General features: G+C 37.3%; 6 protein-coding genes, 3 long non-coding RNA genes and 1 pseudogene across 22 annotated transcripts; all 10 read left to right on the forward strand.

Moving 5' to 3' along the window:
• Window positions 1–2,358: 2,358 nt before the first annotated feature.
• On the forward strand, window positions 2,359–3,404 carry LOC145651743 (uncharacterized; annotated as a pseudogene).
• Window positions 3,405–7,517: 4,113 nt separating this feature from the next.
• Window positions 7,518–10,706, forward strand: LOC118242302 (signal-regulatory protein beta-2-like). Of its 2 annotated transcripts, XM_035532407.2 has the most exons (6): window positions 7,518–7,630; window positions 7,750–8,100; window positions 8,322–8,657; window positions 9,029–9,145; window positions 9,365–9,402; window positions 9,679–10,706. In XM_035532407.2, exons 1-6 carry the CDS (start codon window positions 7,573–7,575, stop codon window positions 9,811–9,813), a joined length of 1,035 nt encoding a protein of 344 aa, XP_035388300.1. In that variant the 5' UTR covers window positions 7,518–7,572; the 3' UTR covers window positions 9,814–10,706. The 2 variants fall into 2 exon arrangements, with proteins under 2 accessions (XP_035388300.1, XP_035388299.2); XM_035532406.2 differs by having other exon boundaries at window positions 9,365–10,706.
• Window positions 10,707–12,921: 2,215 nt separating this feature from the next.
• Window positions 12,922–17,647, forward strand: LOC113569282 (uncharacterized). 5 transcript variants are annotated; one of them, XR_014117698.1, is made up of 7 exons: window positions 12,922–13,034; window positions 13,154–13,504; window positions 13,726–14,061; window positions 14,433–14,549; window positions 14,774–14,811; window positions 16,481–16,757; window positions 16,834–16,970. XR_014117698.1 is itself a non-coding variant. In XM_035532408.2 (6 exons), exons 1-6 carry the CDS (start codon window positions 12,977–12,979, stop codon window positions 16,981–16,983), a joined length of 1,050 nt encoding a protein of 349 aa, XP_035388301.2. In that variant the 5' UTR covers window positions 12,922–12,976; the 3' UTR covers window positions 16,984–17,647. The 5 variants fall into 5 exon arrangements, 4 of the variants coding, with proteins under 4 accessions (XP_035388301.2, XP_081555496.1, XP_081555495.1 ...); XM_035532408.2 differs by lacking the exon at window positions 16,481–16,757 and having other exon boundaries at window positions 16,834–17,647; XM_081699370.1 differs by having other exon boundaries at window positions 16,481–16,960.
• Window positions 17,648–20,870: 3,223 nt separating this feature from the next.
• LOC113568622 (uncharacterized) lies at window positions 20,871–47,547 on the forward strand. Its single transcript, XM_081699417.1, has 8 exons — window positions 20,871–20,937; window positions 21,103–22,332; window positions 45,145–45,233; window positions 45,451–45,783; window positions 46,081–46,428; window positions 46,848–46,964; window positions 47,141–47,178; window positions 47,313–47,547. Exons 3-8 carry the CDS (start codon window positions 45,164–45,166, stop codon window positions 47,445–47,447), a joined length of 1,041 nt encoding a protein of 346 aa, XP_081555543.1. The 5' UTR covers window positions 20,871–20,937; window positions 21,103–22,332; window positions 45,145–45,163; the 3' UTR covers window positions 47,448–47,547.
• Window positions 47,548–60,493: 12,946 nt separating this feature from the next.
• On the forward strand, window positions 60,494–68,997 carry LOC113569111 (uncharacterized). 5 transcript variants are annotated; one of them, XM_081699270.1, is made up of 10 exons: window positions 60,494–60,610; window positions 61,401–61,736; window positions 62,155–62,271; window positions 62,426–62,469; window positions 62,593–63,767; window positions 63,901–64,245; window positions 64,531–64,866; window positions 65,702–65,818; window positions 65,972–66,015; window positions 66,163–68,997. In XM_081699270.1, exons 5-10 carry the CDS (start codon window positions 63,725–63,727, stop codon window positions 66,286–66,288), a joined length of 1,011 nt encoding a protein of 336 aa, XP_081555396.1. In that variant the 5' UTR covers window positions 60,494–60,610; window positions 61,401–61,736; window positions 62,155–62,271; window positions 62,426–62,469; window positions 62,593–63,724; the 3' UTR covers window positions 66,289–68,997. The 5 variants fall into 5 exon arrangements, with proteins under 5 accessions (XP_081555396.1, XP_081555395.1, XP_081555398.1 ...); XM_081699269.1 differs by having other exon boundaries at window positions 62,426–63,767; XM_081699272.1 differs by having other exon boundaries at window positions 62,426–63,646.
• A 2,375-nt stretch (window positions 68,998–71,372) lies between these two features.
• LOC113568741 (uncharacterized) lies at window positions 71,373–78,688 on the forward strand. 3 transcript variants are annotated; one of them, XM_035531951.2, is made up of 6 exons: window positions 71,373–72,285; window positions 72,462–72,761; window positions 73,050–73,385; window positions 74,261–74,377; window positions 74,578–74,621; window positions 74,736–78,688. In XM_035531951.2, the coding sequence occupies exons 1-6, from the start codon at window positions 72,243–72,245 to the stop codon at window positions 74,856–74,858; spliced, it is 963 nt and encodes a 320-aa protein (XP_035387844.2). In that variant the 5' UTR covers window positions 71,373–72,242; the 3' UTR covers window positions 74,859–78,688. The 3 variants fall into 3 exon arrangements, with proteins under 3 accessions (XP_035387844.2, XP_035387843.2, XP_081555399.1); XM_035531950.2 differs by having other exon boundaries at window positions 71,374–72,285; window positions 72,417–72,761; XM_081699273.1 differs by lacking the exons at window positions 74,261–74,377; window positions 74,578–74,621; window positions 74,736–78,688 and adding an exon at window positions 73,541–74,210 and having other exon boundaries at window positions 71,375–72,285; window positions 72,417–72,761.
• Window positions 78,689–86,954: 8,266 nt separating this feature from the next.
• On the forward strand, window positions 86,955–89,681 carry LOC145651728 (uncharacterized). 2 transcript variants are annotated; one of them, XM_081699274.1, is made up of 6 exons: window positions 86,955–87,030; window positions 87,181–87,513; window positions 87,889–87,924; window positions 88,450–88,578; window positions 88,714–88,757; window positions 89,285–89,681. In XM_081699274.1, exons 1-6 carry the CDS (start codon window positions 86,985–86,987, stop codon window positions 89,432–89,434), a joined length of 738 nt encoding a protein of 245 aa, XP_081555400.1. In that variant the 5' UTR covers window positions 86,955–86,984; the 3' UTR covers window positions 89,435–89,681. The 2 variants fall into 2 exon arrangements, with proteins under 2 accessions (XP_081555400.1, XP_081555401.1); XM_081699275.1 differs by lacking the exon at window positions 87,889–87,924.
• Window positions 89,682–96,425: 6,744 nt separating this feature from the next.
• On the forward strand, window positions 96,426–97,314 carry LOC145651677 (uncharacterized). The gene is made up of 3 exons (XR_014117503.1): window positions 96,426–96,484; window positions 96,623–96,970; window positions 97,240–97,314. It is a non-coding gene; the product is annotated as an uncharacterized LOC145651677 (long non-coding RNA).
• A 36,706-nt stretch (window positions 97,315–134,020) lies between these two features.
• Window positions 134,021–135,975, forward strand: LOC145651633 (uncharacterized). Of its 2 annotated transcripts, XR_014117399.1 has the most exons (4): window positions 134,021–134,083; window positions 134,234–134,578; window positions 135,422–135,474; window positions 135,580–135,975. It is a non-coding gene; the product is annotated as an uncharacterized LOC145651633 (long non-coding RNA). The 2 variants fall into 2 exon arrangements; XR_014117398.1 differs by having other exon boundaries at window positions 134,045–134,578.
• Window positions 135,976–140,802: 4,827 nt separating this feature from the next.
• Window positions 140,803–144,161, forward strand: LOC145651632 (uncharacterized). The gene is made up of 5 exons (XR_014117397.1): window positions 140,803–140,879; window positions 141,048–141,395; window positions 141,646–142,187; window positions 142,362–142,405; window positions 143,025–144,161. It is a non-coding gene; the product is annotated as an uncharacterized LOC145651632 (long non-coding RNA).
• The last annotated feature ends 18 nt before the right edge of the window (window positions 144,162–144,179 follow it).

The following is a 144,179-nucleotide window of genomic DNA, read 5'->3' on the forward strand; positions in this document are numbered from 1 at the left end:
TGTTTGGCTGGATGAGCAGGTAATGTGAAGCGTCATGTAGGGGAGGACTTTAAGTATGGGGAGAGGTTTGGAAACAGGTGTGTGTAAGTGATAATCAGTATTCTGATGAAAGTAAACCAGGATGTGATTGGAGGGACTGGTAGGTGTGGGATGATCGAGATCTGGGATTGGTGCTCATGTGGGTGGGGTCTCTGCCCTGTGAGTAGTTGAATGCAAATGAAATGTAATACAATTACAGTAAAATTAAAATGAATCCCCAGTCTCTAAAACATGACTAAAACTAAGGTCTAATAATCAAATTAAATACAATTCAAATTAATTACAAGTTTTAAGAAAACAGACAAACAAACAAAATTGAAAATTACATCTGAAATTAATTCTGAAGTGTGACAGTGCCGGCACAGAGGGAGCAAGAGCTGAAGGTTGCCAGAAAGTGCTCTTTATTCTCCGTGGGTGAAGGCACAATTGTCTGGCAACGAAACTGAAAAACAACAAAGATGAATGTTTGGTTTGGTTTGGCAACTCCTCACACCGTAATCCATTAATGTGCAGAGTCTTCCCTACGGACCTGCAGGTTGAAATAGGTGACTTGAAAGACAAAGAGCAGGTCCACCGAGTTAGTAAGCAGGTGATTGGGAATGAGGTAGGTGAAGTAGAAGTAGACAGGCATAGACTTTCAGTGTTTTAATTTCTTTTTTAGTTTTGATTTACATCGTCATTCTCTGTGATTAGCATAATAGGAATGACACGTCAAAATCTGACAAAACATTGTCAACAAGACTCGGCTTTACATTATAACAGAGAGAGAAAGCAACTGAGTAAATTCGATGCCAGTAGTGGGATAAAGTATGAGACTGGAAACTGGTTGTAGATAGACAATTTTGGGTATTGGACCTACTGCTCAGAGGCAGCACCTTGTGTTGTATTCAGAGGGTGAGCGAAGTTTATTTTATTTAACTAATGATTCCATTTGAGCACAAAATATGAACAAGATGAAATATGCAGATCTGATGACAATTGGCGATCACATAGTATGCCAGTAACGATAAAGACAAGTAGGTCTGTAGTCAAATACTTCCCTGCTGGAGTTTAGCTTAAGAGGCTGCTGGATAAAACTGTACTGTTGGAGTTTTCAGATAGAAAATAGATGGTAGATATGTAGATAAAAGTGCTAGCTGGTTGCTGTGGTTGAAGATGGGGGTGAAATATAAATGAGTACAGTAGGTTATAGCTGTGTAGAGAGGGACTATAAAGGTGGTGTTAGTTGTAGGAGGTGAACAGTGGTGTTTCTTAATGCATGTATGGTACTGTTGGTGTGTTTTAATGTATGTACAGGGTAAATGAGTTTGAGTGTGAGTAGTGCAGTGATGGAGCCAGGGACACTGAGCATGCATTAACAGTACCAGTGGTGTTTGCTTTGGCCTTAGTCACCAGAGAGACCAAGTCAGATCTGATTTGATTTTCAGCTGTGTTAATTTGGTGGTGTTTGTTTGGCTGTATGATTACAGTAAAACTTACATGTAAAACTATGTGGAACTGGTGACACTGAACATGCAGTATCAGTAGTGCTATATAGTACCAGTTGGTCACCAGGAAGGTCACGATGTAAGCAGTTAATGTTTCATACTTTCTAATATCTAATTGATGAAAGCTTGTGATATGATGGGCTTCAAAGTGAATTTCATTCATGGGTAGTGAAGATAAATGGGGAGAGTTAGGGCATAGGACTTTATGTATTCCCTAAAAATGAGCTGAATCTTTTTCTTTTCTTTTTTTTTTTTTTACTGGAAGTATTGAGAAAGGCTCTCAGTGGAATAATAGTTTGCCACTGTAATATATTTGTATATTTATAATATATTTGTCAGAAATACTAATCTATATTATTATACTAAACTATCCAAGAGCTCTGATCCCATGAATGTGTCAAATAATAAAAAACTTAACTTGAAGAACTGAAACAATATATGACACAAAAAGACGATGTTTTTAAGATGACTGAACAGCATTTTTGTTGCAGTTGTTTATTGTAGGAAAAACACAGGAAGTATGTGATGTAAATAAGTTACGTCAAAAATCTTTGACGTGAAGCTGTTTGACCTTTCAGCAGTTTATCAAGCAAACACAGCATGCAACAGGACCTGGGCATCTGGAGAATGGTCCTGATGTGTCTCACAGTGGTGCTTTCTATTGAAATAGGTGAGTGCCACCTGCTATTGCAATAATCATGCTACATTTTTCAAAGTTTTTCTCTCAACATTATCTACATGTTCAGTAATGTTTTAGGCCCTATTCAGCCAAATGCACATGCATTCCTAAGATGCATGTCTTTTTCATCTGCACAAATAAGTACCTTTGCACATGGTTTTTAGAGTAACCTTTGGCATGAACCAAGGTTTCATTCTATGGGCAAAAGGTGTCAGTCAGCTGAACTCTTTGACTACCACTGCATTTGGAGAGAAAATGACTCTCCAGTGCTTTCTGCTGGAAGAGGACAACACCAATCATCTGGTACCAGCAAAAAACAGGACAGGAGTCTCGTATAATGGCCATGACTCAGAAATCAGTAGAGACTTCCTCTTACTACAGTGAATTTAAACCTCCAATGTTCACTGTTGTGAAGGGAAGAGAGTTCTGTCATTTGAATATTTCTAGCATTGAACCTTCAGATGAGGCCATGTATTACTGTGGCATAAGATGGTTTGAGATTGTGTTTGGAAAAGGAGCATTGTTATCAGTGAAAGTTAAGAAGCTATACCTTCTGGCCACTATAACATTTTTTTTCTTAATGGCCTAATTTTAACACCAAAATAATTCTCAATTAACTTGCACATTTTATGCATTATTATGTTATGACCCAAGAGTATATTTTCTTATATGATATATATTAAAGAATGTTGAAATATCATAGGGTTTGTTGCATGTAAGATATAGACAGTTTACTTTTTATGACTTATGATATTTACAAAGATAGGAAAATCTAAATGTGTATATAGTATAGAGTATATAGCTGTGTCTTAATGTCTATATATTTTAATCTTAACAGGGTATTTAAATAAAATTGATAAATATCAAGAAACAGTGGTCCAAAGTCCAGTGCTGGGGAGGGTTTCCCCAGGAGATTCAGTGTCTCTGCAGTGCACCGTCCTCTCTGAGAGGAGAACAGCAGAACTCCGAGTTCTCTGGTTCAAAGTGCTGCAGGAGACTCCCATCCTGAAATAATTTACACTCATCACAACAGCAGCCATCAGTGTGAGATCAGCTCTTCTCCACACAGATGTGTGTACAACCTCTCCAAAAGCGTCCTCAGCCTCTCTGATACTGGCATTTACTAATGCGCTGTGGCCACCTGTGGCAAAATTCTTCTTGGAAATGGAACGACAGTATATATGTGTAAGTTATATTAATGTATTAATGAATCTATTAATGAGATGATTATCTAGAATTATTTGGACCACCAACCTAAATAGTGCTAAACATTACAGTATTTTGTATGTATCATTATACTGGTTGGTAGCTGACACATTAAAATCCAGACAACTGATGTATGTATTGTGTATGTGTATTACAGGTGCAAATGGTATTACTTCTGGCTTTATATATGTAGAATGTAGATAATTTTGTTCTTTGTCTATTTATTAAATGCATTTATTTATCTCCATATGTAGATATAGTAAATAATGATTGTAATTATTGTTGACACTTGATGATTGTGTTGGTGAGCTCATGCAGCTTCCTGCCTGAATATTTGTGATCTTATACGTGTGCATCTGCTTACAATTTTGTTTATTTTATACCAAAGCCAGTCCTCTGGATTCTGTAGTGATCTTCCTTGGAGCAGGTCTGGGAGTGTGTGTGCTTGTCATTTCTGCTCAAGCAGTTTTAAAAAGGAGACAATGTGAATACTGTAATAGTGAGTATTTATTAACATTGTGTAGCTAAACCTTAAATAACACCTAAAAGCAGAAATATTTAATTCTGAAATTTATCTCTTAAGTAACCAGTGTAGTTACTAAAACAGACTGGAAAGATAAGACTTGGGTCATAAAATTCAAAAAGTTGTAAACTTACTCTTTCTCCCACTACAGTGAGACTTCAACAAGGTGTTATGAAAATGAAAACCACCAGTCAGGTAAACTGAACTCTCTGCAACAGCTGCATGTATATACAGCTGTGCGTGACATAACATCACCTAAGAGTAGGAATCATAATCACAGTTGTAATGCAGCAGCAGTCCTGTGTTATCTTTTAATTTTGCTTCCACAGGACCATGATGCTGTGGAGTTGAATTATTCTGCCTTACATTTCATTGATGGGAAAAGCAGACAAAGCCAGGAAAAGAGAGGACAGAACACAGCGTGTACTCTGAAGTGTTGTACTCTGCTGCTACAAATTAATTTGTGAGGGCTAAGTCAGCTATTTAATTTGGTGAGCATAGTTTAGGAAAATTCTCTGTTTAGTATTTTTTATTATTGCAATAAATCACTAAATAGTATTTTTCAGCATTGCAATCTCACTGTCATTTGGAAACCTTTCTAAGGGAGAATCTTAATGATGAGAAATTCAGCTTTCATTTTGGAAGATTCTAAAAATGGAACTGGTGTTTTTCCAGACTTTCCATCACCCAGAGTTCTTTTAGGTGTTTTGAAACGTTTGAGAACTAACTGAACAATGTACAAATGCAAACATATTAATGACTAAAAAATAATAATTTGATCACATATGAGCTTCTAAAGTTCTCATAAGCAAGAAGTCTTGTGCAGTGTTTTGCACCCCAATCATAATTTTGCACAACAGCATACGCTATGGTTATATTTGGTTGCTCACTAATAAGACAATTAATGCTGGAGACACTCAAATAATGGGATAAACTGAATTATCTGAGGTCTGTGTTTTATCTTACATCAGTAAGCCTTGTGGGTCCAGTACAATACAGTCTTGATGGGATATGGTGTGTGGAGGAATATTGGCATAGCAGCGTTAAGATGGTCAATCCTACCTGGGCTGTGGCCATTACTTTGAGACACACCTATAACATCAGTGATGTGTGCTCACAATACCATAACTTTAATTTCCTCTCATCTCCTCTCCATTCACAGAGCAGTGTGATTCAGAGGAGCTGAATTATGCAGTAATGCACTTCTCTTATAGCAAAACCAAAAAAAAGAAAAGAGAGTGAGGTCAGTTGTAAACCAGCGTGTACTGATATCTGACTGTTACTTAGATTACATTGCTAAGTCGAGTGTCAGGTTTGTTCTTTTTTTCAGTGTTAAAAACTAGTCTGCTTTAATCTGGTTTCCTGTGTGTGTGTCTTTGTGTGTGTTTGTGTTTGTGTTTTTGGAAAGAGGCATCTGCAGGATCTTAGAGGCCAGAGTGGCTGAGATCAGTTTCAGCCTGATGTTGCTTGATATGATGCCATTCAATAGCAGACCACCTGAAAAATGTACTGCTCAATCTCAGCGCAGGTTTTGATACCCTAGACCGTAACATTCTTATTGATAGACCTGAGTAGTGGGTTGGCCTCTTAGAAACAGTTTATAATGAAACAGAGAAATTACTTTGTTGATTAGGAAATAATGTTTTTGTAAGTATCTTGTGCACATCACTAACTAGATGGTCCAAAATATTCTGCAGCTAAATAAAGATTAGACTCAAAACCCATAAACTCTACAGAGTTAGCTCACAGTCTTGGTGTACTAACATACTCTAATCTCAGTTTTAGAAGTCATAGAAAAATCAGTTGCTAAATCAGTATTTTATCACCTTAAGGACATCAATATCAGAAATTTCCTGATAAAGCCAAATCTAGAGAAACTGATCCATCCTTTTATCTCTAGCAGGGTTGATTATTGTAAAGGCCTTCTAATATGACTACCAAAAAAAGACAAACAGCTTAATTTGATTCAAAATGCAGCTGCCAGAGTTCCCATAGGGAGCAAAAGAAGAGAACACATCACCCTGGTTCTTAGATTCTTACTCTGTCTACCAGTATACAACACAATTTATTTTAAGGTATTCTCACTGGTCTATAAATAAATGAACTGTGTAAATCAAGGTAGTGTTTTGTTTTCTCCATTCTTGGTTTTTGTGTTTTTAGGATTGTTTTTGAGTTCATTCCTTTAATAAATAATACCTCCTATAGTAACTGCGTCCTGCTCTCCTCTCAACATTGTGAATAATAACTAACCTACTAAGAATGCAGCGTGAGGACCTTGGTGTGCTTGCTGATGAATTGTCTGCCTGCTAAGCTTGCTAAGGAAGTGACTGCCTGTTAGGCTTGCTGAGGAAGTGACTGCCTGCTAGGCTTGCTGAGGAGGTGTCTGCCTGCTAGGCTTCCTGAGGAAGTGTCTGCCTGCTAGGCTTGCTGAGAATGTGTCTGCCTGCTGGGTGTTGACCGCCTGCTCAGATACTGAACGCTGTAATAAAACCCAGGCAGCATGTTGGCTTATTAAGTCAGACCAAATCTTGGGTCAAGACACTTTTGGTTTGAATGAATGTTGCATAGCCTGAACATAAGGACTGGTGTTGTGGCCCTGATGGACCTGCACAAGGCAGTACAGTATCCAGTCAGTGTATCCCACATTCACCAGGCAAAGGGGTTTGTGAGCAAGGCTCGACCTGACCTGAGAGTCTCCCTGCACCAGCAAGGGTATCACCAATGCAAATGGAGGACGTGCACCAAATGCTGGTTCTCCTGTGGTCCTCTGGACCTTTGCCGCACTGCCCATGGTACTGACCGCCTCTGCCCTGCTGCCCATGGTTACAGCCCTCTGTGGGGGGTGGGGGGGGGGGGGGGGGGTTCATGGATTTTTGAGGTGGAGGCTGTTTGCCCCTGGGTCTGGATCTCTCATGATGCACCAGGCCTCAGCAATACCACGTCTGGGAGGTGCTGAGGGTCTGAGGGAGCATACAAATGTTTTATTGCCTTTGTTTTCCCAAGAAGCTTCTCAGCCCCCTGTTCCCAACAGGGAAGATGCTGCCCAGCCTCTTGTTAGTGTTTGTGTTCCGTGTGTTTTCTTGCTTTGCCATGTTATGCCCAATGAATTCTGTAGTGTTTTGTTTTCTCCATTCTTGGTATTGTTTTTCTCTTTGTGATTTTTGCATTTGCCTTTCAGTTTTTCTATTAATTCTTATAACTGCATCCTTCTCTCCTCTGAGTGTGAGCAATATTATAGCAATATGCTCCATTATTCCATGTCTTCTAAGAAGCAATTTGAACTGTCACTGTGTAGGTCTTGAATCATAATTCCAGTGGATCCAGTTTTTATATGTCTTTAAACAATCTAGATGATTGAAAGATTAAAAATCTGAAAGCTGACAAATACAGTGCAACATACTAAAATCATAAACATATTCAAAATATTCACATTTTTTGTAAAGTTGTAAACTTCCACTCCAGTAGCTTTTCTCTGAAGTAACACCTCCTATAAGATTTCATTGGTTGTCTTAGCACCAATACCACAGAACCAGTTTTTAAAAGGGGCCAGAAAATGTCTGTGGCCAAATTACTTAATGTCAAATGGACTAAAAGGATCTCATAACTTCTTTTTCAACACTCTGCTCCAGAGAAAGATCATGTGTCTTATGAAGATTATCAAATTCTGGATTCTCATTGTCACCTTTTGCAAAACCTGTAAGTTTTACTTTTTTACAGAATAGTTGAAGATGTTACTTTTTCTAATTTAACTACCAATTATTTCAGTTTAACTTTCTACTGTAATGAGTTTGATTTTACTTAAACTAAATTTACAGATCGTGGCCACACTGTGGGCCTTCATCAGAAACCAGCTCTTGTCTCTGCTGTGCTTGGTGAAGCCGTTACGCTTAACTGCACTTTTGAAAAGCACATGAGTGGAGAGCGAATGCTCTGGTATAAGCAAAAATCTGGACGGACATTTCAAGCGGTTGGATTAAAATTCTCACACACACATACCATAATTCTTCCTGAGTTCAACAAATCAGGAATCAAAGTGGAAACAACTGAGACCAGCATTTTACTCCATATTCCAAATGTTTCTAAAGAAGATGAAGGCATGTACTTCTGTGGAATTTATCTAGTGGATATAATGAAGTTTTCCACTGGGACCTTCTTGGTTGTGAGAGGTAATTGCTTTTCTTTCAACTGTTCAAAAATAATACTGATGCTGTTAGTTCTAACACAGCAGTATCTACAAATATAGCTATTAGTTTCTGCTTGTGCTATTTCGAAGTATTGTTTCAGTAATCATACTCTATGCATTATAAAGATGGAATGTGTCTGTGATTTCTTTCCTCAAATTCTTTAAGAGTATGAAATGCTTACAACGTTTAATTCATTCAAAAAGGCAATCCAGGACTAACCATATCAGTGGTCCAAAGTCCAGTGTTGGGGAGGGTTTCCCCAGGAGAGTCAGTGTCTCTGCAGTGCACCGTCCTCTCTGAGAGGAGAACAGCAGAACTCCAAGTGCTCTGGTTCAGAGCTGCTGCAGGAGACACCCATCCTGAAATAATTTACACTCATCACAACAGCAGCTATCAGTGTGAGATCAGCTCTTCTCCACACAGCTGTGTGTACAACCTCTCCAAGAGTCTCCTCAGCCTCTCTGATACTGGCACTTACTACTGCGCTGTGGCCACCTGTGGCAAGATCCTTTTTGGAAATGGGACTACAATAGATTTGCGTGAGCTTCTAAATACTTTTTGTTATTCTACGAAATTCTTAGAATTGTACATTGATTGGTCATGTGATGAAATACAGTCACAGTATTAAATATAAGTAACATTATTGCAGTGTTCTGCAAATTGAACTCGTTACATCCATCATTCTGTTAATTAGCAGCACTGAGCTATTCAATGACACCAAAAACTATTTTGTTCACATTGTTTGAGATTTACAAACAGATTAAAGCTCACATGTGGCCTTTTTGTGTGTTTGCGGTTTATTTGTGGTTAATGTTTTTGAGCTATCTCAGCTTTCTGCCTTGAAGTTTAATAACACTACCACAAAAATATTAACATTTCATGTTGTTTTGTGATCATTCCTCTTCCACAGCCAAGACTGTGAGTCCTGCAGTGATCTGGCTGGGAGCAGCTTTGGGAGCTTGTGTAATTGTGATCTTTGCTCAAGCCATTTTAATTTGTAAATGGAGAAGCTCTCGACCCAGCAGTGGTAAGTGTTTATTAAAATAACTGAATGTGTCTTCTCTATTTGAAAAAAAAATTATATGTGACATTTTAGAATTATGATATGTATTTTAAGAATCATATATTTAAATATGTCATTAAAAAAACAATGTGCAATGTTTTATTCAAGAAGGTAAAACATATATTCACTAGACATAGTGAATCCAGTTAATGTTTTGTTTTTTGTTTTTGTTTTTTCCTGCAGAGAAAGAAGGAACTGCTACAGTGAGAAAAATCAGTCAGGTATATCTTATACATTGTACTTTCGTATTTTGTATAATTTTTGTGGAAATGTGTGCAAATGCTCTGGTCTGCTCTCATCACTTTAAAAGCATTTTGGTTATGACTTCATCATGGTGTTATGAAAATGAAGGCCACCAGTCAGTTAAACTGAGCTCTCTGCAACAGCTGCATGTATATACAGCTGTGCGTGACATAACATCACCTAAGAGTAGGAATCATAATCACAGTTGTAATGCAGCAGCAGTCCTGTGTTATCTTTTAATTTTGCTTCCACAGGACCATGATGCTGTGGAGTTGAATTATTCTGCCTTACATTTCATTGATGGGAAAACCAGGCGAAGGCGGGAGAAGAGAGGACAGACTGAACACAACGTGTACTCTGAAGTGTTGTACTCTGCTGCTACAAATTAATTTGTGAGGGCTAAGTCAGCTATTTAATTTGGTGAGCATAGTTTAGGAAAATTCTCTGTTTAGTATTTTTTATTATTGCAATAAATCACTAAATAGTATTTTTCAGCATTGCAATCTCACTGTCATTTGGAAACCTTTCTAAGGGAGAATCTTAATGATGAGAAATTCAGTTTTCATTTTGGAAGATTCTAAAAATGGAACTGGTGTCTTTCCAGACTTTCCATCACCCAGAGTTCTTTTAGGTGTTTTGAAACGTTTGAGAACTAACTGAACAATGTACAAATGCAAACATATTAATGACTAAAAAATAATAATTTGATCACATATGAGCTTCTGAAGTTCTCATAAGCAAGAAGTCTTGTGCAGTGTTTTGCACCCCAATCATAATTTTGCACAACAGCATACGCTAAGGTTATATTTGGTTGCTCACTAATAAGACAATTAATGCTGGAGACACTCAAATAATGGGATAAACTGAATTATCTGAGGTCTGTGTTTTATCTTACATCAGTAAGCCTTGTGGGTCCAGTACAATACAGTCTTGATGGGATATGGTGTGTGGAGGAATATTGGCATAGCAGCGTTAAGATGGTCAATCCTACCTGGGCTGTGGCCATTACTTTGAGACACACCTATAACATCAGTGATGTGTGCTCACAATACCATAACTTTAATTTCCTCTCATCTCCTCTCCATTCACAGAGCAGTGTGATTCATAGGAGCTGAATTATGCAGTAATGCACTTCTCTTATAGCAAAACCAAAAAAAAGAAAAGAGAGTGAGGTCAGTTGTAAACCAGCGTGTACTGATATCTGACTGTTACTTAGATTACATTGCTAAGTCGAGTGTCAGGTTTGTTCTTTTTTTCAGTGTTAAAAACTAGTCTGCTTTAATCTGGTTTCCTGTGTGTGTGTCTTTGTATGTGTTTGTGTTTGTGTTTTTGGAAAGAGGCATCTGCAGGATCTTAGAGGCCAGAGTGGCTGAGATCAGTTTCAGCCTGATGTTGCTTGATATGATGCCATTCAATAGCAGACCACCTGAAAAATGTACTGCTCAATCTCAGCGCAGGTTTTGATACCCTAGACCGTAACATTCTTATTGATAGACCTGAGTAGTGGGTTGGCCTCTTAGAAACAGTTTATAATGAAACAGAGAAATTACTTTGTTGATTAGGAAATAATGTTTTTGTAAGTATCTTGTGCACATCACTAACTAGATGGTCCAAAATATTCTGCAGCTAAATAAAGATTAGACTCAAAACCCATAAACTCTACAGAGTTAGCTCACAGTCTTGGTGTACTAACATACTCTAATCTCAGTTTTAGAAGTCATAGAAAAATCAGTTGCTAAATCAGTATTTTATCACCTTAAGGACATCAATATCAGAAATTTCCTGATAAAGCCAAATCTAGAGAAACTGATCCATCCTTTTATCTCTAGCAGGGTTGATTATTGTAAAGGCCTTCTAATATGACTACCAAAAAAAGACAAACAGCTTAATTTGATTCAAAATGCAGCTGCCAGAGTTCCCATAGGGAGCAAAAGAAGAGAACACATCACCCTGGTTCTTAGATTCTTACTCTGTCTACCAGTATACAACACAATTTATTTTAAGGTATTCTCACTGGTCTATAAATAAATGAACTGTGTAAATCAAGGTAGTGTTTTGTTTTCTCCATTCTTGGTTTTTGTGTTTTTAGGATTGTTTTTGAGTTCATTCCTTTAATAAATAATACCTCCTATAGTAACTGCGTCCTGCTCTCCTCTCAACATTGTGAATAATAACTAACCTACTAAGAATGCAGCGTGAGGACCTTGGTGTGCTTGCTGATGAATTGTCTGCCTGCTAAGCTTGCTAAGGAAGTGACTGCCTGTTAGGCTTGCTGAGGAAGTGACTGCCTGCTAGGCTTGCTGAGGAGGTGTCTGCCTGCTAGGCTTCCTGAGGAAGTGTCTGCCTGCTAGGCTTGCTGAGAATGTGTCTGCCTGCTGGGTGTTGACCGCCTGCTCAGATACTGAACGCTGTAATAAAACCCAGGCAGCATGTTGGCTTATTAAGTCAGACCAAATCTTGGGTCAAGACACTTTTGGTTTGAATGAATGTTGCATAGCCTGAACATAAGGACTGGTGTTGTGGCCCTGATGGACCTGCACAAGGCAGTACAGTATCCAGTCAGTGTATCCCACATTTACCAGGCAAAGGGGTTTGTGAGCAAGGCTCGACCTGACCTGAGAGTCTCCCTGCACCAGCAAGGGTATCACCAATGCAAATGGAGGACGTGCACCAAATGCTGGTTCTCCTGTGGTCCTCTGGACCTTTGCCGCACTGCCCATGGTACTGACCGCCTCTGCCCTGCTGCCCATGGTTACAGCCCTCTGTGGGGGGTGGGTTCATGGATTTTTGAGGTAGAGGCTGTTTGCCCCTGGGTCTGGATCTCTCATGATGCACCAGGCCTCAGCAATACCACGTCTGGGAGGTGCTGAGGGTCTGAGGGAGCATACAAATGTTTTATTGCCTTTGTTTTCCCAAGAAGCTTCTCAGCCCCCTGTTCCCAACAGGGAAGATGCTGCCCAGCCTCTTGTTAGTGTTTGTGTTCCGTGTGTTTTCTTGCTTTGCCATGTTATGCCCAATGAATTCTGTAGTGTTTTGTTTTCTCCATTCTTGGTATTGTTTTTCTCTTTGTGATTTTTGCATTTGCCTTTCAGTTTTTCTATTAATTCTTATAACTGCATCCTTCTCTCCTCTGAGTGTGAGCAATATTATAGCAATATGCTCCATTATTCCATGTCTTCTAAGAAGCAATTTGAACTGTCACTGTGTAGGTCTTGAATCATAATTCCAGTGGATCCAGTTTTTATATGTCTTTAAACAATCTAGATGATTGAAAGATTAAAAATCTGAAAGCTGACAAATACAGTGCAACATACTAAAATCATAAACATATTCAAAATATTCACATTTTTTGTAAAGTTGTAAACTTCCACTCCAGTAGCTTTTCTCTGAAGTAACACCTCCTATAAGATTTCATTGGTTGTCTTAGCACCAATACCACAGAACCAGTTTTTAAAAGGGGCCAGAAAATGTCTGTGGCCAAATTACTTAATGTCAAATGGACTAAAAGGATCTCATAACTTCTTTTTCAACACTCTGCTCCAGAGAAAGATCATGTGTCTTATGAAGATTATCAAATTCTGGATTCTCATTGTCACCTTTTGCAAAACCTGTAAGTTTTACTTTTTTACAGAATAGTTGAAGATGTTACTTTTTCTAATTTAACTACCAATTATTTCAGTTTAACTTTCTACTGTAATGAGTTTGATTTTACTTAAACTAAATTTACAGATCGTGGCCACACTGTGGGCCTTCATCAGAAACCAGCTCTTGTCTCTGCTGTGCTTGGTGAAGCCGTTACGCTTAACTGCACTTTTGAAAAGCACATGAGTGGAGAGCGAATGCTCTGGTATAAGCAAAAATCTGGACGGACATTTCAAGCGGTTGGATTAAAATTCTCACACACACATACCATAATTCTTCCTGAGTTCAACAAATCAGGAATCAAAGTGGAAACAACTGAGACCAGCATTTTACTCCATATTCCAAATGTTTCTAAAGAAGATGAAGGCATGTACTTCTGTGGAATTTATCTAGTGGATATAATGAAGTTTTCCACTGGGACCTTCTTGGTTGTGAGAGGTAATTGCTTTTCTTTCAACTGTTCAAAAATAATACTGATGCTGTTAGTTCTAACACAGCAGTATCTACAAATATAGCTATTAGTTTCTGCTTGTGCTATTTCGAAGTATTGTTTCAGTAATCATACTCTATGCATTATAAAGATGGAATGTGTCTGTGATTTCTTTCCTCAAATTCTTTAAGAGTATGAAATGCTTACAACGTTTAATTCATTCAAAAAGGCAATCCAGGACTAACCATATCAGTGGTCCAAAGTCCAGTGTTGGGGAGGGTTTCCCCAGGAGAGTCAGTGTCTCTGCAGTGCACCGTCCTCTCTCAGAGGAGAACAGCAGAACTCCAAGTGCTCTGGTTCAGAGCTGCTGCAGGAGACACCCATCCTGAAATAATTTACATTCATCACAACAGCAGCTATCAGTGTGAGATCAGCTCTTCTCCACACAGCTGTGTGTACAACCTCTCCAAGAGTCTCCTCAGCCTCTCTGATACTGGCACTTACTACTGCGCTGTGGCCACCTGTGGCAAGATCCTTTTTGGAAATGGGACTACAATAGATTTGCGTGAGCTTCTAAATACTTTTTGTTATTCTACGAAATTCTTAGAATTGTACATTGATTGGTCATGTGATGAAATACAGTCACAGTATTAAATATAAGTAACATTATTGCAGTGTTCTGCAAATTGAACTCATTACATCCATCATTCTGTTAATTAGCAGCACTGAGCTATTCAGTGACACCAAAAACTATTTTGTTCACATTGTTTGAGATTTACAAACAGATTAAAGCTCACATGTGGCCTTTTTGTGTGTTTGCGGTTTATTTGTGATTAATGTTTTTGAGCTATCTCAGCTTTCTGCCTTGAAGTTTAACAACACTAACACAAAAATATTAACATTTCATGTTGTTTTGTGATCATTCCTCTTCCACAGCCAAGACTGTGAGTCCTGCAATGATCTGGCTGGGAGCAGCTTTGGGAGCTTGTGTAATTGTGATCTTTGCTCAAGCCATTTTAATTTGTAAATGGAGGAGCTCTCGACCCAGCAGTGGTAAGTGTTTATTAAAATAACTTAATGTGTCTTCTCTATTTAAAAAAAAAAATATATGTGACAATTTAGAATTATGATATGTATTTTAAGAATCATATATTTAAATATGTCATTAAAAAAACAATGTGCAATGTTTTATTCAAGAAGGTAAAACATATATTCACTAGACATAGTGAATCCAGTTAATGTTTTGTTTTTTTTTTGTTTTGTTTTTTTTCCTGCAGAGAAACAAGGAACTGCTACAGTGAGAAAAATCAGTCAGGTATATCTTAAACATTGTACTTTTGTATTTTGTATAATTTTTGTGGAAATGTGTGCAAATGCTCTGGTCTGCTCTCATCACTTTAAAAGCATTTTGGTTATGTTATGCTACGTGCAACTTGCTTTGCTCAAGTTTCAGAAGGTGCATGGAGATAAAAGTGGTATGTCAAAAGTAAGATATTTTTGTGAAATACGTTTCCTAAAAATAGTGACAGGAACTCTGAGGAGCTCAGATCTCTCTGTGCAAGCTCTAATCCCAGACACAATGCATGCTAAAACTGACAGCAACAATTACAGTGAGTAAAGGAAACATGCATTAATAATTGCAGTTACAATATTTGTATGGCAGGAAAACGTTTCAGTGTAGAAATAAATACAGCTGAACTTAATTGTAGTCCTCTTTGTAATAAAACATATACCCTGCCTGGCCAAAAAAAAGGTCACACACTAATATTTCGTTGGACTGCCTTTAGCTTTGATTGCGGCATGCATTTGCTGTGGCATCATTTCCACAAGCTTCTGCAATGTCACAACATTTATTTCTGTCCAGAGTCGCATTAATTTTTTCCCGAGATCTTATATTGATGATGGGAGATTTGGTCCACTGCACAAAGTCTTCTCCAGCACATCCCAAAGATTCTCAACAGGATTCAGGTCTGGACTCTGTGGTGGCCAATCCATGTGTGAAAATGATGTCTCATGCTCCCTGAACCACTCTTTCACAATTTGAGCCCGATGAATCCTAGTATTGTCATCTTGGAATGTGCCCGTTTCATCTGGGAAAAAAAAATCCATTGATGTAATAACCTGGTCGTTCAGTATATTCAGGTAGTCAGCTGCCCTCATTCTTTGGGCACATAACTTTGCTGAACCTAGACCTGACCAACTGCAGCATCCCCAGATCATAGCACTGCCCCCACAGGCTTGTACGGTAGGCACTAGACATGATGGGTGCATCACTTCAATCGCCTCTCTTCTTACCCCGATGCGCCCATCACTCTGGAACAAGATAAATCTGGACTCATCAGACCACATGACCTTCTTCCATTGCTCCAGTGTCCAATCTTTATGCTCCCTAGCAAAATGAAGCTGTTTTTGCCTTAGCTTCACTGACAAGTGGTTTTCTTAAGGCTACACAGCTCTTTAGTCCCAATCCCTTAAGTTCCCTTTGCATTGTGAGTGTGGAAATGCTCTTACTTTCACTATTAAACATATCCCTGAGTTCTACTGTTATTTTTATACAATTTGATTTCACCATACATTTAAGTGATTGCCAATCACAATCATTCAGTATTTTTTTTTCTGACCACATTCCTTCCTCGAAGATGATGTTTCCCCACTGTCCTTCCACTTTTTAATAATGCGTTGGACAGTTCTTAACCTGATTTTAGTAGTTTCAGCAATCTCCTTAGATATTTTCTCTGCTTGAAGCATACCAATAATTTGACCCTTCTGAAACAGATTAACATATTTTCCATGACCACAGGATGTGTCAACATGGTTGTTTAACAAATGAGAAGCTACTCACTGCATCAGTTAGGGTTAAATAACTTGTTGCCAGCTGAAACATAATCACCCATGCAGTAATTATCCAATGGGAGGCTCTTATCTATTTGCTTAGTTAAATCCTGGTGGTAACCTTTTCTTTTTTTCTTTTTTTTTTTGGCCAGGCAGTGTATAATGGTGGTAGGTGCAGTGGAAAGCTCACAACCCTCATGCTCTGTAGCATTCTCAGAGCTTCAAGTAATAATACAACACTCAGATGTACTATTTTTGTGATGCACCATTCGGCTTACTGAGCTGATTAAAGATATTAATGAAGGACCCAGCTATTTCATACAGCTCTTTCACCCAGATCATTTGGCTGCACATGGATGGAAAAGCCTGCTTGTATATGAACAGACCTTTAAAATGACTTGTAGATATGCCCTCCAGACCCTGCGACAGGTAACAGCAAAGACACAGATTGCTGAAATGTCCCAATGAAGGCACAACCTAAGTCTGTTTGTGTTCATTGTAATAGGACCATGATAGTGTGGAGCTGAGTTATGCTGCCCTGCGTTTTAACAAGAGGAAAACCGGAAGAAATCACAGGGAGAAGGAATGGCCTCAAGACAGCATGTACTCTGAAATCAGATGTCCCACTGTTACTGACCAAAGCTTGTTTGATTAAATCTCTTTGCCCTGCTGATGAGCATAATTTACAAATTTAGCAAGTACTGCCTTTACACAGCACCAGTTCTGCTTCACAGTGTGTAAAATGTTTTAATTTCTATTTGGGAAAATATTGACTAGAAATGTTTAAGTCTCATGTAATGTCCCCATCCATGTCTATAATTTGATAATTTGGTTATTCAACATGCAGACATTGACATGCATATGCATTCCTTTAGTTTATCAGCACAGGCTTTGCAATCACAGTGTTCAGCACAAACTGACCGAGAGTCGGTGCTGGATCCTTAAATGTGAAGCTCTATTTTATGGTGGTGAGATGATGGTGAAGTGGTGACGTGACTGCTTACAGATACCCAAGCTTTCATTGAGACTGCCTAAGCTAACGATGTGCTCTTATTTGTGCTTCTGATCATTTTGTACACTATACTGAAAAATGAATATACAGATATAAGGGGCGAATGACTGGTCCTAAGAAATATAGATGTACTGTAGAGAGTCAAGATTTGTTATGAGTGGTTTCACAGTGAACCTCTCATGTAGTATCCTCTAAAGGAATCTCAGGGTCCAGAAATCTCTGTTAATTTCTTTTCTGCTTGTATGTTTTGTAGATATTTATGATAATCTCATTCTGAGGCAACACTGTATTAATAAATCTTATCTTGTTTTCAAATGTGGAGGAACTGCCCATGTCACAAAAAAATATTATTAGTATTATTATTATTATTATTATTATTATTATTATTATTTTCATAGATCTTTTGAATTGTCTGTTGGTTATTCTATTTGGTGGGTGGGTGGTGGGTGTTGCGACCTAGGAGGAAGCTTATGAACCAAAGAAAAAGACAAACAATCTAGACTAGCCTATACTGAGATATTAAACATCTATCCTATCTAGACCGGAACAACAGAAAGAACTCTACCTGCTACCCTTCACTACACTGTCCAAAGCATCCAGGCAGTGGTGTCCACCTATATACTAAACCGTCTTGACAATAAGAATACCTGCTGATGAAATGTAGGTATGTGCACATTCTACCCAGACCTCCCTCCTAGGAGACATAGGGGGAGCTGACACCTCGTTGGGCAACAGACCACAGAAGTACAGTGCAAGGTGAGATACAGTCAGAACTAGAAAGCTGAGTGTATGTTTGGATGGTAACAATACTAGCAAAGTCACAACATTACAATGCTAGCAAAGGTAACAAGGCTAACCAAATGAAAGATGTAACAAAGCTGACATGATTAAACAAAGCTAAACAAAATGCACCAATAATACTGACAAGTGCACAAGCAGAGGTGAAGGGCTGAGTGTCTAAGGAAGGACACTCAAGGTCCCTGACGGAGCCCTCCAGACTGCCGTTAAAGGTGGAGCTCTTCCTTTTTGGTGGTAACTCTGTGTGCCCATTGGCCAGGTGATCTGGGTCATGTCATGACTCTGTGTTCCCATTGGCCAGATGATTTGGGTCATGTCATGTCATGTGATGTCATCATGAGTGATGCTTTAATCCACCTATGAGTAAGGATAGATGGCGATATGAGAAAAGAGAAAGAAGAAAAATAAATACATATGATCTTGAATTATTTTCTACAAATATCATGAGATGTGTTGCTGTAGTATCAGGATTTGGCAGACAAGTAAGAGAGTTTAGAATGGAACATTAATGGCTGTAACACATACAGAAGAAGCCAGACATTACAAACCCAGCCAAGATATTATAGACATTATAAACTCATGTGAACAGGAAAGGCCAGTTATTCTTTTGTATCATTGTAATAAAAATCAAGCATTAAACTAAGCATACTACAGGTCTGTGTGCCGTATGTGGTAGTGCTAGCTAAATGGTTAAGGTACTTGACTTGTCTTTGGAAGGTTGTGGATTCAAGCCCCCCACACTGTTTGGCCCCTGAGCAATGCCCTTAACCTTCAATTGCTCAAGTTGTACTCAGTCATAATTGTAAGTCGCTTGGGATAAACGTGAAAGGACCTAATACTATACTACTATTTTGAAGTCATCAACCATATCATTGTTTCTTATCACCTATTACTGTACTTTAATATACAAAATACAAAATAAATGTGCTTCCCTGCCCATGTTTATAATTATTTTGTCTTTGTTGTGTTGGCATAATAACATTAAATCATATGTAGGTATGCAAAGGAGCCCAGAAATATAAATCACTTTTGTTTTTAGCAAAGGAAAACCAATAGATTTGAGTATGGATTTGAATCCATTATATATTTTCAGCTAGTGTGTCTCATCATTAAATTATATTTATGTAATCTATGCCTTTCTTTATTTAATAAACTTAAAACATAATGATTCTATTATTCGTTTGTTTACATCATACCCAAAATAAGCTAAATGTTTGACATTTAAATTATTGTAATGTTCCTACTCCTATTTTACTATTCAGTTCCTAGTTAATTATATATGCATGGTTATGTGGATAATTGGATGGTTTAGTTGAAAACGGTTTAGAGATTTTTTATGATATTATAGTGCTTTGAATTTTTTGTATCAATACAAATGCAGTTATTTATTCCTGTTACACAGCAAGAGCTATTGATATCCTTATAATCTGCCTGGTAACAGCTTTTGGAGTATGTGTGACTGTTTATCCATACCATTCTATGCTGTAAGAAGAGAAGGCTACATCAGTACTTCAGTACTTGAGAGCTGATCGTTCTATCTTCCCTTTCAAGTTCTTTTTTTTTTCTGATGAGCTACTTTTACTTTTATCTGAGCTAATTGAAGTAATGCTGATGTAATGCATTCAGCTAAAGCTTTTACCTGAAATGGTTTCAGACCCCCTCCTCTGGCTCTGTGTAACACTGACCTTGTGAAATGATCCACAAGTGAAAGCTCACAAAATTGAAGATGTTTTTGTTATAATTAATATATAATTTTCTATAAACAGTATTGCATTCTAATTCCTATAATATTACAAAATGCTTTTCCCATCATTGGCTACCTGTTTGGCCTCAGAGGGTTAATCTATAAGATACATGTAACTGGGTAAATGAAACTAACCTCTGGCCACTTCTACATATAACAAATGTTTATGCATAATAACATCACTATTTAACACGGCAGTAGATCAAAACATAATTTTTGCTGAGAAAAGCCTTCAGTTATTGTGTTATATGCATTCCAGTTCAGCTAATTAATATTATAGCAGCATTACTACCACTTTTGGCCATGACTTCTTGTTCAGTTTCCACAGCCTCTCCAGTAAATGTGATCATTAAATGTGTCACACATTTAGCCTAGCTAGAAAAGACGAACAGAGAAATGTTTATATATTCAACAAACCTCTAGACTCTATCTATGTAATATACAGTGAAGACTTGTTTTAGGGTCACATGTACTGTCTAGATAAAAAATACAAATCAGGGTAGAACATTTACCCCAAAGACAGTCATCTGGTAATCAACAAAATATGTAAGTTAGGGCATGACACACCCTAAACTGTTGAAATTGTGGTGGTGAACTTGTTACTGTGTTAATTTTCTGTTTGTCAGGATTGGGTAATTGCTCTAGAACAATATATTCAGATACACATTCAATGAGACATTGGACTCTAGCCCACATTATAATTTAAAAACACAATTCAACATTTTTTATTTAATATAAACTTTTTTATTCTTTTTTTTTTACTTTTTAAAAATTTTCCTCAAATGGATTCTGATGAGTACATTTTTACAAAAAACCTCAAGTGAGAGAACTTGTATTCTGCATATCTCTAACTAAGCTCTTTTCAACACTGGTCTCTGGTGCCCAAAGAGCATGGAAATGTCACAATGGCATGTGACCTGTGACAGCCAATGGGACGTGTTTTCTGAAGTCAGCAGGCTTCAAATATTTGGAGATTTACTGAAAGCAAAGCAAAAGGACCAAGTAAAAAATCTAAATGGCTCAAGTCTGGATTCTTATTTTATGGCACTTTTTAAGTAAGTTTTCCTGCCTTCTAAAGTAATTTTACTGCCCTTTTAATGTTTTAGATATTCAGCTAATAAACCTTTTCATTGTAGGTTGATTCTAGATTTTCACGTTTAACAAAATTCACAAAAGCTTTTTTGATGTTTAGTTCGGTCTAACTTCAACTCTTTTTCTAGACTTTGCTCAAGCTGTGGATCTTTACCAGAAGCCATCATTTATTTTAGCTAAACTGAGTGAAACTGTTACATTTCATTGTACATTTGCAAAGAAGCACAGTGCAGAATCCATGGTCTGGTACAAACAGCCTGGGGCGCAGATTCTTCAGAACATTGTGGTACAGAGTCCACTCATGGAAGCCATCATTTCATCTGAGTACAATAAGTCACACTTAAAGCTAGAGAGGACTAAGACCAACATTTCCTTCTCTATTCTACATGCTGCTAAAGACGATGGAGGACTTTACTTCTGTGGTGTAGTTGTGATGAAAACCACTGAGTTTTCCACTGGAACATTTTTAGCTGTTTTCATTTAAAGTCAGATGACTCTTGCTGTTTTTAATTCCCTCTTCAGGATTTATTTGACAGAGTGCTATAATTACTAAAGATATGACACACTGCATTTATTAATACGATTTATTGCTGTCTAGCACAACATGCAGTGTCTGTGCATTGCAGTAATCTCTACGAGAGCTCTTTGGCATCATGGATTAGGGTTAAAGTCCTTTCTTTATAAGGTGTTTTTTTAAAGATAGCAGGATTACCTGAGAATCATACATCCTATGTATTATTTACACTGATTTGAAGTTGAGTTGGATTCTCTTTTGTTACACTGTGAACAGCCAGATAGCAACTTTTCTGTATTGAGGCAATGATTTGTTTCACAGCTATGTCTGGACAGCAGTACAAACTGAATAAAGTGTAAAACAAGTAAATAAATTAAGGGCTCCAGAGAGTGCTGCTAGATTGCTTTACTATAAATCAATTTATGGCTCTTACTGTACTGTAACTAGCCAGTTCTAGTATATTAGGTGGGTCTAAGGGATCTTACAGAATCTCTGTTATTTCAAAAAGGCAATCCAGGATTAACCATATTGGTGGTCCAAAGTCCAGTGTTGGGGAGGGTTCCCCCAGGAGAGTCAGTGTCTCTGAAGTGCACCGTCCTCTCTGAGAGGAGAATAGCAGAACTCCAAGTGCTTTGGTTCAGAGCTGCTGCAGGAGACTCCCATCCTGAAATAATTTACACTCATCACAACAGCAGCCGTTAGTGTGAGATCAGCTCTTCTCCACACAGCTGTGTGTACAACTTCTCCAAGAGTGTCCTCAGCCTCTCTGACACTGGCACTTACTACTGCGCTGTGGCCACCTGTGGCAAGATCCTTCTTGGAAATGGAACGACATTGAGTCTGAGTAAGTGTTTAAATATGTTACTAAGATCTATTCACAAGTAACTACAAAGTATGCAACATCAACTAAATGCTTAAATGTAAGAATTACAATTACTGGGGTTATTCACAAAGAAATCAAATTTCTATGGTTATTTCTGATATTTTTAAACTATTATTACATGTGTAGTCTTGAATATTTCAGGCAAATGTTTGATGAATTCTGGATCAAAATTATGTGAATTGTGTACCATCAGCAGACATGCTATAATCTCAGACTTCTGCAATAGGATTAACTGTTTGTATCATTTAGAACCAGCTCTTTACAGAGAAATTATGGTATGGAACATCATAGCATGGAACATTAGTATTGATAAGAGGTATTGGTATAGAGGGACGCAGACATTTGATTATGACCGTCATATGACACTTGCTGGTTCATCACAAAGAGCTGTAAATCAGTGCTGCTGGTTTTAGCCTATATGCCCTTCTGTTTGCTGTCATGGACAGTTCTGTAGTGTTCAGTACAAACCATAGAAACACTTCTTATTTAGTGTTGATGATGTTCAATTAAAATGAATTGTCTCCAGGCTGCACAGTCTCTGTTATAAGATTGCATACATATAAAAAAATAAAAATAAAAAAACCTCATTAATTTGATTGCAAAACAATAAACAACATTAAAGGGACATATGGATGGAACTGTAATATTATTATTATTATTATTATTATTATGCAATTCACAATTATTTGACAATTCACAGTCACAACAACAAAAATAAATTAATAATAATAATACTAATTATTATTATTATAATTATTAAATGATAATAATAATAATGATAATTATTATTATTATTATTATTATTCCCTCTAAACAACAGTTCACCCAAATCTGTTGTTCAGGCAACAGTATTTTCAGAATGCATGTCTTGCAGCAAAGCCTGTGGATCCTGTAGTGATCCTATAGTAATTCATTATTGTGATTATTGGTGACACTTGATGATTGTGATGGTGAGGTCGGCCGCACAAAGAGCCTCCTGCATGAACATTTGTGATCTTACACGTGTGCATCTGCTTACAGTTTTGTTCATTTTTATACCAAAGCCAGTCCTCTGGATCCTGTAATGATCTTCCTGGGAGCAGCTCTGGAAGTGTGTGTGCTTGTCATTTCTGCTAAAGCAGTTTTAATATGTAAAAGGAGAAACTGTGAACACTGTAGTGATGAGTCTTTAACGCTGTGTAGCTAAACCTTGAACAAGACCTGAAAACAGAAATATGTACTCCTAAATTTTATCTCCAGTTTATCAAGTGTAGTTATTAAACAGACTGGATAGAAGGGATGTGGGAAGTCATAAATTGCTTTGTCCCACTACAGTGATGCTTCAACAAGGTGCTATGAAAAGGAAGTGCACCAGTCAGGTAATGTGAAAACACATGTATGGCTCTACCTGCTATAATTTTACCTATTAAGTGTAGGTATATGTACACCTCCATATTTTGTCGATCAAAATTGAGATGGGTAAATGGGGCTGATTGGCAGGGAAAATGTATTAATTCAAATTATTTTATTAATGATTAGATCAATTCAGTCTCATCTCATAAAAGGCACAAGTTCAACAATGTGATTGTTTCTCATTGACCTAAAATTAGACGAGAACTCTTGAATCACCAGCGTTGCTGCGTGAACGATGTGAGCCGATAACAATGCAACCATCTGTCTTTGCTTGATCTGCTGAGCTGGATTTCCTGAGCTGGCTCAGTGAGAAGTGGGAGTCTGTCCCAGTGGGTCTGTCAGCTGTTCTTACTTTTGTTGATGATTATAGAATGTTTAATCGTCAGTCACACGATAAAATTTGTCTCAGTCCACACAAGGAAAGACAGGCTTGCTTAATAAAAAAACAGGTTGTAATGAGGGAATTCTGATGAACACAAACTAAAGATAAGAAATTAAACAAAAACAACAACAAACATTATTTAACATTAGATTTTAGACTGTTTTAATCACTTAGCAAGAGGCTTTTAGCTTAGTTTCTAAGGAAAGTTCTGGTTTCTTCGCGTATGTTTTTGCTGGTAACTTACAGACTCAGAGCCACATCACCTTCCTTTTCTGCTTCCCTCCCCCGTTACATTTCAACTCTCCACCAAACGGGTCCCGAACGTTAATCATGTACATGCAAAGAAAGGGGATGCTTTGGTTCAGGTATGTTCAACAGGCTTTGTTATCACAGTAGAAAAAATAAATAAATCTTTTAAGGCATTCAAATAAGGTTCACTAGAAATGTATTAAAATAAAAGAATAAAACAAATAATCATACATTTCTTAAACATTTTTATACCTCATAGTCTTAGACTGAAGCTTTAAAATCTAAGTATCAAACTAAGATCAAGAAGCGACTGGAAAGTCAATTTTATTCCTTTCCTACTTTCTTGAAGTTTCAAACTACTGACTTTAATATAGATTCATATAATATTCATATAAGATCCATATACGATTCCAGTAAAAAACAATTAGGAGTGATTAACAATTTTTTTTACAATAAACAAGAGGTAAGCAACAGTCTTACCTCTTATGATGAATAATGTTAATTTAAAATGAACAATTAATGAAGAGAATAATAAAACAATGGACAATTATCAAATAGTAGAAGCAAAAATCACAATTTGAAGATTATATTAAGATAGCCATAGATTAATGGAGTATTATATAAAGATTAAACCATTTGACATCATCGTAGGCACCAGTAAAAATGTTACGTTATTACTTTGAGAAGCTGTCAGAAAAAACAAACAAACAAAAAACAAAAACATATATATGTGAAATATAATATGTGAAACAACAAAATATGAGAAACATGATATGTGGGATAAAAATAGTTGGTTATTTTCATGCAGCCTGAGCAGTCTAGGTCCTTAGCTGACTACATTACCCATAAACCCTCTGTTAGTGCCTACTCCCCAGATTATTAATTTCACCTGTGTCTTATTTTCCCTAATGTGTCACCCTATTTAACTTCTGTTTGTACTAAGTGTCTTTGAGAAGGATCATTTTGCTTGCCATATATTTCTGGACTGTTGTTATCATGCATAGATTCTCTGGCTGGTTGCTGTCCTTATTTTTATTATTTGGCATCACTCTATTGCCTGTTACCACTCTGGAATTGTTTGCCCATCATGTGTTTATTGGATGTTGACTTTTGCCTGTTTTTTGACTACACCTTTGGATCACCCTTGTTTCTTTTTAAGGTGTGTTATATTGCATTCAAGTCTGTCTTTGCTCCACAATTCTGACAGTTGTCCTGTTAAGTTAGAGTCTGATGGAAGTTAGGGTCATAGTTCCTTGGGGTATACACAGGCTGTTAGAAGACTGATACATTCCCGCATGGATTTATGATTACATAGGGGAGAGTCAGATGGTGAGCCAGGAGTGATAATCCCTGAATCAGGGACATTTTTATGGCTGTTACTATGTGTTGTGGCACCAGAGGGATACTGGATGGTGGGAAGGAGATGAAGATTTCATCAAGCCAAAGTTCTCTCATAGGAACAATCTATCTTCACTACATAACTGTAGGAATCAATCAGTTATCTTACAACAGCAGTCTGGTGGTTTTATCTGTTTTATCTTTTAAATTTACTCCCACCGGACCATGATACTGAAGAGATTAATTATGCTGCCTTACATTTTGTTAATGGGAAAACCAGAAGAGAGGCCAGACTGAGCACAGTGTGTATTCTGAAGTACTGAACTCTGCTGCTACACAATTTGTGAGATCTAAATCAATTATAAAATTCTGTTTGGTAGCCTGTACATTATTATTGGTACATTCAGCATTGCGGACTGACTTTCATTTGGAAACCTGTCTTAAAGAACTTTAAAGAAGCGGTGTACAGCTGAAGGGACAGTGAGTGGGTGTTCCTTCATAAGGCTTGCCCCTCTATAAAGGTTTGACTCTAAAAGAGCTCACAGATCAATGAAATGAGTTTCTCAACACCCTGTGCTCCCACCAAGAGTCTCTAAGAAAAACAATGAATGCAGGTGAACTATACTTTTTTTTTTTTTTTTTTTTTTATAATATATATTACCTTACTTCTCTAGTTTCAGGGTGTCTGCTTAGCTGCATTGTTTTGGTGATGTATCAAGAACTCTTAACTGTGACCTTAAAATGTCTTTAAACTCCATTTGATGCCTGCTATGCCTGCCAAATTTTAAAGATTAACTCAAAATAAATTACACATTCTTACTTAAGCATTACAAAATTACTTACAAATAATGATGAAGAAATTGTAACTCAGAAAAGCCATTTGTTAATAAAAATATGTCTCTTAACTAAAGAAAATAGCACTGTTTATAATCCTAATTTAAGAACAGAACAGGTTAAACTTGAAGCAAGATGGGAATTTATATTCCAGGTGGCCTAGATGCAACACGCCCCAAAGTTATGTTACTGGTTTGATTAAACCATGTCATAAACACTCAAGTCTCGCTATCTACCCACGCTGCCTACATGCATGTTTCTAACTATACTTGCGTTTTCCATCAACATAGAAAAACATGCTTAAGAAGTTAAGGCGAAATGGCTAATGTTTAAACGTAACACCAGTTATATTCATAATGAGGTCCAAATGTATATATGCCATTTTGTGTTGTGACCAACTTGCTGCACTCAGTTTCAATGCCCTCTAATAACTATGCTTGCTAGGGAAACAAACTAACAATGACTCACATGCACAACCCTGTTCATCCCTCATCAGTTTGGCACTCATCACCTTCAACACCGTTCATCACTGCTCGGTCTAGACTGCTAACTGCAAATGGTTTGTCTGGCAGGCCAAATTAAAGTCATGATTTCCACTGAAGCGCTGGTGGTGTGGTTGGTGCCACTGAGCTTTCAGATCTGTGTCTGTGTCACTGAGTGTGCTTACAAATATAAAGCCAATGACATTTATGTAATTAGACACTGACCACTGGGGAAAATCTGGATGAACACTGATACCATATATAGCAAATATGCTACACAGTAAATGCACGTATACAAGGTAGATGTAGTTAATGAATAAATGCATATATTCAATTCACCGTGCCAGGTACTGAGGCCATTGGCCAAGATATTTCTGCAAGTCTTGAAATTTCAAGATAGAATCATAAACTTTAAAATTCCAGTATTTGTAGGTGAGTTATAAGTCAATCAAAACACTGATTTTGAAGACAGTCTAAGGCTTTGCCTGGTGTGTAAACATTGCCTCCTACTGGAGCTGCACTGATGTAAATTAATTTAATCTTTTATTCCTTTGATTTATTTAATGTGAGTCCAGAGTGAGTCCAGGGTGTTTCCTGGGGCACTGTTCCACAGCCTTACCTCATCATGCTCATCAAAATAGACTACATGGGTGGAAATGTTGAATTTTGTAATGTTGTAATTTTCCCCCTGAAATTCCCACTGAAAGAGTGGGGAAGACACCAGTGACTGAAACAGGTCTGGCCTAAGTGAGTGAGTTAGCCTTCCTTTTCAAAATTTAGGACTGTAATAGAAGGTTATGCAGGGGGGCAGGTCAACTTTTTAGGTACACTCCTATTGGCTACAGAAGTAATGTCCACACCCAGAAACAATGCATGAATGTTTAAAAAAACAAAAGAAGCAGAAGTTAATTATGACAATGCAAATACAAAATGATTCCAATGAGTGTAGGCTATTAAGTTGTTATATTTTAAGAGTGCCCTGAATTAATTTGGCGTAGATGGGTATTGCCATGATCAGTCCCGCCCTGTTTCCGCGTTTCCGTGTTTTTTAGTTCCATTCCGTAGTTTAGTTTTCTCCGGCCCTCGTTTCTAGTCTTATTAAGTTCATGTATTTAAACCATGTCTTGAGCCCAGTGTTTTGCTATTCATTTATGGTTGAATATGTTTATTTCATTGCATTTGCATGTTTGTTTCGTATGATTATGTTTCTTTGTATTCTGTGCCTGTGTGTTTCCTAGCCTCTGTGTTTCCTAACCCTGAGCTTTCCTAGCATATTGTTTTAGCCTGCTTCCCCTGTTTGCCTTCATTTATCCTAGCCCTTGTCTTGTAATCATGTATCCCCATGCTTTCTGTGTTGGCTCTTTGACCCTGGACTGCCTTAACGACTCTGATTCTGGATTTGCCCTTATTAAATCTCGCTCTTCTCAGCAGATGCATCCGTGCCCTTACCGCTCAATGTTACAGGTATATGGCTAATTTAAATTAAAATTAATAATAAAATAACAACAACAACAACAACAATAATAATAATAGTAATAATAATTAGTATTATATTATTATTTATTATTATTATTATTATTATTATTATTATTTGTCACATTTCTATAGCAACTTTCTCAAACCCAAGGACACTTTACAGACAGAAATCAGCTTGTACAATCAAATCGCTCACACACCAGTGAGAAGTGGCAGGCAGTTTGCACACAGCCCTGGGGTAGCACACTGGGTGCAAGGCAAGAGGAGGTGGTTAAGACTAGGACAGAGCACAGACTGTCACTGGACACACACACACGCATTCATACATATACGTATATACAGCGCCTGAAAAAAATAAGAGACCACTACAAGATTATTGGTTTTTCTACTTTTACATTTGATGGGTGTGTGTTTGACCAGTCTGTGCAGTTTTCTTTTATTCTATAATGGCAACATTTCTTCCAAATTTCAGATTAAAATATTGTATTTTAGCGTATGTTTTTTTAATGAAAATGACTAATGGTCAAAATATTTCAACTTAGGATAAGTCAAGAAATCAATATTTGATAGAATAACCCTTATTTTTAATTACAGCTTTCATGTGTCTTTCACATTGCTGTTGGGTAACTTTACGCCGCTTCTGCCACAGCAATTCTAGGAGCTCGGCTTTGTTTGATGGCTTGTGACCACCCATCTTCCACTTGATCACATTCCAGAGATTTTCAGAGGGGTTCAGGTTTGGAGATTGGGCTGGCCATGATAGGGTCTTGATCTGCTGGTCCCTCATCCACACTTTGATTGACCTGACTGTGTAACATGGCGCATTGTCCTATTGAAGAAAAAAAAAAAACATCAGAGTTGGGGAACATTGTCAGGAGGAAGCAAGTTTTCTTCCAGCACAGTTTTGTAAGTGGCATGCTCATGTGTCCTTCACAAAGACAAATGTGCCCGATTCCATCCTTGCTGAAACAGCTACAAGCTGGCAGAGGTCGAAAACGACTCTCTACCTACCATGATGATTGCCACCTCATTCGAATGTCAAGTAACAACTGTAAGATGATGTCAAGTGACCTAGAAAAAGAATGGCATGCAGTGGCTGGGGTGAATTGCACAGCGAGGACGGTTCAAAATAGGCTTTTGGAGGCAGGGCTGATGACCAGGTGTTGGACAAAGCTGAAAATTGCACTCATCAGAGAAGATGACCTTGCTCCAGTCCTCTACGGTCCAATCCTTATGGTCTTTAGCAAACTTCAGTCTGGCTCTTTTTTGCTTCTCATTAATGAAGGGCTTTTTTCTATCTTTGCATGACTTCAGCCCTGCTGAAGTGTGTATATATGTGTGTATATATAATCCAGTGTTAAGAAGTTTAAAATAAAACTAAAAAGTTAAAAAAAAATTACCTGTTACACTGCCAAAGGTAGCAGAGGAAAAGTGAACCATTGTTGCATTTGGTATTCCACAGAAATTCCTTCATCATGTGTTGTATCATTTTGTTGTAGCAAGTTCCTTCATCATGTGTTGTAGCATTTTGAATAGTCAGAACTGTTGTGCTATTATTCCATGTGATTGTAAATCTGGAGCTGTTGAATGAAGAATCAAGTATGGCCAGTTTATTTGTTTTCATTCTTCCTACTTGCTGAGGCTTCTGGTTCAGTCTTTGCTTGTACCAAATGTAAACAGCATCACTGGATATTTCTTTCAATGTACAGTTAAGAGTGATATTTTTTTTTTCCCAGGTACATTTATGACTGCTTGTTTGGCAGAGTTCGTAGTTTGAATAGGACCTAAAAAATTAAAACAAGTCAATAATGAAAAAAATGTGGACAAAAGTTTATCCAAAGCAAATAATGTATATTGATTATTAATCCAACATCATAACGTACAGCAACAGATGTATTTATGGGTGAGGAGAGTCCAGGCTAGACAGGGAAATGCATAATGCAAATGGAACCAGTGCCACTGAACATGTATTAAATGTATTAATGAGGCTGCACAAGGCCTTAGTCACTGTGGAGACCAGCATGGAACTGCTGTGTTGGAGAATACATGGTCGTGTAGTTTATTACATCTATATTGAACAGTCAGCACAGAGTACACATTAACAGTGTCAGTGTGGCTGGGTATGACTTCAATCTCTGCGGAGACCAGTGATGAATTTTATAGGTTATGGAGTAATTGGCTGCATGGGGGCAGTACAGTGTGTAAATGTATGTAGAGTAACTCTGTGTTTGCTGGAGGTTTAGAGTGTAGAGCTCACATGGAACTGGTAGCACTGATCACACATTAATGGTGTCAGTGGGGCTGGGTGTGGCTGAAGAAAATAACTTACATGTGTTGTGGAATTATAACCTAAGGAACCAGGATGAAGCTGGCAGTGAAAAATGAAAAGTTATATCTTGGAAATCAGAATAACTGCTAGGACACAACTAACAAAAGGCCCATTTTATGTTATGCCTCATAAATTAAAATCTCATTGGCCATCAAAACTTGCAAGATCCTGTTCTGTCTTTTTTTTCCCCCTTATAGTCTGTTTGGCCACCAGAGGTCATTTGGGCTCTGTTAACCTTTGACCATTGAGAAGCCTTTCCTTTTCCATAAAGAGTTTGGACAAATTTGTAGTGTATTTCTCAGTTACTTTTGGTGGCTGTGGCTCCTCCCACATCCTGCCCACTTCCCCTTTTATGCCCCTCCTCCCAAGAAAGAGAAGCTCTATTCTGACTGGGGGACTTTTCCTGGTTTGTTACCGTGCCAGATGAGTTTTAAACACACTTACACTCATCCTACCCAGAGTAGGACTCCTAGAAACGTGGATGAGACTCATGTTACTTACTTATACTTACTTGTATGTTTGTGTGTGTGTGTGTGTGTGTGTGTGTGTGTGTGTATGTGTGTGTGTGTGAGTAAATGTGCATGACTCTCTTGCTGGGAGCCCTGCACACAGAGCTGTGACAGCTCTGAGGTTTGTGAGCCTGAAGCACTCAAGAGTTAAAAACACATTTGTCAGGAGGAGAGTATAACTGTCCTCACAATGTAATATCTATATTACACAGACAAGATTATTTAGGGGGATTATGTTGTTCTATTCCAATCTCCTTTTAAGTGCACTTACTATGTTTTATTGTTATGGGTATTTAGTGTTTTTGCAGAATTTTTTGGTATCTGTCATTTACAGCCATTTTGGTGTCTGCTAGTAGAAGGTAAATATATGAGCTCCCATGTTACTGGAAATGTATTATTGTAGCACTGTTTTCTTTTTGTATGTATTTCATAACACTAAGCATTAGAATATTTGAATTAAAAAAGTTTCACCACTGTTTTTGCATATAGGAATTGTATTATCAGACACTATCAGTCTAAACTTGTGGGTTTTTTTCCTATGCCTATATTCATAGTGACCACAAGGTCTGAAAATGTGTTCTCACACCATTCTCTCAGAAAGCAGCTAAACAGGGAAGTAAACTGAGGTTGGCACTGTACTTGAGACAAAGTGATCTGAGTATGGAATAACCCTATTCCTGCACTCTCAGGCTCTGTTTGGTTTAACTCTGGATGCCATGGCCATTATAATTCAGTGTCATCTTTGAGGCATTGATTAATGCATCAATCTGCATTAATCCAGAGATAAATTCTCAGTGGCTGGGGGATGTTTTGAGGTCTTGTCTATCTTATTTGGCCTTGATTGTAAAATCAGAAATTCTACTATAGTGCCCTCTGTTCATGATGACTTCCTGCATTAGTGATCAAAAAACAACTCCAAAAACACTTCATAAAAGAGAATAATCTGAAACATTTTTAAACTGTGAAATCTGTACATATTTTATAGAGGAATAAAAAGATCCAAGTAACTTGATCAAACAAGTACCAGTTATAACCTGAAGCAAAAGTTTTTAAAAAGAATCAATGACAAAAGTTGTGTTAGCCTGTTACATTCACAAGTTAAAAACACATTTTGCAGGAGAAGAGCATGAGTGCCCTTATAACATAATATCTATATTACACAGACAATGTACAATTTGGTATTTTCTACTTAGATGTTAGATGTACATGGAGCAGTGTTCAAACATGACAGACTAAATAATCCAATGCCAAAAACACATACTGGCGAATAAAATTGATGTATTATTATACTCATTATATGTTTGGAAGGTTTATTTAAGTTTTCAGGCAGCACTATGTGAGGTTGAATAAGGTGATAGAACTCAGTGGTTTGAGTTGGGCCCCTCTGGCCAAATATAATCCAACCAGCACCCCTCCACCACTCTGTTTCAGGTGAGAGATCATTATCTGCACTTCTATTTCCTATAGAGTAGCAAGAATAACCAACAGGAAATCAGGCCCCAATCACATTTAAAAGTGGTGCTCACATTTAATGATTAGTATACACATAGTTATGATCCAGTTCAACAATGTTTTTCTTTAATAGTTTATTTTTAGTTGCCCAGAGGTTGTGAATAGTGTACATCATTTTACATTTTACATCATAACATTTTAGTCTCAGTGCTGCCAGAAAAAAGTTACACATGCTGTGATACCTCATATTTGAAAGAATCAGTATTTACTAATGCCAAACTACATAAATCCATTAGTATATAGATACTAATATAAGAACAGTCACCATTAATAATGGCAAGAATGATTGAAGTTCCTGGCTGTTGTTCACAAATTGCATTTATTTTGTTGATTTATGTCAGAATTCTGCCAAGCATATATTCTCCATCACAGACCTTATATTTCTGATTCAATAGCTTTTTGTGCTGTGTTCTATTATTGGTTTTACACCAATTCAAAGCCAGCTGTGTTCATAGATTAAGCTTTTGACTAAACTGGAATGCCAGTGGTGATTCAGGGCAGTGACAGTTTTGTACAGGTGGGGTCTTTAGAGTAAACCGAAACTCACAGTGATGTACAGACCCCAAGCTTTGCTGTCTTCATAGAAAAAAAAAGATTACTCCAAGTAAAATGCAAACTAATTTGATCAATTTGTAATTTTTACTTAAAGATTTTTAGTCATAGAACTATCCATTTGAATGATGGTAGCTCAGTGGTTAAGGTACTTGACTAGCAATCAGAAAATTGCAAGTTTAAGTCCCACCACCACCACGTTACCGCTATTGGGCTCCTGAGCAAGACCCTCAAGTTGTGTTCAGTCAGAATTGTTATTAACTTTGGATTAAAGTGTCAGCTAAATGCTCTAAATGTAAATTATGCTGGTCTAAGTGTTTCTTGTGTAATTGATTTTGGTTTTGTAATTGTTCTGGGTTTTAAAAAAGCCTACCTCTACACTTCCTGTGTTCAGTATCACACATCCAGTTGGCTTGTGTTGGCACTTGTATTGTACCACCTAAGTACACTTTGGCATGCATAACAATAGAGACAGGGATTATCCAGATATTCATCAAGTGTAAACACAAATTGTCTGCACATATGTCTGTGTTTGTTGGTGAACTGAGCCATGAGCAGACAGACAGTGTTTTCTCTCTCATAGAGCAGACGGTAGAGTGTGGTGTGTCTGACCAGGGCCTGATTTTGTAGGGTGAATTACAGGTGTCTCCATCTGAGAATTTTGTTTTTGTGAATGATGGTCTTGACTGATTTATCATTGAACCAACTGAGTTTGCCTGTTTTGTGATATAACTGGCCTGTACTCAAACAGGCCAGAATCTCACATGGGTGTATTGATTTTCTTGATGCCCTGTTTTCTGCTTCTTGTCCTCACAGACCTGTAATGCATCATAACAGAACTCTTTAGTACCAGGATCCTTTTCACACAAACAAGGGAATTTGTGTTGCAACCTCATAGGTAACAAAGAAAAAAAAAAGTACAACTCAACTGGGTGAATTTGGTTCCATTAAAACTGATCCAGGTACAGTGAAACAAGCATATAGTAGCATACATGATCTTGTGGTCTCTCTCCCTCTTTGATGTTGTCTGACTGAAACGTTTTGCCTTGAAATTCAAGATGGAATCTTACATCATTCTCTTGTAGGTAAACCAACCAATCCAAAGGGAGATAAAACAATAAACACTTTTGGCTCGAATAACATTATTATTAGTTATTAGGGTTATCTTTTTAAGCAAATGGCTTCGAGAATCTGTGTGTGTTGGCATCATTACATCTTTTATGTTCATGCTTAAGGCCAGCTAACATGGCTAGAAAATGACTGTGTTAAATGCGTGGCATTCTGTGTTATGGGCTATGCTTTTGAAGTTATCGAAGGGGCTACCAGTTACTGTCCATCTGGTTTGTAATAAAAATATTACTCTTGATTAGTATTCATTCTTGACTCCTGAAAAAAATACCTATTTGACCACCACTGGCAAAAAAAAAAGTAACTGTCATGAATCACTGTGATTATAATTCCAAACTCTACAAATGAAACATAATGTAAATCTTAATTGTAATCTTAACGTAAAATCCAGGTTCTAATGAAGTCTCCACAGTCCCATGCACATCACACATTGCCACTCGGTAGTTTGACGGAGCAAAATTTATAACACGGGAATATTAAGGCTTATTATTTTGTGGGTATTTCTAATTGCCCTCTGCCACACACACACACACATACACACACACACACACACACACACACACACAAAATAGTCCACTAGTAGTGTTTTAGCACAGCAAATGTGAATACAGAAAATATGTGGTCTAGAACAACTTATTTTAGGTGACATTCAGGCACGTTCAGTACACTAGAATACTGGATTTGATTTTACACAATAACTAGAAGTGGTTAAGTGTGGACTGGGATATGTTACCTTTAATCCCCAAATAATGACATTTTTTAATGAAACTACCTGTAATGAATTTCAATGGACATAATCAAAATTGACTTGTGCAAATATGAACATTATTGTTTTTTTAATTGTTTTTTATATCCCCAAACATGAGCAATATGTTGTTGCAAAGATGGATGACAGATGGAGTAAACTGAGGGGCATCCTGTATTCTAGGCTGCAGATGAGAGGGAGGGTCCTTGGTAACACTGTTCTATGAAGATGAGATAGGGAGGGTCCTTGGTAACACTATTCTATGAAGATGAGATAGGGAGGGTCCTTGCTAACACTGTCTTATGAAGATAGGGAGGGGCCTTGGTTCAAGTTCGGTTTATTCGTCACATACATAGTCATGCACAGTATAACACGCAGTGAAATGGTGGTAACTGTTCTATGGTTGGTAACTGTTCTATGAAGTTGAGATAAGGAGGGTCCTTGGTAACACTGTCTTATGAAAATGTGTTTGGGAGGGTCCTTGGTAAGATTTCAAATATTTAAAGATTACATTTTCATTCCAAAAATGTCCCCAGCACACATAACATACATTATAGAAGAACCGCTATAACATTTTGAATGCATCATGAATGTAAGAGTTATCATAATCATACTAATTAAGCATAAACTTTATTGACGTTGTCTCTGTGCAGCAAACAAGCAGGATCTTACTTTACAATCCTCTAATATACTTTGTCTGTGAGAAAGAGATGGACACATATTTCTCAGTGGTATGTGGTGGTTAGCGTTAGCTTGCAAACAACTATGCAAATCAAAGCACAGAATTGTGGGTGACTGGCTGGTCAGAAAAGACATTTGGAATACATTTCACAATAATGTTTGTACCAGTGTTCATGTTCTCTTTGTTGTTTTTATGTATCTTAACAACATAGAGCAGTTCTCTGATCTTTTGGAAGACTGCTCAATCACTTAATATATTAAACAGTAAGACATGAGAGGTATTCTTGACTGGGTGTATGATCACCTTCTCGCCACCAACGCGCTGGAAATCAGTCATCAGCGTGATGAAAGGGCTACTTTTGTTAAGTCTTGGTGTCTCCAGCAGACATAACATATGTTATAACATATTGGTGTTAGTGTTGCATAAGTCAAAACAGTATCTTATAAGGTTTAAACCTCATGAGTAGGTTCTTTTTGAAGCTTCCTTTTCTTACTGTTGCTTGGGTGGATTTTTTCTCCCTTCCTTCACTGTTAAATGCAGAATGTAGAGAAAGAAAATTCAAAAACAAAAGTGGAGAAAAAAGAAAGAAGTAGACAGAAGACATTTGTTTCTTTTACTTTCCTCTTATCTCCTTCTGTTACTGCTCAGTACTGTACAGACCACACCTCAGCAGATGGCTAGACTGCTCGATTACATGCGAGTATCACCCATTTATTTATTTATTTAACCAATTTATTATTCGTTCCTGTTACTTGTCAATCCGTGACCTTGGTGGTGTTACCGTACCGTATAACACACGTCAACAATCCCTCTAGGAAATCTCATCATCAGATCTTCCATCTTAACTTCTAACCACCAGCTGGCACTGTGAGTCCAGCCTTCAGATGTGAATCGCAAGAGTGGATACTGAGGATGCAGGAGTCTTCCATGTAGTGAACATGCAGCAATTCCACCTTTGAATTACCTTTGAACTCTGTAATATTAGACCCTTGTTCATGGTTGATAAGCACAAACCACAGGCAAGCAGAATTAACTCTATACTTTATTCTTCCTTTTAACTCACAAAGAACAGTGCCCACATTTTCAAGCTGCATGTGTAAGATAGAGGTTGTGTGGGCTGAGTGGAAATATTTCAGTGCCTGCAAGGACTTTTGTTGAAATTTCTATAACATTTGACGTTGTAGATGCACCATAGCGTTGATGTGTCTCTGTCCATGGTCCTGAAACAGAGCTGTTACTCTACAGAGTTGAGAAGATCGTAAGCTGCATTGCAGAGTAGATGCTGGTTATACTTTTATTTTCTATGTTAACCTCCATTTCACTCAGTTTTATTCTCCTTCTCCTTTATTCTCTTTATTGTTTTATTAAATATTTTTAAACCCAAATTGCACCAGACCTCAGTATAACAAACAGAGGGTAGCGAATGACATCTCTTCAGATCACTTATAAAAAGACTTGCATAATAACTGCAGGTAGGAATAGCAAATGCAGTACTGTTCATGACCACAAGGTGGCATCTAAGCTCCATGTACTTCAACTGATAAGCACTTCTTGATTAACAGTTTCAGAAATGATGTGGCTACTGCTATAAACAAGCTTTGACCTTAAAAACTGTCAACACTTTCAGGAAGTTCAGGCCGAGTTTTGTTCAGCTGCTGTTCCACAGACACACACAGGGTGAAGCCTTACACTCTGAACGTTGTGGACACATGATTTTGCTTCTTTTTTTCTTTGATCTTAGCTGTCATGCACGTGACCAAACTCAACAGAAACATTTAAAAGCAGCACTAACCATCTGCACTAAAGGAACTAATCATTTAAAAAACATTAGAATGTGAGTAAAATATGACCTTGAATAAAAATATGAACTATCCAGCAGAAAAACATCTTTTAGAACCCAGATGGAGTTTCAGAGTAGGAAGCTTTAACCACTCTGATAATGTACAGGTAGTGCTAAGGAAGATGCTTTCAAAATGTATTTTATATTAGGCTACATTCAAAGCATTAAATTACCTTTACCCTCATTGTATGTTACCTTCTCAAAAAAAGTATAAATGAAGTCCAAAACTCTCACCCTTTGTGGGGTGTGTGAGAGTCTTCTACATGCATTAGTAGAGCAAAGCCTAGCTGAGGGAGGCTGAGGTGTTGATCTATTCCCTACCATGACATGACACGGAGATATATGGAGTCAAATCTCTACATAGTAAATAATAAACAAAACTGTATTTTTAGCAGTATGAATGAATCCATTAAAAGTTTAAAACACACAAACGCTCACATGTGTACACACACACACACACACACACACACACACACACCAACAAACACACACACACACAATGCGTGTGTACATTCAAACAATGACCATTTGATTTGGTGCTAACAGCAGATTGTCAATCATCCTCTGTGCAAGTCATCATTGGTTAGTTTCTTAAAAGTTTCTTTCTAGTGTCAGGAGCATTAGTGCTGCAGTTTTGCGCATGTCAGCATCACAGCTGAGATCAGTGTGGTCCAACATCCACAAACATCCAGAGTACAGCAGTGGCTAGAAACGCACCACTGATGGAGAGAGACAAGCAGCAAATTTAATATACAGTTTATTTATTTAAAAAAAAAAGTTTCTAAAAAAGTGGGGGGTGACATTATTAACATGAGTACAATGATGTGTCATGAGTACAGCGATATCTGGTGAGAAACACTCTCCAAAGATAGAATGACAGTATGGAAATTATCAACAGAAGAAGATCAGAGTGGAACAATCGGTGTGGTTTTTGTTCACTGCAAAAGTGACAAGATCTCGCTGCCACTTTCCTGTTTACCAGATACTCAAGCTGCAGGGTCAACAATGCAGAGGAAAGCAGCAGCAAATATAACTGTTAAATACACACACACACACACACACACACACACACACACAGTGTGAATATTGATTTGATAAACATGAAACAGGAGATAACTGAAGGAGATGATTGAAACATCATATTGAAATAATATTTGCAAATAATAAATAAATAAAAACTTTATGCATTAAACTATTGGGCTTCATTAATTAAACTAAATACATACCTTTAGTGTAACTAACACTTAGATACTAACAAACCATGCATCACCTTTCATGAGTTTAGAGTACATTTAACAGAAGCTAGTGATGAACTGGAGTAGCTCTGTGTGAGTAAAGTCAATCAGCAATGATCTCTCCTTATCAGCCTAGTCTGGTCTGAAGGTGTGTTGCATAGACTTTCACGAGTGCACTTGTTATCACATATATAAAACAAATACATAACTAACTAATCCACAATGCAAAGGGTCAGTCATGAGGGAGTTAAAGCAAGACATGTCCTTACATAAAATATCTTAATACATGGTCTGTGCTGGCTCCCAGATGGTGGAAGGAATTTCCACTGGCTGTCTGGACAGCAGAGTCTCTTGCAGTCCTCAAACGCAGACTGAAGATTGTTTGTGGAATATTTAAATGACTGCTAATTCTGTTCCTATGTTGAGTAACTGAAACTCTAGTACTCATTGTAATGTATCCCTGTATTTCTACAGTGTTGGTATATTAGTATATTGGACTCTAACCTACTGTACAGTACTAGGATGTATTCTATGAGTAAATGAAAAAGCACTTTTGTAAGTCGCTCTGGATGAGAGCGTCTGCCAAATGCCATACATGTAAATGGTTAGAAATGTTTTTGTTGCACTATATAACATAATATTCAATAATATTCATTATTTAATATACTTCAATTATCTTTGATATTTTTTTGTATAGCATAATATTCATTACTAGAAAACCATTCTTATGTTTCTTTGGTTTTTATATCTGAATAAATCTGTTGTTTCATGTTTATATTTATCGCACCAATATACCAACTGTGTGTGTGTGTGTGTGTGTGTGTGTGTGTATGTGTGTGTGTGTGTGTGTCTGTGTGCATTTGTCAGTTATATTTGCTGCTTTCCTCTGTATCATTCACCCTGCTGTGTCTCTGGTCTGGTAAACAGGAAAGAGGCCATGAGACCGTGAGCACTGAGCGAAACAGGTGATGATGATGCTTCTGTTTTTAAGATCACCATTCAGGTTATAATGTTGCCCCATTTATACTTCTACACAGAACAGCAGTTCATCATCTTGGCATATATAACATTTTATGGGAATCTGGTGAGTGTTCATAAGTTGACTTCTAGAATTGAACTCTAGCATTCAACTGCATTCTGGTTGAAGGCACATATGGCCTTTCTAGTGAGCGAGACACTTGAGAACTTGTGTGTGTGGCAATCATCTTGTAGTCAATCCAATCAACAATCTGGTCTATCTGTCTGCTGTTAGAAACCTTGTTTGCAGTTCTGTCTGTATGTTTTTGAGCCTCTAATGTTTGCTAATTCATCCCAAAAACAGATCCCATGAATATCCAATGGAAGAATGAGGTAGAAATGAGGAATTATAGCTTTACTTTTGATACTTAATTATATTCTAGCAAATATGTTAAACGTTTAACCCAATTGGGTTTCTGCATTCTAGTTGTTCTCTTTTCAGCTGTATTCATTCTTTCATGCATAAGAATGAATATATAAAAACAAGATCGCAAGAACTTAAATGGAAGTAAAAGATATCTGATGAATTATCAGAAAGCTAGCTGATCAAAATACCCAAACATCCAAGTTACTGTGAAGGTCAAAGCAAAAACTACTTTCACTTAGTTTATTATAGATCTGCTTAGCATCTGAAATGTTTCTGAAACAAATGACCATTTTAAGAATAGCTCTGTGCATCCTGTGGAAATTTTGACGGGGGAAACATGGGTTGTTGTTCTGAGAAAGTCGTGTGGGGTGGTCAAAGTGGCCTACAAAGTTGAAGCAGAGAAACTGTTTGGTATAGAGGGTGGGTGAGGGAGCAAAGAATAGAGACCAGCACAGAGCTGTGAAACCACCAACTACAGCCTTAACATGTCAGCACACAAACCTGGGGTGACCACTAGCACATCAAAGCCTGGGTTTCATATATTATATATATATATATATATATATATATATATATATATATATATATATATATATATGGAGAACCTGCAGTGTACTTTAGTTAAATATGAAGTGGTAGTAAAACTGTAGTGTAGCACACAAGGTTTAAAAAAAAAAAAAAAGTAAAATCCACACACAGCATTTACATAATTAAAACCAGATGGAGAATAAAAAAATATATACATTTGAAAGCTTTTAAAAGCCTTTCAACATTTTGAAAACCATACGTTCTAAATTATTCATATTTAGAAATAATGTACAATCATGCATGCTCACACACACACACACACACACACACACACACACACACACACCAACACTATGTACTGAAAAGACATACATTATCAAACACTATGTGGACTGTGATATTACAAAAAATTCAATATATTCATAAATATAATACATGCAGAGATTATACATTTTATGCTATTTATACAGATATTATTTTTCATATAATTAACATTTATATATTTCTATTGACTAATTGCATTTAGATCAAATGAAAGGAACATTCATGCACAAGTATAATTTTTCATAATTTTATTGTTCCCCCTAGTGAGAGAGAGAGAGAGAGAGAGAGAGAGAGAGAGAGAGAGAGAGAGAGAGAGGAGGGGGGGCAGTGGAGGAGTGAAAAAGAGAAGAAAATTATACAAAGAGTCTCTTAGCCATCAGTCTCAGTTTAGCTGTGACTCTCCCAGTCTCAACAACTGATCTGGTAAAACACCACCCTGCCTCCCATTCAGGTCACATCTCAGCTCTCACATGGATGAAGGAATCATGAGAGCGGCCCAGTGTGTAATTCCAGCATCAACCCAGAACAAGCCGCATGTCGACTAATAGTGCACGGTTATAATAATGATGTAATAAAATGCTGATGACCCGAAAAAGTGAGATGAGACCTTAATTACACATTCGTGTACTGGAATATGTGGTGGTTGTATTCCTTTTGCCTTCTGAACACCTACCACAAAAAACCCCCACAAACAATACATTCTAAACAAATGTACCACTGATTAGGTTAACTCTGTATGACCTGGTCAGCACAATTTGGACAAGGTAAGACTGTGACGTCGCTAATGTGGTGCTAACTTCAGAGGTCTCGGCGATTGCACAAAAACGCAAAAACCCTCTTCGTGCTATTAGTTCTAGTGTACTATACTATTGAAAAATTGAGGCAACACTAGGAAAATAATACAAATATGTACCATACAAAGATGTTTCAACCTTAGACTGACTTGAATTCCAAGGAGGAGTCGTCTGTTCACCAAAACTGTGTAATTATGGATTTATGAGAATGTTAGATAGTTAGGATGTTTAGATAGATAGCTGTCGATGTTGTCCACTTCTCTGTACCTTCTGCTTTTGCACAAATTTTGTTATTGTACTAGAATACTCTCAATATTTAATTAATGCCAGCAAATGGCTAGCAATGTGTTTTACTGATAGTAGGCCTTAATTATCTCACATTCATCACAGATAGGGCAGTCTTAAAATTATTGAGCAAATATTTTGATGGCAAGTCTTTGATCATCAGTATTTCTTATATGTTGATTATTAAATGATAACATAACATGCAATAATGAACTCATTTTTGAAAACGGAAACTCTAACAAAACCTCTGTTTAACTTTCTTCTGTGAAAAGTGAGGTAAAATAATTGACTACATGACTAAATATGAAAATTGTGACATTGTGCAAACAGAAACAAGGCATGAGCAAAATTCAAATGAGCTGGCTTAATTCAGAGCAACACAATGCAAGCAAAAATAACAAGAACACAGAGACCTGCTTCAGGTGTTTGGCTGGATGAGCAGGTAATGTGAAGCGTCATGTAGGGGAGGACTTTAAGTATGGGGAGAGGTTTGGAAACAGGTGTGTGTAAGTGATAATCAGTATTCTGATGAAAGTAAACCAGGATGTGATTGGAGGGACTGGTAGGTGTGGGATGATCGAGATCTGGGATTGGTGCTCATGTGGGTGGGGTCTCTGCCCTGTGAGTAGTTGAATGCAAATGAAATGTAATACAATTACAGTAAAATTAAAATGAATCTCCAGTCTCTAAAACATGACTAAAACTAAGGTTTAATGATCAAATTAAATACAATTCAAATTAATTACAAGTTTTAAGAAAACAGACAAACAAACAAAATTGAAAATTACATCTGAAATTAATTCTGAAGTGTGACAGATCCGGCACAGAAGGAGCAAGAGCCGAAGGTTGCCAGAAAGTGCTCTTTATTCTCCGTGGGTGAAGGCACAATTGTCTGGCAACGAAACTGAAAAAAAACAAAAAATGAATGTTTGGTTTGGTTTGGCAACTCCTCACACGGTAATCCGTTAATGCGCAGAGTCTTCCCTACCGACCTGCGGGTTGAAATAGGTGACTTGAAAGACAAAGAGCAGGTCCACCGAGTTAGTAAGCAGGTGATTGGGAATGAGGTAGGTGAAGTAGAAGTAGACAGGCCTACACTTTCAGTCTTTTAATTTCTTTTATAGTTTTGATTTACATCGTCATTCTCTGTGATTAGCATAATAGGAGTGACACGTCAAAATCTGACAAAACATTGTCAACAAGACTCGGCTTTACATTATTACAGAGAGAAAGCAACTGAGTAAATTCAGTTACTCGATTGTTTAATCAAATGCAGGAGTAAAAGTGTGAAGAAGCTCTATCAGGTTTGTGAGAGAAAGAAAAAGGATTAGTGTGTAGCTACAAGTTAGTAGTGCTAGTATTGGGATAAAGTGTGAGACTGGAAACTGGTTGTAGATAAACAATTTACTGCTCCAAGGCAGGACATGGTGTTGTATTCAGAGGGTGAGCGAAGTTTATTTTATTGAACTAATGATTCCATTTGAGCACAAAATATGAACAAGATGAAATGCAGATCTGATGACGATTGGCGATCACAAAGTATGCCAGTAACGATAAAGACAAGTAGGTCTGTAGTCAAGTACTTCCCTGCTGGAGTTTAGCTTAAGAGGCTACTGGATAAAACTGTACTGTTGGAGTTTTCAGATGAAAATAGATGGTAGATATGTAGATAAAAGTGCTAGCTGGTTGCTGTGGTTGAAGTTGGGGGTGAAATATAAATGAGTACAGTAGGTTATAGCTGTGTAGAAAGGGACTATAAAGGTGGTGTTAGCTGCAGGAGGTGAACAGTGGTGTTGCTTAATGCATGTATGGTACTGTTGGTGTGTTTTAATGTATGTACAGGGTAAATGAGTTTGAGTGTGAGTAGTGGAGTGATGGAGCCAGGGACACTGAGCATGCATTAACAGTACCAATGGTGTTTGCTCTGGTCTTAGTCACCAGAGAGACCAAGTCAGATCTGATTTGATTTTCAGCTGTGTTAGTTTGGCTGTGTTTGTTTGGCTGTATGATTACAGTAAAGCTTACATGTAAAACTATGTGGAACTGGTGACACTGAACATGCAGTATCAGTAGTGCTATATAGTACCAGTAGTGCTATATAGTATCAGTAGTGCTATATAGTACCAGTTGGTCACCAGGAAGGTCACTATGGTGGCAGTTAATGTTTCATACTTTCTAATGTCTAATTGATGAAAGCTTGTGATGTGATGGGCTTCAAAGTGAGTTTCATTCATGTGTAGTGAAGATAAATGGGGAGAGTTAGGGGATAGGACTTTAAGGAATCCCTAAAGTTCTGGGACATGTGATTAATATGTTATGCATATTTTACCCATTGCATTTCTTTCTAATTAGCGTATTGGACCATAATAGGTTAAAGCCATTTTTGTGATATTGAAAAAAATATCTGAATATCTGAATCTTTTTCTTTCTTCTTTTTTTTTTTTTTTTTACTGGAAGTCTTGAGAAAGGCTCTGTTTTCAGTGGAATATTGACAGTTTGCCACTGTATAATAAATTTGTCCGAAATACCAATCTATATTATTATACTAAGCTATCCAAGAGCACCTATCCCACAAATGTGTCAAATAATAAAAAACCTAACTTGAAGAACTGAATACATTTGAAACAACATATGACACAAAAAAGACAATGTTTTTAAATGACTTTACAGCATTTTTGTTGCAGTTTCTTATTGGAGGAAAACACAGGAAGTATGTGATGTAATTTACTTACGTCAAAAATCTTTGAGTTGAAGCTGTTTGACCTTTCGGCAGTTTATCAAGCAAACACACCATGCAACAGGACCTGGGCATCTGGAGAATGGTCCTGATGTGTCTCACAGCAGTGCTTTCTAGTGAAATAGGTGAGTGCAACCATCTTTTGCAGTAATCATGCTACATTTTTCAAAGTTTTTCTCTCAACATTATCTACATGTTCAGTAATGTTTTAGGCCCTATTCAGCCAAATGCACATGCATTCCTAAGATGCACGTCTTTTTCATCTGCACAAATAAGTACCTTTGCACATGGTTTTTAGAGTAACCTTTGGCATGAACCAAGGTTTCATTCTTTGGGCAAAAGGTGTCAATCAGCTGAACTCTGTGACCACCGCTGCATTTGGAGAGAATGTGACTCTCCAGTGCTTTCTGCTTGAAGAGGACAACACCGATCCCATTGTCTGGTACCAGCAAAAAACAGGACAGGAGCCTCGTATAATGGCCATGACTCAGAAATCAGTAGAGACTTCCTCTTACTACAGGGAATTTAAACCTCCAAAGTTCACTGTTGTGAAGGGAAGAGGGTTCTGTCATTTGAATATTTCTAGCATTGAACCTTCAGATGAAGCCATGTATTACTGTGGCATTAGAAGGTTTGAGATTGTGTTTGGAAAGGGAGCATTGTTATCAGTGAAAGGTAAGAAGTTATACCTTTTGGCCACTATAACCTTTTTTTCTTAATGGCCTAGTTAATTTTAATAATTCTCAAATAACTTGCACGTTTTGTGCATTATTATGTTATGACCCAAGTGTATATTTTTCTGTATGAAATATGTTAAAGAATGTTGAAATATGTTAGGGATTGCTGCATGTAAGACATAGACAGTTTACTTTTTATGACTTATGATGTTTACAAAGGTAGGAAAATCTAAATGTGTATATAGTATAGAGTATATAAGTGTATGTTAATGTCTATATATTTTATTCTTAACAGGGTATTTAAATAAAAATGATAAATATCAAGTATCAGTGGTCCAAAGTCCACTGCTGGGTGTGGTTTCCCCAGGAGAGTCAGTGTCTCTGCAGTGCACCGTCCTCTCTGAGAGGACAACAGCAGAACTCCGAGTGCTCTGGTTCAGAGCTGCTGCAGGAGACTCCCATCCTGAAATAATTTACACTCATCACAACAGCAGCCGTCAGTGTGAGATCAGCTCTTCTCCACACAGCTGTGTGTACAACCTCTCCAAGAGTGTCCTCAGCCTCTCTGATACTGGCACTTACTACTGCGCTGTGGCCACCTGTGGCAAGATCCTTCTTGGAAATGGAACAACAGTATATATGTGTAAGTTATATTAATGTATTAATTAATCTATTAATGAGATGATTATTTACTGTTATTTGGACAACCAACCTAAATAGTGCTAAACATTACAGTATTTTGTATGTATCATTATACTGTTTGGTAGCTGACACATTAAAATCCAGACTACTGATGTATGTATTGTGTATGCGTATTACAGGTGCAGACGGTATTACTTCTGGCTTTATATATGGAGAATGTAGATCATTTTGTCCTTTGTCAATTTATTAAATGCATTTATTTATCTCCATATGTAAATATAATAACTAATGATTTTGATTATTGGTGACACTTGATGATTGTGATGGTGAGGTCAGCAGCACAAAGAGCTTCCTGCATGAACATTTGTGATCTTCCCACATGTGCATCTGCTTACAGTTTTGTTCATTTTTATACCAAAGCCAGTCCTCTGGATCCTGTAGTGATCTTCCTGGGAGCAGCTCTGGGAGTGTGTGTGCTTGTCATTTCTGCTCAAGCAGTTTTAAACTGTAAAAGGATAAACTATAAACACTGTAGTGGTGAGTGTTTATTAATGTTGTGTAGCTAAACCTTAAACAACACCTAAAAGCAGAATTATCTACTCCTGAAATGTATCTCTTAAGTTAACCAGTGTAGTTACTTAAACAGACTGGAAATATAAGACTTGCATCATAAAACTGATAAAGTTGTAAAATTGCTGTTTGTCCCACTACAGTGAGACATGGTGCTATGAAAATGAAGACCACCAGTCAGGTAAACTGAACTCTCTGCAACAGCTGCATTTATATACAGCTGTGCATGACATAACATCACCTAAGAGTAGGAATCATAATCACAGTTGTAATGCAGCAGCAGTCCTGTGTTATCTTTTAATTTTACTTGCACAGGACCATGGTGCTGTGGAGTTGAATTATTCTGCCTTACATTTCATTGATGGGAAAACCAGACGAAGGCGGGAGAAGAGAGGACAGACTGAAGACAACGTGTACTCTGAAGTGTTGTACTCTGCTGCTACAGATTAATTTGTGATGTCTAAGTCAGCTATTTAATTTGGTGAGCATAGTTTAGGAAAATTCTTTGTTTAGTATTTTTTATTATTGTAGTAAATAAATAAATAGTAGTTTTCAGCATTGCAGTCTCACTGTCATTTGGAAACCTTTCTAAGGGAGAATCTTAATGATGAGAAATTCAGTTTTCATTTTGGAAGATTCTAAAAATGGAACTGGTGTCTTTCTAGACTTTCCATCACCCAGATGGGTGTTTTGAAACGTTTGAGAAGTAACTCAACAGTGTTCAAATGCAAACATATTAGTGACCAAAAAATAATTATTTGATCACATATGAGCTTCTGAAGTTCTCATAAGCAAGAAGTCTTGTGCAGTGTTTTGTACCCCAATCATAATTTTGCACAGCAGCTTTCACTAATGTTATAATTGGCTACTTACTAATAAGACTAATAATGCTGGTGACACTTAAAAATGGGTTAAACTGAACTCTCTGAGGTCTGTGTTTTAGCTTACATCAATAAGCCCTGTGGGTCCACTAAAATACAGTCTCGATGAGTGAAGTTGTGTGGAGGATTATTGGCAGTGTTAAGATGGTCACTCCTACCTGAGCTGTGGCCTTTACTTTGAGACACACCTATAACATCAGGGATGTGAGCTCACAATACCATAACTTTCGTTTCCTCTCATTTCCTCTCCATTCACAGAGCAGTGTGATTCAGAGGAGCTGAAATATGCAGTAATGGACTTCTCTTATAGCAAAACCAAAAGAAAGAAATGAGGGTGAGGTCATTTGTAAACCAGCATGTACTTGCATCTGACTGTTACTTAGATTACATCGTTAAATCGAGTGTCAGGTTTGTTATTTTTCAGTGTTAAAAACTAGTCTGCTTTAATCTGGGTACCTCTGTGTGTGTGTGTGTGTGTGTTTGTGTGTGTGTGTGTGTGTGTGTGTGTGTGTGTGTGTGTGTGTGTGTTTGTGTGTGTGCGTGTGCGTGTGCATGCTTGTGTGTGTGTGTGTTTTTGGAAAGACGTATCTGCAGGATCTTAGAGGCCAGAGTGGCTGAGATCAGTTTCAGGCTGATGTGGCTTGATATGATGTCACTCAAAAGCAAACCACCTAAAAACTGTACTGCTCAATCTCAGCGCAGCTTTTGATACCCTATAACATAACATTCTTATTGATAGAGCTGAGTAGTGGGTTGGACTCTTAGAAACAGTTTATACTGAAACATAGAAATTACTTTGTTGATTAGGAAATAATGTTTCTGAAATAGTGCCGTGACTTATGGTGTCACCCAGGCTCCGAGTCTAGGGCCACCCTTTTTTAAATTATACATGCTTCTTCTTGGCTAAATCTTATACGTTTTTGGGCTATCTTGCCACACCTATGCAGACAACACTCAGATTTACTTAGCCATCTCCCCAAACAACTATGGTTCCCTTGACTGTCTTTGTAAGTATCTTGCGCACATCACTAACTAGATGGGCCAAAACATTCTGCAGCTAAATAAATTTTAGACTCAAAACTGCTAAACTCTACAGAGCTAGTTCATAATCTTGCTGTTCTAATATACTCTAATCTTAGTTTAGAAGTCACAGAAAAATCAGTTACTAAATCAACATTTTATCAACTTAAAAACATCAACAAGATCAGAAAGTCCCTGACAAAGTTTCCATCCTTTTATCTCTAGGAGGGATGATTTTTGTAAAGGCCTTCTAATATGACTACCAAAAAAGACAAACATCTTAATTTGATTCAAAATGCTGCTGCCAGAGATCCCATAAAGAGCAAAAGAAGAGAACTCATCACCCTGGTTCTTAGATCCTTACTCTGCCTACCAGTATACAACACAATTAACTAAGGTGTTCTCACTGGTCTATAAATAAATGAATTGTGTAAATCAACTTAGTGTTTTGTTTTCTCTGTTCTTGTTTTTTGTGTTTTTTGGGTTTGTTTTTGAGTTCATTCCTTTAATAAATGATACCTCCTCTAGCAACTGCATCCTGCTCCCCTCTAAACATTTTGAATGTCACAAAATAACTAACCTACCAAAAATGCAGCATGAGGACCTTGTTGTGCTTGTTGAGGAAGTGTCTGCCTGCTAGGCTTGCTGAGGATATGTCTGCCTGCTTGGTGTTGACCGCCTGTTCAGACACTGAACACTGTAGTAAAACCCAGGCAGCATGATGGCTTATTAAGTTGGACCAAATCTTGGGTCAAGACACTTTTGGTTTGAATGAATACTGCATATCCTGTACATAAGGGCTGGTGTTGCAGTCATTATGGACCTGCACAAGGCAGTAATCTATCCAGTCAGTGTAGTTCCCTTTCACCAGGCAAATGGGGTTTGTAAACAAGGCTCCACCCGACCTGAGAGTCTCCCTGCACCAACAAGGGTTTTTCACCAACGCAACTGGAGGACATGTCCATCAAATCCTGGTCCTCCCATGCCCCCGTGGACCTCTGCCTCACTGTCCGTGGTCATGGCCGCCTCTGCCCCACTGCCCAATGGTCGCAGCCACCTGTGGGGGGCTTTCATGGATTTTTGAGGTAGAGGCTGTTTGCCCTTGGCTTTAGCTCTCTCTTGATCCACCAGGCCTCACCAATACCACGTGTAGGAGGGTCTGAGGGCCTGAGGGAGCATACAGAGGTTTTCTTGCCTGTGTTTTCCCAAGAAGCTTCCCAGCCTCCTGTTCCCAACATGGAAGATGCTGTCCTGCCTCTTGTTAGTGTTGGTTTTCCATGTATTTGCTTATTTTGCCATGTTATGCCCAATGAGTTCTGTAGTGTTTTGCTTTCTTCATTCTTGGTATTGTTTTTCGCTTTGTGTTTTTTGTGTTTGCTTTTGAGTTTTTCTATTAATTATTCTAACTGCAGCCTCTCTCCTCTGAGTGTGAGCAATATTATAGCAATATGCTTCAATATTCCATGTCTTCTAAGAAGCACTTTCAATTGTCACTGTATATGTCTTGTATCATATTTCCAGTGTTTACATGTCTTTAAACAGTCTAGATGATTGAAAGATGAAAAATCTGAACGGTGACAAATACAATGCAACATACTAAAAGCATAAACATATTCAAAATATTCACATTTTTTGTGACATTGTAAGCATACATTTTACTTTCACTCCAGTAACTTTTCTCTGAAGTAACACCTCCTATAAGATTTCATTGGTTGTTTTAGCACCAATACCACTGAACCAGTTTTTAAAAGGGGCCAGAGAATGTCTGCGGCCAAATTAATGTCAAATGGACTAAAAGGATCTCATATCTTCTCTTCCAACACTCTGCTCCAGAGAAAGAGCATGTGCCTTCTGAAGATTACCCAATTTTGGATTCTCATTGTAACTTTTTGCAAAACATGTAAGTTTTACTTTTTTACACAATAGTTGAAGATGTTACTTTTTCTAATTTAACTACCAGTTATTTCAGTTTTACTTTCTACTGTAATGGGTTTGATTTTACTTATACTAAATTTACAGATCATGGCCACAATGTGGGCCTTCATCAGAAACCAGCCCTTGTCTCTGCTCTGCCTGATGAAGCCGAACAGCAGCCATCAGTGTGAGATCAGCTCTTCTCCACACAGCTGTGTGTACAACTTCTCCAAGAGTGTCCTCAGCCTCTCTGATACTGGCACTTACTACTGAGCTGTGACCACCTGTGGCAAGATCCTATTTGGAAATGGGACGACAGTATATTTGAGTAAGCATCTAAATACTTTTTGTTATTCTATGAAATTCTTAAAATTCTATATTCATTGGTCATGTGATGAAATACAGTCACAGTATTAAATATAAAGCTAACATTATTGCAGTGTTGTGCAAACTGAACTCGTTAAATCCATCATTCTGTTAATTAGCAGCACTGAGCTGTTCAGTGACTGTAACGCTGCCCAGGTACAGCAGGGCGTGTGGCTGCAAACAGGAGTGAACCCCCCTACACATGGCAGGCTGTGCCACATGACTGGGGGGGGGGGGGGGAGCGGCCCGTGACGGTGACAACAAAGACATTGTTTGATCACATTGTTTGATATTTTCAAACATATTAAAGCTCACATGTGGACTATTTGTGTGTATGCGGTTTATTTGTGGTTAATGTGTTCGAGCTATTGCAGCTTTTTGCCTTGAAGTTTAATGACACTACCACAAGAATAGTAACACTTCATGTTGTTTTGTGATCATTCCTTTTCTACAGCCAAGCCTGTGGGTCCTGCAGTGATCTGGCTGGGAGCAGCTTTGGGAGCTTGTGTAATTGTGATCTTTGCTCAAGCCATTTTAATTTGTAAATGGAGAAACTATCGACCCAGCAGTGGTAAGTGTTCATTAAAATAACTGAACGTGCCTTCTCCATTTGAAAAAAAAAAATTATATGTTAGATTTTAGAATTATTATATGTATTTCAAGAATCATATGTTTAAATATGTCAATAAAAAACAATGTGTGATGTTTTATACATTGTAATTTCATATTTTTTATATTTTTTTGTGGAAATGTGTGTAAATGCTCTGGTCTGCTCTTATCACTTTAAAAGCATTTCAGTAATGTTATGCTATGTGTAACTTGTTTTGCTCAAGTTTCAGAAGTAGCACGGAGATAAAAGTGGTAGGTCAAAAGTGAGATATTTTTGTGAAATACGAGTCCTAAAAATAGTGACAGGAACCTTGAGGAGCTCAACTCCACTCTGCAAGTTCTAATCCTAGAAAAACACAATGCATGCTCAAACTGACAGCAACAATTACAGTGAGTAAAGGAACAATGCATTAATAATTACAGTTACGATATGTGTATGGCAGGAAAACGTTTCAGTGTAGAAATAAATTCTTTATAGTACAGCTGAATTTAATTGTAGTCCCCTTTGTAATGAGGGAATATATATAAGAGTGTTAGGTGAAGTGAAAACCTTACAACCCTCACACTCTGTAGCATTCTCAGAGCATGCAAGAAATAATACAACAGACATATGTGCCATTTTTGTGATGCACCATTCTGCTTACTGAGCTGATTAAAGATATTAATGAAGGACAACACCCAGCTATTTCATCTAGCTCTTTCACCCAGATCATATGGCTGGAGTGCACATGGATGGATAAGCCTGCTTGTATGTGATCAGACCTTTAAAATGACTTGTAGATATGCCCTCCAGACCCTGTGACAGGTAACAGCAAGGGCATGGATTGGTGAAACGTCCCGATGAAGGCACAACCTATGTCTGTTTTTGTTCATTGCAATAGGACCATGATAGTGTGGAGATGAGTTATGCTGCCCTGCGTTTTAACGAGAGGAAAACCGGAAGAAATCACAGGGAGAAGGAATGGCCTCAAGACTGCGTGTACTCTGATATCAGATGTCCCACTGTTACTGACCAAAGCTTATTTGATTAAATCTCTTTGCCCTGCTGATGAACATAATTTACAAATTTAGCAAGTACTGCCTCTACACAGCACCAGTTCTGCTTCACAGTGTGTAAAATGTTTTAATTTATATTTGGGAAAATGTTGACTACAAATGTTTGTCTCATTTAATGTCCCCATTCACGTCTATATTTGATAATTTGGTTATTCAGCATGCAGACATCAACGACATGCATATGCATTCCTTTCCTTTATCACCACAGGCTTTTTCAATCACAGTGTTCAGCCCAAACAGACTGAGAGTCGGTGCTGGATCCTTAAATATGAAGCTCTATTTTAAGGTTGTGAGATGATGGTGAAGTAGTGACGTGACTGCTTACAGATGCCCGAGCTTTCAGTGATCTTAAGCTAATGATGTGCTCTTATCTGTGCTTCTGATCCTTCTGCACACTATACTGAAAAATGAATGTACATATATAAGGGGCAAATGACTGGTCCTAAGAAATATAGATGTACTGTAGAGAGTCAAGATTTGTTATGAGTGGTTTCAGATTGAACCTCTCATGTAGTAGGAAGGAATCTCAGGATCCAAAAATCTAATTGTTCTCTATTAATTCCTTTTCTGCTTGTACATTTTGTAGATATTTATGATAATCTCACCCTGAAGCAACATTGTATTAATAAATGTTATCTTGTTTTCAAACATGGAGGAACTGCTCATGTCACAAATGTATTATTATTATTATTTTTTTAATTATTATTATTTTTTTTTAATTTCATAGATCTTTTGAATTGCCTGTTTGATATTCTATTTGGTGGGTGGATGGTGGATGTTGCATACCTAGGAGGAAGGTTATGAACCAAAGAAAAAAACAAACAGTCTAGGCTAGCCTATACTGAGATATTAAACAGCTATCCTAACTAGACTGGAACAACAGAAAGAAATCTACCCGCTACCCTTCACTACACTGTCCAAAGCATCCAGGCTGTGGTGTCCACCTATATAATAGACCGTCTTGACGATAAGAATACCTGCTGATGAAAATGTAGGTATGTGCACATTCTAACCAGACACAGGGGGAGACACAGGGGGAGCTGACACCTCGCCGGGCAACAGACCACAGGAGTACAGTGCAAGGTGAGAGACTAGAAAGCAGAGTGTATGCTTGGACGGTAACAATACTAGCAAAGTCACAACACTGCAATGCTAGCAAACATAACAAGGCTACTCAAATGACAGATATAACAAAGCTGACATGAATAAACAAAGCTAAACAAAATACACCAATAATACTGACAAGTGGACAGTGAGCAGAGGTGAAGGCCTAGGGTCTAAGGAAGGACACTCAAGGCCCCTGACGGAGCCCTCCAGACTGCCGTTAAAGGTGGAGCTCTTCGTTTTGGTGGTAACTCTGTGTGCCCATTGGCCAGGTGATCTGGGTCATGTCATAAGTCTGTGCCCATTGGCCAGATGATTCGGGTCATGTGCTGTCATCATGAGTGATGCTTTAATCCACCTATGAGTAAGGATAGATGGAGATATGAGAAAAGAGAAAGAAGAAAAAGAAATACATGTGTGGGCATGGAGATGTTACAGTAACGCACTGGTTTTGGCAACCCAGCAGTAAAATTTAACCAGGGCCTACTGATAGTGGACTGCTTATAATCCACACCATGTCTTCATATGTGTGAATAAACAGGCTGTACAAATACACCAAGCTGACAGAGGAAATGGAAGAAAAGCTGTATTCTGACTAGAATGTATGTAGGCTTTAGATAGAATGGTTCTGTGGTTTCTACCCATGGAGTTCCAGGACTCCACTTCATCCAGTGACCTGAGGAGAGCAGAACAAAGCATACCTCTTACTAAAGCAGCTGAAACAAATTGAACCTTAGGACTGCAAAGTGGATTAATTATGATAGCAGAGTCTTGAAACATACTTGTAAAATTATAATTGACCCCTCTCCCACTAGGCACTGACATGAAAAAAACTCATGCCATCAAATCCAGTATAACTAAACACAAGACAAACAGCTATTTTTCTCAATTGTTCTAAAGTGCTGCTTTTCATAGGGATTAAACAGATGTCATGATACGGCCCCTTCTCCCAATGTTTCCCCGTGTGTTTTTTTGTTTGTGTGTGTGTATGTGTGTGTGTGTGTGTGTGTGTGTACAACCTCCCTGTGTTCCACACCTGACCCTTGTTGTGTCATTTGTATACGTGTATAAAATCTGCTGTTTATGTGTGACAAGTGTCTGTGTTTCACCATGATAACCTGTGTGCTACATCTTTGGCGGTTTGTATGGTAATAAACGTATGTCTATACTTTATGAAACTTGTCCCCACATCCTACTTTACCTACCCTCGTTACAACAGACCACTATACTCAAATGGAATAACTGAAATAAAAGTATAATAGTATTGTAACAGTATAATTTAGTAGACAAGTGAGTGAAATAGACAAAAATAATTTCATAATCAAGGTGAATTTGCTTATGCTCATTAGATATTAGGCTGGAGATTTAAACAAGCAATTTCTAGCAATTTGTCAGCTGGTTAAATCTGTGCATTTTGCTTTGAGCAGCCATCGATTCTCCCACATTTATGACCCAAGTCTGGATTCCTATTTTTGGCTTTCCACAACATATGTAAGTTTTACAAACCTTTCACAGAAAAAGATTGCAAATATTTTGTTGCTAGAAGCTTTTAGAGTTACTATTAGATATGTTTCTTTGAGATTTGTCATGTTTGCTCAGCTAAGTCAGGTCAAACCCCATTTTCAGGTTGGTAAGAAGTGCTGAAACTTTATCAGCCTCCATATGTCTCAGCTAAGCCTGGGGAATCTGTCACACTGTAGTGCACATTTGCAGAAAAAAAAAAAGCAAAAAAAAAAAAAAAGCCAGTGGGGAAGATATGCTTTGGTACAAGCAAACACCAGGACAAATGCCTCAGGATATTAGAATGCAGGGAGCATGGATGGATGCCACTATTATTTTCCCTGCGTTCAAAAAATTTGGCTTTAAAGTGGAAAGGACAAAGAGGAGTATTTTTCTGCATATTCCAAATGCTACTACAGATGATGAAGGATCATACTACTATGGAATGCTTCTGTCTAACAAAATTACATTTTCCACTGGAACATTTTTGACTGTATCAGGTAATAAAGCAAAATAAATTTTATCCAAAATACTATTAGATGCTTGTCTTATGGGATCATTTTTACATTTGTAATAATACTTTGTACAATAAAAAGAATTGTGAATCCTTATCAGAGGTAATTATAGACCCCTTTTTGCAAATATGATTTGCAGAAAAGAAACAGCTTCTTTTATGTTTCCATGTTCATTAGGACAATTATAAACATTTAATATATTGGGGAGGGTTTCCCCAGGAGAGGACAACAGCAGAACTCGGAGTGCTCTGGTTCAGAGCTGCTGCAGGAGACTCCCATCCTGAAATCATTTACACTCATCACAACAGCAGCCGTTAGTGTGAGATCCGCTTTTCTCCACACAGCTGTGTGTACAACCTCTCCAAGAGTGTCCTCAACCTCTGATACTGGCACTTACTACTGCACTGTGGCCACCTGTGCCAAGATCCTTCTTGGAAATGGAACAACAGTGAGTCTGAGTAAGTGTTTAAATATGTTAGTGAGTCACATTTATTACCACAAATATTATCACAAATATCATCAGATGTGTTGTTGTAGTATCAGGATTTGGCAGTAAGACAAGCTGCTGGAATCATTAAGAGATTTTAGAACAGCGCATCAGTAAATGAAACATTAATGTCAATAACAGGTACAGAAGAAGCCAGAGATTACAAACACAACCCAGGCATTATAGACACGTGTGAACAGACAAAACCAGTTATTCTGTTGTTTTACTGTATAAAAAATTGAGAATTCCTTAGATAAAATATACAGCTCCTTTATTTGCCAGTTAAACTACATGTACAACAGGGCCAAGCATTATAAGCATTATCAAGATAACACTTGATAAGTGTTATCAAGCCACATTTATTGCTGACATGTGAATTATTGAATTATTTTCTACAAATATCATCAGATGTGTTGCTGTATTCTCAGGATTTTGCAGTGAGACAAGTAAGAGAGTTTAGAACAGAGCATCAGTAAATGGAACATTAATGACCATAACACATACAGAAGAAACATTACAAACACAGCCAGGGTATTATAGACTCATGTGCACCGAAAAGACCAGTTATTCTGTTGCATCATTGTAATAAAAATAAAGTATTAAACTAAGTGTACTAGAGGGCCTTTTTCTGTATGTGGTAGCTAAATGGTTAAAGCCCTTGGCTTGTGTTTGGAAGGGTGTGGGTTCAAGCTCTACTGCTGTTGGGCCCCTGAGCAATGCCTTTAACCCTCCAGTTGTAGTCAGTCATAATTGTAATTTGCTTGGGATAAAAGTGTCAGTTAAATGCTATTTGTGAAAGGACATTATTCTCCCAATGCTATACTACTATTTTTAAAGTCATCAACCATATCATTGTTTCTTATCACCTATTAATGTACTTTATTATACAAAATACAAACTAAATGTGCTTCCCTGTCCATGTTTATAATTTTTTTGTCTTTGTTGTGTTGGCATAACAACATTAAATCATATGTAGGAGTGCAGAGGAGCCCAGAAATATGAATCACATGTGAACACATTTTGTGAACACTTTTGTTTTTAGCAAAGGAAAACCAATAGATTTCAGTATGGATTTGAATCCATTATATATTTTCAGCTAGTGTGTCTTATCATGTCATTATATTTATGTAATCTATGCCTTTAGTTATTTAATAAACTTAAAAAAACTATATTATTCATTTGTTTACATCATACCCAAAATAAACTAAATGTTTGGTATTTAAATTATTGTAATGTTCCTATTCCTGTTTTACTATTCAGTACCTGGTTAATTATATGTGCATGATTATGTGGATAATTGGATGGTTTAGTTGAAAAGTTTTAGAGATTTTTTATGATATTATAGTGCTTTGATTTATTTTATTTTATTTTATTTTTTTTGTATCAATGCAAATGCAGTTCTTATTTATTCCTGTTACACAGCAAGAGCTATTGATCTCCTTATAATCTGCCTGGTAACAGCTTTTGGAGTCTGTGTGACTGTTATCTTTGTCCATACCATTCTAAGCTGTAAGAAGAGAAGGTGTAAACATTGCTCTAGTAAGGTGCTGTTCAATAACTAAATTAACAGATGTGAAGTATTCTATAACAAGACTCATTCACGTTGACTGACAAGGAGTCTTGTCAGTCAGTGGTAAAAACTGAATCATATGTATCAATAAAGATATTCTCAGTTTCAGTAAGACTTCCAGAAGATACCATGGTAACAAATTCAGCCTATGAAGTACCATTATTTATCTCAAATATATTTTACATCATTGGTAGATGTTTTAGCATCAGGATTGTGGCTGCAGAGTCACACTGTGGTGCAATAACGGTCCTACAGTTCAGAAAATTTTGTCTAAAATAAGCCGTCCTGCTATCGTCCACAGAACAGGGATGTCCTGGAGCTGAACTTTGTTGCCTTACTGTTTGGTGAGAGGCAAACCAATAAGAAAAGAAAGCATGGAGAGAAGGAACAACTTCAAAAGAGCTTGTACTCTCAAATAGTGACGAGTTCCACTGTTAAGTAGCATCGCCGATTTCATTAACTTACATTTCCCATGTGTTTTCTCACTCATTATGTAAGCTCAATTTCTGGAAACACTTGGTAAAAAGCTGACTAAATAAGGATTACTTATATAAGAAATAAGCATTTTTTATAAATAAATAAGGATGACAATTTAGGAAATTACTATTTGCCTGTACAGTGTGTAATCAGAATTTAAGTAATAATTGATCATACATTATGGGTTTAGTAGATTAATCTGTTAAGATTTTATTATAGCAATTTTACATTTAGCTGCCTTACCTACTAGATAAGCAAGAAAGCAAACAAGATAGAAAAATTAGCAAGTAGCTGTCATGATAGTCTCCTACCGGGGGGGACACGCCTCTGTCAGACCAGGACCGTGCCACTTGCCTCCCCGGTCGCAATCAGCTGTGTTCTGACAGGAGACACCTGCGTCTTATTAACCCTGCGCACATTAACCCTGCGCACATTAACCCTGCGCACATTAACCCTGCGCACTATTTATACACCCACACGTTTGGACGGACAGTGCTGCTACGTTATTGAAAATGGAAAATAAAGAATCTGTTAGTTTAACTTCTCCTCTCACTTCCTCCATGCCGACCATGTCACAGTGACTGACTTAGAAAGCTAAACATTTCATTTGTACTTTCCTAAGTATTTTCAAATCCTAATATTTTTACTGATACTGAAGTATATTTTTAAGGAAAAGAAAGTATGTGTGTGTGTGTGTGTGTGTGTGTGTGTGTGTGTGTGTGTGTGTGTGTGTGTGTGTGTGTAATCTTAATTTCATCATATTCTGTTGGGGACATCATGTGGATTGCCGTTTGGAGTTATTCCTTTTATTTTGTAGTGATATTTTATTTTAGATCAAACACGTCACAAAAAAAGAGTAGAACAGCATTTTTAAAAAAATTCAGCTCTTATGCAGGTGGGTGCCATCTTGGCTAAAACATTACAATACATTAACGTGGGCTACATCAGTACTTCAGTACGTGAGAGCTGATCGTTCTATCCTCCCTTTCAAGTTATTTTTCTGATGAGCTACTTTTACATTTATCTGAGCTAATTGAAGAAATGCTGATGTATTGCATTCAGCTAAAGCTTTTACCTGAAATGGTTTCAGACCTCCTCCTCTGGGTCTGTCGAACACTGACCCCATGAAATGAGACCCAAGTGAAAGCTCACAAGATTCAAGATGTTTTTGTTGTAATTAATATATAATTTTTTATATACAGTATTACATTCTAATTCAAATAATATTACAGTATGCTTTTCCCATGATTAGCTGCCTGTTTGGCCTCAGAGGGTTAATCTATAACATACATGTAACTGCGTAAATGAAAGTAACTTCTGACCACTTCTGCATATAACAAATATTTATGCATAACAACATCGCTATGTAGCACAGCAGTGGATCAAAACATCATTTTTGCTGAGAAAAGCCTTCAGTTACTGTGTTATATGCATTCCAGTTCAGCTAACTAATATTATAGCAGCATTACTAACACTTTTGGCCATGACTTCTTGTTCACTTTCTATAGCCTCTCCAGTAAATATGATCATTAAATGTGTCACACATGTAGCTTAGCTAGAAAATATGAACAGATAAATGTTTAGATGTATTCAACAAACCTCTAGACTGTATGAAATATAAAGTGAAGACTTGTTTTAGGGTCACATATACTGTCTAGATGGGGAATACCTATCAGGATAAAACATTTACTCTAAAGATAGTCATCTGGTAATCAACAAAATATGTAAGTTAGGGCATGACACACACTAAATTGTTGAAATCGTGGTGGTGAAATTGTTATTCTGTTCATTTTCTGTTTGTCAGAATTGGGTAATTGCTCTAGAACAATATATTCAGATACACAGTCAGTGGGACATTGGACTCTAGCCCACATTATAATTTAAAAACCTCAACTAAGAGAACTCTGCAGATGTCTTTCTAAGCTCTTTTCAGCACTTGTCTCAAAGAGCATGGAAATGTGACATTGGCATGTGACCTGTGACAGCCAATGGGACGTGTTTTCTGAGGGCAGCAGGCTTCAAATATTTGGAGATTTACTTAAAGCAAAACAGAAGGACCAAGTAAAAAATCTAAATGGCTAAAGTCTGGATTCTTATTTTATGGCACTTTTTAAGTAAGTTTTACTGCCCTTCTAAAGTAAATTTTTATTGCTCTTTTAATGTTTTAGATGTTCAGCTGATAGACCTTTTCATTGTAGGTTGATTCTAGATTTTCATGTTTAACAAAATTCACAATAGCTTTTTTGAGGTTTAGTTCAGTCTAACTTCAACTCTTTTTCTAGACTTTGCTCAAGCTGTGGAGCTTTACCAGAAGCCATCATTTATCTTAGCTAAACTGTTATATTTCATTGCACATTCGCAGAGAAGCACAGTGCAGAATCCATGGTCTTGCTGTTTTTAAATCCCACTCCAGGATTTATTTGACAGAGTGCTCACTAAAGATATGATACAGTGTATTTATTAATATTATTTTTTGCTGTCTAGCATAAAATGCAGTGTCTGTGCAGTCTAGTAATCTCTACGAGAGCTCTTTGGCAGCCTTTATGGCATCGTGGATTAGGGCTAAAGTCCTCTGTTTATAAGGTGCTTTTTAAAGATGGCAAGATTACCTGAGAATCATACATCCTATGCATTATTTACACTGATTTGAAGATGAGTTGGATTATCTTTTGTTACACTGTGAACAGCTGGATAGCAACCTTTCTGTAGATAGGCAATGACTTGTTTGTCACAGCTATGTCTGGACAGCAGTAGAAGCTGAATAAAGTGTAAAACAATTAAATACATTAAGGCCTCCAGAGAGCGCTGCTAGACTGCTTTACTATAAATTGGTTTTAGTATAATCAGTTCTAGTATATTAGTTGAGTCTAAGGCAGTTTACAGAATCTCTGTTATTTCAAAAAGGCAATCCAGGATTAACCATATCAGTGGTCCAAAGTCCAGTGTTGGGGAGGGTTCCCCCAGGAGAGTCAGTGTTTCTGCAGTGCACCGTCCTCTCTGAGAGGAGAACCGTAGAACTCCGAGTGCTCTGGTTCAGAGCTGCTGCAGGAGTCTCCCATCCTGAAATCATTTACACTCATCACAACAACAGTCATCAGTGTGAAATCAGCTCTTCTCCAAACAGCTGTGTGTACAGCCTCTCCAAGAGTGTCTTCAACCTCTCTGATACTGGCACTTACTACTGCGCTGTGGCCACCTGTGGCAAGATCCTTCTTGGAAATGGAACGACAGTATATATGTGTAAGTTATATTAATGTATTAATTCATCTATTAATGAGATGATTATCTTGTATTATTTGGACCACCAACCTAAATAGTGCTAAACATTACAGTATTTTGTATGTATCATTATACTGGTTAGTAGCTGACAAATTACAATCCAGACTACTGATGTATGTAGTGTTTATGTGTATTACAAATGCAGATGGTATTCCTTCTGGCTTTATATATGTAGAATGCAGATCATTTTGTTGTTTGTCAATTTATTAAATGCATTTATTTATCTCCATATGTAAATATAGTAACTAATGATTGTGATTATTGGTGACACTTGATGATTGTGATGGTGAGTTCGGCAGCACAAAGAGCTTCCTGCATGAACATTTGTGATCTTAGACGTGTGCATCTGCTTACAGTTTTGTTCATTTTTATACCAAAGCCAGTCCTCTGGATCCTGTAGCGATCTTCCTGGGAGCAGCTCTGGGACTGTGTGTGCTTGTCATTTCTGCTCAAGCAGTTTTAAACCATAAAAGGAGAAACTGTGAATACCGTAGTGGTGAGTGTTTATTAAAGCTTTGCACCTAAATCTTGTACAACACCTGAAAGTGAAAGGATTTGTTGCTCAATATTATTCCTTATTAAGTGGTTTGAATAAAAAGAGTGAAGAACGGAAGTGAGAAGTCAAAGAATTTCCCTTTGTCCCACTACAGTGAGACCTCAACAAGACACTTCAAAAAAGAAACCCACCAGTCAGGTAATGCACAGGCAGGTGAACATGTGCCACACCTGTACACATGAAGAGTCGCGATCACAGTCACAGCGGCAGTTCTGTGGCTCAAACAGTGCTTTCATAACCTTTCATGTGCACTCCATACAGGACCACGATGTTGAGGAGCTGAATTATGCTGGCAAAAAAATTCCCTCACAGGCTAAAAAAGGCAATTGTTTGGCTTTATGATCAATAAATCATTTTTCAATAAACATATATATCATTAATTTCAAAATGAATGAGACATTTTTATCACTGGGCTGTCACCTAAGTCTCTAAGGGAACAAAGTTTTGATGTACAAGTTTGCAGTATTTGCTATGTTACTTTATAGCAAAGTTTTGAGAAGTTTACTATATAGAGAAGTTTTGAACAGAATACAACTCTTTATTTATGAGAGTGCTTGGCTTTTTCCCATTTTGGAATTGCATTAATTTTATAGACATTCATCCATTCTTGCACAGTCTGAATATTTGGACCATTGGCTAAAGTAATTTTTCAGAGACCTGGTTTTAGTGAGTGGTGAGCTTCTGGCTATATTTGCTGAGCACCTAGCACTGTAAATGTGTAACCTTGACTTTAGCCTACATGCTCCTGTCTTTATCATACATACTTGTGTAGTCTTCATGCTGATTTAAACTTGCTGACTCCACTAACAAACTACAAGATTCATATTTCCAGTTGATGATGTACATGTAAAGTGCCACAGGATATATCTGTCCTGAGAAAAAACTTGAAAGCTTGAAATGGCCACAAAATGTTTGCTTGCCAAGATAAAGTGATTCACAGTGTGACCATTTAAGAATGGTAAACATCCATAAATACAAAGTTAAGATCGGGGAGCAGTTGATATTTCTGTATGGCCTCTTTAAACAAGACAATTTCTCATGTGACATGAAAACAGTTTCTTCAATTTCTACAATATTTGTAGACTTCTTAAGTCAATCGTGTTATTTCATTCATTATATGTTTATTTTTCTATCCCAGTTCAATTGCATTTCATTCTTTCTTTTGATAAAAATGATTATAATAAACAACCTTTGTTCTTGTCAAGATTTCTAGTAGAGTAGCTTTTTTGACTTTTCACCACTGACTTCTGGTGGCCAAGCTGTGTTACAAACATGCAGGAGGAAAGAGGTCTCATGACATGTGGAGACCAATGATGTGAGTCCAAAAAGCAAAGCCTATTTAGTGCTTTTAACATCTAACTTCCAAGCAGTCTGACCAAGTGTCAATCTAAGAATGACTCCACTCTGGATTTTTATTATACCTGTCTACAAAATATGTAAGTTCTGAAGACATTTTTACTTAAAAGCTTTACAGAAGCTGTTCTTTAGAGTAATTGCTATTAGATATTTAACTATTTGAACTTTTTAATTTTTCCCATTGTGTTCATCTGACTTAAATTTATTTTTAAGCTCTGGCTCAAGCTGTGGGGTCTTACCAACCATCATTTGTCTCAGTGACGGCAGGAGAAGCTGTTACGCTTAGCTGCACATTTTCAGACAATGACCACAGCAGTTTAATGATTTGGTACAAACAAAGAATGGGAGAGATGCCTCAGGAGGTGGGAAATATATTAACAAATGAGGCTAAAGTCGCACCTGAGTTCCACAGTTCTGGAATCAAACTGGAGAGAATCTCGAATGGCATTTCACTTACAATTCCTCATATGAAAAGCAGTGATGAAGGAATGTACTTCTGTGGAATGTCTACCTGGAAACAAGTTACATTTTCCACTGGAACATTCTTAACTCTGAAAGGTAATAAAACAACACAAACCCCTAATTCAATGTGTTTAAAGCCATGCAGATAGGAATTTTAATTTAATTTTCTATTATTCTTAGAAAAATTTGTGATTTTACAAAATACATTTTAACTTTGATGACATTAGTTCTGCAATAAAACTGTTTTGCTTATTATTTTTATCTACATTTTGTTATGTATAAAATATTCATCTTCAGTAAATACATGCAGAGTTGATGGCATGCTCTGATGTACCTTAATGGTCCAAATATGTCTAAAAGTTTTTACATCCTTTCAACTAGGTTGTGCTCATTTAAACATATCGGTGGTCCAAAGTCCAGTGTTGGGGAGGGTTCCCCCAGGAGAGTCAGTGTCTCTGCAGTGCACTGTCCTCTCTGAGAGGAGAACAGCAGAACTCCAAGTGCTCTGGTTCAGAGCTGCTGCAGGAAACTCCCATCCTGAAATCATTTACACTCATCACAACAGCAGCCATCAGTGTGAGATCAGCTCTTCTCCACATAGCTGTGTGTACAACCTCTCCAAGCGTGTCCTCAGCCTCTCTGATACTGCCACTTACTACTGCGCTGTGGCCACCTGTGGCAAGATCCTTCTTGGAAATGGGTCGGCAGTGGGTCTGAGTAAGTGTTTAAATATTTTATTTAGTTTAAATGTTTTATCAATGTAAAAATTCATAAAACAATGCCTTTATTTGTAAGTTAATTTAAATTTACAACACGGCCATACATTACATGTGTATGGACAGAACATTCAGTGCTATTATTCGTATTTGCAGAATTCTGTACAGAATGAAAAGAGGAACCTACTATATATATATATATATATATATATATATATATATATATATATATATATATATATATATATATATATATGTAGGTTCCTCTTTTCATTAGGTGAAATCTACAAAAAACCTGTGCCTTTGTTTGTAAGTAGAAAACAGGTCCATGCATTAAATGTGCACATACAATAAGAGCAATATTTGTATTTTCAGAATTCTGTACAGAATCTTGTGATATCCCGATTGCTCATAATTTCTTAATATTTAGTGAAAGTTCATTGTTAAGAGGTATTTGAATAAAGTACATAGAGAGGGTAAAACAGAAAATTAGCTCAGGGTTGTTATCTTGTAACAAACACATTTGTGCAGTGTTTTCAAAATCCCTATCTTACAGCCTTGCTTAAGTTTGTGAAATATCTAGTGAGATTGCACTGTGTAGAGCTATTCAGACAAAATGCCCAGACTGTTTAAAATAGCATTTCTTTTTGATCTGATCACAAATACATTTGTGTACAGTAATTTTAGAATTCCTGTTTTGCATCAACTAATGATTGTGAGTATGACTCTCGTTGCTTGAGATGGTGAAGTCGGTAGCACAAAGAGCTTCCTGCATGAACATTTGTGATCTTACACGTGTGCATCTGCTTACAGTTTTGTTCATTTTTATACCAAAGCCAGTCCTCTGGATCCTGTAGTGATCTTCCTGGGAGCAGCTCTGGGAGTGTGTGTACTTGTCATTTCTGTTCAAGCAGTTTTAATCTGTAAAAGGAGAAACTGTGAACACTGTAGTGGTGAGTGTTTATTAACAATGTGTAGCTAAAAGAACACCCAAAAACAGGAATATTTACTCCTAAAATATATCTCCAGTTCAGTGAGTGTAGTTATTAAACAGACTGGAGAGAAGGGATGTGGGAAGTCATAAATTGCTCTTTGTGCCACTACAGTGTTACTTCAATATGATTCTATGAATACGAAGACCACCAGTCAGGTAACGTGCAAACAGCCGTATATAAATATGGCTGTACATGTCATAACGTCACCTTTTATGAGTAGGAATTATTATCACAGTTATGTTGCAGTGGCAGTTCAGTGGTTCCAACATTTCCTGTTTTATCTTTAAATGTTGCTTTCACAGGACCATGAATCTCTGGAGCTGAATTATTCGGCCCCTAAGGAGAAACCCAGACGAGGGCACGAGAAGAGAGGACAGACTGAACACAGCCTATACGCTGAAGTGTTGTACTCTGCTCTTACACATTAATTTGTGAGGTCCAAGTCAGTTGTTTCATTAAGTGAGTGTAGTTTGGAAAAATTCTCCGTTCAATACTGTGTACATTATCATTGGTACATTCAGCATTGCGGACTGACTGTCATTTGGAAACTGCTCTTAAAGAACTTAATGAAGAGGTGCAGAACTGAAGGGACAGTGAGTGGGCGTTCCTTCATAAGGCCTGCCCCTCTATAAAGGTTTGACTATAAAAGAGCTCACGGATCAATGAAATGAGAGTTTCTCGACACCCTGTGCTCTTACCCAAGTCTCCAAGACAAATAATACAGACAAGTGAATTATACTTAATATTTTAATATATTACTAGATTCCTGTAGAGTGTGTGGGTGTTCTCTTAAGGATGTTGTATTGTTTTGCTTCAGAGTCAAATACATTTCTGCTTCTTACATTATCTGCTGCTTGGTTCCTCAATGCAAATGTTCCTGTATATATAATCCCCATGGATTCATCAGTAATAAACCCTGTGGTTTTGCTACTCTGAGTCTAGTTACTATCTGATGTTTGTAGTGGGGAGCTACAGTTGAAGAACTGTGAGGGACTGAGATGAATGGCCATAGCAACACTCAACCAAGTTGAAATATTTGGTTAGACACTTTTATTTGTTTAGTACATCTAAACATACACACAGAGTTTAATTAAGTCTTGTATTAGGTCTCCCAGTGTTTCAAAAATATATATAATATGAACCAATGAATAGAGCAATTTAATTTTCTTGGCATTATTTGCTATATGTTTTTGTTGTTGATGTGTTTGTGTGTGTGTGTGTGTGTGTGTGTGTGTGTGTGTGTGTGTGTGTGTGTGTGTGTGTGTGTGTGTGTGTGTGTGTGTGTGTGTGTGTGTCCAGACCTCCATTTTGGACAGTTGGCTGTTGCTCAGAGAGGTCTTTTTTAATCAGTGATATGCTTCTACTTCATTGCCTGAGCACTCAGCACTGTAAATGTGTATTCTTGGTTCATGCTCTTGTCTTAGCCATTATAAGCATTTCTTTAGCCTTCATGTTGGTTTACACTTACTGACTCCTAAATCACACAAGTAATGAGAAAGAAATATATTAACATACTCCTGTAGCTTTCCACAGTAACACACTCCTGTAGCTCACCTGGTAGTGCACATAAATCAAGGGGTCAAAAGTCTTAACAAACCAAAGACAAGTTTCACTAACATTATTTTTAGGGGAGTACATGTTAATTTGCTCTAAAAAGGAACGTGTTCCCATGGTAAGCTCTTTGATGCTTCTTCTTTTTCTACTTCAGCTGTGTTATTTTCTCCACACAAGTGTTCACAACTTCAGCTGTGTTTCGAGTGAAGCTCAGTTCTACCTGTCTGTATATGTTTCATCTGCAGATCCTTTTTGTGCTACATTGCGTTTGTGTTTTAATATGAGTATGTTTCATTAGCACATTGCCTCTGCTCTAGTAGGTTTCTGGTGTCCTTTTCACCACTGACTTCTGGAGGCCAAACTGTGTTACAAATAGGCAGACAGAATGGAAATATTAAGATATCTCATGAATAGTGCTAACCAATGAGGGGAACCTCTCTTGAAGTCAGCAAGCCCAACAGCTTTGTTGCTTTTGTCATTAAACTAGTTACTAACAAGTGGCAGTTACTGTTCTGTAAGGATGACTTCTGCATGGATTATTTTTGTTATTTTTCTACAAATTAGGTAAGTTTTAAACACTCTATTAACAAAAGGTATAAAAATTCCCAACTGATCTTAGTTATATTAGATGTTATTTGTTTTTATATTTTCATCCTTCTTTGCTGTGTTCGCTCTGACAAATTCATTTTGTAGCCAACATTCAAGATATGGATCTTTCCCAACCATCATTTGTTTCAGCCAAGCCTGGTGAACCGTTTCTCTGAACTGCACATTTCCAGACAGCTCTGTTAATGGTCCTGTAACTTTGTACAAACAAAGATTAGGAGAACTGCCTCAGGAGGTGGGAACGTGGTTAGAACATATAGATACAAACTTTCACCTGACTTTCCCAGTTCAAGATTCAAATTGTAGAGAATCACAAATGGCATTTCTCTGACAAATTGAACATACGGAGGAAAATGATGAAGGAATTTACTTCTGTGGAATAATAACTTGGAAAAAAGTTACACATTCCAGTGGAACTATTCCTATCCTGAAATGGGACTCCCATCCTGAAATCATTTACACTCATAACAATAGCAGACAGCAGTATGAGATGAATTGCTGTATTATCAGGATTTGGCAGTAAGACAAGCCGCTGGAATCATTAAGAGATTTTAGAACAGCGCATCAGTAAATGAAACATTAATGTCAATAACAGGTACAGAAGAAGCCAGACATTACAAACACAACCCAGGCATTATAGACACGTGTGAACAGGCAAAACCAGTTATTCTGTTGTTTTACTGTATGAAAAATTGAGAACGCCTAAGCTCTTAGATAAAATATAAAGCTCCTTTATTTGCCAGTTAAACTACATGTACAACAGGGCCAAGCATTACATGTGCATGAGAAGTACATTCTGAGATGTTGGTATTGCCAGTTCGTTTTTCCGTTTTTATATGTAAATGCAACATGAAACTTTACTTTACCTATTTCAAATGATGATGATGATGATGATCATGATGATGATGATGATTTTCACTAATTTTATAACTAATACACTTTAATTGCTTTTGTTTTGGGCAATGAAGCTGATGTAATATTTGTAAAAATATTAATTATAATATAATAATTAAATAAAATGATTATAATTAAACAAACATAAATTATAATTAATATGTATTTTTAAAAATAAACTTTATATATGTAACTCGGGAGGCTTGGCAGGATGTACAAACAAATCGTGTAGAACACGATAAAGTTTATTTAACACACACAACAAAGACAGTGCTGCACACAGGCCAACGAGGTCAAACACTGACAAACATCAACAACAGAACAAAACTTTCTATACTTGCACAGTAACGACATAAAACGAGGAACAGACATGATACACGGGAAGGGTGTGTCCATGCAAATGAACGCACACACACACACACACACACACACACACACACACAGGGAGACGTCTTGTAGGAGGGAGTCATGTAGTGTCAATATACATACATGCACAGTGTTTTTAGAATTCTTTACAGAATCCATTGACATCCATTTTATTTGTACTCAATTGTAAGAATATCTGATGAAATCACACAGTGCAGAGCCTTGTGGATAAAAGATCACCAATATATCTGTTGTTTTATGCATGTGACCTTATCCCAAGTTCATTTGTGTGTAGGTTTTTTTTTTTGTTTTTTTTTCCAGAATTAATCTCTTGCGGCAAGGCCTGTGGATCCAGTAGTGATCTTCCTGGGAGCAGCTCTGGGAGTGTGTGTGCTTGTCATTTCTGCTCAAGCAGTTTTAATCAGAGAAACTGAACATTTTAGTGGTGAGTGTTTATTAACATATAGCTAAACCTTATACAACACCTTTAATTAGATTAAATTACATTTGTATGTGGTCATATGTATCTCATATTCATATTCATTATACATAAATACTAAATAGACAAATTACTAATTGCTATAAAGGATAAAGGAGATACACATTTCCTAATCTAGCCATTGAATTGCACTTTTTTTTTTTATTACAGTGAGAATTAAGCAATGTGCTACAATAAGGAAGACAGTCAGAGAGGTATGAGTCACACAGCCGTGCATACATGCCATGACTTTATATATGAAAGAATCAAGGTCACAGTTACACTACAGTGTCACTGGTTCTGTTTGACCTCCCATGCCCATCCCACAGGACCCTCAATCCTCAGATCTGAATTATGCTGCATTACATTTCAATGAGAGGAAAACCACAAGAGGCAGAGAAAAAAGAGGACAGCCTGAAGACTGTGTGTACTCCACTGTTACTGACCAATGAACTGATAGCTCTCTACTAGCTGTACCTTAAGTAAACATAATTTGGAAACCTTCAATACTATGTAGATCATTACTGGGACATTCTGTACTGGAGAGCGAGTGTTATATGAAGCTTATCTCTGAAGGAGTGCAGCAAGAGTACAGTTTAAGACCCTGTACCTTGTGCAGAAGTTAGAGGGAAGTGAGTGGTAGGCTTTTATAATCTCATAGATTATAATCTCAACAGAAGTAACAAGAGTACACGCCTGGAGACATTTAATGATGTGTTATAAGTTCACTGCAAAAATGTCTTCCGCAGACAAGGTGAGGTCCACAGGCTTTCCTCTAAACTTGCCTCCAATTCCCTCCTGTGACTGTATGTAGTTGTGATGAGGAGGCTGAGCAGGATGCGCGGACGAATTCGTAGGACAAGCACAAACTTTTATTTAGACACGTAAATACGAGCATAGCATGCAGGCTATTTGGTTCAAACATCGACCCACAAAGACTCAAACACAAGACTTATATACATACACGCTAACAAAACACAATGAGGAGGAGGTGTGAAACACAAGGAGGGCATAGCCATACAGACGAACACACACACACACACACACAGGGAAATGTTTGGGGGGAGGGGCCGTACCGTGACAGTAGTATAACAACGGTATAATCCATTACACAACAAAACATCTTGAAAGCCAGTGAACTCATAGAATCATGAAATTTAAGTCTTCTAAATTCATTGTAATGGTAATATTTTTGACTCAGTTCTGCTAGAGGTGTGACAGATCTACAAAAAACAAACAAACAACTGAAACAAATGTCAGTCTATCAGACTGTTTCAGTCAACATCCCTGTTGTGAGCACTTCATTTATGAGGTGTTGGTTTGGTTTACAAATTTAAAACTCAGTTTGCCCCCACCCAAATATGTTCCCACCTACATTTAAGCAAAATTCCCTCACAGGCTAAAAAAGGCAATTGTTTGGCTTTCTGATCAAGAAATCATTTTTCAATAAACATATATATCATTCATTTCAAAACGAATGAGACGTTTTTTATCACTGGGCTGTCACCTAAGCCTCTAAAGGAACAAAGTTTTGATGTACAAGTTTGCAGTATTTGCTATGTTACTTTATAGCAAAGTTTTGAGAAGTTTACTATATAGAGAAGTTTTGAACAGAATACAGCTCTTTATTTATGAGAGTGCTTGGCTTTTTCCCATTTTGGAATTGCATTAATTTTATAGACATTCATCCATTCTTGCACAGTCTGAATATTTGGACCATTGGCTAAAGTAATTTTTCAGAGACCTGGTTTTAGTGAGTGGTGAGCTTCTGGCTATATTTGCTGAGCACCTAGCACTGTAAATGTGTAACCTTGACTTTAGCCTACATGCTCCTGTCTTTATCATACATACTTGTGTAGTCTTCATGCTGATTTAAACTTGCTGACTCCACTAACAAACAAACTACAAGATTCATATTTCCAGTTGATGATGTACATGTAAAGTGCCACAGGATATATCTGTCCTGAGAAAAAACTTGAAAGCTTGAAATGGCCACAAAATGTTTGCTTGCCAAGATAAAGTGATTCACAGTGTGACCATTTAAGAATGGTAAACATCCATAAATACAAAGTTAAGATCAGGGAGCAGTTGATATTTCTGTATGGCCTCTTTAAACAAGACAATTGCTCATGTGACATGAAAACAGTTTCTTCAATTTCTACAATATTTATAGACTTCTTAAGTCAATCGTGTTATTTCATTCATTATATGTTTATTTTTCTATCCCAGTTCAATTGCATTTCATTCTTTCTTTTGATAAAAATGATTATAATAAACAACCTTTGTTCTTGTCAAGATTTCTAGTAGAGTAGCTTTTTTCACTTTTCACCACTGACTTCTGGTGGCCAAGCTGTGTTACAAACATGCAGGAGGAAAGAGGTCTCATGACATGTGGAGACCAATGATGTGAGTCCAAAAAGCAATGCCTATTTAGTGCTTTTAACATCTAACTTCCAAGCAGTCTGACCAAGTGTCAATCTAAGAATGACTCCACTCTGGATTTTTATTATACCTGTCTACAAAATATGTAAGTTCTGAAGACATTTTTACTTAAACGCTTTACAGAAGCTGTTCTTTAGAGTAATTGCTATTAGATATTTAACTATTTGAACTTTTTAATTTTTCCCATTGTGTTCATCTGACAAATTTATTTTTAAGCTCTGGCTCAAGCTGTGGGGTCTTACCAACCATTATTTGTCTCAGTGATGGCAGGAGAAGCTGTTACGCTTAACTGCACATTTTCGGACAATGACCACAGCAGTTTAATGGTTTGGTACAAACAAAGAATGGGAGAGATGCCTCAGGAGGTGGGAAATATATTAACAAATGAGGCTAAAGTCGCACCTGAGTTCCACAGTTCTGGAATCAAACTGGAGAGAATCTCGAATGGCATTTCACTTACAATTCCTCATATGAAAAGCAGTGATGAAGGAATGTACTTCTGTGGAATGTCTACCTGGAAACAAGTTACATTTTCCACTGGAACATTCTTAACTCTGAAAGGTAATAAAACAACACAAACCCCTAATTCAATGTGTTTAAAGCCATGCAGATAGGAATTTTAATTGGAGAATTTTCTATTATTTTTAGAAAAATTTGTGATTTTACAAAATACATTTTAACTTTGATGACATTAGTTCTGCAATAAAACTGTTTTGCTTATTATTTTTATCTACATTTTGTTATGTATAAAATATTCATCTTCAGTAAATACATGCAGAGTTGATGGCATGCTCTGATGTACCTTAATGGTCCAAATATGTCTAAAAGTTTTTACATCCTTTCAACTAGGTTGTGCTCATTTAAACATATCGGTGGTCCAAAGTCCAGTGTTGGGGAGGGTTCCCCCAGGAGAGTCAGTGTCTCTGCAGTGCACTGTCCTCTCTGAGAGGAGAACAGCAGAACTCCAAGTGCTCTGGTTCAGAGCTGCTGCAGGAAACTCCCATCCTGAAATCATTTACACTCATCACAACAGCAGCCATCAGTGTGAGATCAGCTCTTCTCCACATAGCTGTGTGTACAACCTCTCCAAGCGTGTCCTCAGCCTCTCTGATACTGCCACTTACTACTGCGCTGTGGCCACCTGTGGCAAGATCCTTCTTGGAAATGGGTCGGCAGTGGGTCTGAGTAAGTGTTTAAATATTTCATTTAGTTTAAATGTTTTATCAATGTAAAAATTCATAAAACAATGCCTTTATTTGTAAGTTAATTTTAATTTACAACATGGCCATGCATTACATGTGTATGGACAGAACATTCTGTGCTATTATTAATATTTGCAGAATTCTGTACAGAAGGAACCGAGGAACCCACATACTATAGACAGAATCCAGACATTATAAACACATGTGAACAGGCAAGCCTAGTTATTCTTTTCTATCATTCTATGAGAAATGCATAATTGCTAAACCCCTATCTAAAATCCACAAAAAAACCTGTCCCTTTGTTTGTAAGTTGAAAACAGGTCCATGTATTAAATGTGCATGTACAATAAAAGCTATTATTTGTATTTTCAGAATTCTGTACAGAATCCTGTGATATCCCAATTATTTATAATTCATTAGTATTTAGTGAGAGTACATTGTTAAGAGCTAGTTGAATAAAGTACATAGAGAGGTTAAAACAGAACATTAGCTCAGGGTTGTTTTTTATAAGATGATTTATGATCTTATCTTGTTACACACAGATTTGTCCAGTGTTTTCAAAATCCCCATCTTACAGCCTTGCTTAAGTTTGTGAAATATTTAGCGAGATTGCACTGTGTAGAGGTCTTTAGACAAAATGCCCAGATTGTTTAAAATTACATTATTTTTTAATATTTAGGATATGATTACAAATACATGTGTGCACAGTAATTTTAGAATTCTTGTTTTGCAACAACTAATGATTGTGAGTATGACTCTCGTTGCTTGTGATGGTGATGACGGTAGCTTCCTGCATGAACATTTGTGATCTTAGGACGTGTGCTTCTGCTTACAGTTTTGTTCTTTTTTATACCAAAGCCAGTCCTCTGGATCCTGTAGTGATCTTCCTGGGAGCAGCTCTGGGAGTGTGTGTGCTTGTCATTTCTGTTCAAGCAGTTTTATTCTGTAAAAAGAGAAACTGTGAACACTATAGTGGTGAGTGTTTAACATATAGCTAAACCTTATACAACACCTTAAATTAATTATCTTAAGTTAAATTTGCATGCGGTCATATGTATCTCATTCATATTCATTATACATAATTATTAAATAGATAAATTACTAATTGCTATAAGGGATAAAGGAGACACAGATCCTAATCTAGCCATTGAATTGCACTTTTTTTTTTATTACAGTGAGAATTAAGCAAGCTGCTACAATAAGAAAGACAGTCAGAGAGGTATGAGTCACACAGCCGTGCATACATGCCATGACTTTATATATGAAAGAATCAAGGTCACAGATACACTGCAGTGTCACTGGTTCTGTTTGACCTCCTATGCCCATCCCACAGGACCCTCAATCCTCAGAGCTGAATTATGCTGCATTACATTTCAATGAGAGAAAAACCACAAGAGGCAGAGAAAAAAGAGGACAGCCTGAAGACTGTGTGTACTCCACTGTTACTGACCAATGAACTGATAGCTCTCTACTAGCTGTACCTTAAGTAAACATAATTTGGAAACCTTCAATACTATGTAGATCATTACTGGGACATTCTGTACTGGAGAGCGAGTGTTAGATGAAGCTTATCGCTGAAGGAATGCAGCAAGAGTACAGTTTAAGACGCTGTACCTTGTGCAGAAGTTAGGGGGAAGTGGGTGGTAGGCTTTTATAATCTCATAAATTATAATCTCAACAGAAGTAACAAGAGTACAAGCCTGGAGTCATTTAATGATGTGTTGTAAGCTCACTGCAAAAATGTCTTCCACAACAAGGTGAGGTCCACAAGCTTTCCTCTAAACTTGCCTCCAATTCCCTCCTGTCACTGTATGTAGTTGTGCTGAGGAGGCTGAGCAGGATGCGGGGACAAGTTCATAGGACAAACACATACTTTTATTTAGACACGTAAATACGAACATAGCACACAGGCTATTGGGTTCAAACATCAACCCTGTGGTCACTGTGTATATGCACATAGGAAAAAACAAAACAAAAAAACAAACATTCAAGCTTAGATTGATAGCATCTGATAATACACTTCCTTTATGCAAATTAAGTGTGCTGAACTTTTTAAAATTAGGATATGCTTATGCTTAATGAAAAAATACATAAATAAAAGTACATAAGTTAACAGTTCTGCAACTATAAAACATTACAACTAACATGGGATCTCATGAATTAACCATGGACTGGAAGAAACCAAAACATTCTGCAGAAACATCTAAGAACCATCACGGTAAAACATAGTAAGAACAGGGACTCAAACCTAGGTCAGATAGGTAATGACAACAATAGCTTGCTGGGTGAGCAACCAGGCTCTAACAATAGTGGGCCCATGTGTGAAACAGTTGGTTCCTAGAACTGGTAAAACAATAAGAGTAAATAACCAAAAGGTAAGACATGAACCGTGGCCATTTTGTTGCAAAAGGAACAAATACCCACTAGTCTGTGGCAGCTATAAAACTATTTGTGCATATATTGCCCTTCAAAGGAATGGAGGATGACAAAACTAGAGGAAAAAACTAAAACACCACACCAAGCATGGGAAAAGAGAGAACCTAGGATGCCAAGGGAAGAAATGGCAGCCCTGATGCCCTGGGGAAAACCCAAAACCAGAGAGGAGCTGTAATGTCTAAGGGAAGCCTTGGGAGAGAAACAGATTAGAGAGAGGAGGGGACATATAAAAACACAGACAACCTCACAGCATAGAAGTAAGGTGTAACACAAAGGGGAAAACTGGAGAGGAAAGGGGATGTGTAAAAACATGAACACCCTCACAGCACAGAATTGAAGTGCAGCACAAGGACTCACAGACCACACTATCCAAAGCCACCAGCAAGGCACTGGACTGAGAACTTTGGCAAAGACCCAACTCTGACTAACTGGGTCACTGGGCTTATATAGGCCTAGCCCAGCTGTTGGGCGTTAAGTCTGATTAGTGGCATGCCTGACTCGAGACCTCCCTCTGGTGGCCGGAGGGGGCCTGGGCCTGGCACCAACCCTTACACATTTTCAAGGGTATTGTAACATAGCATCAAGTTACATAGCATAATAAATATGTACAAAATATGTTACTTTTTAAAAAATGGCTATAATAATTTTAAAGACTATATATGTTTTAGAATATCTCATCATAACAGATAACAAACATCACATACAAATGCAGAAAAGATAATACATTAAGTTAATCCATGTACTGCACCAATGCCCCCTAGCGGGCTCGTGGGCAGGCCCAAACTAGCATACTCACATAAATTATTGATAACACTGAAGATTCTTAACGTATAGTACATTTATCAACATAACATTTCTGAGGAGCAATACAAGTACATGCTTATGGATTTTCAGCCATCTACATGCATCCATTCACCAGAAATTGCAAGCTGAAGACGCTGAAGGTAAATTTCCACAACAATGTGCCTGCCCTTTTAGGTGGCCTTTTAAAACATTCTTCCAGTATAAAATAAGTTCAGATTTTGTCATAGAAAATTCAATTACAATCAAAATAACTGCATGACATGTTTAAATGGTATATAGAGTGGTAGTAAAGTTCTTTAATTGCGTGCTCACTTCTTTGCGTAAAAAACACATGTTCAGTTCCTTCGTAAGCAAACCCAAAATACGCAAGCTAGGTTACTGAAAATGCACGTTACTGACGTAAAATTGTTCCTGAATAGAGCATTAGACCCGCCTTTTTCTATTTTATATTGATTTCTATTAGCCATTGCAGCGCAATTGTCTTGAAGTGACAGCAATTCTCATCTATGTGTGAAGGGGGATGGAGGGTGACGATCATTTACTTCCAGGTATTTCCAAGTGTTTCCAGGGCAAGCGGCATGATTGGCAGCAGTTTGATCTAATAGAGGAGGCTTAAACAAAAATGTAGACCCCTCACTTGCCCCTCACGTGGATGACTTTAGTAATCCCTTTAATGTTTAAAGGTCTGCTTACTGTGTACTGTCAGTGCTTCAGTGTTGTTAGCAGATAGCCTAGCACATGGGTTTGACACTGTTTGGCAAAACTCATACAACCACAAGAATGATTTGATCGCCAGTACTTTAGGACATCATGGAAAGGAAGTGGCTTATTTTAACTGACGTTTATGTGGAGTTGTTTGGGTGCTACTTTAGGACATCATGGACAGGAAGTGGCTTATTTTAGTTGAAGTTTATGTGGAGTTGTTTGGGTGCTGCTAGCATGGACTAGCTTTGATGTTTGCATAGCAAATCACTGGATGTTTCCATTCACTGCTGGAAAAATTCGTAATCCTTCTACAAATCGTAAGTACAAAAAAGTATATTATTTCTTTACAGTATTACAGTATTTACAGTATTTTCCCCAGCATTTACAGTATTAGCTACAGTATTTTCCCCTAATGATGTTAGCAATGATACTATGTGGAACTAAAGTAACCTATTGTGATGTTTTAGCAAAAAGAAACATGCAAACTTGATGTATAGTGATTAATGACTTTGTGTGCATTTGGAGAGATTCTTGGACACTTCGGAGAAGTCTAGGACACCTAGTGGAAAACATTGTGTAGCTACTTAGTCATTTCATGTATATGTTCAAATCTGTTCAGTATATTACACAAGACCCTGGTGAATCAGAAAATATAGAGTATGAGTGAAAATCAATCTCCAGCATCAATAGACACATTATACACCAAAAAAAATCAAAGGTGTTTTATGTTTTTTTGACATTTTCTTCTGTATTAGATGAGCTCAAATGGAACATAAATGATGAACAAATAAGCCTGGATGTGAATGTCTAGTCCCATGTGTCGATTTCAATTTGAATCCTGAATGATACTTGTGTTATGTGTACAATTTCAGATACTTAGTGTTAAAGTGAGCAAGTACAAATCGTTCAAAAATGTTCTTAAAACTGCTGGTGCATTAAATTAAAGGTTTATGTAGCACTTTTTACAACAGCCATTGTCACAAACCAGCTTCACACATGTCTGAGTCCAAGCCCACAGTGACTGAGCCAAAGGCAACATTGAAAAAAAAAAAAAAAACTGCCAAAGAGAATAAAGAAGAAACCTTGAGAGGAACCAAGAATCAAAGGAGAGCCCACTGTCTTCTGGCCAACACTGGACACCACAACAGCAAGAAAACAAGGAATAATGAATAAAATCAGCAATTAGAATAAGCAACAGAAGTCTATTCCAGGTTTCTCAAGTCCTAGTCTGGATTCACTGAATGTAAGTTTGTTTGAGACACATCTAGATGTAAACTCATGTTTACACCAATATGTACAAACTCTTTAATATTAACCTTTATTTAATGTTTTTATATTGGATTTCTTTATTGCTATTCTGTCTCTCTCTGTTAAAATAAACCTATCATGAAAATTATAGACTGTTCATGTCTTTGTAAGGGGGTTTTAAATAAAATGATTATCACAAAATAAAATAATAATTATCATTCAATGTTCTATACAACAGGGACAAGTCACAAAAATCTAGTATAATCAAGATAACCTAATATTTTACAGTATTTGTGTTCTATTTATCAGCATATCAAGAGTAATACACATCAGTGTATAAATTCAGTGTTAAAGTTAGCTCCACAAAGAATTGTCAACTAAGGTATTATTTTTATAGAAGAAATCTCTGAAACACACAAAGGTACACAATACTTATAACTTATATATATATATATATATATATATATATATATATATATATATATATATATATATATATATATATATATATATATTATATGATGCTGAAAAGCTGAATTATGCGGCCATTCATTTCAATGAAAGGAAAACCAAAGGAGGGCAGGTGAAAAGAGGACAGCCTGAAGACAGTGTGTACTCTGAAGTGAAACGTTCAGCTCTTACTGACTATCATCTAGATTAATAGCTCTCTTCCCTTCAATAATCCTAAATGAAGTCTGGATACATTATCTCTTTACTGGCACATTCAGTGTTGTAAAGAAGGTGCTGTGTAACTCTCTAATCTCTACGTATTTGCTCCCTGTTCATCTGCTTTCTGTCTTTATGGTATATTGTGTTTCTGCTGGTTAATTCCAGCTTCAGCAATAAAGTGCCACATTTGTGTTGGAGAATTACTGTGCTCAAAACTGGGTGACTGATAAGGAATATCTACAATGTTATGATTTTCTGACCTTTATATCTTCTCTTAATACTACAGGATTGCATTGTGCCTGTTGTTTTTATTGCTTAGCATCTGATATTAAATATCAGATATAAATATTAAAACATTATAGATAACCAATATTAAATTTGATAAACTACTTATTAAATATTTAATACTGTATGATTTCTTATCATATGTAATATTACAGAACTTTCTTCATGGGTGTCTTATTCCAATTTACTTTGTTTTATCAATTATCAGTATTCTCTTACTAACTATGTGCTTTACAGATAGTACAGTTTGCTGTAACGCGGGAGGGGTGGTAAGTAAACGGACTTGCAAAGTGCCGGCACCTTGGATGTTATGCAAAATGGAACTAATGAGGAATGCCATAGAATAGAGTAAATAAATTAGAGGTTTAATAACAAAGAGACAAAAAGCGAACAAAAAAGGTTAACATAAAAAAAAGAGGTTACAGAAGATAAACAAAATATTCACAACGAAGATGCAGGTAGCAGGAGTAGACAAGGAATGAATCATGGACAGCAAGGATAACTGAACAGGGAGCGTGAGGAGAAAGTACAAATAAAAACACATATGAGTGCGGAGCCAGGACAAACGGGGTCTTAACAAAAACACATTTTACCAAAACAATGACCGACAAACAAGAGACTCAGGAACAGGGTTTTCATAGGCCTATAATCAGGGACAAACTAGGAACAGCTGGACACAAAGGGGCGGAGACACGAAACCATGAGACTGATAAAAACACAGACGTGACTAGGTTGCCTGGGAAACGGGGAACGCTCCGGTCTGTGGACGTGACATTTGCAAATCTATAACTACCCAAACATTTTGCATAGACAAAAAGGGATTCAAAGTAAACTGAATAATTAGAGTGTAAAGCTTAAAAGCCTAAAAAAGGAAGAATAAAACTGCATTAATTATCCACGTAGTAACGGTGAGCGTTAAGGAGGTGGGCACCTGTGCAGCGAAGAGCAAGATTTATTATGGGCAAATCCGTCCGCACCGCATCTGAACGTGCTGCTCCCCTTAATGGTCCTCCTTTTGCCAGCCGCATTAGTCCCTGTGGAGCTCCTCGGCTCTCCGTGACCCTGGCTCGGTAGCCGTAGCCCCCCAAGAAATTCCAGGGGGCATTCTGCTCCTCCTGGGGAGTGGCGGCAAATGCCAGTCACGGTCCTCTCCACAATTTACAGGGATCCCGGCAGCAGATTGGGCTGTACCTAAGCACCTCCCTCTAGGAAGTCTGTTTGCCGTCGAGAGAGTAGGCGTCCTATGGTGGTCAGTCATTCTGTAACAGTCTGAGTGCCATAGGGCAAGGAGAAGGACGTTCAGACTCCCTCGATGGTTATACACATTTATAGATACACATTTAAAACAATGGCACTTACATAAACGGTGAACACGAATAAGCATTGTGAACAAGAACACGACCGCGAACACTAACAATGACAAACGGCTAATGACTGACAAAAATACAAACACCAACAGTGGTTTAAATACACAGACATTATAACTAAACCATATGCAGATGTATGCTGACAACATGGGCGTAGTTACAAACAAGACTATATTAATTCCCATTACATGTAGCGGGCTGAACCACATGACAAGTGGAAAGCAGACCAGTTCATGACAGTGCCACCTGCTGCATGTGGACTTTACATGTGGGCTTTGCATCCTGCTCTGTATATTCCTATGCCCGTTCACATAAGCTATGAATGATTATTTTGTCTGTAGTTTTTCCATGAAAGCTTCATCTACTTTTGTACAACATTATCTTCATTATGCATGTCTGTTCCATGCTGTAGACATTCACTACCACCATGGTGTGCTGGTCATTAGCATGGGTCTGGCACTGGCTGTGTCTGTAGTCTGGAATCTCACTGTTTGCTCCAGCAGCTGGACAAGGAAGAGCTGCAAATGTGAGTTGATTCAGGTCAACAAAATTGTCAGTGATTTATTATCACTTGGTTGAATATCTGACATCTGTTTCCTTTTTCATGAATTTCAAGGCAAAACATCTCAGTCAGACAACATCAACGAGAGAGAGAGAGGCCAGAAGGCCAGGTATATTACTATATGCTTGTTAAACTGTAACTGGATCAGTTTTAATTGAACCAAATTCAGCCAGTTGAGTTGCACTTTTTTTTTGTTACCTACGGGGCTGCAACACAACTTCCCTTGTCTGTGTGAAAAGGATCCTGGTACTAAAGAGTTCTGTTATGCTGTAATGCAGCATTACAGGAAGCTATGACAACAGGAAGTGTAGAGGAAGTGTAGAGAAGTGTACTTGTTCTTTTAAACCCAGAACAAGTACAAAACCAAAATCAATTACAAAAGATACACATAGACCAACATCATTTACCTGACACTTTTATCCAAAATGCCTTCAACTCTGACTGAACACAATTTGAGCAATTGAGGATTAAGGGTCTTGCTCAGGAGTCCAACAATGGCAACTTGGTGGTGGTGGGACTTAAACTGGCAACCTTTTGATTACTAGTCAAGTACCTTAACCACTAAGCTACCATCAGTCAAACGGCTAGTTCAATGACTAAAAATCTATAACTAAAAAAGTAAAAATTACAAATTGATCAAATGTGTTTGCATTTTAATTGGAGTAATCTTTTTTTTTTTTTTTTTTTTTTTTTTTTTATGAAGACAGCAAAGCTGGGTGTCTGTGCATCACTGTGAGTTTCACTTTCCTCTTATGACCTTTTACAAAATTGCCACTACCATGAATCACAGAATCACCACTGAAATTCCAGTTTAGTCAAAAGCTTTGCACAGTTATGCTACAGTTAGTAGCATAACTGGTGCTTTAACTAGGGAGACTGATAGCTGGTGATGGGGAAACAGGTGAATATAATGTATCTGTGCATTCTGTTGAGGTGAACCTCTGGTGGCTTTCACACACACACACACACACACACACACACACACACACACACACATCACTGTGAGTTTCAGTTTCCTCTAAAGGCCCTGCGTGTACAAAACTGTCACTGCCCTGAATCACCACTGACATTCCAGTTTAGTCTAAGGCTTAATCTATAAACACAGCTGACTCTGAATAGATGTAAACCCTAAAAGAGCACAGTAACAACTTGAACACAGCACAAAAACCTATTGATTCATAAATATAAGGTCTGTGATGGAGAATATAATGCTTGGCAGAATTCTGATAAAAATCAACAAAATAAATACAATTTGTTTATGGCAGCCAGGAACTTCAGTCATTCTTGCAGTTATTAATGGTGACTGTCCTTATATTAATATCTATATACTAATGGATTTATGTAGTTTGGCATTAGGAAATATCGATTCTTTCATTTATGAGGTACCAAGGCATGTGCAACATTTCCTGGCAGCGCTGAGACTAAAACGTTATATTGTGCTTTATGAGATTGTTATGATTCCACCAGAAACAGGCAGAGGAAGAATGCAATTGCAGGAGGCGGTTTATTAAATGAGGAAACACGAACAGTAAAACAAACAGAGGCAAAAGGAGTAACAATAAATGAGCATAAGGCAGAACTGACAGAAGGACATAACTTACCACAATAACCAACAACTAGAACACAAATCCACAGGGCTTAAATAAGCAAGACAAATCAAACACTAAACAGATACAGGTGAACATGGGAACAGCAGAAATTAAAACAAGGAGTGGAATAGAGGAACAGACAGGGGCAGAGAAAATAAAACTAAGGCATGGAACTCAGGAATACAGGGAAACCGTGACATCAGGGACGTGAGGAGGGTGGCTATTTGTGACAGACATGTACACTATTTACAACCTCTGGGCAAATAAAAAAGAAACTATTAAAGAAAAACAATGTTGAACTAAATCATAACTATATGTATACTAGTCATTAAATGTGAGCACCACTTCTAAATGTGATTGGGGCCTGATTTCCTGTTGGTTGTTCTTGCTACTCTATAGGAAATAGAAGTGCAGATAATGATCTCTCACTGAAACAGGGTGGTGGAGGGGTGCTGGTTGGATTATATTTGACCAGAGGGGCTCAACTCAAACCACTGAGTTCTATAACCTTATTCAGCCTCACATAGTGCTGCCTGAAAGTTACATTAATCTGCTAAACATATTATCTGTATAAAAACAAATCACATTATTTGCTAATATGTGTTTTTGGCACCAAACCGCTCAGTGTATCACAGAGGAACACAAGGTTCATTAATGTTACTGACATACATAACACAGGAGAAAGCTATATACAACAATAAAAACAGAAAAATCCAATTTATAAAAGAACAAAATACCAAAGTGCAATTTTCAAACACATCCTGTATTCATCCCCCTAAATCATCTTGTGTGTAACATAGATATTTCATTATGAGGACACTCATACTCTGCTCCTGATAAATGTATTTTTAACTATTGAATTCAACAGGCTAACACACCTTAGAGATTTTGTTTGTGTTTACTTTTGAAATTTTTTTTTCAGGTTATAACTGGTTGTAACAGTGAGCAGTAAGGAGGCAGATGCATGTGTGGAGAAGAGCAAGATTTATTATGTGCAAATATAGGAGGATGCATGATTGAACAAGTAAAAACACATGAAGGCAAACAGGGGAAGCAGGCTACAACAGAGGCTAGGAAAAACAGTCAGACTAGGATACACAGAGTACAAACTTACGGGCATACTGATACAGGCTTTCAGACATTCAATGAACAGCAAAGACACAAGAAACAAGACAGGGTTTAAATACATGAAATGAACAAGACTAGAAAGGAGGAACAGCTATGGAAAACCAAACGAGGGGCGGAGAAAACGAAACTAGGGAATGGAACAAAAACACAAGACAGGGAAAACATGGAACAGGGAAGCTAGGAGGGACTAACTGTGACACTGGTTCTTTAATTGCTCCAGTTACAATTATCATTTCATTCATCTGTAAAATATGCACTTTTCTTTTTTCTTTTCTTAAGCATCTTAGGAGACATTTTTTGATCATTAAGGCAGTAAGGCATCATGAAACACAGGGGACTAAAGAGGATCTTCTAGTTTTACAAAAAAGGTCAAATAATATAAACAAGACCTGAAGACTTCATCCAGCCAATGAGAATTTATCTCAGAATTTCAGAATTTATCAGACTGGTGCATTCATCAATTTGTAAGAAATGACACTATTTTATTGGTCAGGACATCTAGATTTAAACCAAACAGTGCCTGACAGTGCAGGGATATGGTTATTCTATAAGGTCATCTTACTGTACTCAGATCACTTTATCTCAAGTACAGTGCCAGCCTCTGTTTACTTTCCTCTTTAGCTGCTATCTGAGAGAATGGTGTGAGAACACCGTTTTAGACCTTGTGATCAATATGAATATAGACATAGGAAAAAAAAAACACACACACACACACACACACACACACACACACACACACACACAAGTTTATACTGATAAAAGTGTCTGATAAAACACTTCATATGTGCAAATGCAATGTGGATTTTTTTTTTTCTCACAAAAATAAGGCTAATGTAGGGAAGAAGAATTAAGACAGGGGGGGTGTTTCCCGTAACACCAACATTACCAGCAACATGGGAACTCATGTATTAACCTTGTACTAACAATTAATAAAAAATGAACACAATACAATGTTAAACATGTTAAACAAAGTAACTTAAATACATTCGAGGAAAATATAAAATTAAAAAAGAACAGTGAATTGGATATGTATTAAAGTTTTCAGTCATACTCAGCCCCACTGACACTGTTAATGTGTGATCAGTGCCACCTGTTACATATGGACTTTACACTCTAAACCACCAGCAAAAACAACAACACTCTCCAATTTTTTACTCACTGCACTGCCCCCATGCAGCCAATCACTTCCTAACCTGGTAAAGCCATTTTGTCCTCTCCATTGACTTTACTCTTCTCCACTGGTATGGTTAATGCATACTTAGTGTCGTCAGGTCCATAATAATTTTATGTAATACATCACTAAGCATTACAACACAGCAGGTCCATACTGGTCTCTCTGGGGACTAAGGCCATATCCAGCCTCACTGGCACTGTTAATGCATGCTCATTTGGATCTACAATGTTAACAATGACATGACACAACATCACACTCATCTGTCCAGTCCTCCATGTACCTGAAACACTGAACACCTCAGCCATTCCACCTTTATGCATTTCCCGAACTAACCTGCTCTCTCCACAACCACTGATTAGTCCTTTCAGCTACTTCTGATAATTCCTTTACAGCTGCTGCTAGTTTACAGATTCTAAAACAAAATTCCACAAGCAAAGTGTTATGGAAAGATGGATGTGTGTGAGTGTATGTGTTCCAGGATTACTGCCAGGATTTCCCTCTGTTTGAGACTCTGCCCTATTCCTCACTGGGTTTTCAAGACAACTGTTCCTACTATTTAATGGCCCCTCCCACAAGAGAGAAGGAGGAAGAGAAGAGAGAAGAGATGGTTTTGTTAGTTTGGAATTTGCTGGTTTGTTTGGCTTGTGGTAAAAAAGTTTGTATGACTTTTTGTGTATGACCTTCTTTGGCTTCGCCCCTCCTGCTTCAGTAGCTGTTGTACATATAAATATATATATATTGTATAAAGAGTATAAATATTGTTTTGTTTGGTACTTTGGTGTTGGATACTGGTGGTAAGGAGCGATTGCCATTTTTGTTGGGTCTTGGTTTTGCCCCTGTTTATGTGTCAGGAAGTTAGGAAAGTCTGTGGTATGCTTCTTTTGTTTGTTAGGATTATTTAGTGTGTATTTTTCTTTCATTAGTGTGGGTTTTGTTTATTGTTTTGGCCTGGGTCACTCCTGAAGATATTGCACCAGTAAAATTGTAATTAATATCCACTGTGAAATACTCCAAAAAGGAGACTTCCATTTGGACTTCTGTTTGTTTTGTTGCTGTTCACTTTTTACAACTTACAGTCTGTTAGCCCTTTACATTTCTTTTTCCTCACAGCCTAGACGGGGTCGTAACAAAATATATAATCATAATCCTAACATAGAATTCCACAGTTCATAATCCTAACAGACCTTTACAGTTGATAATCGTTCTTGTTGTTTTGTCTTTCTCTAAAATTTAAAATTTGAAAAAAAACAATTTAAATTTGTTAACACTCTTGATAATAATAATAATAATAATAATAATAATAATAATAATAATAATAATAATAAACATTTAGAGTAATTTTGAATACTGTAAACAAGATTGTCCTATCACCCCTTTCTTTGAGTGGTGCGCTGTTACTTTAACTTACAGCGATGTTGGGCTCAATATGTTTTAAAGAGATCAGGCACTGCAGGTGGCCAAACATGGTTGTAAGACTACAGGACAGAAAAAGGCTTGTGACATTTTCTAGCCAATGAGATTTGAGTCATGAGACCGGAAAACTCACAAAGTTTATTTATTTTGCCAGTTGCTTCTTTTCAAACCGTCTCCTCTGAGGTCTGTGTGTTACGCTGCAATGATGATACCTGTCTGGATACTTATAATTTTTCTCTACAAGACATGTACAGTTCCAAATTTTTACCAGCATTTATAATTACATTTGTTACTGTTCTTTCTGATATTGGTTTAATAATCAATATGTATTATTTATTTTGGATTCAATTTTCTCCAAAATGTTTTCTTATTGATTCTGGCTCGGTTTCATTTTATAGGTCCAGTTCAAACTACAAAGCCTTTTAAACAAGCAGTGCAGACTGAACCTGGGAAGAATATAACTCATTACTGCACATTTAAAGAAAACACTGTTTGCTTTTGGTTCAAGCTCAGATGGCAACAGGAGCTTCAGCAAGTAGGAAAAGTGTATAAAGATAAAACAGGCCTACTTTCATTTCCATTCAACAATTCCAAATTCATAATGAAGTGGAAGGATGACAGAATCTCTCTGACTATTCTAAATGCTACTGAAGAAGATGAAGGATTGTACTTCTGTGGAGCGACAGACGGAACAAAGGTTAACTTCACCTCTGCTACATCAACTCTGACAGGTAATTGAACTACTACTTTCAAACTTCTTTACATTTAAAACTGCATTATAACTGAAGCACAAAACACATAATCTTAAAGTCAAAGCCACAGTTGTTTTCTCAATTATGGAATTAAAAAAATAAATAAATGATTGTTATAATCTGTATAGTTTTTATATAGTAGACTTCAAAGTGCTGTAAGAAGCACATTTATATATATATATATATATATATATATATATATATACCTGCTAATTCTCCAGTAGTACACTTGGATATTTTTATAAAGCATGTGTTTTTTTGTATGTGAGGGAAACCAAGGTGACTTATGACCTGAGATTGTGTTTTATTAAGGAGTGCATACAGAGTTAACCCTATAAAATACTAACATTGCAGGAACAGGGTGTTGTCCATCAAACCCCTCTTATTCAGGCAAGTCTCTTGGTGTATCTTTGCTTTAAATAAAATAATTATCACAGAAGCCTGCCCTTTAAAATGATAGCTACTGCCAGAAAACCTAATTTAACTATATAAATGACAGTAAGATAAACTTAGAGCTTAGAATATTTGTTTTATATTGAGCAGGATATCAAAGATTATACACATCAGTGCATCAACATTCAGAATTAGAATCTGATCCCCAAGCAACAGTGGACTCGAGCCTTATTTTGTCTAGTACAGAAATATGTGCACATATACACACAAACACACACACACACACACACACACACACACACACACACACACAAAAACACATATGTATGTATATGTGATATGTGCTGTTGAACCTTTTATACACAAAATTTCAGATGTGTAGAGTAAAGCTTTGTTCGTTTAAACTTTTACATCTTCATTCTAATTCATCGTATAGCTGCACAATGTGGTTAACATCTGAAATCATGGTTGCATACCATACACCTTTCACTTTAATTTTGTATATTCAATTATTTTATAAAGATTGTTCTGCAGTAAAACCTGTGGGTCCTGTAAATATCTGTCTTGGAGCAGTGCTGGGAGTGTGTGTGGCTGTTATCATTGCTCAAGCTATAATTATTTATAAGTTGAAAAACTCCAATCACGACAATGGTAAGTGTTCATAAAGGGCAGGGGGCCCTTATTCTAATTCATGACTTTTTACTATTTTTATCTTTTATATTTGTATCTTACAGGTAATATTCCCTGATCCAGTTACAATTAATGCTGTATTTTCCCCTACCACAGAGAGACCTCAACAAGGGAGTGTGATGGAGAAAACTACCAGTCAGGTACAACTTGTGTAGTTGCACATTCATTCCATTTTTAGGAAAACTTCTTTCTCCAGGTTTATGCTCTTCATCTTGGATGTGGGATGCATCGGCTGGCATTAAAACTCATATTTAAATATATAAATATTTATGATGCTTAACAACATGCTAATCATAGATATGACAGCAGTAGACGTTAGTGATGCAGCCCTACCTTGTTAAAAGTTTCTGTATCTCCTATTATGTATATGTGTGTTTATATTTATGACATCTTTTACTAAGAATGTTTCTAGCTTTTCTCAGCTCAACCTCCTCTGTATTTAATATCTGTGGTGCTGATATAGTTTATAGCTGAAGTCTAATTACAGCATCATTGACACACATGCTTGAAGCTGTTGTGGTGGAGATGTATGAGACATGCAACACTGCAATGCTGTAGAGGAGGAGAAGGCAACTCACTGTCTCTGTGTTTGAGACTAGTAGTCATATTCTAAATAAGGATCAGAATGACAGTAATGTTCACTAAACATTGTTGATCATTCCCACAGCGACATGATGCTGAAGAGCTGAATTATGCTGCCATTCATTTCAATGAGAGGAAAACCAAAAGAGGGCAGGTGAATAGAGGACAGCCTGAAGACAGCATGTACTCTGTAGTGAAACATTCAGATCTTACTGACTATCATCTAGATTATTAGCTCTCTTCCCTTCTATAATCCTAAGTGAAGTTTGGATACATTATCTCTTTACTGGCACATTCCGTTTTGTAAAGGAGGTGCTGTGTAACTCTATAATCTCTAAGTCTTTATTTTCTGTTCATCTGCTTTGTGATATTTAAGGTATGTTGTGTTCATTCCTGCTTCAACAATAAAGTGCCACATTTGTCTTAGAGAACCACTGTGCTCAATACTGGGTGAATGATAAAGAATATCCACAATGTTTTGAACTCTACCCATTGTGTTTTGTTTATTTATTTATGATGGTCAATTTTCTGACCTTTATATCTTATCTTTATTTATTTATTTATTTTTGTTGTTGTTGCTTAGCCTCTGATATTAAATATTAGATATAAATATTAAAACATATTAATAAGTTCTTCTTCTTCTTCTTCTTCTTCTTCTTCTTCTTCTTCTTCTTCTTATTATTATTATTATTATTATTATTATTGTTAATATTAATATTATTATACATAACCAAAATTATGGGGGTGTGTATAGGCCACAACAACTGAGGTTATCCATCAGCAGCCCTAAGTAACACTGATTTACACTGCAGTGCCACAGAATTTGCTTTGTTTGGGAGGAGCCACAGAAGGGGAAGTTGTCAGGATGTAGGAGGGACCAGAAAGGGTCAGGATGTGGGAGGGATCACAGCAACTGAGGTTATCCATCAGCTGCTCCAAGTAACTAATCTACACTGCAGTGCCACAGATTGAGCTCAGGTTTTCACCAGTATACACAAACTCTTTATAGTAAAGGTAAAGCTTCTTAAGGGTCTGAGGTTGATGTACCCCAAATTACCTCTGGGAGCCAAACAGACTATAAGAAAAAAAAATAGACTTATGTCAGTAATATTAATGTGCCTTGTGTTGTGTTTGCACGAAGATGTTTTCAAATATGACTGTACGGGATATTATGAGATTTGATGACCAATGAGATTTTAATTTATAAGCCCAGCAAGACATATAATATTGTGCTTTTGTCAGTTACTTCCTAGCATGACTTTCTATGTCCCTCAAGATATAAATTAAAATTTTTCATTGACCAGCGTCATCCTGGTTCCTTAGGTTATAATTTCACAACACATGTAAGTGTTGATTTCAGACCAAATACTTTAGCTATACCATGAATTAAAATGAAGATGTAAAAGTTTAAATGAACAAAGCTTTACTTTACTCTGCCTACACATCTGAAATTTTGTGCATAAAATGTTGTATGTTGAATTTTTTGATACTCAAAACAGCACATATTAAATATACATACATATGTGTTTTTGTGTGTGCATGCGTGTGTGTGCATGCGTGTGTGCGTGCGTGTGTGTGTGTGTGTGTGTGTGTGTGCATGCGTGCACATAATTCTGTACTAGACAAAATAAGGCTCGAGTCCACAGTTGCTTAGGGATCTGATTCTAATTCTGAATGTTGATGCACTGATGTGTATAATCCTTGATATCCTGATCAATATAAAACAAATATTCTAAGCTCTAAGTTTATCTTACTGTCATTTATATAACTAAACTAGATTTTGTTCTGGAAGCTCCTTAAAATGCGTGTAGCTATAATTTTAAAGGGGAGGCTTCTGTGATAATTATTTTATTTAAAGCAAAGATACACGAAGAGACTTGCCTGAATAAGCTGGGTTTGATGGATCACACCCTGTTCCTGCACTGATTTTTTGGGGTTAACGCTGTATGCCCTCCTCAACAGTCTCAGGTCATTTTGGTTTACCTCACATGCTAAAAAACACATACTTTTTAAAAAATACTCAAGTGTACTGCTGAAGAATTAGCAGGTTTTTTTTTATTTTTAATTTTTTTTAATGAAATGTGTTTCTTACAGCACTTTGAAGTCTATTATATAAAAACTATACAGATTATAAAAATCATTTTATTTTATTTTATTTTTTATTCCCTAAGTGAGAAATTAACTGTGGCTTTCACTTTAAGATTATATGTGTTTTGTGCTTCAGTTATAATCCAGTTTTAAATGTAAAGAAGTTTGAAAGTAATAGTTCAATTACCTGTCAGAGTTGATGTAGCAGAGGTGAAGTTAACCTTTGTCTGTAACTCCACAGAAGTACAATCCTTCATCTTCTTCAGTAGCATTTAGAATACTCAGAGAGATTCTATCATCCTTCCACTTCATTATGAATCTGGACTTGTTGAATGGAAATGAAACTATTCCATTTTATCTTTAAGCACTTGTCCTACTTGCTGAAGCTCCTGCTTCCATTTGTGCTTGAACCAAAACAAAACCAAACAAAACAACTGAGCCAGAATCAGTAAGAAAGCAATTTGGAGAAAATTGAATCCAAAATAAATAATATATATTGATTATTAATCCAATATCAGAAATAACAGTAACAAATGTAATTAGAAACAATGGTAAACATTTGGAACCGTACATGTCTTGTAGAAAAAAAAAAAAAAGTATCCAGACTGGTATCATTGCAGTGTAATGCACAGACCTCAGAGGAGACGGTTTGAAAAGAAGAAACTGACAAATTAAATAAACTTTCCGGTCTCATGACTCAAAGTCTCATTGGCTAGAAAATTTCACAAGTGTTTTTCTGTCTTGTTGTCTAACAACCGTGTTTGGACAACTGCAGTAAAATCAGCATTCATTTTGGCATAGAGGTAATATTTCCTGATCCAATTACAATTAATACTGTATTTTCATTAACAACAGCGAGAGCCTAAAAAAGGAAGCTGTGTAGCTTTAAAAAAATCACTTGTCAGTGAGGCTGCAAAACCAGCTTAAATTTGTTAGGGAGCATAAAGATTGTACTCTGGAGCAATGGAAGAAGGTCATGTGGTCTGATGAGTCCAGATTTACCCTGTTCCAGAGTGATGGGTGCATCAGAGTAAGAATAGAGGCAGCTGAAGTGATGCACCCATCATGCCTAGTACCTACCATACAAGCCTGTGGGGGCAGTGCTATGATCTGGGGTTGCTGCAGTTGGTCAGATCTCGTAACGATGCCTGAGTGCCGGAGGACGTGGAGCAGGACACACAGACTCTGTCGGCGTTTTGAAACATTTAATGACACAAACTTGTAAACAAGGGTGGCACTCACACATAACAGTTATGGTGAACATGAAGACACTTGGGTAAATGATTAACATAGGCTGGACAAACCTGAGCATCCCGTGACAGAACCCCTTCCCAAGGGGCACGGCTCCCGACACGTCCTTCCCAGGATTGTGAACCCCGAGCTGCAAACATGCACACACACGCTACGGCAATGCCCGGTGCCCACCTAACGCAAGGTGGGCCAGGAACCGACGGCCCGGGCAACCTCTCAACAGGAGGGAGGGATGCAGGATCTTAGCTTCCCTCAGGGTAGTCTGGTCAGCTCCTCGAGACATGCGGAGGGGAGACCACCAACGATGAGCCCTCCCGGGGTACAAGGTTCCCGATGCTTCCCTCTCCGGGACAGCAAACTCCGGGCTGCTGCAAACACACATAGACACAGTACAGCCATGCCCGGTGCCCACCCAGCACAAGGCAGGCTAGGAACCTCCCCCCTGGGAGACCCTCACCAGACAGGGAGAGAGGCAGAGTGTCTGCCTTTCTCGGGTCAGTCTTCGCTTTCCCCATGCAGTGACATGCTCAGAAAAAAAGAAGCGCAAAAATTTCACAGTGCTGCAGTGCCTGCAATCAGTGCAGGCACTGTTTAACATGTCCTCAACCTCCACGGACATGCCGGGGTGCACGTCCTCCCCGGTTCCGGTAATGCTCCTCCCCTGCACAGTCCTCCTTAATACCTGCCGCTCTAGGAGCGTCCCAGAGGCGGTTTGCCTCCAAGGCTTTGGGCAGACCCTTCCAGTCTCACTGGCGAGTCTGCTGACGGGAAGGGACTCTGGAGATCCTGCTGACTCCACCCAGCTGCCCTCTTTATGGTCGTGGTGGTGCCCCTCAGTCCTCCTCAGCCAAAGTTCGATAGCCCTAGCCCTCCTGCAAGAAATTCCTGGGGGTGTTTCCCTCCACATCCAGAGTGGACCCGAACCCCAGTTGCGGTCCTCTCCCCAATCTCCTGGGATCCAGGAGGCAGCAGTGCAGGGAGTGCTCACGCACCTCCCGCTAAGAATTTCACTGGGGTTTAAATAGATATACACACATTAAACACATAACCCGGTGTAGGTGCGTGCCTTCACAGGCGGTGTGGCTACAAACATGGGAGAACCCCCCTGCACGTGGCTGGCCATACCACGTGACTTGTGGGGGGGGGGTGACAGATCTAGGTTCTGCAATGTTATGTGCCCAAAGAATGAGGTCAGCTGACTACCTAAATATACTGAACAACCAGGTCATTCCATCAATGGATTTTTTTCTTCACTGATGGCAGTCATATTCCAAGATGACAATGCCAGGATTCATCAGGCTCAAATTGTGAAAGAGTGGTTCAGGGAGCATGAGACATCATTTTTACACATGGATTGGCCACCACAGTGTCCAGACCTGAACCCCACTGAGAATCTTTGGGATGTGCTGAAGAAGACTTTGTGCAGTGGTCCAAATATCCCCTCATCAATACAAGATCTTGGGGAAATATTAATGCAACTCTGGACATAAATAAATGTTGTGACATTGCAGAAGCTTGTGGAAACAATGCCACAACGAATGTGTGCCATAATCAAAGCTAAAGTTGGTCCATATATATATACACACATATATATAGTATGCTTTTTTTATAGAGAATTCTTCTACTGTACAATCTTAGTTTGTCTTTAGTTTTCTAGCGACATCCATCAAAATACTACTTGATTATTAAGGTTTGTAGTTTGAACAAGACCTATAAAATGAAACAGAGTCAGACCAATAAGGAAAAAAATGTTGACAAAACTGAATCCAATATATATATAGATTTTTAATCCAACAACAAGTACAGTAACGTAATTAGGAACACTAGTAAATATTTGGAATCATACGTCTTGTAGCTCAAAAATGTAAGTACCCAGAATGGTATCATCATTGCAGTGTAACGCTCTGACCTCAGAGGAGACAGTCTGAAAAGAAAGAAGTGACTAACCAAACTTCATGAACTTTCATGTCTCATAACTCAAAATCTCTTTGGCTGGAAAGATGGCTGGGCCTGTTCTATCTTGTTATCTCACAACCTTGTTTGGCCAACCTGCAGTGTCTGATCTCTTTAAAACATGTTGAGCCCAACATCCATGTAAGTTAAAGTAACAGAGCACTACTCAAAGAAAGGGGTGATATGACAATATTTTTTACAGTCTTCAAAACTGCTCTAATGATGTTTTTACTATTAATTTTTATTTATTATTTTTTGTACAGCTCACACTGTTTGAGGGCAGATACTTCTCGGCATGTTTTTATCCAATAAAAGAGTTACTCAAAAAATGTGCCTCTCCTCCTGTGCTACTGTCTTTTCAAACCATGCCTGATGGAACATGACTGGATAATGCTGTACCGGAGTGGTGCTCAGTATTTTACAGAACAATATTTAAAAGTGTATGACAATAGTCAGAGTATCTTAAAAAGATTCTAATTTGTTTTATATAGTGTTTTATTATGTCTCATATTTAATTTTAAAGACACTAAACAGTGTTATTTTCTGAGATTATGAAGTGGCGAAGTCTATGGAATGTCAATTTTATTGGTCTTATTTGTAACATCTCACTGCCACATGTTTGATTGATTGCTTTGATCTGTAAACTAAATGTAGCTGTGAAGGAATTATTGGAAGTAGCTGAAGTGACTAGTCAGTGGTTGTGGATGAGGAGAGTCCAGGTTAGATGGACAAATGCATAATGCAAATGTAACTAGTGCCATTGAACATGCATTAAATGTACTAGTGAGGTTGCACATGGCCTTAGTCACTGGGGAGACCAGCATGGAACTGCTGTGTTGGGGAATACTTGGTGGTGAAGTTCATAACATCCATATGGAACAGAAGGGGAGGTAGTCAGGATGTGGGAGGAGCCACAGCAACTGAGGTTATCCATCAGCAGCCCTAAGTAACTGTGATCTTCACTGCAGTACCAGAGACTGAACTCATGTTTACATCAATTTGTACAAACTCTTTAAGGAAAAGGTAAGGCTTCTCAAGGGTCAGAGGTTAATGGATCCCAAATTATCTCTGGCAGCCAAACTGACTATACGGGGGAAAGAAAAAAGAAAGAACAGGATCTTGTTAGTTTTGATGGCTAATGAGATTTTACCTTATGAGGCATAACATAAAATGGGGCTTTTGTTAGTTGTGTCCTAGTGATTCTTCCAATTTCCAAAATATAACTTTTCATTTTTCACTGATTCACTGTTATTTTCTTCAGCCATACCCAGCCCCAATGACACTGTTAATGTGTGATCAGTGCCACCAGTTACATGTGGGCTTTATAAAATTGACATTCCACAGACTTCCGCACTTCATAATTTGAGAAAATAACTAAATATGAGACACACTAAAAAACTACATAAAACAAATTAGAACTGTTGTCATAAAATTTTAAATATTGTTCCGTAAAATATTGAGCACCACTGTACTACAGCATTATCCAATCAGGTTCCATCAGGTTTGGTTTGAAAGAACAGCAGCACAGGAGGAGGGGCACATTTTTTTAGTTACTCTTGTATTGGATAAATAAATGCCTAGAAGTATCTGCCCTCAAGCAATGTGACCTGTACAAAAAAGATAAATACAACATAATAGTAAAAAATTCATTAGAGCAGTTTTGAAGATTATAAACAAGATTGTCACATCACCCCTTTCTTTGAGTGCAGCTCTGTTACTTTAACTTACATGGATGTTGGGCTCAACATGTTTGAAAGGGATCAGACACAGCAGGTAGCCAAACAAGGTTGTAAGACAAGAGGACAGAACATGACCATGTGACTTTTGCCAGCCAATAAGATTTTGAGTCATGAGACATGATGAGACATGAAAGCTCATAAAGTTTGGTTATTTTGGCAGTTGCTTCTTTTCAAATCATCTCCTCTGAGGTTTTAGCGTTACTCTGCAATGATGATACCAGTCTGGATACGTATTTATTGGAGCTACAAGACATGTACGGTTCCAAATCTTTACCAGTGTTTATGATTATATGTTATGATATTGGATTAATAATCAATATACATTATTTGCTTTGGATAATCTTTTGTCCACATTTTTTTCATTATTGATATGACTCAGTTTCCTTTTATAGATCCTGTTCAAACTATAAAGGCTGAGAAACGAGCAGTCATGAATGTACCTGGAAAAAATATCACCCTTAACTGCACATTGGAAGTGAAATCCAGTGACAACCTTTGGTGCATTTGATACAAGCAAAAACTGAACCATGAGACTCAGGAAGTGAGAAGAGTGCAAACAAATAAGACGGCTTTACTTTTATCTCCATTCAACAACTGCATATTTATAATGAAGTGGATTAATATCAAAAATGTTTTGACTATTCAAAATGCTACGACACATGATGAAGGAACTTATTTATGTGAAATAACAGATGCAAAAGTGGTTCACTTTTTCTCTGCTGCCTTTGTAAGTGTGACAGGTAATTAAATGTTTTCTTTGAAACTTCTTAACACTGGTTTATAACTAAAGCACCAAACACTTATTGTTTGAATGTTAAAGCCAGAGATGTTTTATGAAGAAGAGAATTAAAATCCTGAATAAATGCAAAGGGATTTCAGACTATAAACTGCAAAATGATATTAGATACATATTTTGTACCAGCTAATTATTTAGTAGAGAACTTGTTCAAGCATGTGTGGGAGCCCAAAATGAACTAAGAACTGACATTGTTTGTGTTTTATTGACCAGGACAAAAACTCAACCTAACAGAGCTTGACATTGCAGGGCAGTGCAGGTCGGATTCCTCAAAAACAGACCAGTCAAGCAAGTATATTTGTGTCATTTTTCTTTAAAGAAAATTATTAACAATTATTTTTTTTATATCATTCAATGTTCTTTGTTATAGTCACAAAAACAAAAGTCACAAAAATCTAGTACAATCATCTGAATATCACGAAGAAAAACTGTAATACACTCAGTGTATCAAATTTCAGCATTAGAGTCAGTTCCCCAAGGAATTGTCAACTCTAGCCTTATATTGCAGAAGAATTCTCTGAAAAAAAAGTGTGTGTGTGTGTGTGTGTGTGTGTGTGTGTGTGTATATATATATATATATATATATATATATATATATATATATATATATATATATATATATATATATATAAAACACTTTAATTTCACTTTAATTTTATATTCAACTTAATATTTATAAAAAATAACTTTACAGTAAATCTTGTAGAGATCTGTCTAATGTGCACACATACAAACACACACACACACATGTATATTTAATATGTGCTGTTTTGAGGATCAAAACATTCATAGTACAAAGATAAACTCTTTATGTGCAAAATTTCAGATGTGTAGGCAGAATAAAGTAAAGCTTTGTTCATTTAAACTTTTATATCTTCATTCTAATTCATGGTATAGCTGAAGTATATGGTTAATGTCTGAAATCATGGTCGCATACCACACACTTTTCACTTTAATTTGTATTTTCAATTATTTTATAAATATTGTTCTGCAGTAAAACCTGTTTTGGAGCAGTGCTGGGAGTGTGTGTGGCTGTTATTATTGCTCAAGCTATAATCATTTCTAAGATGAAAAAGTCTGAACATGGCAATGGTAAGTGTTCATAAAGGGTAGGGGGCTCAGTCTATTCTAATTCATGACTTTATACTATTTTTAATCTTTAAGAAATATTGAAGTAATTGATATTATTGCAACAAACCTGGCATACAAGTAATTTTCTCTGATCCATTAAAATTTAATTCTGTATTCTTTCCCTAACCACAGCAAGAACTCAACAAGGTAGTGTGATGGAGAAAACCACCAGTCAAGTACAACTTGTGCAGTTCTGTTTTCATGTCATTAAATATATAAATATAATGCTTAGCACCTAGCCAATCACAGACATGACAACAGTAGATGTTACATCAGCTACTGTTTTAATTGGCATAATATGAAATGCCTCATAATACAAAAGTCCAGATTTGAAAGTAAGGATATCTATTTAGTGTTGTGGGTGCACCATAATAAAATATGCTGTATCTCACATTATGTACATTTGCTTAAGACATGGCAGGTTATTTAAAGAGCAGAAAGACGAGCTACTATAATATTAGTCTAATCAAAAACAGTATTATGATCTGTATATTTTAAAAAATGTATGGACTTTCATACATTTAAATCTATGACATATTTTACTAAGAATGTTTCTGGCTCTGCTTAGCTCAGCTTCCTCTGTTTCATATACGTGGTGCTGATATAGGTTCTGAGGTCTTGTCTCTTATTTGGCCTTGATTGTAAAACCAGATATTCTACTATAGTGCCCTCTGTTCATGATGACTTCCAGCCTTAGTGATCAAAAAACAACTGCCAAGACATTTCATAAAACAGAATAATCTGAAATATTTTTAAACTGTAAAATCTGTGCATATTTTATAGAGGAATAAAATGATCATTGTAACTGGATCCATCATCAAACAAGTACCAGTTATAATCTGACGCAAAAGTTTCAGAAATAATCAATGACAAAAGATCTATGCTGTGTTAGTCTGTTACACTAAAAATTTAAAAACACATTTGGCAGGAGGAGAGTATGAGTGCCCTTATAACGTAGTATCTAGATTACACAGACAAGTGTACAATTTGGTATTTTCTACTTAACTTAGATGTTTCTGTTTTTACTGTTTTATATAGCTTTCCCCTTTTTAATGTATGTAATTAATATTAATCAACTGTGTGTTTCTGTGTGATAAATGGAGCAGTTTTCAAACATGACAGTCTAAATATTCCAGTGCCAAAAACAAATACTGGCGAATAAAAGTGATTTATTATTATACTGATAATATGTTTGGTTTATTTAAATTTTCAGGCAGCACTATGTGAGGCTGAATATGATGATGGAACTCAGTGGTTTGAGTTGAGCCCCTCTGGTCAAACATAATCCAACCAGCACCCCTCCACCACTCTGTTTTGGGTGAGAGATCATTATCTGCACTTCTATTTCCTATAGAGTAGCAAAAACAACTAAAAGGAAATCAGGCCCCCCAATCACATTTAAAAGTGGTGCTCACATTTAATGATTAGTATACACATATTTATGAATCAATAGTGTTTTGTGCTGTGCTCAAGTTGTTACTGTGCTCTTTTAGAGAGCAGATCTAATATTGGGTTACATCTCTTCAGACCCAGATGTTTTCACAGATTAAGATTTTGACTGAACTGGAATGTCAGTGGTGATTCAGTGATTCATGGTAGTGTCAATTTTCAAAAGGTCAATAGAGGAAACCGCAACTTACAGTGATGTACAGACTCCCAGCTTTGCTGTCTTCTTAGAAAAAAAAAATTGTCTAAGCAAAATACAAACAAATTTGATAAATTTGTAATTTTTACTTAAAGTTTTTAGTCATAGAACTATCCATTTGAGTGATACCACTGGTAGATCAGTGTAATAATCAGAAGGTTGCCAGATCAAGACCTACCACTACCAAATTACCACTGTTGAGCTCCTGAGCAAGACCCTTAATCCTCATTTGCTCAAATTGTGTTCAGAGGTGTAAGTCACTTTGTATTAATATGTCAGGTAAATGATGTTTGTCTAAGAATCTTTTTTAATTGATTTTGTAATTGTTCTGGGTTTTAAAAAGCCTATCTCTACACTTCCTGTTGTCAGTATCACTCCTCCAGTTGGATTGTGTTGGCACTTGTTTTGTAGAACCTATGTACACTTGGGCATGCATGACAATAGAGACAGGGATTATCCACATATACATCAAGTGTAAACACAAGTTGTGTGTACATTTGTCTGTGTTTGTTGGTGAACCGAGCCATGTACAGACAGACAATGTTTTCTCTCTCACAGAGCAGATGGGAGGGTGTGGTGTGTCTGACCAGGGACCGATTTTCTAGGATGAATTACAGGTGTCTTCATCTGAGAACTGTGTTTTTGTGAATAATGGTGTTGTAGAGAATAGCTGATTTATCGTTGAACCAACTGAGTTTGCCTGTTTTGTTATATAACTCGCCTGTACTCAAACAGGCCAGAATCTCACATGGGTGTACTGATTTTCTTGATGCCCTGTTTTCTGCATCTTGTCCTCAGAGGCCTGTAATGCAGCATAACAGAACTCTTTAGTACTCGGATCCTTTTCACACAAACAAGGGAAGTTGTGTTGCAGCCCAGTATGTAACAAAGAAAAAAAGCGCAACTCAACTGCATGAATTTGGTTCAATGAAAACTGATCCAGGTACAGTGAAACAAGTATATAGTAACATACCTGGCCTTCTGGCCTCTTTCCATCTTTGATGTTGTCTGACTAAGATGTTTTGCCTTGAAATTCATGAAAAAGGGAACACATGTCAGATATTCAACCAAGTGATAAATCACTGACAGTTTTGTTGACCTGAATTAACTCACATTTGCAGCTCTTCCTTGTCAAGCTGCTGGAGCAAACAGTGAGATTCCAGGCTACAGACACAGCCAGTGCCAGACCCATGCTAATGACCAGCACACCATGGTCGTAGTGAATGTCTACAGCATGTAACAGACATGCATAATGAAGACAGTGTTGTACAAAAGTAGATTAAGCTTTCATGGAAAAACTACAGACAAAATAATCATTCATATCTTATGTGAACGGACAGAGCAAGATACAGTGCAGGATGCAAGTGTAACTGGTACCATCTGAAAATAGTCAACCGTAGATTTAATAAGGAGGGTGAGATGTAGAACAGGATGAAAGTGCCAGTCAGATATTTTAGGGAAAACAAAACGACAGAGCAAACACAACACAAACAGAATGAAACTGTAACAAAACACACACACTAAAACATGACAGGACTTAACAGAGATAATAAGTGACAAACACAAGCAAAATATATGTAATAAGGCAGAGACAACAAGGACTAACAAGAAATACTAGAACACGTAAATATATGATATAGTGAAGAAGAAACAACACCTGGAAATGATAATGTAGGGGGAATGACAACACAGGACGATGGACACAGCACAAAAACAGTATCAGAACATTTAGCTGGATGATATGGTAACTGTGACAGGTTAATCTATTGTACAAGTGTTATACATTTAGTTACTTATGTGTATGCAAGTGTGTATGAATGTGTGCAACAGCTCATGCCAGCCATGCTAGTTTGAGTAATTCAGAAACTGCTTTTCTCCTCAGATGTTCACATGAAATTAATTTGGGAAACTTCAGAAAAAGAACCAGTTTACACTCCTGGAACTTTAGGTTTACGTTAATAAGGTGGATGAGGAATGAAATATTACTAATTCAAAATTAACAAAATTATTGCTGCACTCAGTTAACATCTCATTGGCCATAAGAATTCCAAAGATCCTCTACTGTCTTTTCTTTAATATAGTCTGTTTGGCCACCAGAGGTCATTTGGGCTCTGTGAACCTTTGACCCTTGAGAAACCTTACCTTTTCTATAGTTTTGACAAATTGGTATAATATGGTGTATATAATTTATAGAAAGTAATTTTTTTTACATGTTTACCTTATATTCTTTTGAAATGTAATTTGTTTCTGTGTTAAAGTCTCCTTGTAAGTGTGCTTATTATGTTTTACTGTTATGAGTCTTAGGTGTTTTTGCAGAATTTTTTGGTATCTGTCATTTACAGTCATTTTTGTATCTGCTAGTACAAGATTAATATATGCGCTCCCATGTTACTGTAAATGCATTATTATTGTAGCACTGTTTTCTATATGTATGTATTTCATGCCACCAAGCATTAGGATATTTTAGTTACGTTAGGCACTAAGCCCAAGGGACATGCCCACGACCACAGAAACTCAAACACACACAACATCCCCCATTTCCAATCCACTAATTATTGATTACATGCACCTGTTACTTGTTAGCATTTTTGTTTCTCCCCTTATTTAAAGCCCACAGGAACACTACTAGTTCAGTGCTGTGCTTTGTTTCTGTGAAAGTGTGTGGCCCTTTTTTTTTTTTTTTTTTTTTTTTTTTATATAGTGCCAACTCACCTTTGTGTTTGTTTATTCATGGAGTATAAAAATACTCAAAATGTGCACTTGTGTCCTGCACCCTACTTGAACCTTTCATAAGGCTATTTACAATAATAAATGTTAAATTTTTTTATTATTAATTCATATTTGCTAATGTACCCTCTGCCCACATTCATACATGTTTTTGTGTGTGTTCATATAATATTCAATAATTTAGAAATGAGACACAACTTATTCAAATAATCAAATTACTTTAGATTAATAATAATATTAATTCACTTAATCTGAAAACTTGGCCATGTTATAATCAAACTAGAAACATAAGGGTCTGGGGTTACAAGTGCATATTCAATACAGTTTTCCGTTTCTTTCTTAAGATTTAAGCTTTACAACTTTTTTATGCAGTCAGTCACCCAGTTTTGGGCACTGGTTCTCTAAAACAAATGTGGCACTTTAGTTGTCCTTGGAATGAACCAGCAGAAACACAACATACCTTAAATGTCAGAAAGCAAATGAACAGAAAATAGACACTTAGAGATAACAGAGTTACACAGCACCTCCTTTACAACACTGAATGTGCCAGTAAAGAGATAATGTATCCAGCCTTCACTTAGGATTATGGGATCACTTAGGATGGGAAGAGAGCTAATAATCTAGATGATAGTCAGTAAGAGCTGAACGCTTCACTTCAGAGTACACACTGTCTTCAGGCTGTCCTCTCTTCACCTGCCCTCTTTTGGTTTTCCTCTCATTGAAATGAATGGCAGCATAATTCAAATCTTCAGCATAATGTCGCTGTGGAAATGAACAACAATGTTTAGTAAACATTGTTGTCATTCTGATCTGTAATTAGACTACAGCTATAAACTATATCAGCACCACAGATATGAAACAGAGGAAGCTAAGCAGAGCCAGAAACATTCTTAGTAAAAGATGTCATGGATTTAAATGTATAAAAATTAGTGAATTGCCTTTTAAAATGTACAGATCTTAATACTGTTTTTGATTAGATTAATATTATAGTAGCTCTTTACATAACCTGCTATGTCTGAAACAAGGCAATGAAACAAATGTACGTAATGTGAGATACAGCATATTTTAACATGGTAGACCCACATCAGATCTGGACTTTTCTATTATGGGGGACATGCCATATTATGCTAAATAAAACAGTAGCCGATTTAACATCTACTGTGGCTATGTCTATGATTGGCTAGTTAGTAAGCATTATATTTATATATTTAATGGCATGAAAACACAACTGCACAAGTTGTAGCTGATTGGTGTTTTTTTTCCATCACACTACCTTGTTGAAGTCTTGCTGTGATTACGCAAAGAATGAAGAATTAAATGTTATTGGATCAGAGAAAAATACCTGTATGCCAGGTTTGTTGCAAAATTCTTATGAATAATTTCAATATTTCTTAAAGATAAAAATAGTAAAAAAATGAATTTAAATAAGGGCCCCCTGCCCTTTATGAACACTTACCATTGCCATGTTCAAAGTTTTTCATCTTAAAAATGATTATGGCATGAGCAATGATAACAGCCACACACACACACATTTCCAACACTGCTCCAAGACAGATCACGACAGGATTCACTGGCTTTTATTAGAGAACAATCTTTATAAAATAATTTCATATACAAATTAAAGTGAAAAGTGTGTGGTATGTGACCATGATTTCAGACGTTTCAGACAGATCTCTACAAGATTTACTTTAAAACAATTTTTATAAATATTAAGTTGAAGATAAAATTAAAGTGAAATTAAATTGTACATATATATATATATATATATATATATATTCTTCTAGAATGTAAGGCTTGAGTTGACAATTCCTTGGGGAACTGACTCTAATGCTGAAATCTGATACACTGATCTGGATTACTCTTGCTTTGTTGATGAATGTAACACAAATACTGTAAATCTTTGTTTTTCTTGGTGATATTCGAATTATTCTACTAGATTTTTGTGAATAGCGACTATCATACTGAACAATGAATGATATAAAAAAAAATTGTTAATCATTTTATTTAAAGAAAAATATACTTGCTTGACTGGTCTGTTTCTGAGGTCTCCAACCTGCATTTTCCTGTATTGTCAGGGTCTGTTAGGTTGGGTTGTTGCCCTGATCAATAAAACATAAACAATGTCAGCTCTTAGTTCATATTGGGTTCCCTCACATGCTTGAACAACTTCACTACTGAAGAATTAGCAGGAACTTTTAGAAAATGTATCTATATCACTTTGCAGTTTATAGAATGACATTTATTTGTATTTATACAGGATTTTAATTCACGTCTTCATAAATCATCTATGGCTTTGACATTAAAACAATAAGTGTTTGGTGCTTTAGTTATAATCCAGTGTAAAGAAGTTTAAAATAATACATTTAATTACCTGTTACACTGCCAGAGGTAGCAGAGGAAAAGTGAACCATTGTTGCATTTGGTATTCCACAGAAATAAGTTCCTTCACCATGTCTTGTAGCATTTTGAATAGTCAAAAAGTTTGTGCTATTAATCCATGTCATTGTAATTCTGGAGTTGTTCAATGAAGAAAACAGCATCACTGGATGTCGCTTTCAATATGCAGTTAAGAGTGATATTTTTTCCCGGCTACATTTATGACTGCTTGTTTAGCAGCGTTTGTACTTGAATAGGACCTATAAAATTAAAACAAGTCAGATCAATAATGAAAAAAATGTGGACAAACGTTTATCCAAAGCAAATAATGTATATTGATTATTAATCCAATATCATAAAGTACAGTAAGAGATGTATTTATAAACACTGATAAATATTTGAAACCGTATATGTCTTGTAGCTCCAAAATATAAGTATCCAGACTGGTATCATCATTGGAGAGTCACGCTCCGACATCAGAGGAGGCGGTTTGAAAAGAAGCAACTGACAAACTATCTAAACTTCATGAGCTTTCATGTCTCATGACTCAAAATCTTATTGGCTGGCAAAAGTCACATGGTGCTGTTCTGTCCTGTTGTCTTACAGCCTTGTTTGGCCACCTGCAGTGTCTGATCTCTTTAAAATATGTTGAGCCCAACATCCATGTAAGTTAAAGTAACAGAGCACAACACGAAGAAAGGGGTGATATGACAATCTTGTTTATATTATTGAAATGTGCTCTATTTTTTTTAGTATTATTTATTTATTTATTTTACAGCTAAGACTGTAAACAAATTGAGTGCAAATACTTTTGGAAATGTATTATCCACTAAAAGATTAAATAAAAAAAGGTGCCCTTCCTTATGTGCTACTGTCCTTTCAAACCACACCTGATGGACATTATTGGATAATGCTGTACCACAGAGGTGCTCTATATTTTATGGAACAATATTGAAAAGTGTATGACAACAGTCAGAGTAGCTAAAAAAGGTTCTAATTAGTTTTATATTGTGTTTTAGTGTGTCTCATATTTAACTGTAAAGACACAACACAGCAAGATTTATTTTCTAAGATTATGAAGTGCAGAAGTCTATGGAATGTTGTTGGTCAATTTTGTTGGTCCTGTTTGTAACAACTCACCACCACATCTTTGTTTATGCAATTTTGTTTTAGGATTTGTAAACTAAATATAGGTGTGAAAGAATTATTGGAAGTATCTTAAGGAAATAGTGGTTGTGGGTGAGGAAAGTACAGGCTAGATGGGGAAATTTGTATAATGCAAATTGAACTAGCGCCACTGAACATGCATTAAATGTACTAGTGAGGCTGGACATGGCCTTAGTCACTGTGGAGACCAGCATGGAACTGCTGTGTTGGGGAATACTTGGTGGTGTAGTTCATAACATCCACATGGAACTGTCAGCACTGAGAACACATTAACAGTGTCAGTGGGACTGGGTATGACTTTAGTCTCTTGGGAGACCAGGGATAGATTTTATATGTGATTGGCTGCATGGGAGCAGTACAGTGGGTAAATGTATGTAGAATAACATTCTGTTTGCTGGAGGTTTAGAGTGTAAAGCCCACATGGAACTAGTGGCACTGATCACAAATTAATGGTGTCAGTGGGGCTGGGTGTGGCTGAAGAAAATAACTTACATGTGTTGTAGAATTAAAACCAGGAAAAGCATGAAGCTGGTCAATGAAAAAATTCAAGTTATATCTCGAGGGACATAGGAAGGCTTGCTAGGAAGTAATTGACAAAAGCACACTATTATGTTTTCTTGCTGTGCTTATAAGTTAAAATCTCATTGGTCATCAAATCTCACACTATCCTGTACAGTCATATTTGAAAACTTGTTCATGTATCATAGACACACAAGATACATTAATATTACTGACAAAGGTTACACAGGAGAAAGATATACAAAGCAATTAAAACAGAAACCTCCTGGAAATAATTGACAAAGGCATCATACTATATTATTTTACTGGGCTCAATTAAAATCTCACTGGCCATTAAAATTCCCAAGATCCTCTATTGTCTTTTCTTTCATATAGGCTGTTTGGCCACCAGAGGTAATTTGGGTTCTTTTAACCTCTGACCCTTAAGAAGCCTTATCTTTTACTTAAAGAGTTTGTACAAGTTGGTATAAACATGAGTTCAGTCTGTGTCACTGCAGTGTAGATCACAGTTACTTGAGGTTGCTGATGGATAACCTCCCCTTCTGCCCCCCTGCATGCTGACTAACAGGCTTTTCCTAGGTTATTCCTGCTCCACATGGGTTTCTAATTCACTTACTCTCAACAAACCCAGACTAGGATTCGTAGAAGCCTGGAATAGACTTCTGTTACTTATTTATTTTTATTATATGCTTATTTTGTTCTTGTTGCGATGTTCGGTGTCGAGCAAAGGATGATGGGCTCCTATTTTGAGTCTTGGTTCCTCTCAAGGTTTCTTCCCCATGCTCTGCGAGAGTTTTTCCTTTACACTGTTTTGTTTGGCTTACTCATTGTGGGCTTGGTCTCAGACATCGATAAAGCTGCTTTCTGAAGATGGCTGTTGTAAAAATCACTATATCAATATATTTGACTTTGATACTTGCTTACACTGTACTGTTTTATTTCAATTCAAAGTATACAAAATACCCTCACAATCAGTCTCCCTTCTTCCACATGTATGCAAACTTAACGTAAACGTTATTTATGATCATTTCTGCATTACATGTTTGTTGTTATCTGTTATGATGGGATATTTTAGAACACATATAGTTTTTTAAATGATTATGGCCCTTTCTTAAAAAGTAACATCTTTTTATACATATTTAACCTCATATTCTTATGATATGAAATTTGATGCTCGGTTACAAATTCCTTGCAAGTGTTCTTACTATGTTTTAGTGGGAAGAGTCTTTATTGCAGATTTTTTATTTTTTTTTTGGTTTCTCGCAGTCCCTGGTTAATTCATGAGCTCCCATGTTATCGGTAATGTATTAATGTTGTAGCACTTTCACTTTTGTGTTTTCTACTTTTAGAACTTGGATGTTTCTGTTTTTATTGTTTTGTGTAGTTTTCTGACATGCAATTTATGAAAGTAATATTAATAAACCATGTGTTCCTGTGTGATACATGGAGCAGTTTTCAAATAAGACTGACTAAATAATGCAGTGCCAAAACACATATTGGCAAATAAAAGTGATTCATTATTATACTGCTAATATGTTTGAAAGGTTTATTTAAGTTTTCAGGCAGCACTATGTGAGGCTGAATAAGGTGATAAAAGTCAGTGGTTTGAGCTGAGCACCTCTGGTCAAATATAATCCAACCAGCACCCCTCCACCATCCTGTTTCAATGAGAGATCATTATCTGCACTTCTATTTCCTATAGAGTAGCAAGAATAACCAACAGGAAATTGTATTTGTATTTGTGCTTTAACTGAAAAAGTGCAAATGTTTAAGTGATATGTGACTATATCAGACACATTTCTCAGGTCATGTAAGGTCAAGTGTCACAGGGCCTCCCCACCTGAAGTCGCTATCTCTTATGTTTATGTTGTACATTTGTGTTGCTTCTGTTGCCTGTGTTATATGTTTTGTGCCACACCTCACACAGGTGGCAAGTGTTGAGTCTTATTCACCTTTGTTGTTATGTAGTCCTTTTGTAAGGCCTTTGTGTTAGCATGACTAACTGTCCTTCATTGATGTTGCTTTGGCTTTCCTTAGTTCATGTTTGTGCATGTTGATGTTCTTTTTTGTTTTCATTAACGCGTTCATTTGGAGACTCATGATAATTGCTTCTTACTTTGTTGCACGTACTTTGCACATGACAGCATGAAAAACATTCAGTTCAGAGAGCTAGAGAGTGTGGGTGAAGATGCACTGCCACCTACAGAGGGCCACTGCAGCTTTCAAGAGCAAGACTGATCAGTGTGAAACCAACATCTGTCAGCTGGGGTGTGTAGGTGTAGGTAGTGTGGAAAGCTACCAAAGAGGGGAGGACCGGCTTAAGAGGGAAACTCGACCCCAGGTATGTTGGCCCATAAGACATCCCGGTGAGGCTCAACAAGGTCACCTATCGGGTCAATGTAACCAAAAGTCCTCAGCATTTCACGTGTCCTCCCTCAAACCCTTCACAAAAGGTCCTCTAGATGATGCTGACCTCACTGTCATCCATCCAACTCCAAGTGACATCAATAGAGGACCCCCTACACGGTTCACACCCTCCTCAACTCCTGATGGGCTGAGGAAAGATTCAGTACCTGTTGGACTGGGAGGGGTATGGGCTCAAAGAAATGATTTGGATTTTGGTGATTCAGATGCTAGATAATAAACTTTTCAGCTCCTCCCACTGTGCCCATCCATCCTGGCACTCGGGCCCCAGTGGGCATTTCTGGGTGGTGGTGGTGGGGGGGTACTGGCAGGCCCTGGCTGGAATCCAGCCCTCACAGAGCACACACAGCAATCATAGCACAGCACAGTGGAAGAAGCTGATAACGTTGGTATCTAGGATCTGACTCACCAGTATTGTTACGTCCTGTGTGTTGTATCACAAAGATATTATTAAAATAATTGTTGAGAAAAATGGTTTAATGGTTGTTTAGAAAAATGGCTTAGAAAAATAATTCAAACATTTTCTGAATCTGTAGAATGTATTTATTTCTCACCCTCCCAGCTATCAGACTGCAGTTTCTTATGATGTGATGGTGCTAAAGTGTCTGAGTGTTTGCTTGTGCGTGTGTGTGTGTGTGTGTGTGTGTGTGTGCAAGCATTCATATTATTCAGTAATTTAGATAATAACACAATATATACTGAATATATATATATATATATATATATATATATATATATATATATATATATATATATATATATATATATATATATATATATATAGACACACACACACACACACACACACACACACACACGAGGCCCTTAACCTTTAATCTAATTTAAAACATGTTATTTACATACGTAAGGGCCGGTGTAACGCGTGTCTGCCCGAGTGCCGCGGGGCGCGAGGCAGGACGCCCAGACATCCTCGACAGGGACAAATATTTAATAACATAAACGACAGGGGCACTCACATATTACAAACGATAAACATGAACAAGAAACGATTGACGTTAAACAAACACGATACACAAGGATAAATCTAATATAAACACGTTACATTCAGACATTACATCAACAATGACGAAACCACGCCGCACACCCTGACGTGAGTTTAAATACACACAGACAAAACGAGGTGCAGGTGTGTGTAGGTATGGTTACAAACGAAAGTCCTCCTACTTCACGTGGCTGGCCGAACCACGTGACTCGCGGGAGGCGAGCATTCCGTCACAGCCGGGTGTTACATGTCCATATTCAATACAGTGTCGTTCTTCCTTTTTTATCCTATTAAGATTTACACCCTAATTATTCAATATACGTTGAATCACTTTTTGTCTATGCAAAATGTTTGGGTAGTTATAGATTTACAAACTGCAATATCTGTGAAGCATATAGTTAGTAACAGGCTATTGATGACTGATAGAGCAACTAAAGTAGGATGGAATAAAACAACCACAAATAAATTGAATTTTGTAATATGAACCAGTATGATGAGAAAACAAAACATACAGTGTTAAATAGAATGTAATAAAAATAGTTTACATCAATATTGGTGAGCTATAATAATAATAATAATAATAATAATAATAATAATAATAATAATAATAATAATAAACACAATAATAATGTATTATTGTATTTTTATATTTATATCTGATATTTAATACCAGAGGATAAGCAACAAAAACAACAGGCACAATGCAGTCTTGTACTATGAAGAGAAGATATAAAGGTCAGAAAATCAACAGTCATAATTAAGTAAACTCAATGGGGAGAGATCAAAACATTGAGGATATTCTTTCTCAGTCACCCACTTTTGAGGACCGTGGTTCTCTTAGACAAATGTGGCACTTTATTATTGAAGCTGAAATGAACCAGCAAAAAACATTACACCTTAAAGATCAGGAAGCAGTTAAACTGTTAAAGGCAGTTAAACGGAGTAAAGACATAGAGATTACAGAGTTACACAGCACCTCCTTTACAAAAATGAACATGTCAGTAAAGAGATAATGTATCCAGACTTCATTTAGGATTATAGGATCACTTAGGATGGGGAGACAGCTAATAATCTAGATGATAGTCAGTAAGAGCTGAATGTTTCACTTCAGAGTACATGCTGTCTTCAGGCTGTCCTCTCTTCACTTGCCCTCTTTTGGTTTTCCTCTCATTGAAATGAATGGCAGCATAATTCAGCTCTTCAGCATCATGTCTCTGTGGGAATGAACAACAATGTTTAGTGAACATTACTGTCATTCTGATCCTTATTTATAATACCACTACTAGTCTCAAACACAGAGACAGTGAGTTGCCTTCTCCTCCTCCTCTACAGCAGTGCAGTGTTACATGTCTCATACATCTCCACCACAATAGCTTCATGCATGTGTGTCAATGATGCCATAATTAGGCTACATCTATAAACTATATCAGCACCACAGATATGAAACAGAGGAATTGAGCTGATCAAAGCCAGAAACATTCTTAGTAAAAGATGTCAGCTTTAAATGTATAAATGGCAGGAAATTGCTTTTTAAGATTTACGGATCTCATCATTGTTTATAAATATTAAATATAAAACAGCTTTTCTTCTACTGTGTTCATCACCTGCTGTATCTGAAAAAACGCAATTAAAAACATGCATCAATACAAGATACAGCACATTTTATCGGCATAAACTCCCAAAACTCATAAATAGTTCTATATTTAAGAATTATTTTTTATGTGAACTGATTCATGCCACATTCTCTATAAAGACTATAAACCTGGAGAACAAAGTTCTACTAATAATCGCATAAAAGCATGACTGCACAAGTTGTACCTGATTGGCGGTTTTCTCCATCACACTAGCTTGTTGCGGTCTCTCTGTGGTAGGGGAAAAATACACTATTAATCGTAGCTGACTTAGGGAATACTATCTGTACGGCAAGTTTACTGCAGAACAGTTATCAATATTTTTAATATTTCCTAAATTTAAAAATTGTATGAAATCATGAATTAGAATAGGTTGAGCCCCCTTCCCCTTTATGAACACTTTCCATTGCCATCTAAAGAGATTTTCATCTTACATATGATGATGGCTTGAGCAATGATAACAGCCAGACACACTCCCAGCACTGCTCCGAGACAGATCACTACAGGACCCACGGGCTTTACTGCAGAACAATCTTTATAAAATAATCGAATATACAAATAAAAGTGAAAAGTGTGTAGTATGTGACCTTAATATCAGACGCTAATCACATACACTCTGAATTTGGATGCACTGATGTGTATAACCCTTGGTATTTGTAAACATAAAAATACTGAACACTCTTTATCTTTGTGTCTTTCACATGGTTATCGAGATCTTTGTGACTTGTAATGGTCATATAGAATTTTGAAAGCTGCTAAATATTTTATTCTGTGATAATCAATTAATTTAAAGCAAAATGACCCAAAAACACTTGCTTAAATGGATGTTTTTAGGGGTATCCAAGCCTCTTCTTCTATTATCAGTCTTTGTATGGTTTAACTCTCGATGTCCTGGTCAATAAAACAGTAGCAGCTCTTAGTTCATTTTGGTTTCCCTCACATGCTGTAACAAAAAGTGTACTACTGCAGAATTAGCAGGTCATTTTATAAAATCTTTTTCATATATCACTTTGCAGTCCACCGACTTTATTTATTCTGTATTTATAGTACTGTATAATTAAATATTTTTTCTAGATTCTACACCATAAAATAACTGTGGCTTTGACATTCAGATTACAAGTGTTTTGTGCTTTAGTTAAAATCTAGATTTAAATATTAAGAAGTTTAAAAGAAATCATGTAATTACCAGTCACAGCTACAAATGTAACAGAGGAAAAGTGAACTTCTGATTTTTCTGCCACTCCACAGAAGTACATTCCTTCATCTTCTTCAGTAAGATTTAGAATAGTCAGAGAGAACTTGCAGAGAATTAAGGTAGAAAACATGAGTCTCCAACTTAAGGTTTTTTAAAACATTTTTTTAAAGTAACGAAAATAAAACTGAACCTAAAAAACATAATGACATACCTCCCAGGTGGTGTGTCTACCTGATGCACAACACACATCACCTGAGGGAATCTTGGGCTAGAATAAATTAGACAAGTGACAATTAACTTCACTACCGCTGAATGCCAGTAGCTAATAGTAGGGGAATGGCATGTGTGATATTTATGAGAAATGAGTTCCTAATTACAGTATTGTAAAAACCATCTCTAGAAGAACTTCCTACCAGGTATTCACAGGACAAAGCTGAGACTCAATGCAGGTCAGAGTGATTTAGTGTGACGGAGGCGGCACAGAGGAAGTGAGAGGCAGGGTAGCAAGGAAGTGCTCTTTATTATCCAGGAGAATAACAATGTGAAGCACTGACAAGACAAAAAACAATCTTTCTTCTAGAAGACAGAGAGGTGAATGCATGACTCAGAAGCCACATGCATTAACCACTAGCTCCTTCCTGCTTCCTGGGATCCATTCGATGTGACCTGGAACGAGCCATCCTGCAGGTGAACCCTCAACCGATCTGTCTGGATCACCGGTTGTATGTGCCTCTTCAATGCCGCTACTCTCTCATCACATGGGCCCATACATCGCTAGTAATGGACCACCCAGCCTCAACATGGACAGGACAGCTGCTGGTGGCCTCCGATGCACTGAGGCATCATCCATTTGGCTGCTGCACCATCTGTGCTAGAAGCACAAGACAGTTCGGACTCGCCCTGCAGACAAGCTGCTGACTCCCTGTACCTGTGAGCCCCTGGTTCCACATAGCAGTCGACTTTGTCACTGATCTCCTGGTTTCAGACACTAATAACACCATCCTTTCTGTTTTCAATCACTTTTCTAAAATAGTCCGTTTCATCTTTCTTCCAGCTTGTCCTACAGCTCAACAGCCAACCTATTTTTCCAACATATCTTTCGTCAATTCAGATTGCTGGAGGACAGATTGAGGGGTTCGACTTACATCGCATGTGTGGCAGGAGCTGCTGGGAAAAACCCAGTATCAAGGTGAGGCTAATGTCTGGCTACCATCCACAGGTGAAGTTGATAATTTTGCTGAAAATGTATTCAGAGGTCTTTGCATTATTGCCTTATTGAAGACAGCTCTCAGGTACTTGCTAGTGTAGAACCAAAAAGAGCTCAACATAAAACCAAAATCAGAGATGCACACAACTTGAATTACTCGAAAAACATGGAAGGGTAGTAAGCTGAGACATGAGGAAAACATGGAAGTAAATAAACACGAACTAAACCAACGGCAAAACCAGGACAATGGCGGAGACAGCAACAATAACTCGAAACACAATAAAACATACCAAAATTACTGAAAATAATAATTAAAAAAAAACAACTGAAAGACAAAACCCACAGATTAAATGACCAAGACTGAGGAAACAAACCAGACACAGTTGAATATAATTATAGGCAGAGATACTGACCAGGGGGTGAGACAGAACAAAACCAAAACAAGGACTGGACAACAGGAATGAGTAAAAGCGATGACAGTCACAGAAAAAACAAATGAAACTACGGAATAGACCAACAAGGAAGTAATGAAAAACAAAAGACAAAACAGGGAAATATTGGAAAAGGGGACGCCCAGAGGATGGACAATCGTGACAACTGATTAGTTAATGAAATTACAATAAAGAGTAATAGCCTATTTATAGTAATGTTTCATTTGGACATTATTAGTACAACATGTGGGGGGTGGATTATTCTTATGGTGCACCAGGCACCTCGCCTGAGACACACACACACTGCACCTCTGCCATTTCCACATTTATCTACTGATAATTGATTACATGCACCTGTCTACACTGCCATGTGTGAAGCTTCAAATCATTGTGGATATTTTATCAGTCACCCAGTTTTGAGCACAGTGGTTCTCTAAGACAAATGTGGCACTTTATTGTTGAAGATAGAATGAACCAGTAGAAATACAACATAAATGGAAAATAAAGAATTAGAGATTACAGAGTTACACAGCACCTTCTTTACAATACTACATGTGCCAGTAAAGAGATAATGTATCCAGACTTCACTTTGGATAATAAAAAGGAAGAGAGCTAATAATCTAGATGATAGTCAGTAAGAGCTGATCGTTTCACTTCAGAGTAATGCTGCCTTCAGGCTGTCCTCTCTTCACCTGCCCTCCTCACAGATATGAAACAGAGGATGCTGAGGTGAGCAGAGCCAGAAATATTCTTAGTAAAATATGTCATGGATTTAAATGTATAAATGGCAGTAAACTGCTTTTTAAGACCCCCAGATCTTATGATTGTAGATTAGACTGTGATTAGACAAACATTACTAAAGTTCATCTTTACATCACCTGCTATATCTGTAAAAAAGCAATTAAAGAAATGTACATAATATGAAATATAGGAGATTTTATCAAGGTAGGGCTGCATCACTAACATCTACTGCTGCCATGTCTATGATTAACATGTTATTAAGCATCATAAATATTTATATATTTAAGTATGAGTTTTAATACAGTACACACACACACAACCTCCTCCTACTTCAGGTGCAGGAGCTGCAAGGACACCCACACACATACACATATGTGTATGTCACTATCATAGCACACACACTTACAGTTAGGCACAGACTGGGATGTGTTTATCATCCTCAATCACAAGGCATAGTTGAATGTCAAAATGGAGTCCTAAAAGGAAAAACAATGTGCTGATAGCAAACTAATTAATTAATTGGCTAAATGCCTTACCATTAGCTTTAATGAGCATAAGAATGACAACTAATCGTGATGCTCATTTCACTCCACATGAGATGCTCATGAGATGTCCCATGCCTGTTACTTATCTAAGGGGATCAACTAAAGGACCTAACATAGAGCAGCTGCAAGGTGAACTGGGGGAATATGTTATGTGCCAAACAAAGATCCATAAAGAGATCTTCACAGAAGTAAAGGGTGCAACTGAAGGACATGAAATATTACCAGGAGACTATCTGTATGTGAAAACTTTCAAAAGAGATTGACAAGGACCCAGATATGAAGGACCTTTGAAAATGATACTAGCAACACCCACTGCTATAAAGGTGGAAGGACATAATGTGTGGATTCATTTGAATCATTGTTTTTGGGCCCTGGATTTATTGAGACCAGTGCAGCACACAGAGCAACAGCCACATGTTCCTGCAACTGACCTAGTGGACTTTCCAGACCAGTGAGACTCGACCAGTGTCACTCGACAAACACCACCTGCATGACCACTTAGACAGTGAGGATTCCAGTTAAGAGTCTTGACTATGGCTGGTAAACATTCATTCAGACTCCAATGCAGATAACACAATAAGGGTGGGAGCCTAGAGCCACCAATACTGTCTCCATTGAACATCCTACGACAATTTGATTACAGGTACATCAAGAACTAATGAGTCAATCATGAAGTTTCAAAGGGACATTGATGGACTGAATTGGGTGAGAAGAATGAACTGCATATTGTTTATTTTGGTTTTTATTTGTACTGTCATTGTTTCTACTATTTGGTTTTCACACAGAAGGAACCCAGTTGATTGTGACAACATATCAGGCTGTGATTAATCTCACTGTTATAGAGGGTTGAATCACATGAGTGCTCTTAACTACACCAAACAGACAGGTGCCCAGAGGGATGTACGTTGTAAAGTCAGTGTTGCCTCCTCCATGCAAAACATAGGAGGTAATGAAACCGACATATAGGCAGAGTGGCTAAACACTGCAATATTTTCAGATTGGTTTTATAGTATGGGAGGAACAGGTCCAAACATGAGAAAGTTTCAGAGTAGTGTGAAATGATTTGGATTTTGGATCATGCCCCTAGTCATGTTTATGGTATAAATGGTACCCCTGAGTATTACATATTTACATATTTTTTTACATATTCGAGACTTTCACCTAGTCATGGCCAAATCACCAGCTATTGGGACAGTGTAGTGGTTCCTGATGTTTATTGGGTATGGGGACATAAAATATTATATGTGACCCTAGTAGCCAAATGGACAGGTTTATGTGCTCAAGTTATGCTAATAATGGCATTCTCTATGACTCCATTATGACTCCATAATTGCTGAAGGACTCAAATCAATTCTTTGATGTGTTAATATAAACAAAATGTTGATTGGATAAACTACATATAATATAGTCAACAGTGCTTTATTAATTATACTCATGATGCTTTACAACAATTACAGGCTACTTCATTAATGACCTGGCAGAATCGGGTGGCATTGGATATGTTATTAGCAGAAAAGGGAGGTGTTTGTGTAACATGCCATTTTGGGGTGATTTATGACAAGAGGCTGACAATTCAGCAGATGGGCTCTGGGTTGAACATTCATGTAATGCTTCACTATCCTGCCTTGCGGTGCCAGCCATATGATGTCAGCTCCAGCTTCCTCCAGAATGACTGGAATTCAGGGTACAAGTCCAAAGGTAGGCTGGACAGCCAATGACAGGTAAGATCCTGGCTAAAATACAGGACAACCTGAGGCAGGTGCAGTCGTGGCATATATGTCACCACTTACCAAATTATGTCTTTAAATTCATGTATTTGATATTGGGAGACATGAGGAGGAACATGGATGCTACATTATGACTTTTTTCTTGATTTTTGTTTTATTTATTTTTTCTTGTTTTGTTATTATTTCTTTACTACATTTGACTACATGATGACAATGGGTTAATATAAACAAAATGTTGATTGGATATACTATATATAATCAACAGCACTTTATTAATTATATGCATGATGCATTTTTGGCTGTGGCTGAATAATTACACGCTACTTTATTAATAACCTGGCAGAATCAGGTGGCACTGGGTATGTTATTAGCAGAAAAGGGAGGTGTTTGTGTTCTGTTTGGTGAATCCCACTGTACATTCATTCCAAATAACACAGACTCGAGTGATTCTATTTCTGTAGCACTGTTCATAGTGGAATCTTTGAGAAAAGATGTTGCCAGGAACTCTGGGGTCGATACAAGTGTCACTGGATGGTTTGTTAGCTTGTGGTAGGAATTGTTTTGCTGGCATTCTGTGGGAGTTGTCTCATTCCTTGTATTAGAGGTTTGATTATATGTATAGTGGATAAATCAGTGTCAACTCAAATGTATGTTGGGTATCAGCAGTTCACCATCTAAGCCACAACTTATTTGCCATGATGTTTTGTTTCAGTTATACATTTGGTCCTCATGTGACTTGCCTTGCTACTGCCTTCGTCTGCCTACTTTGATAGTTTGTGTCACGGGATGCCCCCCCCGCCCCCACAAGTCACATGGTACAGCTTGCCGCGTGCAGGGGGCGGCTCACTCTTGTTTGTAGCCACCCCCCCCCCTGTGATGGCACATACCTGCACGGGGTTTAACGTTGAGTGTTTGTTCGTCTATTTAAACATCCGTCAGTGTATGCCTCAGTGTTGGTCATAGTTTGTTAGCGTAACGTTAGTATCCTTGTTTGTGTAGCCCATGTTATTGTTTGTATAGCCTATGTTATTGTTAGCGTTAAGTGTGTTTATGTTCACTGTTAATGTTATGTGTGTGAGCCATTAATGCCATTAAATGTTGCAAAAAGTTGAGGGCGTCCTGTTCCATGCCCTGCGGCACCAGGGCGATGTTACAGTTTGATTGATGCATTGTCTAATCACTTCAATTCAGTGTTGGGGCTGTTTGGACTGTTATAACATGGTGTATGTGGTGTATGACAAGAGGCTGACAGTTCAGCAGATGGGCTCTGGGTTGAGCATTCAGGTAATGCCTCACTATCCTGCCTTGCGGTGCCAGCCATATGATGTCAGCTCCTGCTTCCTGCGGAGTGACTGGAAGTTGGGGTGCAAATCCAAAGGTAGGCTGGACAGCCAATGACGGGTAAGATCCTGGCCAAAGTACAGGTGCCCTGGAATGCTCCCCTTTCCACTGGTCACGTGGTACGGCCCACCGCATGCATTGGAAGTCACTTTGTATTGTTTGTAACCACGCCCACATGATGGCACACACCTACACCTGGTTCCACAAGCATTCAAAAAACTATATATATATATTTATATTTCAGAATATCGCATCATAACGGACAACAAAAAAAATCACGTAAATGCATAAATGATTATAACTGAAGTTTACATAAAGTTTGTGTACATGTGGAAGTAGAGACTGATTTGCCAGAGTAGTGTATGTACTCTGATATGAAATGAAACTGTTCAATGTAACAGTAAGTCATATTTCAAAGTAATATATATTTATATAGTACATTTTGCAACTTTACAGATGTCTGAATACAAGTCCCCAGTGATCAACCACTACACAACAGTGTTAGGGAAAATCTCTCAAAGAACATGAAGAAGAAACCTTAAGAGGAACCAAGACTTGAAAGAGGAGCCCATAATCCTCTGCTCAACACTGGAGATCACAACAGGAACAAAATAAGCAATAAAGAACTAAATCAGTAATAAGAATAAGTAAATAACAAGTCTATTCTAGGTTTCCAGGAGTCCTAGTCTGCGTGTAAGGGTTAAAAATCTATCTGGCACAGAAACAACCAAGGAAAAGTTATCAATTCAGCCTAGAGCTTGAGATCGCGGCGTGGTAGCACGCAGCGGTCACTCAAGGTCCAATAATGATGCTATTGTGCTACTATCTGTTGTCTCCACTACATTTTTCCAGCAACTTAAACCACAAATACATGGAAACAACCAACCTCCATAGCCTGCTACACTTAAGACATAATGCACAAACCTACCTGCACGACAGCATGCTTCAGACGCTTTGTGAGCTCTGGTTGCTATGTGTACCAGGCCTACAGACCACGGCGTCGCCTGAGTCCGAATGCTGAAGGGGGAGACACCGCAAGCGGTGTGCAAGGAAGCAGAAGTGGGGGAAGCGAACTGGGGTCCATGCTAGGCTAAAAGCTAATCCTAGCAGACCAGCCCTACCATCTCTATTCTGTTCAAATGTCTGCTCCTTGGATAATAAACTGGACTGCATCAAACGCCAGCAGACTACAAAGCGAGAGTTCAGAGACTTCTGTGTTTTAGTCTTTATTGAACCATGGCTCAGCCACAGTATAGCAGACGCCGCCATTCATCTGGATGGATTAGTCTCAATCCGTGCCAATAGAGACAATGCACTCTCCGGCAAAACACGCGGCGGAGGAGTATGCGTTTATATCTATGAGTCCTCGTTTAAAAACTTTGTGCTTGTCGTTAAGTACTGCTCACCGCTGGTGGAGTTTGCTATTGTCAGATGCAGACCTTTTTATTTACTGCGGAAATTCACCTCCATGTTTATAATTGTGCTTTACATTCCACCCAGCGCGAACACACGAGAGGCTCTCCAGGAGCTGTATGGAGCGATTAGTGAACTGCAGAAGGTTCATCCAGATGGACTGTTTATTGTCACCAGAGACTTCAACTACGCAAATCTCAAGTCAGTACTGCCTAAATTCCATCAACATGTGAACTTTGCAACGAGAGGAGCGAACGCACTGGATCTCGCTTACACAAACATCTCCAGTGCGTACCGGGCGGAGCCCCGCCCCCACCTCGAATACTCTGATCACATGTCTGTAATGTTGATTCCTGCATATAGACCGATTGTCAGATGCTCGAAACCGCTTCTGAAGCAGGTGAGAACCTGGCCAGCAGGAGCCATGTCTGCTCTTCAGGACTGTTTTGAGCAGACGACTTGGATCACGTTCAAGGAGGCTGTTACTGAAGGTGGCATTGTTAACCTGGAAGAGTATACAGCATCAGTGACTGGCTACATCAGCAAGTGCATTGATGATGTTACTGTCTCCAAGACCATCACCACACGCCCCAACCAGAAGCCATGGATGACTGCTGAGGTGTGCATGCTACTGAGGACCCGTGACACCTTCAGAACAGGTGACAGAGAGGCTCTCAGAAAAACAAGAGCCAAACTGACACGTGCAATCAGGGAAGCAAAGCGTGCACATGCACAGAGGATCCATGGACACTTCAAAGACACTGGTGACACACAGTGCATGTGGGAGGGCATCCAGGCCATTACTAACTACAGGAAAACATCATCATCCTGTGACAGTGATGCCACCCTCCCAGATGCACTGAATAACTTCTATGCATGGTTTGAAACACAGAACAACGTTGCAGCGGAAAAATCCATCCATCCGCAAAATGACCAGGTGCTGTGCCTGACTGCGGCTGATGTGAGGCGTATTCTGTGTGGAGTTAACCCATGGAAAGCTGCTGGACCAGACAACATCCCGGGTCATGTGCTCAGAGAATGTGCTGACCAGCTTGCAGATGTCCTGACAGACATCTTCAATATCTCTCTGAGCTGTGCCGTGGTCCCAACATGCTTCAAGACCACCACCATCGTCCCCGTGCCTAAGAAGCCCACGGTGTCGTGTCTCAATGACTACCGTCCCATCGCACTCACATCCATCATCATGAAGTGCTTCGAGAGACTCCTCATGAGACACATCAAGAGCCAGCTTCTCCCTTCTCTGGACGCCCTGCAGTTCGCGTACCGCTCCAACTGCTCTACAGATGATGCCATCTCTACCACACTTCATCTGGCACTCACACATCTGGATAAAAATGGCACCTACATAAGAGTGCTGTTCATAGACTTCAGTCCAGCATTCAACACCATTGTTCCTCAGCACCTGATTGGAAAGTTGAGCTTACTGGGCTTGAACACCTCCCTCTGCAACTGGATCCTGGATTTCTTGACTGGTAGACCTCAGTCAGTCTGGATCGGGAGCAGCACTTCCAACACCACCACAATGAGTACTGGTGCTCCCCAGGGCAGCATACTCAGCCCTCTGCTGTTCACACTGCTGACTCATGACTGTGCAGAGATGCACAGTTTGAATCACATCAAGTTCGCTGATGACACAACCGTGGTGGGTCTCATCAACAAAGACAACAAGTCAGCATACAGAGAGGAGGTGCGAGAACTGGTGAGCTGGTGTCTTGTCAACAACCTGTATCTGAATGTTGACAAGACAAAAGAAATGATTGTTGACTTCAGGAGAGCAAGGCGACACGCTGCATCCGGAAAGCCACCAACATTGTGAAAGACCTCACACACCGCTCACATGAACTGTTCACCCTTTTGCCATCTGGAAGAAGGTACCGCAGCATCGAGTCCCGCAACTCCAGACTGTGCAACAGCTTCTTCCCAGAAGCCATTAGACTCCTGAACTCTGGCTAACTGCAATTCCAATTCAGATTCCAAAAATGGGCACTTTTATTCACACACACATACACACATGCTTATATACAGTCTCACACACACACACACACACACACACACACACACACACACACACACACACACACACACACACACACACACACACACACACACACACACACATCCATACACACACTCACACATTGTTTTGCATCGGACTAGTGCTGAAGTCAAACCTCACATAAATATATGTACTCCTATTGCAGTCTTGCACATCGTCCTACTTGCTGCTAGAGTACTGTACTAAACCAGCACTGTACTCTGAACTGTTCTGGCTGCTACCAGTGACTGCTATGTTCAGTGTAGCATGTCACTGACTCCTATGCACAACTCACTTTACATATGCCCCAGTACTGTGTACTGGACTAAATAATTGCAATGTCCACTCATTTTGTATTTGTCCTGTCCTGTATATATTATTGTTTATTTAATGTTTATTTAATGACATTTTTGAACTAAATTGGACTGTTTGCACTTGTGTAGCATGTTGTCTGTTGCACTGTTGTTTTTGTTGCACCATGGTGGAGGAACATTGTCTCGTTTTTGTTGTGTATTTGTATATATAGCTGAAATGACAATAAAATCTATTTGAACTTGAACTTGAACTCTTCTTGTGGGTGGGGAGGAGCCACAGCAACCAAAAGTATCTGTGAAATACACTACAATGCCTTAGGCTGTACTCATGTTTACACCAATTTGTCCAAACAAAGATTAACAGATCCCAAATGACCTCTGGTGGCCAAACAGACTATGAAAGAAAAGACAGTAGAGGATCTTGGGAATTCTGGTGGCCAATGAGATTTTAACTGAGCCTAGCAAGATTTTTATTTATTTTCAATTAGTAATAGTTTAATTCCTCATCCACCTTATTAACATAGACATGACTGAATTGTTTAGATAATTTTTAAGACTTTACATGGGACCAAAAAAAGTGACATATCATAGACTTATACAGTTCATAATCCCAGAATATGCTTGTTGTTTTGTCTCTTACTGTAAAATTAAACATGAGACAACATGCACAATAAAAACTTTTTAAACTACTCTGACTGTTGTCATGCACTTTTCAATAGTGTTCCATAAAATAGTGAACATCACTGTGTTACAGCATTAGCCAATCACACTTCATCAGGCATGGATAGATTGGGCAGTAGCACAGGAGCAGGAGTGCATTTTTTGAGTGACTCTACTATTGTTTATAAAAAAAGCCACTCTAACACTAACAATCTAAGCTGTAGAAAAAAAGATAACTGAATGATAATAAAAATAAACCTTTTTGAGTCTTGTAAGCAAGATTTTTATATCATTTTTTACCAGCATGTGTGGTATAGTGTAGTATATAACAACACTGACTGTCTCATTGGCGACTGCAGTTCAAACCTCACTGGGTCAAGTGCTCTATGCTGTATCAGTAAGAGTCCTTGGGCAAGACCCCTAACACTACAGTTGCATGTCTGAAACATGTTTGAAATTCTAACTCACTCTGGATAAGTTTCCCAAAAGCATAAAATAATGTACATGCATGTTTGGTATAAACATGTTTTAAAATAGATCAGGCACTGATAGTGGCCAGACAAGGTTGTGAGACAATGACAGAACAGGACCATGTGACTTTTGCCAGCCAATGAGATTTTGAAACACAAAAGTTGATGAAGTTTACTTAGTTTCTCAGTTTCTTCTTTTAAACCGTCTCCTCTGAGGTCAGAGTATATGCTGCAATGATGATACCAGTCTGGATACTTATATTTTTGAGCTACAAGACATGTACAGTTCCATATCTTTACTAGTGTTCATAATTACATGTGTAATTGGATTAAATTTTGTCCACATTTTCTCCTTATTGGTCTGACTCAGTTTCATTTTATAGATTCTGTTCAAACTACAAACCTTGCTAATCAAGCAGTCCTTATGCAACCTGGAGAAAATATCACTCTTAACTGCACATTTAAAGAAAAATATGATGACAATACTTACATTTGGAACAAGCAAAGACCGAACCAGGAGCCTCAGCAAGTAGGAGAAGTGCTAAAAAATAAACAGGCCATACCTTCATCTCCATTCAGCAATTCCACATTCAAAATTATTTGGGATGATACCACAAACTCTCTGACTATTCTAAATCTTACTGAAGATTATAAAGGAACGTACTTCTGTGCAGTGACAGACGGAACAATGATTCACTTTTCCTCTGCTACATTCATCAATGTGACAGGTAAATAAGTTATTTCTTTTAAACATCTTAAAATATGAAACTAGACTATAACTAAAACACAAACTAATTCTAATCTTAATGTCAAAGCTACTGTTGTTTTATGAAGTGGAGAATTAAATGTCTTTGTTTTGTATAAATACAATGATTTTTATAGTCTTTGGATTGCAAAGTGCTTTAAGGTACCCATGTTTTTAATAGAAACTGCTAATTCCTAGTAGTACATTTGTATAAACATGTGAGGGAAAGCAAGATGAACTAAGAGCTGACAATGTGTTTTATTGACCAGGACATCGAGAGTTAAACCAAACAAAGATTGATAATAGATGAAGAGGGCTGGATCCCCCCAAAACAGCCCTTTTAAGCAAGTTTCTCTCTGTCTCTTTGCTTTAAATAAAAAGATTATCACAGGAGCATCCCCTTCAATGTTCGATATGATGGGCACACATATTTTATGAAGGAACTGCTTCATGCAGAAAAATCTAGTTTAACCATGTAAAGGACACTAAAATAAACTAAAAGTGTAGAATGTTGGTTATAAACTTTGTTATATATGTGTAATATATAGCAGGATATTAAGGGTTATACACATCAGTGTATCAAAGTTCAGCATTAGAGTCAGATCCCCAAGCAACAGTTAACTTGAGCCTTGTACATGTGCTGTTCTGAGGGTCTCCCACTCACACCCTGATCGCATCTCCCCTCCCCAGTCACACAATCTATGGTAGATTATTTTGTCTTTAGTTTTTCCTTTAAAACTTCATCTACTTTTGTACAACACTATCTTCATTATGCATGTCTGTTACATGCTGTAGACATTCACTACCACCATGGTGTGCTGGTCATTAGCATGGGTCTGGCACTGGCTGTGTCTGTGGTCTGGAATCTCACTATGTGCTCCAGCAGCTGGACAAGGAAGAGCTGCAAATGTGAGTTAATTCAGGGCAACAAAACTGTCAGTGATTTATTATCACTTGGTTGAATATCTGACATGTGTTCCCTTTTTCATGAATTTCAAGGCAACATCTCAGTCAGACAACATCAAAGAGGGAGAGAGGCCAGAAGGCCAGTTATGTTACTATATGCTTGTTTCACTGTACCTGGATCAGCTTTAATTTAACCAAATTCACCCAGCTGAGTTGCACCTTTTTTCTTTGTTAACTACGGAGCTGCAACACAACTTCCCTTGTTTGTGTGAAAAGGATCCCAGTACTAAAGAGTTCTGTTTTGCTACAATACAGGTCTCTGAGGACAAGATGCAGAAATTACAAATTGATCAAATTTGTTTGCGTTTTACTTGGAGTAATCTTTTTTTTTCTATGAAGACAGCAAAGCTGGGAGTCTGTACATCACTGTGAGTTTTAGTTTCCTCTAATGACCTTTTACAAAATTGCCACTACTATGAATCACTGAATCACCACTGACATTCCAGTTTAGTCAAAAGCTTAATCTATGAACACAGCTGGCTCTGAAGAGATGTAACCCTATAATAGAACTATAACAACTTGAACACAGCACAAAAAGATATTGATTATTAAATATAAGGTTTGTGATGGAGAATATATGCTTGGCAAAATTCTGACAAAAATCAACAAAATAAATACAATTTGTGAACGACAGCCAGGAACTTCAGTCATTCTTGCAGTTATTAATGCTGACTGTCCTTACATCAGTATCTATATACTAATGGATTTATGTAGTTTGGTATTAGGAAATACTGATTCTTTCATTGCTGAGGTATCAAGGCATGTGTAACATTTTCTGGCAGCACTGAGACTAAAACGTTATATTGTGATTTACTAGATGTACACTATTCACAACCTCTGGGTAAATAAAAAGAAACTATTAAGGAAAAACAATGTTGAACAATATCATAACTATGTGTATACTAATCATTAAATGTGAGCACCACTTCTAAATGTGATTGGGGCCTGATTTCCTGTTGGTTCTGTAGGAAACAGAAGTGCAGATAATGATCTCTCTGTGAAACAGGGTGGTGGAGGGGTGCTGGTTGGATTATATTTGACCAAAGGGGCTCAACTCAAACCACTGAGTTCTATCACCTTATTCAGCCTCACATAGTGCTGCCTGAAAACTTAAATACACCTTCCAAACATATTATCAGTATAATAATAAATCACTTTTATTTGCCAGTATTTGTTTTTGGCACTGGATAATTTAGTCTGTCATGTTTGAAAAATGCTCAAACATGTATCAGACAGGAACACAAGATACATTACTGCCGTACATCACACAGGGGAAACAATACACAGAAACATCCAAGTTATAAAAATAGAAAATACCAAAGTTCAATTTTAAAACACATGCTGTAATCATCCCACTAAATCATCTTGTCTGCATAATATAGATATTACATTATGAGCACACTCATACTCTCCTCCTGACAAATGTGTTTGTAACTCTTGAGTGTTGCAGGCTAACACACCTTACAGCTGTCACAGTGTGCAGTGTGCATCCCAGCTAGAGAGGCATTCACACACATACACTGCACCTGCCCTGCTCTGAATCACCTGATTACTAATCACCAGCACCTGTGCCTTATATGCCCTCCCCCTATTTAAAGCCTATGGGTGCTCTCCCACAGTTCATTGCTTGCTGACAGCACCTAAGATGATGTCGCCTGAAGTATCCTTCTCTTTACCGTCACTATGCTGTGAGTCTTACTGCCGACATATTGTATATGCTGGTTACATTTTGCCGTTACCCAGCTTTGTGTTTATTACTATAGAGAATAAAAACTCTCCTAAACAGCACTCACATCTCACTCCCTCTGTGCCACTGTCACAAGAGCTTTTGTTTTTGATACCTTTTGAAACTTTAGCATTAGTTTATGACTGGCTCTTCTTTGATGATGGTACCAGATACAAATATTATTTCATTTTTCTATAAAATATGCACTGTTTTTGATGTTTAAAAAATATTTTCTTTGCTTATGGGTCTTTGGAGTCTTTTTTTGATTATTAATGTAGAAAGATATCATGGAACACAGGGGACAACAGGAGAATGTCTGGTTGTGCAATAAAAATGAGACCTCAAGATTTCAGTGCAGGAATAGGGTTATTTTATAAGGTCATCATCACTTTGTCATCAGTGCAGTACCAACATCAGTTTACTTTCCTGTTTAGCTGCTATTGAGAGAATGGTGTGAGAACAGTTTTAGACTTAGTGGTCATTGTGAATATAGACATAGGGGGGAAAAAAAACATACAAGCTTAGACTGATAGTGGCTGATAATACACTTCCTTTATGCAAATGCAGTGTGGTGAAACTACCGCCCTTAAGATATGCTAATACTCACTGGCAAGAAATATATAAATTAAGTACTTAGATTATCGGTTCTGCAACTATAAAACAAAACCAGTAACATGGGCACTCATGAATTAACCATGAACTGGAAGAAACCAAAAATAAATCTGCAAAAAAGACCTGTCGCAGTAAAACATAGTAAGAACACTTACACGGGAAGTGTAACAAAGCATCAAGATACGTAGCATAAGAATGAGAATAAATTTGTACAAAAGATGTTACTTTTTAAGAAAGGGCCATAATCATTTAAATTACTATATATGTCTTAGAATATCTCATCAAAACATAACAAACATCAAAAATAAATAAAGAAAAGATAAAAGAAGTTTAAAGAGGATACATGTAGAAAGTGTGTACATGTGGAAGTAGGGAGAATGACTGGTCAGAGCAGTGTGTGTGTACTCAGATATGAAATAAAACAGTACAATGTAACATTAAGTCAAGTTTCAAAGTCAAGTTTATTTACATAGCACTTTTTACAGCACCTATTCTCACAAAGCTGTTTCACACACGTCAGAATCCAAGCCCGCAGTGACTGAGTAAAACAAGTAAAAACTGCCATAGAGCATAAAGAAGAAACGTTGAGAGGAAACAAGAATCAAAGGACAACCCATAGTCTTCTGGTCAATGTCTGGGTTCACTGAATGTAAGTTTGTTTGAAACCCATCTAGAGCAGGACAGACCCAGGAAAAGGCACCCAGTCAGTCTAGAGCTTCTCTTTGTCTGGGGGCAGGAGTCACACAAGGGGAGGTAGTCAGGATGTGGGAGGGGCTAGAGCAACTGAGGTTCTCCATCAACAGCCCCAAGTAACTGTGATCTACACTGCAGTGCCAGAGCCTAAACTGTACAAACTCTTTAAGGTTAACCTTTATTTAATGTTTTTATTTTGGATTTCTTTGTTGATATTCTGTCTCTCTCTGTTAAAATAAAGTTATCATGAAAATGATAGACTGTTCATGTCTTTGTAAGGCAGTAAACATACAAATTCAGCAGGGGATCAAATCATTATTTTCCCCACTGTCGATTATTTGCTTTGGATAACTTTTGTTCACATGTTTTTCATTATTGATATGACTCCATTACATTTTATAGGTTCTGTTCAAATTAAAAAAGCTGCTAAATGAGCAGTCATGAATGTACCTGGAAAAAATAGCACTCTTAACTGTGCATTGAACGCGACACCCAGTGATCAGCCTTGGTGCATTTTGTACAAGCAAAGACTGAAGCAGGAGCCTCAGCAAGTAGGAACAGTGCAAACAAATAAACAGGACATATTTTCTTCTTTCTTCTCCATTCAACAACTCCAAAGTTACAATGATGTGGATTACTAGCACAAATGTTTTGCCTATTCAAAATGCTAAAACACATGATGAAGGAACTTATTTCTGTGGAATACCAGAAGCAACAAGGGTTCACTTTTTCTCTTTTACCTTCGTCAATGTGACAGGTAATTAAATGCTTTTGTTTAAACTTCTTAACAATGGATTATAAGTAAAGCACCAAACATTTATTATTTTAATGTCATTGCCACAGATGTTTTATGAAGAGAATTAAAATTCTGAATAAATGCAAAGTGTTTTCAGTCTATAAACTGCAAAGTAATATAAGATACACATTTTATAAAAGCACCTGGTAATTTCAAGCAGGTGAGGGAACCCAATATGAACTAAGAGCAGACACTGAGAGCATTTCATTGACCAGGACAAAAACCTAACCTAATAGCACCTGACAGTGCAAGAATAGGGTTGAATTCCTCAAAAACAGACCAGTCAAGCAAGTATCTTTGTGGCTGTTTGTTTTAAATAAACTGATTATCACAAAATAAAATAATCATCATCATTCAAGGTTCTATACAACAGGGACAAGTCACAAAAGTCTAATATAATCAAGGTAACCTAATATTTTACAGTATTTGTGTTCTATTTATCAGCATATCAAGAGTAATGCACATCACTGTATCAAAATTCAGCATGAAAGATCCCCAAAGAATTGTGCACTAAAGTTTTATTTTTATAGAAGAAATCTCTGAAACACACAAAGGTACACAATAATTCCTGATTTCATATTATTTTTATCTTTAGAAAATATTGATATTATTGATATGAATTCTGCAACAAACCTGGCAGGTAATACTCAATGAGCCAATTACAATTAATACTGTATTTTTTCCTCAACCACAGCAAGACCTCAACAAGGTAATATGATGGAGAAAACCACCAATTAGGTACAACCTGTGCAGTTGTACTTTTGTGCCATTAAATATATAAATATTTATAATGCTTAGCAACTAGACAATCATAGACATGACAATAGTAGATGTTACATTATCTGCTGTTTTTAGTTAGCATAATACAATATGCCCACCATAATAGAAAAGGCCAGATTTGAAAGTAAGGATATTTATTTAGTGATGTGCACCTACTCTGATAAAATATGCTGTATTTCACATTATGTAGATTTGTTTCATTGCTTTGTTTCAGACAAAGCAATTAATGTAAATAGCAGAATGACGAGCTACTATAATATTATTCTAATCATAAACAATATTAAGATCTGCAAATCTTAAAAAGCAATTTACTGCCATTTATACATTTAAATATATGAGATCTTTTACTAAGAAGGTTTTTGGACCTGCTTGGCTCAGCTTCCTCTGTTTCATATCTGTGGTGCTGATATAGTTTATAGCTGTAGTCTAATTACAGCATCATTGACACACATGCATGAAGCTGTTGTGGTGGAGATGTATGAGACATGCAACACTGCACTGCTGTAGAGGAGGAGGAGAAGGCAACTCACTGTCTCTGTGTTTCAGACTAGTAGTCATATTCTAAATAAGGATCAGAATGACAGCAATATTCACTAAACATTGTTGTTCATTCCCACAGTCACATGATGCTGAAGAGTTGAATTATGCTGCCATTCATTTCAATGAGAGGAAAGCCAAAAGAGGGCAGGAGAACAGAGGACAGCCTGAAGACAGCATGTACTCTGAAGTGAAACGTTCAGGTCTTACTGACTATCATCTAGATTATTAGCTCTCTTCCCTTCTATAATCCTAAATGAAGTTTGGATACATTGTCTCTTTACTGGCACATTCAGTGTTGTAAAGGAGGTGCTGTGTAACTGTAATCTCTAAGTCTTTATTCCCTGTTCATCTGCTTTCTGATATTTAAGGTATATTGTCTTTCTGCTGGTTCATTCCAGCTTCAACAATAAAGTGCTACATTTGTCTTAGAGAACCACTGTGCTGAAAACTGGGTGACTGATAAATAATAGCCATAATGTTTTGATCTCTACTCATTGAGTTTACTTAGCTATGACTGTCGATTTTCTGACCTCTAAATCTTCTCTTCATACTAGAAGATTGCATTGTGCCTCTTGTTTTTGTTGCTTAGCGTCTGATATTAAATATCAGATATAAATATTTAAACATATTATTATTATTATTATTGTAATGGTGGCCTGAGTGCTGCAGGGCATGATACAGGATGCACAAACTCCCTTGACATGGTGAGACATTTAATAACATAAAACACGAACAATGGTGGCACTCACACATAGGGACTATAGGGACTATAGTGAACATAAACATACAAACAGTTTGAACACTAACAGGGATATTTAACATTTACATTAACAGAGACAGTAAGAAAATTGAAACTAACATGAACATGAACATTAACACTGACCAACAATGAGACACTGACGGAGGTTTAAATGATGGACAAACACTTAACATTAAACCTGTGCAGGTGCGTACCATCACGGGGGTGTGGCTACATACAAGGATGAACCCCCCTACACGCAGCAGGCTGTCCCGTGACAATTAAAGATAACCAATATTAAATTTGATAGACTCTATTTTTATTAAATATTTAATACTGTAGGTGTTACAAGTGTTACTTAAGTATACAACACAAGTGCTAACACAAGCCAACTGGATGTGTGATACTGACAACAGGAAGTGTAGTGGTAGGCTTTTTTAAAACCCAGAACAATTACAAAATCAAAATCAATTACACTTAGATCAACATCATTTACATTTACAGCATTTGGCTGACACTTTTATCCAAAGTGACTTACAATTCTGAACACAATTTGAACAATTGAGGATTAAAGGTCTTGCTCAGGGGCCCAACAGTGGTAGCCTAGTGGTGGTGGGACTTAAACTGATTTGTGATGGAAAATATATGCTTGGCAAAATTCTGACAAAAATCAACAAAATAAATACAATTTGTTTATGGTAGCCAGAAACCTAAATCATTCTTGCAGTTGTTAATGGTGACTGTTCTTATATTAGTATCTATATACTAAAGTATTTATGTAGTTTGGTATTAGGAAATACTGATTCTTTCAAAATATGAGGTATCAAGACATGTGTAACTTTTTCTGGCAGCACTGAGACTAAAATGTTATATTGTGATTTACTAGATGTACACTATTCACAACCTCTGGGTAAATAAAAAGAAACTATTAAAGAAAAACAATGTTGAACAATATCATAACTATGTGTATACTAATCATTAAATGTGAGCACCACTTATAAATGTAATTGGGGCCTGATTTCCTGTTGGTTGTTCTTGCTACTCTATAGGAAATAGAAGTGCAGATAATGATCTCTCACCCAAAACAGGGTGGTGGAGGGGTGCTGGTTGGATTATATTTGACCAGAGGTGCTCAACTGAAACCGCTGAGTTCTATCACCTTATTCAGCCTCACATAATGCTGGCTGAAAGTTACATTAATCTGCCAAACATATTATCAGTACAATAATAAATCAATTTTATTTGCTAGCTTTTAAATTATTAATGCAGAAGGTCATCATGGAACACAGGGGACAACAAGGGAACATTTTACAATAAAAGCCAAATTAAAAATTATAAGACCTCAAGACATCCTCCAGCCAATGAGAATTTATCTCCTGAGTAATGCATTTTGGTGCATTCATAATTTTTTAAAATCATGACACTTTATTTTATTGAGGAGCCCCAGAAACTGAGGTTAACCATCAGCAGTTCCAAGTAAATGTGATCTACACTGCAATGCCACAGACTGAACTCATGTTTGCACCAATTTGTACAAACTCTTTAAGGAAAAGGTAAGGCTTCTCAAGGGTCAGAGCTTAATGGAGCCCAAATAAACTCTGGTGACCATACTGACAATAATGCAAAAAAAGAGAACAGCATCTTGAGTTTTGATAGCCAATGAGATTTTAATTTTTGAGGCATAAAGTAAAATGGAGCTTTTGTTAGTAATCTCCTAGAGAGTCTTCCAATTTCTAAGATAGAACTTTTCATTTTTCACTGATAGCTTCATCCTGGTTCCATAGGTTATAATTCCACAACACATATAAGTTATTTTCTTCAGACACACCCAGCCCCACTGACACCATTAAAATGTGATCGGTGCCACGAGTTCCATGTGAGGTTTACACTCTAAATCTCCAGCAAACACAGTGTTACTCTACATACATTTACCCACTATATTGCCCGCATGTAGACAGTCACTTAATAACCTATAAAATCTATCACTGGTCACCACACAGACTAAAGTCATACCCAGCCCCACTAAATACTGTTAATGTCTATTCAGTGCTGACAGTTCCATGTGGATGTTATGAACTACACCACCAAGTATTCCTCAACACAGCAGTTCCATGCTGGTCTCCACAGTGACTAAGGCCATGTCCAGCCTCACTAGTACATTTAATGCATGTTCAGTGGCACTTGATATTGCAAGTGCAATGTTCAGTGGTTCCATTTGCATTATGTATTTCCCCAACTAGCCTAGACTCTCCTCACCCACAACCATTGACTAGGCCTTTCAGCTACTTCCAATAATTAATTTTTTCAATTGTTCTTCTAATGGATAAATAAACACCAAAAATAATCTGCACTCAAATAATCTGAGCTGTACAAAAAGATAAATAAATAATAGTACTAAAAAAAAATGATGGCAAATTTAATTACTATAAATAAGATTGTCAAATCAGCCCCTACTTCGAGTGGTGCTGTTACTTTAGCTTTCATGGATGTTGGGCTCAACATGTTTGAAAGAGATCAGACACTGCAGGTGGCCAAACAAGGTTGTAAGACAACAGGACAGAACAGGACCATGTGACCTTTGCCAGCCAATGAGATTTTGAGTCATGAGACCTGAAAGCTCATGAAGTTTATTTAGTTTGTCAGTTGCTTCTTTTCAAACCGTCTCCTTTGAGGTCTGAGCGTTACTCTGCAATGATGATACCAGTCTGTATATTCATATGTTTGAGCTACAAGACATGTATGGTTCCTAATCTTGACCAATGTTTATAAATACATCTGTCACTGTACCTTATGATGGTGACTTAATAATCAATAGACATTATTTGCTTTGGATAAACGTTTGTCCACATTTTTTTCATTATTGATCTGACTTGTTTTAATTTTATAGGACCTGTTCAATCTACAAATGCTGCTAAACAAGCAGTCATAAATGCACCTGGAAAAAATATCACTCTTAACTGCACATTGAAAGTGATATCCAGTGATGTTTTTTACATTTGGTACAAGCAAAGACTGAACCAGGAGCCTCAGCTAGTAGGAAGAATGAAAACAAATAAATAGGCAATACTTTCTTCTTCATTCAACAACTCCAGATTTACAATGACGTGGAATAATAACACAAAAGTTTTCACTATTCAAAATGCTACGACACATGATGAAGGAACTTATTTCTGTGGAATACCAAATGCAACAATGGTTTGCTTTTCCTCTGCTACCTTTGGCAGTGTAACAGGTAATTAAATGTTTTATTTTAAACTTCTTAACACTGGATTATAAGTAAAGCAGTAAACACTTATTGTTTTAATGTCAAAGCCACAGATGTTTTATGAAGATAATTAAAATCCTGAATAAAAGAGTAAATAAAGGTTTTCTGTCTATAAACTGCAAAATGATATAAGGTACACATTTTATAAAAGTACCTGAACCTGTTCAAGCATGTGAGGGAACCCAATATGAACTAAGAGCTGACACTGTTTGTGTTTTATTGACCAGGACAAAACCCAACCTAACAGAGCCTGACAGTGCAGGACATTGCAGGTTGGATTCCTCAAAAACAGACCAGTCAAGCAAATAGATTTTAATGTCTCTTTGCTTTAAAAAGTGATCACAGAATCCTATACTTCAAGAATTTTATCAATCAATTGCTTTTTAGTACAGATGCATATACATTTGTGTCAGCTTGTGTTGTATTTGCACTGTTGTTTTGTTTTCCCTAAAATCTCAGAGTGACACTTGTATCCTGTTTTGTATCTTTCCCTGTGCAGTCACATAAGTTATGAATGATTATTTTGTCTGTAGTTTTTTCTTTAAAGCTTCCTTTACTTTTGTACAACAGTATCTTTCATTATGCATGTCTGTTCCATGCTGTAGATATTCACTACCACCATGGTGTGCTGGTCATTAGCATGGGTCTGGCACTGGCTGTGTCTGTAGTCTGGAATCTCACTGTTTGCTCCAGCAGCTGGACAAAGAAGAGCTGCAAATATGAGTTAATTCAGGTCAACACAACTGCCAGTGATTTATTATCACTTCGTTGAATATCTGACATGTGTTCCCTTTTTTTATGAATTTCAAGGGAAAACATCTCAGTCAGACAACATCAAAGAGGGAGAGAGACCACAAGGCCAGGTATGCTACTATATGCTTGTTTCACTGTACCTGGATCAGTTTTATTTTAACCAAATTCACCCAGTTGAGTTCCGTACTAAAGATTTATGTTATACTGCATTACAGGTCTATGAGGACAAGATGCAGAAAACAGGGCATCAACAAAATGAGTACACCCATGTGAGATTCTGGCCTGTATGAGTACAGGCCAGTTTAGTGTTCAGTTCAGCACATAAAAGAAAATGGATCATACTGAGTGGAAGTATAGTCCAGAGTATGGGTATATTATTACTACTTTCTTATAGCCTTTTAGGTATCTTGCCAACATGGAGTGTTACTTCTGTGTTACTTTTCCCCCTGTGCTGTAGGACTGTAGCACTAGTTTACTGTACACCCCACATGCTGACATGGTTATACATGTAAACATTTTTCAATAAAGTTAATTTCATTTTCCTTAAGCTTCTTTTCACTGTTACCATGTTACACAAATATGTTTTACACACAATCCTTTACAAAGCTCTACACATGTACTCTGCCAACACGTCAAGTGCACTGACCTTTTGGTGGCAAGAACAGGAAGTCCTGAGTAGCTCTTATCCTGTTTGTATGAGCTAGAAGTAATAACAACAAATCTACAAAAAGAAGTAGTGTAATGTGTAATTTCCCTCATTTGTGCTGTACTAGTGTAATGTGTAATTAACCTCATGTGTGCAAAAAACACAAAGTCATAAGATGGAAACACCTGTAATTTATCCTACAAAATCAGGCCGCTGGCCTGATACAACACTCCTCCGTCTGCTCTGTGAGACAGAAACACTGTTTGTCTGTACATGGCTCAGTTCACCAACAAACAAATGTACACACAACGCAGCTTGTGTTTACACTTGCACCTATATGTGGATAATCCCTGTCTCTATTGTCATGCATGCCCAAGTGTACTTTGGTGATACAACACAAGTGCTTTGCTAATCTGCTTGGCTGCAAGCCAAATGGATGTGTGATACCGACATCAGGAAGTTGTCTTTTTTTTACAGGAACAGGAAGTCGTCTGACAACAGGAAGAAGGCTTTTTTGAAACCCAGAACAATTACAAAACCAAAAAGACACTTAGACCAACATCAGTCAAATGGATATTTCTATGAATAAAAATCTTTCAGTAAATGTTACAAGTCGGTCAAATTTGTTTGCATTTACTTGGAATAATCTTATTTTCTATGAAGACAGCAAAGCTGGGAGTGTGTATATCAATGTGGTTTTGGTTTCCTCTGAAGACCCTGCCTTTAATAAACTGTCACTGCCATGAATCACTGAATCACCAATGACACCACTGACGCTTTCAAGTATGAGGTAGCAAGGCATGTGTAATTCTTTCTACTAGCACTGAGACTAAAACATTATATTGTGCTTTATCAGATATACAATATTCACAACCTCTGGGCAAACAAAAGGAAACTATTAAAGAAATACAATGTTGAACTCCATTGTAATTATGTGTATACTAGTCATTAAATGTGAGCACCACTTCTAAATGTGATTGGGGCCTGATTTCCTGTTGATTGTTCTTGCTATTCTATAGGAAAGAGAAGTGCAGATAATGATCTCTCACCTGAAACAGGGTGTTCGAGGGGTGCTAGTTGGATTATATTTCACCAGAGGTGCTCAACTCAAACCACTGAGTTCTATCATCTTATTCAACATCAAAGAGTGCTGCCTGAAAGCTGAAACTGAAAAAAACCTTCCAAACATCATATCAGTTTAATAATAAATCACTTTTATTTTCCAGTATGTGTTTTTGGCACTGGATTATTTAGTCTGTCATGTTTGAAAACTGCTCGAGGTATCACACAGGAGCACAAGGTTCATTAATATTAATTACATACATAATACAGGGGAAAGATATTCACAACAATAAAAACAGAAACAACCAAGCTATAAAAGTAGAAAATATCAAAGTGCAATTTAAAAACACATCCTGTCCTCATCCCCCTAAATCATCTTGTCTGTGTAACATAGATATTACATTATTAGGACACTCATACTCTCCTCTTGATAAATGTCTTTTTAACTCTTGAATTCAGCAGGTTATCACAACTTAGAGCTGTCGCAGTGTGCAGCAAGAGAGTCATGCCCCCCCCCCCAACACACAGACTGCACCTGCCCTGCTCTGAATCACCTGATTACTAATCACCAGCACTTGTGCCTTATTTGCCCTCCCCCTATTTAAAGCCCATGGTTGCTTTCCCAGAGTTCATTGTTTGCTGACAGCACCTAAGATGATGTCGACTGTATCCTTCTCTTTGCTGCCACTGTGCTGTGAGTTTCCTACCAGCGTATTTGTTTCTATTGGTTATGGTTTGCCATTAACCAGCCTTGTGCATTTGTGTTTATCTTTATTACTATGGAGAATAAAAATGATCCTAAACTGCACTCACATCTCACTCCCTCCCTGCCACTGTCACAAGAGCTTTTGTGACAAAATAAAAATAAGACCTCAAGACTTCCTCCAGTTAATGAGAATTTATCTCCTGAGCAATGCAGACTGGTGCATTCCTCAATTTTTAAGAAATCAAACTGTATTGTATTGGCCAGGACATGCAGAGTTAAACCAAACAGAGCCTGAAAGTGCAGGAATAGGGTTATTTTAAAGGGTCATCATCACTTTGTCATGAGCACAGTACCAACATCAGTTTAGTTTCCTGCTATTTTTTAGCTGCTTTTTGAAAAAGAATGATGTGTGAACAGTTTTAGCTTTTGTGGTCACTGTGAATATGCACATAGGGAAAAAAAAAACCATACCATCTTAGACTGATAGCGTCTGATATTGCACTTCCTTTATGCTAATGCAGTGTGGTGAAACCTTTTTTAAATTTAGATATGCTAATTCTTAGTGGCTTGAAATACATAAATAAAGTCCATAAATTAACAGTTCTGCAACTATACAACATTACAACTAACATAGGATCTCTTAAATTAACCATGGACCGGAAGAAACCAAAACATTCTGCAAAAACACATAAGAACTATCACTATAAAACATATTAAGAAAACTTAGAAGGGAATTGTAGCATAGCATCAAGTTAACTAGCATACAAATATGTACAAAAAATGTTACTTTTTAAGAAAGGGCCATAACCATTTTAAAGACTATATGTTTTAGAATATCTTATCATAACAGATAACAACAAACATCACATATACATGCAGAAAAGATAATAAATGAACTTTAAAGAGGATACATGTGGAAGTAGGGAGACTGACGTGCCAGAGCAGTGTGTGTTCTCACATATGAAATAAAACAGTGCAATGTAACATTAAGTCAAGTTTCAAAGTCAAGTTTATTTATATAGCACTTTTTACAACAGATATTGTCACAAAGCAGCTTCACACATGTCAGAGTCCAAGCCCACAGTGACTGAGCCAAAGAGCATAAAGAAGAAACACTGAGAGGAACCAAGAATCAAAGGAGAGCCCATCATCCTCTGGTCAACACCAGACATCACAACAGGAAGAAAACAAGCAATAATGAACAAAAGCAACAGAAGTCTATTCCAGGTTTCTAGAAGTACTAGTCTGGGTTCAGTGAAAGTGTAAGTTTGTTTGAAACCCATCTAGAGCAGGAAAGACCCAGAAAAAAAAAGTCACCCAGTCAGTCTAGAGCTTCTCTATGTCTAGGGGGAGGAGACACACAAGGACAAGGGGAGGTGATCAGGATCTGGGAAGAGCCACAGAAGGGGAGGTAGTCAGATTGTGGGAGGAGCCACAGGAGGGGAGGTAGTCGGGATGTGGGAGGTGCCAAAGCAACTGAAGTTATCCATCAACAGCCGCAAGTAACTGTGATCTACACTGCAGTGCCACAGACTGAACTCATGTTTACATCAATTTGTACAAACTCTTTAAGGAAAAGGTAAGGCTTTTCCACGTTCAGAGGTTAATGGAGCCCAAATGATCTCTGGCGGCCAAACTGACTATAAGGAAAAAAAAGACAGAACAGTTTATTGTGAGTTTTGATAGATAATGAGATTTTAACTTATGAGGCATAACATAAAATTAGCCTTTTGTTAGTTATGTCCTAGCGAGTCTTCCAATTTCTAAGCTATAACTTCACTTTTCACTGATAGCTTCTTCCTTGTTCCTTAGGTTATAATTCCACAACACATGTAAGTTATTTTCTTCAGCCATAACCAGGCTCATTGACACCATTAATGCGTGATCAGGGCCACCTGTTCCATGTGGGCTTTACACTCTAAACCTCCAGCAAACACAGTGTTACTCTACATACATTTACCCACTGTACTTCCCCCATGCACTCAGTGACTTAATAACCTATAAAATCCATCATTGGTCTCCCAAGAGACTAAAGTCATACCCAGCCCCACTGACACTGTTAATGTGTACTCAGTATTGACAGTTCCATATGGATGTTATGAACTACACCAGTAAGTATTCCCCAACACAACAGCTCCATGCTGGTCTCCACAGTGACTAAGGCCAGGTCCAGCCTAAATAGTACAGCCTAACTAGTACTAGTACAATGAATGCTCAGTGGCACCGGGTCCATTTGCATTATTCATTTCCCCATCTAGCCTGTATTCTTCTCACCCACAACCACTGAATAGTCACTTCAGCTACTTCCAATAATTTCTTCACAGCAACATTTAGTTTACAAACCCTAAAACCAAATTCCATAAGCAAAGATGTGGCGGTGACCTATTACAAACAGGACCAACAAAATTCACCATCAACATTCCAGAGACTTCTGCACTTCATAATCTGAGAAAATAACTCTTGCTGTTTTGTGTCTTTACAGTTAAATATGAGACTCACTAAAACACTTTATAAAACTAATTAGAACCTTTTTAAGCTACTCTGACTCTTGTTGTACACTTTTCAATATTGCTCCATAAAATATAGAGCGCCTCTGTGATATAACATTTTCCAACCATGTTCCATTAGGCTTGGTTTGAAAGGACAGTAGCACATAAGGAAGGGCACATTTTTCATGTTACTCTTCTATTGAATAGTAAATTCCCAAAAGTATCAGCACTCAACTTGTTTTACAATCTTAGCTGTAAAATAAATAAATAAATAATAATTTAAAAAACAGAGAAAATTTAAATACTATAAACAAGATTGTCATCTCACCCCTTTCTTTGAGAGGTGCTCTGTTACTTTAACTTACATGGATGTTGGGCTCAACATGGTTTAAAGAGATCAGACACTGCAGGTGGCCAAACATGATTGTAAGACAACAGGACAGAACAGGACCATGTGACCTTTGCCAGCCAATGAGTCATGAGACCTGAAAGCTCATGAAGTTTATTTAGTTTGTCAGTTGCTTCTTTTCAAACCGTCTCCTTTGATGTCGGAGCGTGACTCTGCAATGATGATACCAGTCTGGATACTTTTATTTTTGAGCTACAAGACATGTATGGTTCCAAATCTTTACAATGTTTATAATCTCAATGTTTATAATTTCATCAGTTACTGTACTTTATGATGTTGGATAATCAATAATCAATATACAATATTTGCTTTGGATAAACTTTTGTCCACATTTTTTTTCATTAATGATCTGACTCAGTTTCATTTTATAGGTCATGTTCAAACTACAAATGCTGCTAAACAAGCAGTCATGAATGTACCTGGAAAAAATATCACTCTTAACTGCACATTGAAAGCTACATCCAGTGACATCTATTGGACCATTTGGTACAAGCAAAGACTGAGCCAGGAGCCTCAGCAAGTAGGAAGAGCGCAAACAAATAAAAAGGCAAGACTTTCTTCTCCATTCAACAACTCCAGATTTACAATCACATGGATTAATAGCACAAACGTTTTGACTATTCAAAATGCTACAACACATGATGAAGGAACTTATTTCTGTGGAATACCAAATGCAACAACGGTTCTCTTTTCCTCTGCTACCTTTGGCTGTGTAACAGGTAATGAAATGTTTTATTTTAAACTTCTTAACACTGGATTATAAGTAAAGCACCTTAAACGTATTGTTATACTGTCAATGCCACAGAGGTTTTATGAAGAGAATTAAAATCCTGAATAAAAGAGTTTTCAGTCTATAAACTGCAAAATGATATAAGATGCAAATTTAATAAAAGTACCTGAACTTGTTCAAGCATGTGAGGGAACCCAATATGAACTAAGAGCTGACACTGTTTGTGTTTTATTGACCAGGACAAAAACCCAACCTAACAGAGCCTGACATTGCAGGGCAGTGCAGGTTGGATTCTTCAAAAACAGATCAGTCAAGCAAGTATCTTTGTGTCTCTTTTCTTTAAATAAAATTATTAACAAACAATAAAATAATCATTATCATTCAAGCTTCTGTGTGATATTTACAAAGCACATCTAGTACAATCATTTGAATATCACCAAGATTGTACAGTATTTGTGATATCAAGAGAAATACACATCAGAGTGAGTTCCCCAAGGAACTGTCAACTCAAGCCTTATATAGTTCATTTATACTTTTCATATGAATATATCTTCATGGCATAGCTTTGTGGTTAACATCTGACATCATTGTAGGATACCGTGATTCTTAGGCTGACATTTTAATTTCACTTTAATTTTACATTAAATTTATATTTATAAAAATTATTTTACAGTTAATCTTGTAGTGATCTGCCTTGGAGCAGTGCTGGGAGTGTGTGTGGCTGTTGTCATTGCTCAAACTATAATCATTTGTAAGATGAAAAATTCTAAACACGGCAATGGTAAGTGTTCATAAAGGGCAGGGTGCTTGAACTATTCTAATTCATGACTTCATACTATTTTTTATCTTTAAGAGCTATTGAAATTATTGATAAGAATTTTGCAACAAACCTGGCATACAGGTAATTTTTTCTGATCCATTAAAATTTAATTCTGTATTCTTTCCCTAACCACAGTGAGACCTCAACAAGGTAGTGTGATGGAGAAAACCACCAATCAGGTATAACTTGTGCAGTTGTGTTTTCATGCCATTTATATATAAATATAATGCTTAACAACTAGCCAATCATAGACATGAAAACAGTAGATGTTACATTAGCTATTGTTTTAATTAGCATAATACGACATGCCTCCGATAACAGAAAAGTCCAGATTTGAAAGTAAGTACTTAGTGAATTGGGACTACCCTGATAAAATATGCTGCATCTCACATTATGAACATTTGTTTAATTGTGTTGTTTAGACAAAGCAGGTTATGTAAAGAGCAGAATGAGTCTAATCATAAACAATATTAAAATCTCTAAATCTTAAAAAGGTATTTACTGCCTTTTATACAATTAAATTGACATATTTTATAAAGAATGTTTGTGGCTCTGCTCAGTTTCCTTTGTTTCATATCTGTGGTGCTGATATAGTTTATAGCTGTAGTCTAATTATGGAATCATTGACACACATGTATGAAGCTGTTGTGGAGATGTATAAGACATGCAACACTGCACTGCTGTAGAGGAGGAGGAGAAGGCAACTCACTGTCTCTGTGTTTCAGACTAGTAGTCATATTCTAAATAAGGATCAGAATGATAGTAATGTTCACTAAACATTGTTGTTCATTCCCACAGCCACATGATGCTGAAGAGCTGAATTATGCTGCCATTCATTTCAATGAGAGGAAAACCAAAAGAGGGCAGATGAAGAGAGGACAGCATGAAGACAGCGTGTACTCTGAAGTGAAACGTTCAGATCTTACTGACTATCATCTAGATTATTAGCTCTCTTACTTTCTAGAATCCTAAGTGAAGTCTGGATACATTACCTCTTTACTGGCATATTCAGTGTTCTAAAGGAGGTGCTGTGTAACTCTGTAATCTCTAAGTCTCTATTTCCTGTTCATCTGCTTTCTGATATTTAAGATATGTTTCTTCTTGTTCATTCCAGCTTCAAAAATAAAGTGCCACATTTGTCTAAGAGAACTACTGTGCTCAAAACTGGATGACTGAGAAAGAATATCCACAATGTTTTGAAGCTCCAGACATGGTGCTGTAGAGAGGTGCATGTAATCAGTTATCATGAGATTGATAGAATATCGCATTGTGCCTGTTGTTTTTGTTGCTTCGCGTCTGATATTAAACAGCAGAGATATTAAATATTGTGTTATTATTTTTATTATTATAGATCACCAATATTAAACTTGATGTAAACTATTTTTATTACACTTTATTTAATACTGTATGATTTCTTGTTATAATGGTTCACGCTTTAATTACTTGTGGTTATTTTATTCCATCCTACTTTAGTGGCTCTATCAATTATCAATATCACATTGCAAACTAAGTGTTTTACAGATATTACCGTTTGTAAATCTATAACTACCCAAACATTTTGCATAGACAAAAAATTATTCAAAGTAAACTGGATAATTAAGGTGTAAAGCTTTAGAGCCTAAAAAAAGGAAGAATAAAACTGTATTGAATATACACGTGTCACGGGACGCTCCCCCCCTCACAAGTCACGTGTTACGGCCTGCCGCATGCAGGGGGTTTCACCTCATGTGCAACCACGCACTTCCTGATTGCACGCACCTGTACAGGGTTTAACATCTTGTTTCATTGTCTATTTAAACTTCTGTTAGTGTGTGTATTGTGTTGGTTATTGTTAGTCTGCTGCTGTATGTTAACACACATATGTTGTCATTGTTAAACGTTATTGTAGTCTGTGTTTATTTAAATGTGTACATTATGTCTGTCGTTAATGTTGTGTGTGAGTGCCACAATTAT

This window comes from Electrophorus electricus, chromosome 16, assembly GCF_041902795.1.
Source record: "Electrophorus electricus isolate QZ-2024a chromosome 16, ASM4190279v1, whole genome shotgun sequence".
Classification (NCBI taxonomy): Eukaryota; Metazoa; Chordata; class Actinopteri; order Gymnotiformes; family Gymnotidae; genus Electrophorus; species Electrophorus electricus.

Bases quoted from the DNA above. Each gene is read 5' to 3' on its own strand.
- LOC118242302 (XM_035532406.2), top strand. From the start codon at position 7,573: ATGTGTCTTATGAAGATTATCAAATTCTGGATTCTCATTGTCACCTTT. The intron at 7,631-7,749 runs GTAAGTTTTACT...CTAAATTTACAG, and splicing joins TGTCACCTTTTGCAAAACCT to ATCGTGGCCACACTGTGGGC. The intron at 8,101-8,321 runs GTAATTGCTTTT...TCATTCAAAAAG, and splicing joins GACCTTCTTGGTTGTGAGAG to GCAATCCAGGACTAACCATA.
- LOC113569282 (XM_026997330.3), top strand. From the start codon at position 12,977: ATGTGTCTTATGAAGATTATCAAATTCTGGATTCTCATTGTCACCTTT. The intron at 13,505-13,725 runs GTAATTGCTTTT...TCATTCAAAAAG, and splicing joins GACCTTCTTGGTTGTGAGAG to GCAATCCAGGACTAACCATA. The intron at 14,062-14,432 runs GTGAGCTTCTAA...CCTCTTCCACAG, and splicing joins TGGGACTACAATAGATTTGC to CCAAGACTGTGAGTCCTGCA.
- LOC113568622 (XM_081699417.1), top strand. From the start codon at position 45,164: ATGCAACAGGACCTGGGCATCTGGAGAATGGTCCTGATGTGTCTCACA. The intron at 45,784-46,080 runs GTAAGAAGTTAT...TATTCTTAACAG, and splicing joins AGCATTGTTATCAGTGAAAG to GGTATTTAAATAAAAATGAT. The intron at 46,965-47,140 runs GTGAGTGTTTAT...GTCCCACTACAG, and splicing joins AAACTATAAACACTGTAGTG to TGAGACATGGTGCTATGAAA.
- LOC113569111 (XM_081699269.1), top strand. From the start codon at position 63,725: ATGACTCCACTCTGGATTTTTATTATACCTGTCTACAAAATAT. The intron at 64,246-64,530 runs GTAATAAAACAA...CCTTTCAACTAG, and splicing joins AACATTCTTAACTCTGAAAG to GTTGTGCTCATTTAAACATA. The intron at 64,867-65,701 runs GTAAGTGTTTAA...TTTATACCAAAG, and splicing joins TGGGTCGGCAGTGGGTCTGA to CCAGTCCTCTGGATCCTGTA.
- LOC113568741 (XM_035531950.2), top strand. From the start codon at position 72,243: ATGACTCCACTCTGGATTTTTATTATACCTGTCTACAAAATAT. The intron at 72,762-73,049 runs GTAATAAAACAA...CCTTTCAACTAG, and splicing joins AACATTCTTAACTCTGAAAG to GTTGTGCTCATTTAAACATA. The intron at 74,378-74,577 runs GTGAGTGTTTAA...TTTTTATTACAG, and splicing joins AAACTGTGAACACTATAGTG to TGAGAATTAAGCAAGCTGCT.
- LOC145651728 (XM_081699274.1), top strand. From the start codon at position 86,985: ATGATGATACCTGTCTGGATACTTATAATTTTTCTCTACAAGACAT. The intron at 88,579-88,713 runs GTAAGTGTTCAT...CCCCTACCACAG, and splicing joins AAACTCCAATCACGACAATG to AGAGACCTCAACAAGGGAGT. The intron at 88,758-89,284 runs GTACAACTTGTG...TCATTCCCACAG, and splicing joins TGGAGAAAACTACCAGTCAG to CGACATGATGCTGAAGAGCT.